The sequence below is a fragment of the Tinamus guttatus genome, unplaced genomic scaffold (genome assembly GCF_059628265.1).
Source record: "Tinamus guttatus ecotype Peru unplaced genomic scaffold, ASM5962826v1 Tinamus_guttatus_pri_ptg000119l, whole genome shotgun sequence".
Taxonomy (NCBI): Eukaryota; Metazoa; Chordata; class Aves; order Tinamiformes; family Tinamidae; genus Tinamus; species Tinamus guttatus.
The window spans coordinates 2,689,941-2,834,119 of NW_028288653.1; the positions used below are offsets into that span (position 1 = coordinate 2,689,941).

A 144,179-nucleotide genomic window follows, 5' to 3' on the forward strand; every position below is an offset into this window, starting at 1 on the left:
TGGTACTATAGGAGAGGACGTTGATGCTTATATATGGCCATACTGCAATTCTGCACGCAATGGAAAGTAAAGCTGCTGAGTGGAATAGCCAGACTGCTGAGCTGTAACGTAGGAAGGGTTCGTAGGTATGTCCAACTCCAGATTTGCTAGCTTTGGGTGCAAGAATTGAATCTGCAAGGCATATGGATGAGCCCACAGTTGCTCAGTCTCCCACTGGAGCCGGTTCTGCTGCTGGAAAGAGCATGTGGACAGTTGTCGTCAGAGTGGTACCAGAGGGGAGCGCAAAGGAACGACTCCAGCTTGCCTTTTTTTTTTATCACTCAGCTGCACTAAAGCCTTATGCCTCTGGTAGCCAGTGCTGGAGCAGTGAGAAGCTGTTTTTGCTGCTGTGCTCTTACAGGAGAAGCTTGGCTGCATTAACTCTTAAAAAAAACAAGCACCTAGACAACTAGAGCAAAATCCAGTGATGGACGTTGCCTTCACAGAAGCCAGCAGCAGCTCCCATGGAGGCACCGACTGGCGGGATTTTACCCTTGTCACCTGCACAGAAACAGTGACTTTCACTGAAGTGGTGGAGGAAGAGGAGTGGGGATCCTTTTATTATTCCTTTAAGGTATGGACAGCATGCATTACTTTGCTCACATGCCTGCAGCTTTGGTGTATTTTCAGCATCCCCTGCAAGGAGGCAGCTCGTATTATAGAACTTTTTCGCCTGAATGTTTGTGTCTTTATATCTCTGTAAAGACAGCTGGCAACATGTGGGAATCATTTACTGGGGAAAAAAAAATCACTGTAGGATTTGGACTTCAAACTCACAGGTCTTGGCCAACTGTATCTACTTCTAATCGGGGATGGTATTGGTATTGTTTTTCTAAAGAGGTATTGTAGCTATGCATTCATCTTACTTTAATCAAAGGCTTTTATTAGCTTAATGCATCATTTATGTAATTTGTAATAGGCATCATCTTGATGTAAGGGATTTATTTTTCAATTTTTCAGCTACAACATACACTATACACAAGTGAGAGTTATTTTTATTTCTTTAAATTAGGGAGGGCAGGTTCTAATTAGTTGGTTTGTTTGCTTTTAACTTCGGGGTGGGGGGGAGTGTCAGTGTCTCATGAAAGCTGCTTTTAAGATGTATCAGATGTATCATGCAGTGGTAAGTGCTGCTGAATGACGCAAGAAGTGTATTCACTCTTCTCCCAAAATAAACTTCCTACTTACAGTATATGGATGTAGGGAGAGGATGGAAGGGATACAGAATTACATTTTGCACAGATTTCTGTGCCTGTTGTTATTGTTTCATTGCAACCTGTGTGCCATGTGTCTCTTCGCTGTTGTGGCACATTGTATAAGTTAAGTTCAAGTTATTAAAATGTCTATCAAGAAGTACCCTGCTATTCTTTCTGGACTTCATGGCTGAACAGATTTGTTTCAGACAGAAAAACACAGACGTTCAGATTATTTGACAATGTTGAATACAAAGGAATATGTTTCAGAGGCAAGGTTTGATTTCGAAGAGATTTTTACTAGTCTGATGTAGTGGAATCAATGGAATTATAACAGGTTTCCACCCTGTTAAGAAAAAAAAAAAAAAGATCTGTAGTGCTACAATTAACTAATGAGGATTTCTCTACATGATGCTGGCATTTTTTTTTTTTTATCTTGACAAGACAGCACTTTTTTATCCGGGATTTTAAGAACGAAAACTGCATCTGTTCATGTGTGTGTTAAACTCCTAAAATGCTCTTGAAAAAGGCAGAAGTGGGCAAAACAATTTTAACAACTTTATCTCCTTTCTTTTCTCCACCACTCAGAGCTGTGAATTTGAACAATGTCATGGGAGCAGTATTTTGCAGTGGCAAAAGTGACAATTACTTCCATGATTAGAAACGACCGCAGGCAGAAAAATGCTCTGCAAAAGGGGAGATATAAAGTAAATTACACTAATTAGGATACCACGGATAGTCACGCATGCTTGTCCGTTGCCAAAGGAAACTCATTCTGTTAGCAGAGAACTTCTTGTGAGACTCCCTGTGTGCTGCCTCCTCCACCGGGGCTGCCCGCGCGGTGGGTTGTGTCCTGGCCGCATCTCCAGCCACACAAACCTGCCTCTTCACAGCAGCGACGCTCTGGTTGAGGAGCTAGAGCAATGGAAGGTCAGTGGATCCAAAAGCAGTCAGAGGTCAGGGTGTAGGTGTAAATGGGGCTTTGGCCAGCTCTCAGGGTTTTCAGTGCAATGGGTCCCCAACACGTTACACTCGCCACATGCTCTTCCAGTATGGAGCTCAGGCATCCATGGATTCCTGTCTGGGAAATGCAGAGGGACTCATGGCAAAGAGCATGGAGGGGAAAGAATGGTTCCTCTTCCTTTAACTTTTTTTTTTCCTTTTCTCTCCTGCTTTAATTGGAAAAAGGAAGGAAAAAAAAAAAGGCACTAGCTTGATCCATTTCATGGCTCTCAGGGATTCCAAACCACCTTTGACTTGCAGATTTTTCTCACCAGCTTTTGGCTATTCTGAGGCTTTGCCTCTGATCTGATAAAGGCATTCAGTTTTGACTAATGTAAGACACTCTGGGCCAGTGAAAGAAAGTATAAAAGAATTGTGACTTTTAATCCCTGCACTGGAGGAGCCGGGTTGGAGTGAGCTTCATGCAGCAAAACCGCCACGGAGGGAAGCGTGACAGCCAAGAGTAAGGCACTAACTCCAGGTCATGGATGGGTTTTCAGTCCTATCCCTCAAAGCATTTCCCTACTGACTACATTAGGTGGGTGCCTTTGGCCATGAGATCTCCCCAGAGACTCATCAACGGGGACAAAGTACCCACTGCCAGGTAGTGTCTGGGTCATGCTTTGGTGATACGTGACTCAGAGCATTTCAGTGGCGAAAAGTCCTGCTTGGGGTTAAATTCTGAATGCCTTCCTGCTCCCCTTTCAGAAGTATTTGAATTTCTGTCCATTCTTCTTCAGAGCTTAACAACTAAGACCTCCTCCACTTGAAATTAAACAGAATTTTGTTGCCAGTTCAGTTAGTTAGACTTTTTCTCCCTCCATTTTGGCTGATAGAATGAGCATTTCTTCCACTTGGAGCAATGTGTGTTTTCTCGCCAGTGTTCATTACTGTATCTGCTTGGCCAGGCACTACTGTTGCTTGTGGAGCTGTGGCCCTTCACTATACCAAGGTAGACCTCGGGTCCAGAGCTCCAAGTCACAGTTTTGGGGCAAGTATGACTGCAACCACATGCCATGCAGTGTGCAAAATCAGCTAGTGCCTCCCAAAGGGGACAAGAGAGTGACTCATCCTGACCTATGTTTAAGTCTTGCTGTTGCGTTGTGGTCAAGTTTTCATGGACAGCTGAGTTGTGTCTTCTCAGGTTCTTTTGTGTAATGTATGCTGTTAGATTTCTTAAACCACAAGCACTAAAAGGGGTGCTGGCTGTGTCCACACCAAATTCATAACACATGTGCAAATTGGTATTAATTACAGCTCCTACATTCCATTCCAGTCTGAAGGAGAGCTCATTACATCTTTTTTCCAAACTCCCCCATATGTATTTAATCTATATAAAAGTGGGTGTTAACTGCCCTCTTCTAAATAGAGAGATCAAAGAGAACTGAGACTATCTAAACATCTGTGTTTACCTCTGACACTAGGTGGAGAGACACTGATATCTCAGGGTAGGTTCACGGTGGGGAGGAAGGCTTCCCTACTCTCTCTCCTCTCGGAAGCCAGCAGGGGCTGGGAGTCCTCATCAAGGCTGCTGGGAGCTGCTTTCCATGTCAGGAGATCCAACAGCCCCGAGCCTTCCCTGAGGACAGATGCATGTGCTCATTTCTTAGACAGAAATGAGTAGGGCTCATCTCTTTTATAAGAGGCCTGTTGGGAAGCAGGATGCCAGGGAAGTTGCCCCGTGTCCCTGGAAGAGAATAAACATTGAAGCACTCCCAGCATTTCTCCATGGATTGGTATTGCCACCAGCATCTCCTGCCTCCCAGGAGACTGTGCTAGCTTTCACAAGCCTGTGGATTTTCTTATTTTGTTTTCTGCTGCCTAGATCTGAATCCTCACCAGTGCAGTGAGACATCATGGCTTTGGTGCTTACACCCAAAGTTGTTTGGGAACTCAGACCCCTGTGGGCCATGTAGGACCTCAGCCAGCAGGCTGAATATTGACATTGCCTAGCCTAGTGAGTCCTCGTTTCTGAGCAGCATTGCCCCAGCAGCAACACTGTATTAGAAATAGTGTGTGTGTTGAACACGCCACAAATTATCTTATATGAATAATCTAAATTCCCTGTTTTTTCAGAAAGGACTACTCTCTCTGCCTGTGCCTGTCCTCCTCCCCATCACAGCATTCCCAATACCAAAGAGATTTGGCCCAAATGGCCGTGATATTAAACAGAACTGCATAGCTCTGAGCTTCTGATCCAAGGGGCTCAATGTTCCTCACAAAGGCCAGGAACTACCACCCACAGCAAGCAGCTGAGGAGACTGAAGTGTAGGCTTATGTTAACTCGTTCTGCAGAGCAATCACCTAACAAGGGTTTGACTGCAGCGACCCAATTTAAGACAAAATCTGCTGGCCCTATCATTTCATCCAACTTTGTTACTGCCTAATGGGGAGAGAGGGAGAGAATTAAGTCTTTGTAAATATAGTACTGAGCACTCCTGAATGCAGGTATTGTAATATGCCATAATGACTCCTGCCATTCCTGAGATGCTGCAACACAATACCTGATCACCTCATAAAACAATCCTGGAGTGCTCTTGGCCAGGCTGGCCTCATCCATTAACTTAAATGCAATGTAGAAGTGACCTAGCTATATGACTGCTTGACTTGGTGTCACTCTGAGCAGCGCTTTTATACCAGCACCCCTCATATGTCTGATTCATTGGTCCACAGAACCCATGGGGTTTGAGTCTGCCTCTCTTATTTACACATGACTATAAAATACAGACTTCTCTAGTCTGTGAGATGTTTTCATTTTGCAGAATTGTCATACCTACAATTATCTTTTTCTTTATGATTGAGAAGGAAGAATATTTCACAGTTCTAATTGGGCTATCAAAATTGTACAATTATGGATGGGCTGCTGAGTGACCTTGTATTGTGTCCTCACATTGTAAATGTGCTAGGAAAAAATAGATATGTAAACCATGAAAACACTCCTGATGACATTAAAATGAGAGAAATCTATTTCTCCTTCTCTCTTAGGGTACAATGGGTAAAAAAAAAAAGTGCAATAGCAGAATAATAGAGTCTTTATTTATTATCTGTCTTGTACCAAAATAGAGCAGAATAGCAATGTGAACTATGTCCTAGGAAAACTGGATTGTTACTCTTTGTTATTGACTGAAAATTTGAAAGGATATCACAGCAATTCACAAGCATTAAATGCTGCACAATTAAATTTCTATCTCATGCCTCATGGTGAAATTAGATGTAAGAAATATATCTGTATATATTTAACTGGGGATCCCCTAAAAATGGTCTGTTTGTTAGATTTCAAAAAGAAATGAGAGTAATATCAGTAATAAAGAGATTTCTTGTGAGAAATGATTTAATGAATATGCCTCCTTGCACTGTTTCCCTAAATCTAAATAGGTGAAAATGTTACAGCTTTTCCTCTAGCACCTTAATAATCACAGATGAAAAGGGCTACACAGCATGGACAAAAAAAATAAAAATAAAAATAAACACTTCCTGTTTGGTGAAACAGAAAACATGAGCACAGGCCCTTTAGAGCAGTGTCCTTCCTTCAGCCCAAGAGACAAATCTGGAGCTGAATCGCTGACCATACACTTTAAATCAGACTCAATTCCAGGTCAAGCCACGGAAAAAAAAACAAAAACAAAAAAACCCCACACTTCTAACCATCCAATTAGCTGCCCACACTGCCCACATACTCTTTTCAAATTCAAGCACAGCAGAAGTATTTCTAAAAAAATGTATGGAACCTAACTTTGAACCTGTACTTCTTTCAGGCTCTGTTATCCAGAGCTTTTTGATGTCAATCAACCTGGCCATGCCAGATACTTTAGGAACACCTCATGTGAGCAGTCTATGCTAATATCTTTTCATTTTTGCCATATTGGGTGGAAAATGTTCTTTCCAACACACTCACACTGTAGGAACAACCAGTGTAGCTGTTGCTAGCTGTGGCAAGTCAGCCTTGAGGTTTCAGTGATCTTCCCATCAGTTCAGCGTGTTTCTTTCGTATTGAAACTGGAGTCATCTGCAAAAGATTCTCAGCCCCTTTTCTGATTTTCTTTCTCCACAAATTTTCCTTACCTTTTTTTTTTATCTCTTGAGCCTTAGGAGGTGGCTTGAATTAGTCATCTGATCTTCCACATTCAGATACTTGTACTGTGCAATGTTTACTTCCAGCCTAAGTGCTCCCAGTATTGTTCCTATTTTGCTTAAATTAATTTGTGGCTCAACTTTGTTCTTTCCTGGCAGTCGGATATGCTATCTGGTACTAAAGAATATGTACCTTTTACTCTCTCACTGTGCACCTTATCTTCAAACAGATTTCTGTTTTTTTTTTTGTTGTTGTTGCTCTGTTTTACTTTTTGTCAGTCTTTCTAATATATATCTATATTAAAGAACCTTTATTGTGGTTTTAGCCTGCCACAATGTAATTGTGATCCTTTCACTGGCATCCCACCCTGCTCCTGACAGCTCAGCCTTTGACCTGGTCACACCCTGGCAGAAACCCCTCATCTCAGAGCACTGCATAAGCATAACACAGATGTCACCTAGTATTTTAAAATTACTTTCCCTAGGCCTGACTATCTGTGTCATTCCCATACCAACAGCTTTTACACATTAACTCTTTTACATACCTTTCCCCACAAACATCTGAGTTTGATAACATGCAACTTTTGCATAGTTTTCACCTGAATACTTGCTTGCATATGTCTTTGTTTTAGCCTAATTCTTATGGAAAATAGGTCTGGTACCACACTTCTGTATGCATGTATGCCCCAATCATACAATAATTTAGGTTGGGAGGGACCTCTGGAGGTCATCTGGGCAAACCACCCTGTTGAAAGCAGGTTTAAACTACACAGGTTTCTCAGGACTATGTCCAGTCAAATTTTGAATAACTCCAGGAATGGAGATCCCACAGCCACTCAGGGCTCCCATTCCACCCTCATGATGAACACTTTTTTACTCCTAATATCTAATCCAGGTTTCCCATGTTCTAAATCTTCCTGTTGCAACGCTTCTCATCTTTTCACTGTGCACTTCTAAGAGCTTGGTTCCATGTTCCCCACACCCGCCGTCCAGGCAGTCATGGTGGCAGCAAGTTGCCTCAAGGCTCCTCGCCTGGCTCATCCCACCTGTGTCTCAGCCTCTCCTCATACATCCCAGCCCCCAGTCATCTTGTGAGCCCTTTCTTGGACTCGTTCAAGCAACTCTATGCCTTTCTTGACACTGGGGAGCCCCAAAGTGTACAACAAAGTACAACAGATGCAGAGGGAAAAAAACACTTCCCTTGGCCTACTCACTGCACTTTTGCTAATATAGCTCACCATTGGTTGGCCTTCTTACACCTGTAACTTAGGGTCAGCTTGCCTCCAGCACTCCCAGTCCTGCTTTGAAAAGCTGCTTTCCAGCTATTTGACCCTTCTCCAACTCTGCTGTATTCCATCCCAGTTGCAGGTCTTTGCGTTTGCTTTTGTTAAACTCTGTGATTTTTCTCATAACTCTTTTCTCTAGTCTGCCAAGATCCCCATGAACATCAACCCTGCCCTCATATTTTTATTTTTAATACAAAATTTATTAAATATGTCAGAGGTTGTATTAATACTTTTAAGACTCTTTAATTAAATTGTGCCAAAGGGTGTCTGTTTTTAATTTCTTTCAATGTCACAATCCAAAGAGCAATGAGAGGTAAACTGACTGAATTCCAACTGAGATCAGGTGAGCTGCATAGAACCAGTTTGCTTCAACAAAAACATTAAAAAAAAAACTTTTGTGACATCCTAAACAGGGGCCACTAAATTTGCAAATCTTTCCTGTATATACTCAGTACTCAGTCACAGTTGAAGACTCCAGATCTCCTTCAACAGGGTCAAAATACTGCAAAATCTAGACCCCTCCTTTAGCTTACATAGGCTTCCATTTGAAGTGATTATTTCAGAGATTAAGGGGGAAAAGATAATTTTCCTCTTAATTTTCCTCTTATCTCTTTTCTTTTCTCTTTTCTTTTCTTTTCTCTTTTCTTTTCTTTTCTTTTCTTTTCTTTTCTTTTCTTTTCTTTTCTTTTCTTTTCTTTTCTTTTCTTTTCTTTTCTTTTCTTTTCTTTTCTTTTCTTTTCTTTTCTTTTCTTTTCTGAATGTGCAATATAATCTACTAGGGTAAACTTGATTATGAACATGCCATGTTCTCCAACCTAACAAGCAGATTTATAAGTTTATTTCATATTATCTGATAAGAATTTGTGAAAATATTTGTGTTTCATTATTATTATGTCTCTATTGCTACAATAAATTACACTAGGAACATTATTCTTAATAGCAACCAAAGGCAAGTGGTCAGACTGCTTGCATAATTTAATCAACCAACAAGAAAAAAATCATTCAGAAAAAATTCGGTGAAAATCATTAGTCAGCTCCAAACTTAGAATTCCCCGTGATATCAAAGAATGGACCCTTTTCTTCACTCTGATGTCCTGATTAGAGACGTGCAGCAATAGGGTGTCCCCTTCTCAAGCATTAAGGTTTACTATAGCCCTCCTCTCTTAAGAGGCTAGCCAGTTACCTAAAGACCTAAAGACCTTCGCACACCTCCCTCTCATTTTTTTGGTTTGTGCCATGGCGGGATGTAAATCCCTGAGAAACAAGTGAGCAACAAGGATGGTTGGGAAGAATGGGAAGCAGGGGCAGCATCACAGTACCAAAATGTCTCCTCGTGGGTCTCAAAGGATTTAGCTACTGACTCAATTGAAGCTACTGCACCAGAACTACTCTTTGCTGCCAGGGCTGGATGAGTATGAGGTACCTGGGCTGGTATCTCTCTTCAGGTCTTGCCTGGGAGGTTTATTCATTCTGTTTTTTACCACTCCCTAAGGCACAGCTCCCCAGTCACTAGGGCGTGCTTTCCTCCTCTGCTATTTACTGATCTTCAGAGAGTGCTTTTTCTTTGAATGCCAGACTTCATACTTTCCCCATCACAATCAGCAAAATGAGAAGTAATCCAGGATAAAAATCAGAAGTTAACTCATGCTCAGGCATTTATTGTGTTAAACATATCCCATGACTGAACTCCCCCCACTGCAACAAGTCAGAGTTACTGTATGAAGAGCCTGCAAGCAGACTTCAGAGGAAAAAAAATCATTGATATTAGATAGGTGCAAGAGACAGTAAAATAAAAGATGCCTACAACCCAGAAGGATCCCTTCTGTCTATGGATGGTTTATGAGCCAAGAGTGAGTGACACACAAGGTTCACAGAAATGATTTTTCAAGTGTTAAGCACAGAACATGTCATGCTAGACTTATTGCAGCCAATGAATTCAGAAATTTTGTCAGAGAGACAAAGTAACAAGCCACTTCTATAAGAGAATAAAAATGCCCACCAATTTCAGAGAGGTTTTTCTGGCTTACATTCCTTCCGTGAAGAGACTTGTTTCATGGGCAAAAGCTGGCTTTAATCTCTAAGCAAATTAGCAGAATATGCATATGTGCTCCTCGTGTCCAGCACTTCCATGCTCTGAACACAGCAGTCTTATGGACTTGCAATGTATACAATAGCTGTAGTCGCACTGGGGCAACTGTGACCTTCAATTAGTCACCAGCATTTTTAGTTTTGCTAATCTAAAAGAACTGGTGTATGAAACTAACCACTATCACAGTGTTCTTGTGTGATTTAATACGTTTACAATTAAATTGCAAAGGCACCCCTTGCCAGCAGCTTCTACATAGAGTTTGGGGAGACAATATTTTTTTTTCTTTTCCAGAACACCTCTGGTGCCCATGTAAGATGTTATTAAACAATGATTTCTGAAAAATCTCTCTGTAAAAAAAAAAATCTATTTAATAAACAATAAGATATGAAATGAAGCACCTCTATGTTTAAGCAATCTGAGTGTGAGAAATGTAACAGAATTACAGAAAATAATCTGAAGTTCAGGGACAGATCAGCTATATCTCTAATCTAATAGTTATTTTTAAGACCTGAAGGGGTGGAGGCTTCACTGCCTCGATCAATTTAGATCACTATATTTTTTAATGGTCCACTTGAATTCCTTGCTGTAATCTTGCTTCACTGATTTTTGACTGATCTGCAGTGAATTTGAAGAAGAGACTATTCCCTTCCTTTTTGGCAGCTGCCTTTTTGCCTGTTCAAGACTGCAATCATATTTTCCTGCAGCCTGCTTTTTGCTAGATTACACAACTTCAGTCAGTCAGTCTTTTCTGCGGCCATCGGTCTGCGTCCTTCTTGAAAGAGACTGCCCAAAAGTGGACACGGTTCAGCAATGGGCTATAGTGCATGGCTTAGGGGGGGCGCTACCCTGGTGTTGAACCCATGGTGGTGCTGGCCATTTCCATGGTAGCACATTATTTATTCAATTAATGTTCCAGTTATGAGACACTTCACCCGCTACACGCCTGGCATAGAGATGATGATGATGAGGTCTTGCCCAACCCGAGCTGGCTACAGCTGCCACAATGTAGACCCCAACACTTGTCCTCTACTGAACTGCATCCTGTTATTTTCCAGCACACCTTTCTACTACATCAATGTCGTTCTGAATTTTGATCCTAGCTGTCGTGACAGTCTTTATCAGTGTGGGCATCCCATTTATGACCACAGAATATTTCTTTTGCACGCTCATGCAGCCTTGGAGAGGCTGCAGTGATTTGACTGTTATCATATCTCCTTAATCCCGAAGAATGAGATCTTTTTTTCTCTCTCTGACTGGAAGCTACCACAAACAGAAGGAATAGAAACCCTGGCTTTATTCCTTTGTTTACATCCTTTCAAAAACATAATTTTTTTATTTAGCTTTTGTACCTTTTAGTTCATTTCTGCAGGGTGGTTGAATATTACATTTCCATAGCGCCTAAAACTACTAAACCGCTAAGCAGTGGTCTTTCTTGTGACAGAATGGGATTTAAACTGATTGTATGTACTGTCCTCAAGGTGTGGAAACATCCTCCAGCACAGCCTCTGCCTCTCCAGAGGTTCTCTTTCTGTAGGAATCATAAGACCTGAATGTCAGAGACTGATTCTGTTTTAACTCTTATCAGGATAATATAGGAATACATTTTTTTCAAGAAAATGCTTTCCTAAGAGCACTTCAGAGCACATCAGAGAAAATCAGAGCTAAACTTCTCCCTACATTTTTTTTTTCATATGCAAAAGATCTTTTTTGAAATGGAAACAAACAAAATCCCAATGAGAGTCCTCCAATTTCAAGGACAAATATGATGTAAAATCTTACATGTTTCTCTATGTTGTCTTCCCAAAGGTGGGAGCTGGGTGGGTAGGTCTGGGTTAGTGGCTGCCCAAAGCAGCGACTGCTGCACGGGTCACACCAAGAGCCCCTTTCCTCCAGCCTTGCTGGTGAAGGTTTCCTCATGAGGGCCAGCAGGCAAGGAGCACAGGTCATACTGCAGCTGCAGCCCTCATCTTGCTCCTCCTGTTTTCCCTCTAGCCCCCTCAGTGTGGGATTGGTGGCAGGAACATGGAGATCCCAAACAAGTGATTTGGCACATCAGGCATCTCAGCCCTGTTGCTGGGATGTGAATGCGGGCGACTCGTGCAGCTGAAGCACAGGAAAGCTGTAAGGAGGCAGAGTGGGAGACTCGTGGTCCTGCCAGACGTAAGTGCTGCAACCTGTCTCCTTGTGCAACGTCATCAAAAGCAGGAGTCTGCCAAAAACAGGGAGCAGGAGCAGGTTTTGGGAGAGGAAATGTATGGAGACCCTTCTGGAAGATGGCTTTACTTTCATAACTAGTAGTTCCACTGAGACACGTTATTTTTTTACTCACGGACTGAACAAGTTAATAGAAGTTAATAGTAACGTACATGTTGTTGCTGTTGGTATGTCAGGACTTCTTTTTCATTCTGAGCTCCTCTCTATTATGCTCTTCGAACAAAACTGCATCAAGCATAATTTCTATGATTTATCTAATTGCTGCAGAAGAGCAGCAAGCTGAATTCCTCTGGGCCATGACATGTAGTTTCACACAGGACAGCTTTTCTAAACAAAAAGTCTGCAGAAATACAGAAATGCCATGGTGACTCCATCTGTACTCACTGCATCTCAGGTTCAGCATCGGAGCTGGTCATCCGGCAAGGAAAAAACAGGGACTTCACAGTCCTACTTGGCCAGGAGAAGCCTACTGAGCAGCCAGTGAAAAAATATCTGTCTTGTGCATAGAGATGAACAAGTGGCTTTTGGCAGGATAAGATAAGATGCATGTGCTCATACCACAGAAGGAAATGCGCATGTGTGCGTCCTTAACTTTGTGTCCAGAGGATCCGGATGCTTTGAAAACATGAGCAACTTTCCTACCTCTTCCCATTGCGCACACTGCCACTAGGGGCCGTTTGGTCATCATGTATTGCTCGCCTCCCAGTTTCGCTTTTCCTTGCAGTCGGTCGTGCTTGCCTTGCAATCTTGGTTACGTCTAGATCATAGAGTTGATGTCAAAATTGCATCCCATACCCACTGTGGCTGGGAAGAAGTGGTTATTTCCCCAAATTTATCTGAAGGAGCCAAGCTGTCAATATTCCTTACAAAATGAGGCAGCTGGTTATTTCACAGTTTGCTGGAGCAACACAAGAAAACTGAAGACTGCCTCTCATTTTAGTGCTAAGTGCTGAACACAGATGCTTCTAGTGATTTTGTGAAAATATAAGTAATATGCAGACATTGCAAATAAAACTGGAATGAATATCAACATCTGTGGTGCATGCTAATGTTTTCTGAAAGGAAATACGTGCAATGAATATCTTTTGGAAGAAATGATTAAAAGCAATTAGCAAAACTCACATTTAACTCTCTTTCTTGTTTTTTTTTTTTTCTTTTTTTTTTCCCTGACACTAACTCACTGGTTTAACCGAAGTTACTATCCACTGACCTACCTATATGCTTTTTTTCTGTTCTCAGACTGAGCAGCTGGTGACCCTTTGGATTCTCTTTATTGTCACAATTGCTGGAAATGCCATCGTGCTGTTCTCCACCTGGAAGAGGAAGCGGAAATCTCGAATGACCTTCTTTGTCACACAGCTGGCAATCACAGGTAATGTGTGGGAGGGAAAGGGGTTTCTGAACTGCACACTGCTCAGTACCAAAATGACAGAAAGTGTTTGCACAAATGAGAAGATTCAAGGTGAACAGTGGAAAATTCGGTCGCCACCTAATGTCTTTATCTTGTCTGCAGTTTGTCAGAAGATAGATCAATGACTGCTTATCTTAGGGCTGTCTGCCTCTGATCTAAAAAGATGTTACTGTATATAATATCTGTGTCAGACAGCAGCTGCAACTCACTAATTTCATTGAATCTTATCTTCCAGCCCCAATTTGCATCCACATTTTCAAGTAGTTATGTCCCCAGCTGTTGCCACAAAACTTCTTAAATTACCTCATAACAGTGTTGCTCCATCGATTTATATACACGCATTGAAAGGAGAAAATAACTTCCTGTCATCTGGTTTGGCCAAGTAATGTAGATATAAAGATACAGATGTTGAGATGAATGCATTTTATTAATTTTTTGAATGAGAAAAGGGAAGTTGATTCAAAAATGTTGTCATTTTATATGTACAGGATATACAGAGTATACTGAAATATACAGAAACATGGTTTGGAAAAGGACGGTCTCAACAAACAGGAATAGAAACAGAAACAGAAATAGCACTTCATTTCTCTCTGGCCTCGAACGGCCTGAATTTGTGCAGTTTTAATAGTTTCCCAGAGGAAAACATCCGCTCTTTTTATAACAATGTCCTGCTACTAATCCCATCTTATGAAAAAGCTGTGCTGTATCGTTAGTGTATGTTTTCTGTTGCTTTTATTTGTAAGATATGGGAGGAATTACAACACAGTTCTGCTAAAGAGAGTGTTTTCTCAGCAGTTTTGAGCCCTCCTTTGATGTCTGCTGTTCATCTGTTTACCCTGAAAAGGCAAAGGACTAGACTCCCCAGTTTTCAACATATATGTATTCTCGGCGAGTGAATGAACTCCTTCTCCTGGTCTCTAGCATATCTGCCCAGAGGTTCATGCTGTTTCAAATACTACCCCTCAGCTGAGAACATATACACCAACATGCACAAACTGATGCAAAGGGCCCGGCCCATAACTACAGATAGCTGATTGAAGAGCCATTGCAAGATGAAGAGGTGAACATTTGATGTGACTCCTCCTCTGAAATGTTGACAGATTTCCCTGTGAGTCATCCTTACCCAAAGTTCTCACTCCTTATCTCTGTAGACTTTCTTGTTATTTCCTCTGTGTGCTATCAGAAAATGCAGTTAAGTGATGTCGATATGGTCTTACGGTTCAGTTTAGAAATGTCTATCAGAGACAAGAATTACTGTACTCACATCAGTTCCACATTACCCAATCCCTGCCCAAAGCATTCCCGCTCTAGGACGTATATGGGAGAAATGGTAAAATTAGGCAAACAAGCAGCAGTATAGGACAAGAGCAAACCCAGGTGGTCACAGTCCATTTATCCTCTACCTCACCATCATCATGCAGCACTGCTATGAGAGGGGCTTTGAAGGAAGAGGGGCAGAAAATGACCATGTGTAGGGCTGCGCTGTGGGCACAAGAGTTGGGTCATTGATAGAAATTGAAAGGCACGGTTGATGTGATAATAGAAGAAGGCTCTCAATACAACGAAAGAAACTAGAGAGCAAAGGGCCATGTCCTGGTAAGAGAAGGATTTACAACAGCAAAGAAAGGGCCAATGAAGAGAAATAAGCACTCAAATTTCCATGTCAGAGGAATAAAGCAAGAAGTGAACAGAAGTGCCTTGACCAGGACAGGTCATGAGAAAGCTGGTCTACGTGAGATGTACTAGGAGGGGGGCTAGTACATCTCTTGCTGCTGTTGATGGGAGTTTTCACATTTTTGACCCATAGGAAAGGCTGACCTTTAGGAGCAAAATGAAGGCAAATAGCTATTCACTAGAGATTGAATATAGCCTACACTAAGGAAGCAGAAGGCCTTAACAGTGCAATTTGGAGGGAGTTGCAATAATCAGTGGCAGAGACAACACAACTATTTGATGTTTTCTTGTCAATAGGCTAATATCCTATTAGATGTGGGCAGCAAATAGTGCTTTGCAGCTAATACTACTGTATTGACTAAGAGCCACGTGCCACACTTGCTGATTTTTTTGACCTCTCCTTTCCAAACCTTGTCCCTGACTTCCAAAATCAGAACTTTTAAGTGCTTGAATTCATCAGTCTCTTCCATTTCAAATTACAGAAACTCACTCAGGAAAAATGTTTGACATTCACATCTGCAATGTTAGAAGAATTAACAGCAAAGCTCTTTTCAAGCAATGTTGACTTTGCTTTTGAGATACAGGAGTCAGACCTCTAATTTATCTTTCCTTCCCAAGAGTTCCTGTCAGCATTCTGGCACAAAGAAATGACTTAATTCCTGAAATGGAGCCATTTCACTTTCTTATCCTCAAAAATATTAACAAGAACAAAGCAAGCTGGCAACAGTCATCCTTTTACAACAAGTTAGGTGTATGCAGAACATTATGAAAACACTGCCTTGTCACATTGCTTTGACATGCCAGACATATTTAAATCCTCCCAACTAAAGCCTAATCTCCTGGCAAACAGTTTCTGCTTAGTCAATATTACTACTCCCATCTATTCCTGAATTCTTAAAATATTTATTATTCCTGCCCCAGTAGCAGAAGAAAGAAGAATGGATATAGCTTTATCAATGCAGGCATTTCAAAGCCATCTTAAAACTTTTTTTCTATTGATTTGTGGCTCGATAGCTGAGTAGAAGCCTCAGTTTTCATATATTTCCTTTACTGTAGTACAAATATAAAATGAAAATATAGCCTTCATGTTAGAATAAACAAGTTATTCAAAACAAATTATGCATAATACATGAATAGGAAATGAGCACCGTTGTTGCTCTTGACTTGCTGCCAAGCCAGATGCAGAAGAGAAGAAACTGATTGAGGTTTCTTTCACCACCGCCGACTTCAATGGTCCAATCCACTTGGCAAATTCACAGATAAGACTCCCTTACTCTACACTAATTCAACATCGTGCAAGAGGCTGCAGTGATCTTTAGGAATGTGAATAATCAATTCAATTCCAATGTATGTCAAGACCTTGCTGAAGCCTGCGTTCAGAAAGTGTTTCATATTAAATCTATGCCTATACAATTCCTATGTCAATACTGCATTCAAGCCTGTGTTTAACTCTCAGCTCATGCATAAATCCCTTTGAAATTAGCTGGGAATTAAGCACTGAGAAATCAGTACAAGTTAACAGCTGAGTTGAACAATAGTACTAATCATTAGCATCAGCTAATTTAGCGAAGAGGAGTGTTGCCATGTTTGTCTTGCGTTCAACTTGCCTTGGGCATACTCTTTTTCTAAGTTTTTTTTTTTCTAGAAACAAATTGTTCTCTTAAGACTGAAGCTAAAGGCAGGTTTCCTACAGATTTCTACATTCAAGCCAATCTAACATCTCAGAAAGTGTCAACACTCTAGATTGCCCTGTTAGGAGAGTTTATAAACCCCTCTCCTAGACAATTTTCTTGGTGCTACTCGTGGTGTGGCTGTCCTTACTGGCTCTCAGGCCTCCCTCTTCTATTCAATACCACTTCACATAACTTGCAGATTTTCGAGTCCTTAAGACTTCTGCCTCTAGCTGTATTTGCCAAGTTGTTCAAAAGTGAAAAGTGGTGTCTGTCAGAGAGACAAATTCACAGACACTGTTTACTTGGGAAATTTTCGAGTGGTTATAATCAGAGAGCATGGTTTGTCCGTGTGGTTATTTCCATTTAGATAATTTTCCCCAGTTCTATGTAATGAAGGTTCTCATGTCCCCACTCCCAAAATGTAGAAGGAGCAGAATTGAACCTATATTTTTTTCTATTTCTAATAGCATTTTTCAAGTACCATTGGGCAAGTAATACCACTTGTTGCTTAAACTATCCTTTCATTTTTTTAAAAAAAAAATTATTTGATCAATTCCGGAACTGATCAAAAAATGTATAAAAATCTGATTAAGAAGCATTTTGTCAGCATTCTTCATCTGATTTCGGCTATTGGTGATGGAAGAAAGTGTTTAAGTTCTATTAGAGACAAAAAGTTTATATGCTTATATACAGTCTTAATTTTTATTCAAAACTAACATTTGGAATATTAGAGCTGGAAATATTATGACCATTATCTCTATGATATTTCCCTTTTTATTCTAATGTTTAGGAGAAATCAATATCTTAAGAATGGTGTTAGGCTTTTGTCTATTATTACAAGTAGAAATACTGATAGGTACTTGACGACATGCCTAATTTTGCACTCTAGGCCTAGAGACTTCATCAGAAATATGTGCTCACTTAAGGAATTACTATGGACATAACAAAAAAAAGGGAAAACAAAGCATGTCAGCTAACTTCTATTGTAGTATAAACAGAAAAACAAAATAAAATCTGCAAAAGTTTTTAGCTACAATCTACACTGTGATAGTTTAAAAAGGAGATCTTCAGGGATAATTTGAGAATACCGTTAGAAAGATAGGGAGATATTTTTGAAAATGTCTCTTCACATCATTTCCATCTTCTTCAGTTACTTGCAAGAAGAATTTGTCCTTTCTTTGTTATTCTTTGTTTTGGGGTTTTTTGCTTGTTTGTTTGTTTTGTTTTTCCTGATTGGTCCCTTGGCCTAATCTCCTCCAAATGTGATCTCTCAAAATGATTTGGAGAATAAAACTATAGTGAAGGAGCTCTGGTATTTCTGCTTTCATGGGCTCCACCTGTCCTTCATTGTTCTTCTTTCTTGTCTATGGGACTTGAAGGAATGGGGATGTTTTACTCCCTGATGTGTACAACGGCCAGCACAATAAGATCATAACTAAAATCAGTATGTAGAACAATATTAACAGATAATTCTCCCTGCTCCAGCTTTTCATCTGGAAAATGGTGTTTATACCCTTTCATCACTTCAGAGGAATCATAAGTACAAATCTGTCAGTGCTGCAAGTACTTTACGCATTGCAGTGATTATGATCATTGAAAGTTAATTGCATTGAGCGATTAGTGGCTAAATTGGCAAGTCACATGCTTGGAGGTGGACTGCTGAGCAGCCAAAAAGCCCACAAATTTCCAGGTTATTCTGGCAAATGTATACCTCCCCAGCTGGGTCTTTGCTGGAGCTTGCCATCAGATTTACATGACTGCCTACCCACAGTGCAGAATGCTGAACTGAAATAGCATTTATTTTACAAATGTCCAGGAACCTGTGGCTTTCTCTTCTTTCTCGTGCCCCTATTTGCTGCTTACTTGTGTGGGGAAAAAAAAAAAAAAGAGGTCAGAGGAAGGGGAAAGGTGTTTGGTTTTCATTTGACTTTATGTTATGGAAATGCTTCGGTATCCAACATGCAGGAAAGAAAGTTGGAGGAAGATATAATTATACAGTACCATTTATCAAAACCACTGAAAGGTACTGCATTTCTTATATTTATTATTTAGTAAGACATGCTGTAAGCTTAATTAACATATGGTAAGAAAACAGTCTCTGATCACAGGTCGTCTGTGCTCTGCATTAAATGTTTCATTGACTATAGGGCAGGGTTGGGAAGAAAGTGACATTTTTGCCCTTACATTCTACCTTGAAATGCACTTGCATATACAGTAGGGGCCAAATTCTCCCATTCAGAAAGAAAACTCCAAAATTTTCATTTGCTATGGCTTGTTTCCTGAATATGTAGGCAGAAATCTAACAACTCTGCAAATGACCGTAGTGTATACACAACCTGAAAAACAAGGAAAAAAAGTAGATTACATTCACCTTTCCCTGCAGGCCAGAGCAGCTACAGGGCTTAGTAAAACTGTCATTTTTCCATTCCCAAAATAAATGAACATCAATTTACCCAGAACAAAAATGGTTTCAGGGAATAAACACAGCAATATTAATGTTACTTTTTCTGTTCATCTCGCAAAACTATGTTCAGTTTTCTAGCCAGGGAATAAGAAAATTCATTGCATGATTTTATTAGATACCTGGAGTATTAACTATCACTCTCCATCCTGATCCTGCCAAAAAGACTAATCCAACAGGACCAGTCTTTCCAGTCACTGGAAAATGAACTGAGACTTACCTTTACATTAGGTACATGCTAGCAATGTCCACAAAATATAATGCAGGTGATAATACAGAAGTGGTGGGGTCAGTACTTACAAAACCCTTCAGCAGTACATGGCAAACCGAATTCAATATCTATTGCCATTAATTTAAATTTCTGGCAATTTAAAGCCACCAAGGAGGAATTTGAATTCTTCTTTGAACTCTTCCTCCAACTCACACTTGAAGATGAGTCATAGTATCCTACATGGTGATAAGTAACTTGGATACTCTGACTTTATACAGTTTCAGTTTGATATAGTGAGTCATATTTTGCTATACTCTCAGACTTCCTATATGAACAGACAGGAAAAAAACTGTATATCTGTATGTAACCAGCTTGTGTCTGCATGTATGATCAGTCATCACAAGGCTCAATCTTTCTTGGGGAAAAAAAAAGGGTATCCAATACACATATCCTCATTAAAACACATTTCCTCCAAACTCAAGCTTGCAGTACATGGGGTAAGAAATGGAATATCTCCAGGAGTTAGGCAAGGAAACCTCGTATAAACATTAGCAACAAAACTGAGAGAGAAAAGGAAGCTTTATGTGACAGAGAGGACATAGTTTCTTGGGGAGAGTTGGTACCTCTATTGCACTGTGTGTGGGTGTACAACTAAAGGAAAACAATTATGCAAAACAAGGTGGATTTAATGTTTTTAGAGGTGAAAACATGATGCTAGGGACCTGCCACTGAGAATCTGGCATCCTAAATATGCATGGCCACTGCCAATCCTGAAATAATCCAGTAGCATAGGAAGAATAATGAAATAGGGAATAGGACACAGGCCCTCAGCTTAAAATAAAAGAAATTGTGCAGAATGTCCATATTGTATCCTTTAACTGTCCTTGAAAGATAAAGTTGTGCTCTGACGTGACTGGCTCAAATCTTAGTGTCAGTGCTCTTGGTGGACTGGCAATAATCCTGGGGTCTAAAGTTGCTGCTCTGCATTTGCTGTCTATGCACATGGGCAGGAGAATCAGTCAAGGACATACGCTGAAAAGGACAAAGAAGCAGTGATGGAGCTGGCCTCGAGTCAGAAAATTTTGGTCTAGAATGAAGTACTCCTAAAAGCAAGATATCAAGCACTCAATAGGGAAGCTTATATAGGAGTAAGACACTTCCTGAGAGCACAGAAATGTGCTGTACACCTGTTGAAAATTACTTCTTCCACTTTAGTCCCAAATTTCAAACTGAATTGAGAGGGTTTTTTATACCTCATTGGATCTAAGCTTGCAGAGCATAAAATCTGTCAAATGCAAAATATTCTAATAGTATTTAATATTAATAGTATAATTTAATAAATGATAGCATATTTAGTAGCTTTCTTAAAGGTTCACTGGAAAACCCAGGACTGGACACATGAAGTATATTTGCTGTTTGCTCCATTGTAGCTCACTGCAGTAGGAAACAATAGTGCTGGCCCACATGAAACATGGGTTAAAAAATAAAAAGCTGAAGTGTAGAAGGTCAGATGAAATGTCCCTCCCATTAGTGGAAGCATAAAGATAATGAGCTCTCCAAATATACTACTGAAAGTAAGCATGGTCATCCCCCTAAAATGCCTGTAATGACTGTTATTTACATAGCCTACTTTAATCTTACGAGTGCAGGAACAAGATGCTCATGATTCCTGGTTTATAATTAATGCATTCACAACCCACTAGGCAGACATGCTTTAAGCAGCATTTTTCAGCTTGCTGTCTCTGCACACTAGTCTTCTGATGCCTTACAGGTATCAAAAACCACACTGCAGCACAGCACCCAGGCATAGCGCTGGGTCCCCACAGGCAAGGATAACTCACGAAAATCCCTCTTCTTTCCTATTTTCTCCAAGTAGAGCATCTAAATCCTAGCCTAAATTGCCACAGAAGGGGCCAAAAGTGTTCAGAGTGGGGTTTTCACAATGCCCAATGATACAATTTTTATATATCCTGCAACTGCAGGATCCTTGAAGCTCCCTCCTAGCTTGCCAATAGCTCCAGGACAAATGGCCAGGTCAGAGATGGCAACGTGTGTTTTTCACATTGCACAAGACCACGCAGGACCCACCCCTGAAAACTGACCAGCTAAGACCAGATGCCTGGCACAGCAGCCACTGTCATACTTCTCAAGGCAGAACAGTAGTTTTCTACTTTTCTGAAGCTGTAACATATTTTCAGGAGAGGTATAGAGTCCTGTACAGAGAATTTAGGTCTTTCCTTGTAAAACCTTTATATACTTAGTAGTCTTAAGGCCACAGATCCCTTCCCATTCTAAAGTACAGGGCCCTTAAACAGCCCCACAACAGAAATAATGCTAATGGAAACTATTGTGACAATCCTGTCCCTTAAAATTCATACATTGATCATACATTTTTAAACCAAGACAGAATCAGTTGCACTGTTTGCTTTTCTTGGATAATAAGTCATTTCTAAAAGGATTAAAAAACGATGAACAAACCTGTGATGTCCTACCTTTATACAAAGGCACCACCATGCACACAGACTATGCTTGATTCCTCTCCCCCACCTACAGATTGCCACACAGGAGCTCCGTATTAACCAGTTCTTTTATTTCAAAAGGAGCTGTCATTATTCAATAATGCTTTTCTTGACTAGACATCTGTGTGACTAAAATGAAAGCATTTCTTTTCAGCCAGACTTTGCTAATAGCTTCTTTTTGTTCCTTTCACACCGATGCAATTTCTCTAACTCTGTGCTGAGACCTGTGCTGGGCAGCTAAATTACAGTGCCATCACAGCTCTGCTGATACTAGCGTAAGTGTGTACAGATTATAAAGGTCTGGCGGGCTGACTACAGCACTTCTGGGGGCTGTGAGACAAAAATGCATTACGGTCTGTGTGCATATGTCAAAATGACCATACAATGTGTCAAAGAAAAAAAAAAATAGACAGAACAACCACCAAATTCTGATCTTAGCAACTTACCTGTTTAGCCTACAGAAATGTGAATTATGCGAGTATCTTCAGACACCTGATTTCTCTCATAGCTGCCATAGGCAGTTGAACATGCTGGAGACAACATACATTTGCACGTCTTTGAGCAACACAGAATTTAATCTGTGATCTTCCTTTCCACCTAGTGCTTTTGTTATTCAGGGCTCTACATCTTCTGGGTTAGATGTCACCATTACTAGAAGGGAGGGACAAGGGAACCTGCTCTATTAGCTTGTCACTATGTTTATAGCAGCGAGAAGAAGAAATCTTACAGCTCAGCTTCTGTTCTGGGAACCAGAGTGAGCCATAGGTGTTGTAGAAGTAATTAGATTAAACACTATTACTGCATCTTCTCACATGGCTTTTCATTTTATGGGCTATTCACACAAACTGTTTTAGGCACATCACTTTAGGTACAAAAGATAGGAAGCTACTTTCCTTATGCTCCATTTGTAGCCCAGAAAGGAAAACTCTCTGAATTGCCATTTAGAGGAGCCTAAGATAAGACTCACTGACTGCACAGGAAGAGTAAATTCCTAATTTAGATCCCTAAAGTTCACCAAATATGTCAAGATGACTACTCCTCTTTGACAACTAAAAATCTAATCATCCAGCATTGGAGTGAAACCTCAGCAGGCTTTGACTCAAAACCCACCAGCAACTAAAGTTTTATAGAGAAGCTGTTCTCAGTACTTATTTATTTATCTAATTATTTATTTTTAGGCACAGCAAGGCATATTGATATGTTACCTGATAGAAAACACGTAATTACTTTTTTACACTCAGCTATGTTTTTAAGCAGCCATCTGGAATTTGATCCAACTTTTCTGGGCTCTGCCCAAAAGACAATTTATTCAAGTGGGGTCCAGAAAAAATGTAGCTTAAACAGTAAATGATTTTCCAAAGCTGTGCAGTATCACCACAGCTGCCTGATTAACCTTAAAATTGAACCCCTGCCCTGCAGCTAACTGCCATGTCCCACTCCATTAGCAGAAAGAAACTCTTGATATTACCGAAGGATATAGTGCAAGTATGGGCATATTTTAGCAACTCATTTTGTTTCCACACATGCTGAAAACACATGCACACACAAATTCTAACAGTATTAGATTTAGGTAGCTAAACTCCACTGCCCAAATTTTGCAATACATATAAAACTTGTAGGTAAATCACATTACTTGTCCACTCCTATTATGCTTATTCAGGATGAGGGAATAAATAGGTAAGCGATAGCTAGAAAGGGAGATGGGTGAAGAACAGAAGTAAAATCTGCTTAACCACAAGGATAGGAATGTTTAAAATAGGATAAAACCTGCATCTGGGCAACCCCCATACACTTAATCTCCTAAACTATTTTTTTATTCCTACTTAAGTTACTGGGCTAATAGTGCTGAAAAAGAGAAGCAGGGGATTCATTTTGGTAATTTCGTAGACCTGGAGGTTGCTGGTAATAATTAGGCATATCTTTTTCTTGCAAGATGTATATACTTTCATTGCAAACTGGCAAAAAAGAGAAGTGCAGATGAAATATTATCCAACATGAAAGAAGCCTGAGAACTAGGGATGTTCTGGGGAAAATTTTTGTTTGCTTTGTAGCTCTAGGAACCCAAAGAAATTTGACAGAAAAAGGAGAAATTTAACTATTTCTCTTTTTAAAGAAAAGTCAATGTTTTATATATGGAATATTTTAATACGTCATTCGGGAACTGAAGGAATAATGTTAATACCAAGGCAGATTTTCTTTTTACCTTTTCTTTAATGTATCCTTAACTAGGAACGTGAGTACCATACCTCTACATTTTGAGACGGCACTGGTCCATGGATAGATGTTTTCTAGTCCTGAGTGCAGGCTCTCGTTTCTATCAGTTTTTGAATATCCAGCCCAAATAGGCAGGGAGAAAAACATGAGTGGGCACCGCATGTGGAATGAATGGAGATATTTCCTAGAAAATAGCTGTCCAAAGCTACAGAGATGCATATCATATAAACACTGATCTTCTAATGTGCTATGATGTTACTGGAGTTACTGTTATGCTACTAGTAGGCAAAGGTCCAGAAAACCATTCCAAGATATATTATATATGGTCATTTCACACTGCTCCCGGTGAAATTTTATCTGGTAAACCTGCTGCCTGATACCCCAAAAGCAGTACAATAAATTTTCATTCATTGCTCTTTCTTCTTTGGTTTATGGAAATATACAAACTATTTAAAAATCAAGGGGATATCTCTCTCACCTGAATATCTTTAATCAGCATTTAAGTAACTGCAAGTCCATGGTCCTTTGCTCATGGAAGCCAGTGGAAGATTCCTGTATCTGTAAAGCTAAAGTGTCTCTTTTTGTTCAGCCCTAGCCTGGAATGCAGCAAATGTAACTCAGCATTAGGCTTCTGAGGCCCGCTGGCTTCCTTCTGGCCAGCAACACCCAGAACAAGTGAGTGTCTGTCAGTGTTTTGGTTTGCCCATTCCTCTGTAAAGAGGACACCCGCTCACCTCTTCCATCTTCTTTTATAGAGTCAGTTTAAACTTGGGTTCCTATAGCTCCCTGTAACTCAGCAAATCTGACACTGACACGTTTTCAATACCAGGCATCTTAGTCTGTGTGGCTCAGCTGGAGCAAGTGTCACCGTACTGGGTGCAGTGGACCTGCAGTGCTGTAGTGCTAGGCCTCTAGTGCGATTCACGTTTTGAATCTCTGCTGATCTTCTGAGGTGAGTTTTTATAGCTCCAAGTTACTAAAATTCCCTATGATATATTAAATCAGGCTTTTGATATCAATGAGTTTTTGGTGGTAAATCTCATTGCTCCAAATCAGAACATATGTAATTTTAATGCACAAAATACAATATAGAAAAAAAATTGATATCTTTGCCTTGTACGGGTAGCTAATCCAATATGAGTAAGTAGCAACAACATGGGATGCACATCAGCCTTTTTTCCTCGAAGGGTCCTCTTATTGTATTGTACCACAAAAACACACCTCTCAAATACTTAGGTCTTTGCAATGAACAAGCTGTGAATCCTTTTGGCAACATGGCTGCAAATGCAGACTGTCCACACAGGTAAACCGGTACTGGTATTTGGTAAGGAATAGCAGCCCCACACAAACCACATACATGTTTTTCTAAAGTCCCTTCCAAATGCCTGGTTGTTTTCTGCACAGTATGTAAACAGCTTGGGTTTGTTCAAAAAAGAACAAGACAGAGACTACTATCCTACAGATTATATACCATTCCTTTTGCACCCCTCAGATGATTCTCAAAAGCACTTTTGTCTCTTCTACAGAAATAACTTTTTGGAATAGATGTCATAATTTGTGTGTGCATGTAACACCTGTGATAACAGGGGTCTCATTCTATACCAGGTGGGACAGATGTTCAAAGTGGCTTTTGAGCAAACAGACTCAAATTGAAATCAGCAAGAAAGTGTTTTACACTATGTCTGTGGGGGCATATTCAAGGAAGCTACCTAAAATGTGAATTTTCCATCAGCAATGACATTAAAAACACATATTGAACTCTCAAGAAGCAAGTGCATGCTATTCCCAAAGGTGATTGCATGGAGTAACTACTGTGCCTTAGTTCAGTTTAGTTCACCACACACTACTTAATTTTAGGCAAAGCTGAGATGGAAAGTTTAAAAAAAAATTGCAGATGATCTTTCTGGGATGTCTGGGATCTAGACAAAAATTATCGAATTATCAAATATCAGCATTTAGAATGGGGAGTGGGATTTGGGGGACAGAGCAACGGAGAGGAGGAAAAGAGATGACAACACAGCTTACTGATTACCAAACTTTTTTTCTGGTCACTTACCAATAGAGAAATTTTTTGGAATAAGAATTTTGTGGCTGCCTGAAAAAACAAATTGCATACCGACAATTTCATATTGGCTATATTGGACCTGCATATTTTATAACGGCAGTCTACAGAAAGACTTCTGGTGCTACAAAACCTGGACCTCATAGACTCCATAAAGTTCATGCTGCTTCATTTCTGCTTATGATAGAAATAGGCAAGACAGACAAATGAAGACAAATTCCCAGTTTATTAAATGATGTTAGTAACTTCACCAATGCAGATCTTGAGCACCTGGACTGCAACTCCTAGACCACAAGATAGTTCTAATTTAATACAATTTCAATTAGGCATTTCCTTGGGGTAAATGCTCAAGTCACGGCTCACTAAAATTTCCAGCATCCTCTCTCTTAATGCCGAGAACCTCCAAGTAGAAAATTGTTTTCTCGGAAAGCTGTATATTTCAAGAATTGAGCTCAGCTCTTCTGCACATGGGAAATCAAGCATTGACATTCGCCCAGTGCAACAAACCAGCCTGAAAAATGATGCAAGTTTCATATTCTGCAGCAGCATCATATGTCGAGCAACCAGTCTTGGTGGTAGCAAACAAGCCTTTTGGACGAGGAGGAGAAGCTCCTTTGGCCATAGGAAGCAGCTGCCCACAAGCACAATGCCTGTGCCTATCTCAGGGGTGCTCAGGGTCATGGTCAAATGCTCGCTTTGACCAAAAAAGGGAACTTTGCAGCAAACAAAAGCTGCATTAAGGAAAAGCATAGAAAGAAGCCGAGACAGATTCAGGGAGCAAAGGGTCCCATTTGGCCTATGAGATTTGACAATACTCTTTCAGCTGCTAAAATCTGTGGCGAACGTCGTTGCTTTCCTCTACCCTGAGAGAGCTGCAGGCTACCTGCATAGGACTTTGAGAGAAATCATGTCCTCAGATGCACTCCCAGTGCTTAGGTAAAGGAGTGAACTCGCACGCCTGAACATAACGAGCAGAGACACAGCCGAGCAGGGGAATGACCTCGGGGAGCAGGGATGAAGGCTGTTTACTGCATCGAGAAATAAAAGCAATATGCCGCTTCCCCAGCAAACAGCAGGGCTGTCTTTGAAATAGCTCTGTTAGTATTTCACCAAGTGAAGGGCTCACAGCACGTCCACAGAAAGCTCACATGCTCTTCCTCTCCACAGCGGAGGGTCTCCACAGCTCTCCAGGGCTACTGGGAACAGACAGACTCATGCCAGCAGCTTGGCTATAGCCAAGGGTATGGCCCGTCTACCTCTCCTTGAGGTTCCTAGCAAGCCCCACTGAGGTGTCTGGCATCTTGATCTGGAAAAAGAACATCAGACCAAACAGGGCAGGGCAGGAGAGCATGAAGCTGTGAGCTAGAAAGCCCTCGTATCGACTCGAACAGAGCACATTTCAATACATTACAAGGTATTAGAAGTATTAAGGCACTTCAGCTTGCACAGTGTAGAAATTATGAACACAAAGGGCATTTGCCTTTTAATAATGTTTTTATGAGTTGCCTGAGTGGTTTGCAAGCAGTTCGATATCCAGTGCTGCATACTATTACTGCTGTATTTTCTAGAAAACCGCTTGGATAACACAAGAAAGAAAATGACTGTGATCAAGGTGAAATTACAATACACAATTGCATTTCTGTGAATAGTCTATACAGCTAATGCAAATAGACCATAGAAAATTGATTCAGCTGGATCTATCTAAAAAACAAAGTAATGCTTTCAAAAACATATTCCTTACAGGTACGCTTTTAATTAACTCTGTGCTTCACTTATGTCCTGTAGAAGGCCAGTGTAAGAACTGAAAAAGGAAATGATTTTGAGTTTTTCTGTTTAGCTCTACTGTGTATAGGTAGATAATGTCACAAACGAAATATTTTGCTCTTGCTAAGGACTAATCTGATTATCCTGAAATGTCACAGATAAATTGACTACCCACTCTTGCTAGATAGCTTTATGCATTTCCAGTCATATTGCCAAATCCTTATGCATCACTCATTAGCATAACAAATATGTTTTTAAATCAGTGCTGTGGCAGGTTAGTGGTTTTAGCAAACAATGCTTCCACAAGTCATCTTTTATACTTTACAGAAACGATTCTCAAAAAGGTCATGACTTTATAAATTAATCAACTTGTTGAAATTATGCAGTTAGTGGCTTACATTGCCTATTTCTCTTAGGAGATTGTAAAAATGCTCATATTCCTTACTGGTTAGCTTTTCATTGCTCCCCAAGTGGAGAAACTCAATTTGCTCTGGATGAAGCTTTTTTCCACAGTTAGTTTTCTCATATGAGTTGTTAATAAATATGAGAATTCATATACATTTACTATTTCAGCAAACATTCAGGCTGAGAGAGGATATAGAAAAGATGCAAGTAAATTGTTGTTAGTTTTTGAATAAGAGCTCTTCGTTTACACTCCAGTCTCATCAGCAAAACGAATTAACTTTGGTGAAACTACAATCTTCTGGGGGTTCTTCTTGAACCTGCCCCGCTCTTTCTGGTCAGGAAGAGAAGACAGATCTTTGGAAAAGACTGATTTCCTTCACATTTTTAGCATGCTGTGGTTTCAGCTTGGGCTGGGATTGCAATAGCAGCATGAGTTGCTCACTGGCTTAGCCCTCAAACTTGCAAAGTTATTAACTTTGTCTAGCAAAATGTTGCTCCTGTTTACGACATCTTTTTGTATAGGTAGTTCTTTATAACAACCCATTTCTTGGCCAAGTCAGCATGCAAGAACAGCTTAGTCACATTCAGTACATTGGGGAATGGTACAAAGGGCAAAAGGTGAAGGACACAGAGGGGATACAGAGCAAACCTGGGCATTGGGATGGCTGATATTTTAGCAACCTTTTCTGTATTCTTATGGGAGCAATACATATGCTTAGTAGAAATATGCAGCAGCCAAGAGAATGAACTGTGTATTTTTCACATTGGCAGCAGTCATCTTTGTGCTCTGTCAGTTTATGGTAGTTTATAGGAAGGCTTAATTCTTGTTTTGACAGCTACACAATTGTTCTGCTGTCCTGAAGGGCTGATTATGGCTTTTCTACCTTCAGCCTATGTCAGATGTTCACATCCAAATGACAGTTTTGTTGCATTTGTTTTTATTCTTAATAAAAAGTGCTCACAACCAAGCTATATAATCCTCTGGGTCCAACTTTTCAGTATAAAGGAGGAAGTGGATTTCTTCCTGAATTGCTTGGAAAACATACTGCCTCCAAATAATAGAGATTCCTGTCTGATTCCCTGCTGAAAGCAGAATTGTCATCTGACAGAGGGGACACTCACACTACAGAGTTATTCTGCACAAGGGTGTCTTCTGCTGATAAAAACAGGCAGTATATGGACTTTTGTGCTAAGCTTCTCTGCACGCTGGTGATAAACATGAGAGGGTGCATGAGCAGGATGTATATCACATGGTGCCAGCCATATGGCCGTAATGACTGTACTTTACTCAGCATCATCATGTAGAATCTCATTACCTCCTGTTAAAAGATGTGACATTAGACATACAAACACACCACTAACACCTTCTACCCCAGCATCTGTACAAAAGCATTTCTAACTGCAGTCTGACAGAAATTATACCGGAAAGAACCTCTGCAGACAGTAAGAAGGATTGAAAACAGTTAGCTACATTTAAAATGCAGGGTTTTTTACTGTTCCCTTCTAGTATATTTAAAGAGTTGCATCTATTTAACACCCAAAGCTAGAACACCTCTGTGTCACCAACAATAAAACCAGCTGTTCTTTTCCCCATCTTTCTAAAGGGCTGTAGGACAAAACACCTAGTAATTTCATGCACTACTTTATAACCTGCTGATTTGTGCAGCTCACATTCACATGTATCAAAGGTTCTCTATGGAGAGTTATTTCTTTTGACTCCGTTGCCTCACTGGATGCCAATTAGCTTACAAAGGTTTAACAGGATTTATGGAATTCACGTCAAAGATATCACATATGACATTACTGAGACTCAGTTGTTCTCAGTTGTCTCAGTTGTTCTGTCAGTCCTTGGTCCAGTCCTGTTCAATTTATTCATCAATGACCTGGATGAAGGCACAGAGTGCTCCCTCAGCAAGTTTGCTGATGACACCAAACTGGGAGGAGTAGCCGATACCCCAGAGGGCTGCGCTGCCATCCAGAGGGACCTGGACAGACTGGACAACTGGGCGGTGAAAAACCTCATGCAATTCAACAAGGCCAAGTGCAAGGTCCTGCACCTGGGGAGGAATAACCCCAGACACCAGGACAGGCTGGGACCGACCTTCTGGAGAGCAGCTCTGTGGAGAAAGACCTGGGTGTCATGGTGGATCATAAGTTGACCATGAGGCAGCAGTGTGCCCTCGGGGCCAAGAAGGCCAATGGAATCCTGGGCTGCATTAAGAAGAGCGTGTCCAGCAGGTCGAGGGAGGTGATCCTGCCCCTCTACTCAGCCCTGGTGAGGCCGCATCTGGGGTATTGTGTCCAGTTCTGGGCTCCACAGTACAAGAGGGATGTGGAGCTTCTGGAGAGAGTCCAGCGCAGGGCCACAAGGATGATCAGGGGCCTGGAACATCTGCCCTATGAGGAGAGGCTGAGGGAGCTGGGCCTGTTCAGCCTGGAGAAGAGAAGGCTGAGAGGGGATCTAATCAGTGTCTATAAGTACCTCAAGGGAGGGAGTGCAGAGGACGGTGATGGTCTCTTTTCAGTGGTGGCCACTGATAGGACTGGAGGAAATGGCCGGAAACTGAAACACCAAAAATTCCATAGGAACTTAAGGAGAAATTTCTTAACAGTGAGGGTGACAGAGCACTGGAACAGGCTGCCCAGAGAGGTTGTGGAGTCTCATTCTCTGGAGATCTTCAAAACCCGCTTGGATGCAGTCCTGTGCCACGTGCTCTAGGTGTCCCTGCGTATGCAGGGGGGTTGGACTAGATGACCTCTAGAGGTCCCTTCCAACCCTAAGCATTCTATGATTCTATGATTCTATGATTCTAACAAGACCAAAAGCTCAGAAGACCAAACTGGCCAGGTTCAGCTCACTTATGTGATTGAGATCCATATGCTGCAAAATTTTCACTGTGCCTTAGTACTGCAGTATCTTTAATGGAAAGCAGCTCAGCAGACATTTGCATATGCTGCCTTTTCTACACATGGCTCTTACAAGGCAAAAACCAGTATGTTTTTGCTCGTGTTATCAGCAAACACCAGAGTAGAGAGAGCAGGTACAAAAATCAGGTTCAAAAATGAATACTGCCCTATTTTGTAATTACAATCCTATGGTTAGATTAAAGCTGAGCTACAGCTTGCAATATCACTGCTTCAGAATCATGGGAATCTGCTTTACCATTTGACATGAGCCAGAAAAGAAGGCTTTATTCTTACCATCCATACTTAGACTAAAGTATATAAATCAACAATATCTGAGCTAAGTAGGACAAGTATTATAGGAAGAGCAGGCATTCAGTGACTATGATGCCTGGTGTGCCTGAATTTCACTAACTGAAATTATTCCCAGTATGGTCAACAGTTTTTATGCAAGCAAAATAATGCAGCCACTGTTGCAACCTAGGTATAGATGTGCAGTCCTTAAAATACTCAAGGTAAAGTGTTGCCCAGCAGGCTCAGAAAGAGCAATGCAGAGAAAGCAGAAAAAAAAGAAACTATGTAAAAGACTTGGGAAAGGACAGAATTAAAATAGAGTTCTTTCCTGACTGGTACCTTAGATAGTATATTTCTTCTTGATAATGCTGGTTGTACTAGTTATTTGAAATAAAGCAACAATGAAGTACAAACCTAATTTATACAAATCTAATTTATATGTTCTTTGAAAAGAATGTGCTTTTTTTCCTGATGTGCAGGGGAGAGGAGATGATCTCTGCATTTATTTATAGTGAGTTAAGTGTCCTGTGTGCAGGATTTTTTCCCCTCTTGCTTCTTTTATTCTTGGTACTGCTCTGCTTGGCCTGAAGGAGGGTTAAATTAATGGATTCAATTTGAATCATACTGCCCCACCAGCGAAATCATTAGGCAAGCAATTGTTCTTGCTTAACTTTCACTTACAAATGCAGGCATGCATAACAAGCCGTGTGTTTATATAGCTAGAGACACTTCATTCTCATTTCTACATCTGCAGCCACTCTGAAAGGAACAAATACAACAGGATCCTTAACAGTGCTAATGCAGTGCTATGGCATTTGCCACTACCTGTCGTGCAGATGGGTTTTGCAAATGTCCACTGCTGAGGCCTCAGTGTGAAACCACATTCGACTGACCCTTTGCATGGTCCAACTAAAAATAATTTTCCCCCTACATAGAACCGAACAGCTGCATGCTGCAAAATGATGTTTGAACAAATAGACAGGCCATGTTCTCATCTTCTTGGGAAAAAAAAAAACAAAAAAAGATACCAGAAGGGAAGCAGAAACTCTGTTCTAACACTCAGAATTACCATTAAATTCATCTTCTCCTGCTCAGCCTCTGTATGGAATTAGAAGAGGTATAGAGAGGAGGGGTGTTTGCATGGAAATCCTTTGCCTTTCCAATTCTGAGAGGCTCATGATACATCCTGATGTTACAGGAAAACAGCTCTCCATTGTGCACCATAATCCTATTTGCCTCCAGTAGGCTGAGGGAAACAGCTCCCTGAAGGACCAAAACTCTTGCTGTCATGGATAACTGAATATCCTAAACTAGAGCATGCTTCTTGCTCACCCGTTACTGCTCTTGGTGTTGGCTGTTGCTGCGCTTCTGGTTGCTTTCCCTAGTTCTCCTGGGACCCTCTGCAACATGCCTGCTTTGCTGCACCCCTCCATGGCCTTCCCGCTCTAGTCCCACAGCGTGGAGAGGGGTGGGAAGGGATGTTAAGAAAAGGCTTATTAACAGATGCAAATTAAACAAAACCTTAACACCCTTGCATTTGAATCTCACTTTGAACTTAAATTCTTATGGACCTGTTCTCCAGTTCCCTCATAAGCACTGTTCATTAAGAGGTTAAAATGCCGTGTTAAAAGCTTTTCTGAGCACTTTGCATTTTAACCTGGCTGAGCTCCGAAAGGAGAGCAGAGAGAACGTCTTCACTTTTGCCTTTACAGCCTCTAGCATAACAGAACCTGTCTAATCCTAGGTGGGACTGAGACCAGAGATGCAATAAATGCAATAAATAAATAAAATGCTCACCCACTCCAGCAAAACTTCTTGTCACTCCCTTTGAGCCAAAAGGAGAAAAAAAACATCAATTCAACCACTGGAAAAATCTGCATGGGTTCAACTGGGGAACTGAACAAGTTCTCTCTTGAAGATTTTCAAGTGGATTTTCTATTAACTATTGCATTTCGTGTTGCACTGCAAGCTCGTGTGCCCAAGGAGAAATACTCATAAAGGCAGCGCAGCGCCTTGCGAGCACTCGTGGCAGAAGTGCTGCTGCGCACGAGCACCTCGGCAGAGCAAAGCCTTGCAGATCCCCCAGGAATGCTGCCAGATGCCCCGGGAAAGCTCCATGCACTGCAAATTTTGGCCGGTGCTTTCGACCCTTGACTTGGGCTCCTTTCAACAACTGTGAGCAAACGTCCCTCTTTAATATAGACTCGTTCTATATATGCTATAAAAAGGGGGCAAAAGGCACATTTCAGTAAGTAAAACACAGGCTATCAGCTCCATCAGAAAACTGGGGATTACCCCCTTCAGCTAATATAACTGTTTTCATTAGAGAAAAAGAACAACTAAATTGCAGCTGAGAGGACAAGTACAGCTTTTGAAATCACAGCAGCTTTACGGCAATCTGCTCTCCGCTTCCTACCAGGAAGATCTTCGGCAACCTTAAGATGAAGTGATTTACAGGAAGACTAGTGTCAGGACTAATAATAAAATCATATGGATATTCCCTACCACTGAATCTTGCCTTAAGTTTCTTCATTCTAACAGAAGAAAGATCCTGAAGCCTGTAGAAGATGTCTCCCTTGGGCCACAGCATCAAGTCAATGAATTTCTATAAAAGGATTAACTGAGACAGTTGTAACATGCCTGTATTCCCAAGCTACATCACTAATTACCTTCATTTGTTCTCCGTAATGGACTTTTATCTGTGTGTGGGGAGGGGTTGCCATGAAAATTTGTCTCACTCACCGTAATAGCAAATCTGCATTAAAATTTGTCCTTCCAAGGGCAGTGTTTTTCTCATTTTTATGCATTTCAGTCACGTGTAGTACCCACCGCACAAGTTTCTGTAGCCACCTCATGAACCAAATGTTTCCTGCACTCCAGTATATAGGCACAAGTTTGGTGCTGAGTTATGCCAATAAAAATCCAAAGTGGCTTTATCGAGCACAGTGAAGTAAGAAGGAGCTTTTAGGGTCCTGGACTGTCACAGTTTGTTTCAGTACCTGTTCTATTTTCCGTTGCAGATGCTGTAGTGCTACATTCAGTGTGTTTCAGTGCCCTCTAGGAACACGTTGTCTCTCCTTCCTAGTGATTTTTACGGTCTTTTTAATAAACACTGTTTTAAAATGCTGCCTTTTGAAACATTAACAAGATCTTGAAGATTGATACAGATTCTGCCATCACGGGCTGGATGTGGTTGCACTGACAAGGGGAAGGTCAGAGCTGAACCTTGCGCAGCTCTGTTCCTCTGAGATGGTTTCATGCATTTCTCTGGCTCATGTCGTCCTGGACAGCCCATTTTCCCCTCTCCCTGCACTCCACTCTCTTTCCTCCCCACTTATTCTACTTTTCCTTGTTATACAAGACTTGTGCGGGTTTTTTAACACACTTTTTAAAACTCTGCATCCTCTTCTCGACAGCAAGATGCTACCTTCACCATCACATCAGTGTCATTTTTATTGTCCCCTTTAATATGTAAACATTTTGTCTGCATGACTTTGTGAATATGCATTGGATCATGTTAAACGTCCCTTGTTGGTATTTTTATTTTTCATCAAAAGATAAGATACGTCATTAACTGATATTTTGTCCTATTTTTTCAGAGAAATTGAGTGAAATTATAATCATACAGTTGCCTAGCAATGCAGGCACAGAACTTACAGTAAACATCCACTTCTTCGAAAAAAAAAAAAAGTATTAAGAAAGAACTGATGATGATAGGATAGCACATAGTTATGAGTGAAGGCTGATTAACATTGCTTTCAACAAAGATGTGGGTTTCATTTGACCTAGGAACATTCATTACTTAAAGAATAATAATATCCAAGTAGACAATTCTGTAAGGAACAATGAGGACATTAGCAGAAACGAGGACATTGAGATTGAGAGAGATGTATTATCTAGATTGGCTTCTGATACGTTTACCACTCAAGATGATAATAATAGCATCACATGCAGAAATACAGGCTTCTCAGCTGTAAATATGTGATCTGCCAAGGTCACATAACTGAAACTTTCTGACTTCTATATGCTGACCTCTATATAAACAATTGAAATAACACGAAGAACAAGAATTTCAAGACATCATGAACTGTAACTGTAACTGTATGCAAGCAGAACTGGAGGTAATGGCTACAAACTGAAACACCAGAAGTTCCACAAGAACTTAAGGAAAAAATTCTTGACAGTGAGGGTGACAGAGCACTGGAACAGGCTGCCCAGAGAGGTTGTGGAGTCTCCTTCTCTGGAGATCTTCAAAACCTGCTTGGATGCAGTCCTGTGCCACGTGCTCTAGGTGACCCTGCATGTGCAGAGGGTTGGACTAGATGATCTCTAGAGGTCCCTTCCAACCTTAACGATTCTATGATAATGTGGTTATCATCTTGGCTTCATCTACCACTGACTAGAGCTCTGCAGGTAATTTGTGATCAGAGTCTCAAATTTATGACACTAGTGTAACTGGTCTTTGGGTGAAAAAGTTCTTGTAGGATGAAGCAATCTTATGAAGGTATGCAAAATATAAAGTCTTAAGTATTGTGGCTATGATTAGCAATTAGGTAATAAAGTAACAAGAAGCACATTTAGTGTCCAAATCACTTACTTAACACAACTCTTGACTAGCTACCTGTGGTACAGAAAGAAGGGGGCTAGAGAAAGCCAGAAACAGACACATGCCACATGCCAGGTAGGGCACGTATAGCATGAAGGGAATGTGGTGCTGCCAACCGATGGAGCTCAGGTATACACTTAATAAAGTGCTAAGTAGCTAGCTGACTAGAGATTGAAAAATAAATGGGTAGAAGAAAATATGCCCAGAAACAGCTGCTGAGAAGTGTGTATAGAAGGAAATAGAAGCACAGATCCTTGGTTTGTCATAACCTCTCAGTTGGGTGTATTTGCTTGCCTGCTGTCAGACCTCGTGTAGAAAGCCTGTTGTTTCCCCAGTAGCCCAGCATAAAGTAACCTGTGTGAGAAAAGCTGTCGAGTTGTGTGTCTGGGGCACACAGAGTGAATCTGGGTCTTTGAAGAGACAGGAGAAGCAGCAGCCTCAGGAGCAGCTAGAAGTGCAGTTGCACCATGTAGTGAGCGGAGATCCCTGAAGTACCCGCAGAGCTGGTAGTAGAAAAGAGAGCAGCCAAGTGGAGTGAGCAGACCCTGGAAGGAGCAACTGCCGAGATCAGTAGGATTTCTGTCTGCCAAGGGGGAAAAAGGAAAGGAAAGGTTCTGTGGTTGGTGGGATCAAAAAAAGACAAGAGAGATTTCTGAAACTAGCAGAGGGCATGAGGACACTGCATAGGAGGGTGCTTTTCTAATTAGAAGGTATTTAGAAATCTGACTGATTTGGCGCATGCACACAGCTGTGTGCATGTGCTGTGGCACACAAAAGCATGCTGTGGTTGGGACATGCACTCTGAGGAATGCACGCTGAGCACTTTGCAGTGATTCAAAAACTCAGCACAAAGAGCTCTTAAAATACACTGCTGGGTAAGAGCAGTCTGGGCTTGCAGCATGAAGAAGCTGTGAGGTTTAAATATTGCCTAAAAGCCTCTGAAAACCTTGCTCAAAGGGGTAAACCCTTTGAATCATCTTCCCCTTTAAAGGGAAAGATAGTTTCTGCTTGTCTTTAAAGCTCCCAAAGTACTTCAGGCTATCAGTATATGAGCAGATTATGCAGTGCAACTGAAACATCTGCAAAATGAAAAAGATGGACATGATATCCACATACTTGTTGCACATACTGTACTTTTGGGGAGGATATTACTTCAGCTATGCTCTAGTGTGTTCCCTCAGCCTGAGCACCAGGTAGCTTCTATGGTGCATGAGGTGAACCCATGGAGAACATCTTCAAGATGAGCCTGATCTGAAGTGAATCCTGTTTTCTCTTGTGACTGCCCTGTACCATGAATGGGGGAAGTGGGGGCCGTGAGGAGTCTGACTGCATTGCACTGCCCCATGCAAACTGAAAAGCTGAGGCAGACGTACATCAGGAGCATGTTACTTTGAACTAGTGCATATTTCATTACTAGAGAGAGAGAATACGAATCAATAATTCAGGAGGTAGGAGAGGGAAAGAGCTGCGTTTCAGCCACAGCTAGAGTATACATTTCACTTTAAAACACTCAAACCCCGTGGTTTCTTCAAAGAACATCTTGGTTATAGGTCCCTACAATCTTTTCTAGAAAGTCTTTAAACCACTATACTCATTAGAGAAACAATGGTTCCCTCACCCCTGTTAGTCTTTTCAATGAGCAACACTTAATATATACTTTCAGGGCATATGATTTTATGCTGCCTTTAGCAGCTGTGGGAGTAGAGAACATAAAAAACCATGTTGCAAGGAATTCCTGGAGCTTCTCTCTAGTCCAGTCTCCCACGAGGCAGAAGAACAGAGAAGGAACAGAAAAAGGTACTGAGAAACACTGGGAGAGGAAAGATGAAGTCATGAATAGGTACAAAAGAAAAATAATCCTAGTTTCCAACACCTCAAAATAGATGTGATTCTCCTAAAGCACTAGACTCACATCTCAGATTCCAGCCAGAAGTATCCGGAACTTCTGCAGCTTTAAATTGGAAAGGATTGTAAGAAATCCAGTTTGTCAAAACAACTTTTTTTTTTTTTTTTTTTTCAGGAAAACATTGGTTCAAATCATCTATTGCTTGAAAAGAATACGTTTTGAAGCTGTTGAAATGTTATGCCTCCGGGAGTATATATTTTCGAATGATAAAGTATTGATTTGAGGATTAGACAACTTTAACATAGTAAACTTTATAGATAGTTTTAAAGTATGTAAAATGTTGGTCCCAAAACAAAACATTATACTTTTTTTTTAAAAATGGGTTGAAGTTATTTCTAATTTAAAAAAATATATATTTACTTTTGTCTTGAGAAATTGCATGAAATTGTGTTTTTGCAACCTACTGTCTTCCATTCTGCTATGCTGTGCAGAGAGAGCAAAGTGCTGTGTTACTTGAAGTGGAGAACACTAGACTGACGCATATTTTCTAATTTTCTGTTTTATAGCACTTAAAAGATCTATCCCATCCTACTGGGAGATAACTTCTTTATTATTTTTGTTTTAAATAAAATAACTTATTATTGCCCATATCCACAATAGCTTTTGCAATTCCAATGTAAAACATGAAAAGCTATAAATGCGCATTTGTTCAGAAGTATATCTCTTCAGATTTCCTCAAAAAAAGAAAAGATGGCCTGAGGTAAGCTCATGTTGGTGCATATAGACTTCAGTATAAATACAGGCACAAGCAGGTTAACTTTAAGTTGAAAGCCTGGGATTGGCTATAAAATAATCATGTTCACGAATAAAATCCAGACAAATTTCCCATCAACTTTGATGTCATTTGTACCTCACACCAGATGTTTTTTGCAGGAGACATGTTTCTTTTTACAGTAAAAAATGATAAGGAAAATCAGCAATTAGACAGCTCAGTATGTGACATAGCTGTGAGGAAGCTGACACATTTAGACCTAACATACAGCTTCTTCAATGTTATATATTATCCATACATCAGGGAAAGTCTGGGGAAGAAATACTTAGTACTCGCAGCTTGTCAACTACGGACAGGCAAGTCCAGGCCCAGACATGTACCAGAAATAAAAGTAGGACTGAACATTGAGATTAGGGCCTTTCTGATGTTTCCTGTTTACCCTAGGATAAGGGTAGGGCATGTCCCGCACGCTGCAGGGTCAGGCCTCAGGGGCCTTCCTGACAAGACTCCCTTGGTGTCTTGTCCTCAAACATCGAGTAAACACTAGAGCAACTCCCATGGGGAGACTGGTATGCAATTTCAATCAAAAAAGAAAAAAAAAAAGTTATTCAAGGTGGAATTGATCTCAGTTTTAGGTATTATTTCTAGGCATCCCAATTTTAGGCAGATGTGAGTATAATCAGGACTTGCAGAGAGTACAGGAGCACCTATATACAGCAGAGTGCTCCTGTAGCCATCTCAACAAAAGGCAATGCAGTGAAGTAGACACACGACCTGTCTGAGGTGCCACAGACCAGAGGGCAGTGACAAGCTCTTCACTGACAACACAGAACACTGAGCTGCAAATACTTACACTTAGCGCAATCCCACAGTTACCATCGGAAGGGATTTGCTTCCAAAAGCCCTAAACTCAAGTGTTTTCTGAGGTTTTTCTCCCTTCTCCTGCACTCTGCGCTGACCCACCACAGAGCGTCTGCCCTCAGGACTGCAGGAGCTGGCTCATCCTAAAGGTACTACCTGCTGTCATAGGTTAAATGCCGCCATACGTTTGCTGCTGTTAACATACCTTCAGTGGCTTTCCTTTGCAGATTCATTCACGGGACTCGTAAACATAATGACAGACATCATTTGGCGCTACACTGGAGATTTCATGGCCCCTGATCTCGTCTGCAGAGTTGTCCGCTACTTACAGGTATAGCAACCACTTGCCCTTCCCTATAGCAAAGCTCAGATGATAGCAATAAACCCACACAAAAATGCTGTATAGAGAGTCTTCAAACAACGGAAGTGCTAAATGCTAAAAACAATCCTTTAAAGTTTAAATGCTTTTAATTAAACCATATGAGATCCTTTACACTTTGCAGACTACAAAAAGAAAAAAGATTTGGGTGAGAATACAAAAGTTTTCTTCTATTTTTCTTTTCATTTTCTTTCAAAAAAAAAAGATTTCAAATATTAACTACAGAGCAGTATTGTAGCTAACCTTATTTTATGCAAATGTGTCTCAATTGCTATAAACTCAACTGCTCAATTCTCTTGCTTGTCTTCTGCCCCAGGTGGTACTTCTCTATGCTTCAACTTATGTCCTCGTATCACTAAGCATAGACCGGTATCATGCCATAGTTTATCCAATGAAGTTCTTGCAAGGAGGTAGGAGAATTTCTGTGCCTTGCTACTGCTATGGATGTTATTGGCTGGTTCCATTTTGCTCAGAAAAGTTTCAAAATCATTAACCTTGTTGGCATGAATTATTGATTCCTGCTGTAGCAATATTTGGACTCCATTAGTTTCCCAAATGGCAATAGAGTTGCGGTTTCAAGATTTATTAAGCTGCACTTAGCCTTCAGCAGTTCTATAAGCATTGTGTTAGCAAGAATGAAATGACATTTAAAGAAGTATAGTGGCTTTCATTATCTTCTAGCTTTTTGAGAAAATTGTTATGGGGAAAAGCTCTCTCTTGTACAGTTGTACTGACTCTTGGAATTATAGCAGGAATTTCTTACCTATGTTATCTATGTACTGACAATAAAAATAATTAGGATAGAGAGTGAAGTACTGAGAATTAATAAGACATTTTGATCAGGGAGCTGCAAAAACTATACAAAGTAAGTTTAGAATATTTACTGTTTCTTATAGTTCTTCTACTACAGGTTGTTATTTTTATAGCACTATTAGTAGCACTAATACCAGCTTGAATACTAAGCAATACATTTAAAGAGCACAATTTCTTTCCTACAGATCTTAGAGTTTAAAGTTTAATATCTTGCCCTGAGTGAAGAAACCGAAAATGCATGTGGGGAAGGAGGGAAGCAGTTACAGGGACCACAGCACTTGGAAGATGCAATTTAAACAGACACAAATATCATTCTTGTTTTGGAGTAATGATGGCATTTGACAGCCCGCTCTATTAAGGACATTGCATTAACAGTCCTTTTTAGCCTTAAAAAACCTATGAATCAATCACAGCCTCAGGGAACGATACAGCTTTGGCAGATGTTAAGCTCTGAAAACTTCAAATAACATGTGCAAGGCTTAGCTGAGTATTTCCCAGCAGGCAGACTGAGTTTGTTCAGGACAGGAAGACTCCAAAACCCTTATAAATGCCTTTTTTTTTTATGTTGCTAGGTAAAATTTGGCGAAGGTGAAAGAAAACACAGCATGTTATTCCTTTCTGCACGCAGGTGTAGTGCTGGCTTTTGTGCCGGCTGAATCAGAACTTGTTTTATAATAAAGCAATAATGAGCCTAGGGCAGACTGGGAACCCAACCTGGTTTTCCTTCCCGCTCACCAAGGCCCCAGTGATCTGGGCAGCTTTACTGCGGAGAGCAGTGACCATCACAGGGCCCTGCTTTCAGCTGCGGCAGCGTGGCCAGCACCCAGAGTGAGCACCAAGTGACCAGGGGAAGGTGAGGAGCCACCATCAGCTCTGTTCCCTTCCCTTTGCATTGAAAATGGCAAGCAATTTGTTCTAAAAACAAAGCTGTGTTTTAATTACTATCCCCCAGCTATGTTAAGAAGCTATTGGGAAGAAGCAGCTGCATTTTGCAAAGCTTTGAAGATTAACTTTGAGTGTTAAATATTTTATACTCAAGTTCCAGAAAGTGCAAGGTGCAGAAGAATTATACATTCTAACTCAGTAACCAAAAGAGCTGTTGAAAAAAAAAAAAGAAAGAAAAAGGTAAAATTAAGATTGGAGAGAGAAAAGAAAATCTTAGAAGTTAGAACTGAAGACATTTTATGAATATTTCATCATGTTTAAAACACACATACAAACCTATACAAACTAAACAACAAGGGCAACAGAGCTGTCTGAACAAAAGACAAAACCCAATTTGGGGTAAACTGTTCCACGAGCATCTCTGAGCTGCTCCCGCCTGCTAGAGCAATGAGGTGCTGCGACGGCTCTGTAGGGGCTAGGGAGCAATAAATCCCACTCTTTTTAGAAAGCCACTTGGCTTATGAAAGTATCGCACAGCGTTGCCCTGACTCTAGCAGGGAAAACGTCTCCGTCCCAGGGGTGACTTGCAACCACACACTCCCAGCAACGGGCAGATGTGCTCAAATGCATCGCAGCAATACACAGACAGAAGAAGAGGTGCAAAGGGGACAAGGGCATGAAAGAGACTGTTAAAAGAGTTTTGGCCAATGCTGGGAGCAGAAGGCATGGCTGATAGTCCTGCTCCAGTCCTGGGCATTGGCACTGGTTAGCACTGCAGTGTATCAAAAGCTTTACAAATGCTCACATATATATATAAATAGGAAATTTTTTTTAAAAAAAAGAAAAATTGTGAGATTGGTTGAGTGGACGTTTGTATGTAGAAATGCATTTATTTGAGTCCACCTATACTTTACTTAGCTCTAGCCATGTGATTTTCTAGCTGCATCATATTTTTATAGCACTTATTAAAAACATAATGAAAAAAATACTTAAGAGACAGCAAATTAACATTAGTCAAATAAAACAAAAATCCTCTTATGTAGATGTTATCAGGTCCCCATAAATTCTTTTCTAACAAAAATTATTATATTTATTATTATTATTTATCTATTCTATTCTATTTTAAAATATTTAAAAAGGAGAATAAGTGAACATGGTAACATTTCAGCTGTTTTATAAAACATAAAATAATCCTCTTGCCAAACCCAAACTGACCAATGGTCTTCAAATTAAGGATGTAGCTAAATCATATAAAAATACAAAGTACATCATTACCCAAATAATGGGTCCCTACCCATTTTCCTTTTCCCCTACATGTGTACCCCATTAAAGTTCCTGTGTGTGTTATTGAAGTCACTAGCTCATAGTCTGAAAGCCCTTTCTGTCAGCAAATATTTTGTAGTACTAGCTCCTAACATTCCTTTTGTCAAGTTTATTCTGTTACAGTTTATGAAACTTCACAGTTTTCCTCTGCCTGTGCAATATTTATAGACTTCATCTAATCCTTGCACTTAGGTAGGTGTCTTCAGAATTCCCTTAAAGCCCTAGATTAGTAAGGCTATGTTTTACTGAACAAGAGTAGCATTTAAAAATGAGTGGGATAAATGAATATTTGCAACTGATGTTTTATAAAGCGTAAAATTACTTTCTGAATGCTTTTCCCATTTACTCTCATATTGCTCTTTGAGCTTCAAGGAGGAAAAATGTTCGTCTTGATAATGCATACTTTAAAGTGATTTTAGTTTTCCATGCACATCTCCAGGCACTTTGCAGGCAGGTAGGACCATAAAATAGTTCAACACCAAAGTTACCTGGCATTAAAACCAGTCCCCATCTGTCCCTGGAGCAGACAAACTGGGCAACTTCTGCTGGCAATCGCAGGTGCTCCACAACCAGCACCCCTCCCTCCTCCCTTCCTTTCTTTTTTTTTTTTTTGGCTAGAGCTACATGGATTTGAGACAGGAGATGCAGAACTGTGGACCATGAGAGCTTTTAGGGCATCTTCCTTTGACTCATTGATTTTTAGAAAATTCCACAGGTGTTATCAGGCATCACCTGGCTTCTATTTTTTCCGGTTTGGCAGCAGAGGGGAGCAAAGCAGAGGGAAAGGAGTATTCCTGGTGTGCAGACTACTTGAGCACCTTGGAGCTCCTGCTCATTGCTGTGAGGTCCAGCAGGATCTCCAGCAGCAGCACCTATAAGACTGAACAAAACAAGGCTGAGATCACAAGCATCAGCCTTGCAGCACGTAAGCCCTATTGGCAAACTCTGGGCACGTGGCCATTGGTAGAAGCTGGATGTGATCCCACCACACTGCACAGTGCCTTGGGACAAACCTCTCCAGCTCTTCGAGGGCTCTGACAGCTCTTCCAGGGCCACGTCTCTGTGGCATCTATAAAAAAATGACCAAGACGAAACTCTCCTGTGCAACCTTTTCAGAATCAACAGGGTGCAAAGCCTTCCTCTTACTTGTTTCCTCCTCCTCCCTGCCTGTGTTTCAGCATTGCTACAATGGCCAGCGGCACCAGCAGCCCATTAACACGGTCTGTTTGAATCTGTTGAACAGAAAGGCAGGCGAAAGTTCTTATTGGAGTGGCGTGGAGCCTCTCCTTCCTGTTTTCGATACCGACTCTGATTATTTTTGGGAAACGGCAGCTCTCCAACGGCGAAGTGCAGTGCTGGGCGCTCTGGCCTGACGACTCCTACTGGATCCCCTACATGACAGTGGTCGCCTTCCTGGTGTACTTCATTCCCCTCATCATTATCAGGTACAGAAAGCCATAATCAGTGAGCGCGCGGTGAAGGCTATGGAGTGTGCTATTGGTTTTAATGCTTTAATTTACCTCAGTCATTCTGTTTTTCATTCCCACACCCGCCCCAAGGCTGCTTTGGTTTGTATCACACAGTGCACGGGTCGCCGTAGATGCCGTGGGTGCTCGTCACACGATGTTAATAGATAGGAATATTTTCTCTGAACAAGAACAGCATCTCCATGTGTGTCCGTTTATCTCCATAGCTTCAGGCTTGAAATGTAGCTTTGTAAATGCGGCACAAAAGCAGTACAACAAAGCACGGTTTTAATAAAAGAACAGAAATAGCACTTATTCTAGTTAAGCTAGAATTAACTTGAAGTGCTCTCAAGCATCATGGTACTGGAAGAGTGCTTATTCATCAGGGTCTGGAAGAAATCCCCAATAACTTGAGGCTGCCAAGCACATTTTAAAAGGTGAACAAATGAAATCCTTCTCATTCCATAAGGGGAAACCTGAGCCACAATTATTTAACACTGATTTGCCCCAAATTACAAAGGCCATCAAGAGCAGCATATGGTTTTAACCTGAGGTCAATCGATATCACAGACCATGCTTGGTGACCTGTGGCTCTCACGGCCTTCCTGTGGGGCCACTACCACTAGCCACTTGGTCATGAGGAGCTACCAATACAAGAGCACAGTCAAAAAGTGCTCTAGACCATCCCTAGGAAGCCTGAAGGGCTGCCAGTGGAGACAGCTTGTCCTGGCCCAGCCCAGATGTTCCCTTTTTATCCCCTCTTTATTCTTTTTGCTTTCAGGAGAAAAGCATTGGAGGAACAAAACCTCGGTGGCTACCTGACTTTTTGACACTGAGCATTGACCAGTGTTGCTGCCTACAGCAGTGAAGGGACAACTTTCCTACTTTATACATAACACATTAATTTGCTAAACCTTCCCTTTTTTTTCTATCAGATTGCAGAGATATAAACAATAAACAAAATTATGAGAAATTCTTAAATAAAGGACATCATAGCAATACAAAGAAAGCTCCTCCCAGATTATCCAATTGCTCTTCTTTCCTTGACAGGATCATTCTTCTCTCTAGGTTTTCCTGTACCTTAAAACTAGCCTAGATTAATAAAAATATGTATATATATATAATAATAAAAAACTCATTCTGGGAACAGATGAATATGGGTAAACCTATAGCCCACTTTTACCAGTAGAAAGAATAAACATATGGAAAAGAGACAAAAATAACTTAAGTGCGTGCAACAAATGACTCTGGAAAAACTTGAGGCCGGCAATTATTTGTGTAGGAGTTTTGTTCAGAATTTGCCTAAAAGGCTACCAATTAGCAAATGCAATCATTATTTTAAAATATTTCAGGGAAAAAGGTCTATAACCTATCAGTTCATTGGTCATTCCACAGATGCATAAAAATCTCTTTCATACCTAAACTTGCAGATTTGCACACTTGTCACTACAGATGAGCCACTTTCTTTTATGTGGCAATGAAAGGCAAGCAACCGATATTTCAGATTTTCAAGCTGACATTACGTTACCCCATCCTCCCTGCCAAAAGAAGATATTCAAACCAGATCAGCACCGTGACTTATTTTACAGTAAGTCCCCAGAAGCGAGAAGGCGATGGTGACACGAGGGGAAGGGAAATTCGGGGAATTGCAAGTTTTCATGAATTTGCCCTGACAGCTGAGACATGAATAAAACGTGCTAAAATTTTTGTGGCTGTAACCTTAAGTGACTCTCACCCAAGAAGTTTATGGCAGGACAGGAGCTTAAAGCTGAGGAGAGAGCACTGCATCTACTTGAACATGTTTCTGAGTTCAGCAAGCTGAAGTCAAACTCTTAGCACGTCCTAAGTGGTGCTGGGCACTGGGAGGAGGGAAAGCAGGGATCATGGAAGGATTATTATGCCCATTTATCTCTAGATGACAGTGATATTGCTTTTTTTTTTTTTTCTTCAGGATAGAGAGCACTAAGACCATTTAAAGGAGAATTACGGTTAGGATAAAATCAGCAGAGACATTGTGAACAACACATGTCACATAGTCTAAAATAATCAGCAATGTTTTAAAGCCATCTTTTCAAGTTCTGAGTTTCCAAGCATGCAAATGAAGTCTGCAACTGCCCAGCTGATGCATCTGTAAAACATTTTTTTCAGTCTAGCCCCAAGGCACATCATCTATTCCTTTAAAAACATTGGAAAATCCTGGAGTTTAAAACTAATCCACAGCATCTGGCTGCAGCATGTAAATGCTCCAGCAGGCAGTTTGCTCTTAAAGGGGGTCTGGAACAGCTGCTGATGTATTTAGGAACTCTATTTCTCCTCAAAACTGTTGCTTGGCTAAATTTTTTCAGATGCTTACTAAATTTGATTACAAATAGGACACTGTTTCTAAAGGGTGAGAGAGCTACCAGCTCCAATCTAGTTATGAGCTACTCTGCTGAAAAGCTAGCTAGAAAAAGGGAATGTGTTATGTGAATGTGTTATTTAGTGAACTAAACAAGATATTTTGTGGTTGCTGAATTTAATGGCCTTTACCTGAAGATTCTATTAAAAAAATGCCCTAACATAGCGATGGGGATGCAGTCAATAAACGTGCAAGTGAAAATCAAGGAACAGTATCTAAGAAGCAGCAAATAAGAGCAAAGTAGTAGTCAGGACAAGCACAGCACTTGCTAACAAAGTGAAGTTTCACAGCAGAGGCAGCATACCAAGAAAGAGTTAGACCTTTTCTGTACTCGTTCGGTTCTGTTTGCACAGCTACTTTCTTTCCTCTTCCCACAGCGTCCTGACTTAACCGTGCTGCCGGTACATGACACAGTTTGGGCCACCATCTGCTGGAATTAATGCTAAATTAGTTCTGCAGGAAGCTTCTTCACTCCAAAGCCAAGTAGTTTACTGATGACAGGACTTTTTCTTCTGGTGACACTCATCCAAAGCACATAAAAGACAGAAAATTTACATTTCAGGTGATAAATTTAATGGCACATTAAATATGCCACTTTGAGCAGTTTTCAATTGCTACAGTCCAGGCACCAGCATCTCATCCAGCTACTCACCCCTAGCAGAGCTGATTCCCTGTACTCCTGACACAGCACTCAGCTAATTCGCAGGAACTTGGGTCATTCATAATATGTAAGCATACGAAATGAATTTCTTAGTTGCTAACCTTCACGCTTATTATAAAAAGTCCTTACACTTAGGAGATAATCCCTCAGGCGCAATGTGAGCAAACCCTCCAGATTTCTCCAAAATGTGAACTGTAAGAAAACCACAATCTGTCTCTTGCTCCTTTTATTCTATTTCATGTTTGTTTTTAACAAAGGGATGTCTAAAAATATATATATTGTTCTGAAAGACTTGTATACTGTAGGAAGATCTGTTCCTACCTACCATGTCTTCACAACGGGGATCTCAGCCATCACTTATCATGGGTTTATGGTTCTGTGGCAAATGTTATGTCTGATTATAATAAAAATGAACACGACCTGAATAATAAAAAGATAATTAAAAGATTTGATTAAATGTTTAACCCGAGTGTGTGGTTAGCTTGGATCACTGAGGAAAGCGGGAGAGAGTATTTGTTCTTTTCATGTAAAAGCTGGCCTCCTTCCTTGGTGTTGTTTAGAGCCAAATAACCTGCATCACTTTTTTTCCCCTTATTGCACTATATTTAAAGTGCACATTTAAAGATTTGGCCTGTTCTTCCCTCTTGATTAGACTGAACTACCACTTACTCTGCAATTCATATTGTCAGCCTACCAAATAGATCAGAAAAATGAACTATACAATCCACAGTAACTTATTGTCTCCTATGTTTGGACATCTGTCATCAGCTATAAGCAAAGCCATTTCTCCTGCACCGAGAAATACCAAGCAAATCTCTGAAAGACATTTGTGGAAGGCTAAATACCTCTGGGGCATTGCTGAACGGAAGTTAAATATGGGCCGAATCAGACTTTATCTCTGAGTTCTACAGACTTCTCTCCTATAAATATTTGCACCTGGCTCTCCCAGGTGGAGACGGGGAGATAGGACAGTTATTGGCTTTCTGTTCTGTGTTACAGCTCTGTGCCAAACTACAATTATATCCTGTCATTAGAGTTTTCAGAAATCCAGAGTCTATATGGGTAAAAGAAAAAATATAGAATTCAGTAAAACACACTTCAGAGTGGATGAAATAAATAGCTGTTGCTTGCATTAAATAAGAATAAAAACATTAATACAAATTTTAAAAAGTATTTTTGAGCTTGATTTAACTAATGCCTGCAAATTTTGCCTGCAGTTTCCACTTAACAATAAAAAAGCCTCAGTCTTGAACATATGTGGCTGTCTAATCTCTCATCTATTATACAGGCCTACAGTCATTTGTCTAGATAAAGTTACATGTGATTTCTGTCTTGGATAAATGATGCTGTAAATTAACTACCATAAAACATAATAGAATTGCATGGCTTTATACAAATAAAATACAAAGAATTGTAATCCATTCTGGATGATAAACAGAGTTAGTAGGGAGTTTAAGTATACTTTGGGGCATTGTAAAGGCTCACTTTACTATTAAATGTTGAGACTGGATGGGATGCTATAATAAGGCATTCAGTTAACGTAAAATGTTTAAAGTTTCTGTGTTTAAAGAGTGGGCAGATCAATATTTTTTTATAATTGTTAACAACAATACTTAGTTTAACCAGCAGGAGCTTTATCTAAAAAAAAAAAAAAAAAAAAAAAAAGAGTGGCAATACTCACAATAGGAGTTATATGGCTAAACAATAGTTAGTTGGTTATTTACAGTGACAAAGACTCTGTAATTACTGATGGAGTCAAATTAAGCAATGCCATTAATTAATAACATGCTACAATGAACAAGCATCTTAGTCCTTCAGAATTTGGATCAAGCTAAATTGCTTTTGGAGAAGCAATGAATTCAATTTGCTGAGTTACATCCACAATCTGAAGCATGTTCTTATATTCGCCTGCCATGCACAGTGTATGCCATCACTTTGCATAATGATCTTCTCAAGGATAGAAAAAAATCCCTGTATTTTGAGATCAACAGCTTGTCCTTTCTACTCTGTCACCCTCGCAGCCTGAGCAGCTCCTGTGCAAAAACGCCTGGATTCTTTTCCACCCAGATTTGATTCGACTATTTCCTCTGAGCTCTTTCCTCCTTCTTTATTTTTTTGTTTTTTATTTTTTAATCTCCTCAGCTACCAATGATGATCCATAACAACACAGATATTATTTTAACATTATGGTGTTAAAATGTATGTATTAAAATCTTTATGACTACAACTCATGTTCATAAAGCCCCTATGAATCCATACTTATGGCTCGAAGATCACTGTGCTAGTCACATACAAAAACAAACCTGATGATAAAATCTGGACATAACCACACATAAATCTCCCATGGCAGCAGGAACCCATCCAACAAATGGTGCACAGTCATAGTATGAAGATCTGCATGTCGGAAAATGAGTTTTATTACAATTATAGGCATGTGGCTATGGCATGCTTTTACCCCTTGACAGTAAATACTACATAACTTGATGCTAAAAGAAAAAAAAAAAGATTATTAAGATATTGAGAGCATAGAAAGGTATATGCAGCTGCTGAACACACTCCCCTCCATCTGAGTACCAACCTCACCTGTCCACCTTTATATTCTTTGTCCACCTGCCATTTCATTTTCCATCAGCAGGAATTTCCCCCCACAAGATGTCAGGAACCACCTCTCACCACTCTATTTAGCTGAAGAAAAGCATCTACAAGTACATTCTGCAAGAAAACTGCTTTAATCCTTGAAAGCAAAATATAGCTTTTCCTCCCTAAATGTTTACTTTCTTATTACGGCTTTGAAATACATAAAGAGATGCCTTCTACGATCTTAAACTTTGACTGATACATTTGTAGGAATTCCATTTCTTTAGCTCCATGCCACAATAGCTGGAGAAAAGATTAGGCACTAGTGGGGTTTGGAGTCCTGGAGAGCATAAGGCATCAGGGCACGGTTCTGGCTGGCAAAGCAGCCCCTGAGCAGCATCCTTAGAGTGACAAGTGACTCCTCTGTTGCCAACACTCAGCCCTCAGCAGTGACTGCTGGAATCCTCCCAACAAGGCCAGCTCCAAGCAGACCCAGCTGCTAAAAGAGAAAAGAAGGGAGAATAGAGGCAAAAAGACCAAAACAAATCTATTATGTCAGCAACACATAATTTTGATTAAGTTGGGGATTAACTTTGCCCTGGACTTCAGAAAATTAAGGCTTCTAATGGAAAAACATGCCATCTTATACATGAAATGGCAAGCGAATTTCCCGCTGTCGGACCTTTCTCCATGTAGATGCTTGCAAAATCCTCCCAGGGCAAGTATGCTGTGGCCTGGCTGCACAGCCCAGATATCACATCAAACTTTCAGCTCTCAACTACTGTGCCTGGAAACCTCCTAAGAGTAATTATGATAATAATAATAATTATTAAAAAAAGCCATATGATAGTAGGACACCTCTTGGTCTCTGCTGGACACCTAAAATTAGTCACCAGAGCTGCACCTTTTTCACAGACTCACCACTAAGGCTGATAAAAATTAATGCTCAGGCTTCCCCAGGACCAGTCAGGACCATGGTGTAGTGCAAAACTGCCCACGACAGCTTCAGCTATGAGCATTTCTTTTTAGACTGGGGATATGTGGCAGCCCAAGTGCATTAGCTGAAATGTTTTAGAATTATTTTTATCTTCCTTACCAAGCTAAAAAAAATCACCATCCAAAAGTACGTTTTGGCTTGGTGATTTTACCTGTATGCTATCCAAAGTTGCAGGAGAAAAGGGACACAGAACATCCAGGATGTAGGATCAAACACTACTTCAGCTGAAAGGAATTAGTTTCACCCATTCTGTAGTAAATATATACAAATCTACAGCTCTTACCACTTCAGGAAAGGCCATCGCTATTCAAGGTTGCTGTGGGCTAGAGCACTTTTCGTCATTAAAAGCATGTCTATATCACCTTCAACTCTCACCTATCATTTAACTCTTCCCACTCACCTGCTACTTCTGACCTCCTCAAATTTGCTCCCAGGATTTTGATCCAAAACGTAAGCACTACAGTAGTGACATCTTCTAATGGATCTTATCTCCTCACCCAGGATAGAAGTTTATTCTCTAGCCTCCTATCGACAAAGTGATCCCACCCACAGCAGGCTTCGCAATGCCAGTGGCTACTCAGTTTGCATCTCCTATTTCAAGAGTAGTTTTTTCCCTTGTTCCTTGAGCACAAGCTTGTAGCTCCGTGCAGAAATTAGGTGCCTAGACTTGTCCACAGCTAGCTAGAAATTGCCAACACACAACACCTGTGGGAGCAGGGCTCACTTGTTCCATTTCTCCTTACCTCAGATTTGACAACCATAAAGCCAGGACAAGGATAACAATCCCCATTGTGAAAACACTTCAGGCTTGCTCGTGCAAAATACTAGAAGGGAGTCACATTTCGTTTGTTATTGTTGTTGTCAACATGAAGTCCTGCCACCTCCATGAACTCCATACAGATAAATACGTACGTTTACAGAGCGTGAATGACTGGGATGTTAGCTGAGTTTTCCTGTGCCTCATAATATCAATGACTCTTTCCCTACTGCAGCGTCATATACTCAATTGTGATTCGAACGATCTGGATGAAGAGCAAAGCTCAGGCTGTCATCATATCCAGCTGCCCTGGTGAGTCTCAGCATGCACGTGGTCACCAGCCATGAATCCAATGGGGACTGTCCCACCAAATCTGGGAACAGCTAAATATATGATGTTGCATTGGCCTCGCTGCAGTGTGAAGAGGTTTTCTATAACTGTTCCTTTATGGTACTTTTCTAACATGTTTATTTTCATCCCTTTGACACTAAATCCCCTTTTGAAAATATTTGCAAGAAAAGAATTGAAAGATAAAAACCGTTACTCTGCTCAAAATATTTGCCCAGTTCTAGAAACAGAAATTTCAGTAGATGTTTAGTAAGCATTTAGATAATTTTGCTTCTTTTACAGGCCCTTGCAATTGTGGATTTTGGTCAAGACAGCAAATTCCTGAATGCTAAACAAACAAACAAACAAACAAATAAATAAAGCAAAATATCCATCCTAAGACCATAAACTTCTTTGAACTTTTATGAACTAAAGGATCTGAACACAGACCACTAACAAGTTCAAGATCCTCATTTGACAGCTGTCTCTCCTATCCTTACTCATGCAAAAAGGTGCTCTGAAATCACAGATTGACATTACAGACAATAGAGTTGTAACAGTTACTCATATGCACCATATTAACTAACCTTGTCCCATGTTCCTGAACATTTGAAGCTGCAAAGAAGAGTATGTTTCTTTATACTAATGCATTTTACTTTAAGAGGACAGTGCACACAACAAAGTACTTTACCTAAGTAAGTGATGAGTGATAACACATCAAACTGTGATGATTCTGTGGCTGGTTAGTGCCTTTAGTAGGATGTGCCTTTAGTAGGATGTATTCTACAGGAGAAAGCAACCTGACATGATGCTGTACTTCCTCAAGTATCCATGCATCATAACCAGATATATAGCTGACATATAATCTGTCAATTATAATCTTGCAAAAATCTACTCCTCCATGCTTGAGCAGGACTAACTTCTAACTATCCTGCCTTTATGACACAAACAGTATCAAGAAGGCTTGAAAAAAATATCAGTCTTCTCACCCAAGTGGTGTATTCTAGTCTGTGAGCCATGAAGTAATTTCCAGGAATATGAAGAATGGACTATTTTCAAGCTTTTAGATGAGGTGTTTCACTCACAAAAGGCTCACCTTAACCTTATTTATATTTTCTTCTCACGTATCACACGGCCTTGATGTGCTGTTTATATAAGAGGTGCAAAAATTACGTACACAGAGTTATTTCTGATGATATTCATCAAAATTCCAGTTTTAATTTAGGATTACAGGAGTTGAGATGTTTTGATAAATATGACCTTCTTGCATATTTACTACGGTGAACCTAATTATTCTAACACAGCAATATGAACAGAATATTGACATTAATCGTGAACTCAAGCATATTATTACAATCACACTAGTACTGTTATTCAAGTACAGAACTTGATTCTCAGAAACATTAATGCGACTTCAAAGGAAATGAGATCAACCATCCTTGGTGTGAGACAGAATAGCATTTTCTTCTCAACTCAATACACACTTCATTTCTGAAAGGCTAGTCCAACAGCATTTCTTATTTCATTACTGAGCCAACATGAAGAGTAAAATGCTCGATCGATTATCTAAAGCATCAAAAAGTGTAAAAGGTTAAAGGAATGGAGCATGAAGCTTTTAAAATCTTTTTAATTGAGATGCATTTAAAGTGAACAGGTAGTCTGTTTGGCCAGGTTATTGCTTACGTTTCCATCACTAGAGTTGTCAGTTCCTTTATCAAAATGTTCTTAGAACCCCCCTGTGGTAACATATTGGTAGCTGTGCTCGTCAGCTCATCATTTTAATAGGTGAACTGATATTGCTGGGCACAGAAGCACTGTTTGTGTTGGCTGTGCACCCAAGTGCCGAGGATCGCAATGCCCCAAGGCTGCAGGAAGACTTGCTTTGCTTCCCTTGCCACTTCTGAGTTTGGATGGCTCAGCTTTGTGAGCATCCAACCTGAGAGGACTCACAGGCATCTGCAATTTGGAAAGCACCGAGCCCCCGACTGCCGTGAGCCACATGCCACTGTCCTCACCATAGCACTGACGGACGTCTGCACCACCCCAACTCCTTCACCAGGTGAACTGTTCTTTCCCCAGGTGGCCAAATCTCTGCCGGCTACACCAACCGTGGCTTCATATCCAAGGCGAAAGTGAAGGCAATCAAGTACAGCATCGTCATCATTCTTGGTGAGTGAAAATCCCCACAGCTGGTGGCCGTGGGGATGCTGGATGCAGGCCACTAGCCTTCCTTCGCTCCCTCCAGCATCGGTGGAGAGGGCAAAGTGCAAGGCATGACTTGGAGGAGACACTTTATTCAGACCTCTGACTTGCCTCCTGTCCCACTCTCCCTGCTGCCTGATAGGCTCCTAATTCAGGCATCTGACACATCGCAGTGGAAGTGATATGCACAGCCCATCGTATGCGTGGAAGAGAATAAAGGAGCAGGCACTCCTAAAAAAGGAACAAAGGAGGGGGCTGTCTCCTTGTAACCCAGTCTGACGAAAGACTTTGCAACTGCAAAGCCTTTTACATCTAGAGAATACATATACAGATATATATGGCGTATTAGCAGCTAGGGCAGCAAAATGGAAAGGAAAGGGAGAAGGGGGATGCAGAGCCGTTGTGTTTGATGCTGCTTGCCTTGGTGAGAAGCAGGAGCTCTCCTTTCCGAACAGGGCAGCAGATGACTCAGTGCAGGTCTCCTGTCTCCCAGGGAGATGACATTATCCTGATGGAATTAGGAGGCTGACATTATGCCTCGATAAATAAAGGCAGCATCATGCAGGGCTCATGATGATCTACCAGAGACACGCAGGAAGGCAACGAAAGTGACTTACTCCCTGGGGCTGCCAGCCGTTGCCTACTATTAAAAAACAGTTTCCCGTTCTGCACAGAACTCAGATTGATTTTGTGATAATAGCTGCTAGTGAGGTGCTTGGGTCCCTGTTTAGCAGCACGAGAGCCACCAGCATAGTTCCTGCTTCTCAGAAGACAGAGCACACATCAGAACTTCCCCATGCAGCAGTCATAGCAAGCTCGTGTCACGAGTGATTACTACCACCATGCCATCAGATGTCAAAAGCTCAGTTGGATACTGAGCACTTGAGAGGTCCTTGAGCGTTATTAGGCACTCCATACCTCCTGGCATGTAAACAGATTATGGTACCTATCATTCTTAGGTAGTTTAGCTCTTCCTTGCACGTTCAGTGAGCATTCAGTTAACTGCCAGCTCAGAATTGTTGTGTAAGGTAACAAGAAACAAAACGTGGGGTCATTCTGCTGTCCCATCTGTATCCCAGAGAGATCGCATGCTTGATTCTAAAGGTGACCTGCAACTCCTGAGCTTACTGGTTAGGTGAGATGGGCTTATAGCTCTCCATCCCAGAGCTTCTATGTAAATAACAGCCTTTGTGAAAGGAAACAACAGAAACACTCATGAGTCATAAATTCATTCCCTGTGCCTACAGACAAAGGTGGCCTCTTCAGTACCTGCCACCTCCAAACAAAAGCAGGGGTTATGAACAGCTCAGTCCTCTTTTCCCATACCCAAATTCATTTCTCAAGCTACAGTACAGCAATTAGAGCACCTTCCTGCATGCTCAGTCTATACACTGCCTGCAACCAGCATGCAAAGTTTCAAAGTCATCTGGCTGCAGTTTGGTGTGAAGGAGTGTGGTTTCTTGCTCTCCGGTGCTTCAGAGCATCTTCTTAATAGGTCGCTGCGATAGGCAGCGCTGCCGCAGAGCAGCACTTTGGTGCTGCGCACATCTAGGTTGGCTCTTCACTCAGGGGACCATTAAAAGAGCTCTTTGCTATAACTGATGATGCTTTAACTGGCTACCTATTTACCCTTTATGAGTTTATGAGTTGTGCAGTGCTCAGAAGTGTCTCGATACGCCTAGAGGGAGCACTTTAAATGCTTAAAGGAGAACACATAATATATTTTATGGGCATTAAAATAAAAATAAAGACAAATAAAAAAACATATTCTAATAACTATTCCCTTAAACAAGACCTTGACTAGGGAGAGATATTTCTTGCGTGAGCAAATATATATGTGTAATGACAGTCGTGCGTGTGTGTGGTGATTACCTCCCTAAATTGCTACAGTAGCTAACATCAAGCTTTTCCCATGGCTCCCTTATTCTCTCTATTGCAGCCTTTGTTCTCTGTTGGAGCCCCTATTTTCTCTTCGATATTCTGGACAACTTCAACATACTTCCCGAGACCAAGGAACGCTTCTATGCCTCTGTGATCATCCAGAACCTGCCGGCCTTAAACAGCGCCATCAATCCCCTCATATACTGCATCTTCAGCAACCGGCTCTGCCCTCCGTTCGAGTACTGCTCCCTTACTCTTGCTGCTATTCTCCTCTAAGAAGGGATAGGAAGGGGGAGGTGGTGAGGAGGCACATAAATACAATTGCTATATAGCTCTTATATCAACTATTTACCCTTTGTTTTTTGGCATGTCTTAATTCGGACTTTTCTTATTTTCCTTAGGGAAAGAAGGACAAGAAGGCTAGAGGGAACTTTCAGAGACAGAAGCGAAGCAGGGCAGGAGATGCAGATCCTATCCAAACCAGAGTACATCTAGCGTGGGTCCCCTCTGCATGCTGTCCCCAAGGTCACGCTGGGACCAGTGACCCAGTGATGAGCAGAGCGGCGCCTCCTCCCAAGCCCGGCATGGGTGAGCACCGTGCGGCACCGATGGGCAAGAGCGGCCTCCTCCTTGCTCTGCAGCACGAGTGCTTTGGTGGCACTGCAGCTTCGGCCATGGCACACCTGCGTAGCTCAGCACCAGGGGTTTGCATGCATTGCTTTTTTGGTAACTCCTTTGGCTCCTGGTTTCAAACAGGCTGTAAAACGCACGTAGGCCAAACACCAGCGTAAACAGAGCCTCGTCAGAATCTGCCCTCTGTTTTAAAGGGGTCTCTCAAAGCCATCTACTACTCTGCAGAGCTCAAGTACCTGGTAAGAAGGATTTAAGAGTCATTATAGAGGGAGAGCCCAAGTTAAAAGGAAAACACTGGCACTTTTCCCAACCCACCACCATGGCTCAATGATCTTCTCTTGTTTTCACACACCACCACCTACACCACTATGCTCAGAGAAAAGGGGAATAAAGGGCTGGATTACCACCTTGCACAGCTCCCACTTGTCCCGCTTTGCAGCCCACGCCAGTTCCTCCTTCCTTGCAGGATGTCCCTCCCACCTCACCTTGGTGCATCTGTAGCACCACATCTTCCCTGCAGCACTTCCCTTTGACACCCCAGGAATTACTTTTCTCTAGGCTACTAGAGCTGTTTGTCAACTCCTACCAAGCCCCGTGGTACACAAACTCCCAGAGCACAAAGATCTCAGCAACCTTTTTGAGGATCCTGCACTCGTGCTGGTCAAGGAGAGCTGCCCATCACCCTGGCCATGCAGGGCAGCATTGCCCGCACCTGGGCCGTTCCTGCCATTCTCCAGCTCCTCCCTGTCATTTGGGGCTCAGGTTTTGACCAGTCAATGCACATGAAAAGCACGTGCGTGCACATGCACACACACACACACACACACACACAGTTTGCATTTGCAAGGTGCTTCGCTCACTTATAGAGAGACTTAATTCCCTGCTTGAGCCTGTGCACCACTAATGCTTTTTCCATAAGTGCTGCTGTCCCCATACTTCCCAAGGGAATTAAAGCTGCTGTTTTGGCCAGAAATCATTATTTTATTTTCTTACATCTCACATAATAAAAAATCCGTGTCACTATAATCATGGTTGCAAATGACAGGTCTTCAGAGAACCTAAAAGGTGGAGAAAGGCTTCTGTGAAATTGCAAAATTTAGATTGTATTTATGAGAATTTTTTTTTTAATGCTCCACTCTTGTATACTCATTCTTAGGGCCCACAGAGCACAGGTCACTGGGCTGAGAGTCTGGTGCCCCAGCCAGCTGGGTGTTCTCTTCACTGTGCTCGTAGGGACTCCTCTTGCCACAGTGAGATGAACTCACGCAGGTTTAGCATGTGGGTAAATTATATTGATTTCAATGTTTACTTGCAAGTTAAATTGTTTGCATGATAATATACTCTAACCAGCTATATTACACTCTGCATTATAATAGATCTTCGGATATTTAATATGTTCTGCTCTATTCTCGTTACAAGCTTTGCATTATTACACAGGCAGAATCTGTTTAAGACGGGTTTTCTATATTATTATCCTTTACAGCGAGTTTGTTCCCTGCAAAACAAAAACTGAATAAAATGTATTTAGTTATCTATATTACAATAATCTTTCTTTCTAAATAAGAGAGAGAGAAGATTATGGGGCTTTATGTTCTCTGGAAAATCAGTAAGCTTTCTCTTCCTATTATTGTTATATATAAATTTTGGTACAAAATTAATTAAAACTATGAATCTACAACACGCTTCACAACTGCCACACTGGATAAACTGCATGTAAGCACTAGAAGACTGTGTTTTTCCTTGCTGGCATCTTATCACTTTCCCAGCAGCAGACTTCTTGGTTTAGGCCTCATACTTTTTCATCTGATACAAATACATTGACTACCCATTTTTAAACAGTTAATGGAGTTCATAGGCTTAATATCTAAAAAAAAAAAAAAATCACATAATACTTTTAAGCAGCACCTTGACTGGCAAACTTAACATGGCCTCAACCTCACTAAAGCTCACACACATCATTCAGCTGGGTCAGCACATATATTAAAATTAAATTGTAAATTAAGCATACACATGATGACTGTAATCTTAAATGAAGCTCTTACCACTTTCAGAGAAACGGTCATTTTGTTTCAATCATTATTTTACTATGTACTATATCATTTTCCTGTTATTTATATTTTTCCTGAGGCCCTGATTGGGATGCTCTTCTTCATAAGGGGAACTTTCACTTTAAATGGTGCCACATCACTTGTGTATTTAACTGCTTGGAAGGGATTTGGGCACATTAGTTTATCATGTTTTCTTCCCCTTCTTACTGTGTGAGAGATGGGACTTGACTAGGTTCTTATGTTCTCCGATATTTTCATTGTATTCTAGAGTGCACTAAGTATAGAAAGGGAGACTAAGCTGCCAAAAACCTCTCCCACGGGAGAGGCAGTAAACATCAATCTCAGGATCTGAATGCCAAGACAGACTATGAACATGATAAACAGGGGGCACCTAAGGGCCTGGCCTGTGTTAGCCCCCAGTAGTAAGCATCACTTCTCATCAGTTATGGCATTCCAAGATGTATCTGTCCTTCTAACATTCCTCCAGCCACCATAACTGCTTGTATGCTGCCTGTTTGGACATAAGGTTCATATGCCTGGTCATACATGAAACATCAAATACTCTGTAGACACCAAATACTCTGTAGAAGAGAGGTGTTATAACTCCCAGTCACATTAAACAGCACAATTTTATGATACTTTTCAAAGTAATACACATTAATTCAAGAGGACAGAAAGTGTGTGCTTTCTGTGACAGGTGCCAATAAAATCTGAATGGAAAAGCTATTTTAACTTGCTCTTGCACATTTTCAGATATAATTAAAAATCCAGTTCTCTTAGTCAGATTTCCATCTGTTACTAAAAGTGCCAGGTTGGTTTTGCCATTGAAACTATATTTCCATTTTTATTTTTTACTTTGAAAATAATGAAGGACAATGAAATTAAGTATTCAAACCCTTGAGTAGGTATACTCTAGTGATTTTGTTATTATATTCAATACTATAACCATGGAAGAAAAACAGACTCGCAGCCTCTTTGGAGGCATTTTGCATCCTCCCGCATGCTGCAGATCAGAGCTTAGAGGTGCAGGTATTATCAGTCAAGAAATATAGCAGCTAGTGCAGCTAACCATGCAATGCACAGCGCACACTTCAGTGTGCCAATGGCCCAGTCTTCTGTAGTCATTTACTGGCTTGATCCTACATGCATCCCACAACCAGGGGTAGCTTCTCATCTCAACATGGCGTTGACTGGCTAGGGGAGGCACCCAGGGTCGTAATCCCTGCATACCTGTGCTTTTAGTGGTGTTTTTGGGGTGACCCCGAAGACCGACTTTTCCCTTTGCTCTGTTGTCATTTAGCAGCAGAGCGTTTCGTTTTAATGAGGCAAGTATTGCAAGTAGCAAACCTGTCCTGTAGCAGGCTCTAAGAAGGCTGCATAAACAGGGAAAGCATAAGAAAATCTAGTACTTAGCTTAACTCCTTGTATTGGAAAAAAAGAGCAATTTAAGATTATTAAGATTTCTTATATTATTTGCTTGCCGTTACAAGACCAAATTGGAAAAAAAAGCAGGATCCTACCGAGAGCATAGGAACAAGTGACTTGAAAAAAAGAACATTTTCAAAGGCACTTTGGCAGAGAATTTCACAATAGAAGAGAGCTTTAGGGTAGTACCAATCTGAAATACCTAAGAAAAGCTTCTTGGAGCTCCTATTTTTGGCAATATGCCCCAAATTATGAGCCCTTTTAGAAAGTACTGCCTGCGCCATTTGTACAGAAGTGTTTTGCACAAGAACTTGAAGAATTCAACTGCCTGCTGCTTGCACATTCCCCATCGTAGCCTGCATGTAATCCTCATGCAATTATCAAGTATTTGATAATCAGTATGATAACTTGATTAATTATCAAGAATCTTGAGGTACTATTTGATGAGAAGAGAAAAATTACCAAAGAATGTTACAGAAAGCACAGCAAAAAATGTACATACACATCACTGGTACAGGAGCCTTTGCTCAAGTGAAGAATCACTCCACTGATAATGAACTACCAAAAAAGTTGCCTCTATCTTCGAAAGAAGAAACTACAGCTTATAGGAGCTGAGAACGTAGTTTATTCATGAACCATTTGAAACATGATTGATTTGGGGAGTAAGTGCAATTTTTAGTGCAAGGTAAAATATGTTTCACTTTCTATAGCAAACTGTAATTTATTTTACACAGCATTCAATTTAGATAAGCATTATAGCTGAATGGTTCATCAGATAATCTTTTGTCATGTTTAGATGGCAGCTCATTCCAAGTACTCATAAAATAAGGGGGTAGAGGGTTACGCACACAAACACAGACATAAATTGACAAATAGACATTGTTGATTGCTTGTACTGAGGTGGGTAGAGTGGTACATAATTAGAAGCTTAACTGTTAATTTAGACTGAAGTGAGGCAAATTAAGATGGGCTAAAATTCAACAAATTTAATCAAGTCAGTAAAAATGAATACAGACTGAGCATCACATAGAAAGAACTGGATAATCTTCAGAATTGAAATAGCAGAAATGTGATGAAAGATACCATACTGTGTGCTAATATTTAATTCCATCAATTACAAAAAATATGTTGTAAACTGAGAGCTCATCAGTTGGAAATGTCTGAGGAGGAGAAAGATTTGAGTGTGTTCACGGATCGGATGATGCCTGGTTATTGACAGTACAGTGAAGCGGGGGGTGATGGGGAGCTAATATGATCCCAATACATGTTTATATGTATCCATCTATATCAGAAGAGCTAAGACCATGTTACTGTCGTTGTGAACCCCTGTAGAGACCACTCTGCACAATGCAAGTGGAAAAGAGAAGGAAAAAAGAAAGAGAAAGACCTGAGAATTTGGTTTGTTGGGATTAGTATAATGAGATGAGGACAGATATTACTGCTGGCTATTACTGCTGCTAGGAAGGAGGGAGGGAAGAAAATTACTTAAAATAAGTGATAGTTTTGCAACACCATCAATCCCCCTCCCACCAAGGAATAAACTTACTGTGATTAAATTTGAATAATAAATTCATGAGATTTAGCCATTTCATTGTATGGGTCAGGAACAAGCTTTTATGGAAACAGAGCCCTTTTAGCTTGGATTACTGCTGTCTATTGAGGTCTAAGCACAAGGCAAGGAAAGACCTTCTGCACCACCTTTACACATGAGGGCAGGGAGAGGAGGGGATTAGTTCCTCTCATTTTGAATCATACTAGTGGCCGTGCTTCTTCTATCACAACAGTTCAGTAAGGAGATCCTTGCTGGGACAGCCTGCAGGTCCTCAAGGAACATCACAATGTCATGTGGATGTCCCACTTCAAGTCTACAAGCCATAACCAAGGGGAAGGACTTGACAATTCAGCAAGAGACAACAAGCAGAGATGCAGAATACAGCAATGTCAGAGCTGCATTTCCCCCAGAGCTGAAGTCACTCCTGCCCAAAGATCACCAGATACCCTAATACCTCACTTAGGTGTGCAAAATGGCTTCTACAAGACACAAAATGACATGGTAGTTACCTTGACTGGTATGGCAACACCTGCACAACTCCATGGCCAATGTGAATAGGGGAACAGTTCTTTGGAGAGGTAATATCTTTTTAGACTAACTCATGTCACTAGGAAAACAAACAAGACTTCAGAGATGCACATGACCTTCCCATTTCCAGCCTATCAACTCACATCACAGGTTTTAGAAAGGTACAAACTAGCAACTGACCTTTTATTCCTTATCTTCAGACTATCAGGCTGGAACCAAAACTGGTAACTACAGAATTACACAAGCATTATTCTTTGAAGTATAATCCCATTTTCTCTCTGCTCAAGATTCCATGACTTGCACTGTTGCGTCTCACATGAAAATAAATGTGTGATAGGGCATCATCTGATGCTCATACTGCTGTCTTTTCACCATGCAGCTTGCTGTTGTATTAAATCATATATGTATGTGGTTTTACAGAAAAGTCATTAAGATCCAGTAATCTGACATTTGTGCATTACCTGGCTGGAAAATGGCACCTCCTGGGCAGAACAGACTATTATCAAAGGGAAAAAAGAACATGTAACCATAAATCAGCAAACTGTCCGTGACTTAAAGGATTGTGGTCCCTTAAGATGAATTATACAGAAAATTAAAGAGAAGTAAGAGTCCCTTGATCATGCTAAAAGCTAAAAGGTACCTTATGAACCTAATGCAGAGAGAAAAGGCTATAAAGTGATCAAATAGGAAAATATCACGAAGTCCCATTCAGAGTCCATGACTTAATCTCCTCATTTCAGAGAGAAGGATTACTTCAAGAGAGAGTTTTTAAAAATATGGAAAGGGGAGTTGCTGATTTATATGGATGTAAGATAGGTGGCAGAACTGTGTTGAATTTTGATATGGCACCAAAATAATAGTTTAAAAGTGAGTCTGCTTAGCAGTACTTACCAAGTGTCATGAATGAAAGATCATTTATGGAGGAAAGCCAAATGCAGTCACTCTTTCAGGAATATTTGGCAATTCCTCTAAATATTAGGCCCAGAGAACACCCTGCTGCTGTGCTAGTACACATGCTACAGAGAGCAAAGTCATTTAGGAATCTGCATTGTCAAGCAGAAATTATTACACAGGAAATTACTTTTGAGAAAAACTTTGATTTAAAGGATTCTCATATGCAAGCAAAATCTTATGGATCAAACAGGAGAGGGAAAAGCTTCAACATAGCCATGGCCTGGTGGTCAAAGAACACATTTAAGCAAAGTTTTGACCTTAATTTCACCAGATCCTACACATCTGGGGATCAGGAGCCAGTTCACTCTCTCACCTCTGCCTGATCCCCTCTTTCTCCATCAGTATTTCCTTCCATGCCAAGACTTTCACATGGGCTGAAACTCCGCAGCAAGGTTGGGAAAAACATCTGAACTCCAAAAAAAGTGAAATTTAGTACAAAAAAGCTTCATCCAAGAGTGAAGAGTAGTGACACAGCTCTGTCTCATCTTTCTACAAGACTGACTACAGTAAATGTTCCTTTCAAATCCTAAAGACCTGGGTGAGATATCTAATTAACAGTGTATGGGGACACACTGCTCATAAGGCTACTACAGGAGCTCAGTGAAATATCACAAACAGTCTTTTGGGAACCCAACATTACACATTTGAACTTGTTTTATATTCTGAGACAAATTCTAGGCTCATGTATCTCAGCACACCTTTATCACCTGCTGTAGAAGGTGTGCACACACATCCTAGCTCTACATCCATCTCTCAAGGAATGTGCACATGAGCTAACCTGAACTACAATCAACCATCAGACAACAGACATAATTATAATTTTTTATTAGAATGATTATAAAAGATTTGTATTCTTCCACTCTGGACAGTTTGTAAAGGCCTTAGAGCAATAAATTTCCTATAATTAAGTCACATATTTTGATAGTATTTGATGATTTCCTCCCCTCTTTTTTTTTTTTTTTTTAAAAAAAAGATCAGGCAGCATGAACTTCAATATGCATTAGCAGAGGAGGCCTTTGTGGTTATGAATAAATATTATTTGACCGGTCCGGGCCTCTCACAAGTCAGAAGGACTCTTCTTACTGGTTTCAATAGCAGCTTTTTGGTCTCCATTCTAGGAGAGTACATGAGGCCTTGTTATTGTGCTTACACTTACTATTTCAGTCAGCATTGAACCGATTTAACTGCCACCTCAAATCAAACTGACATTTAAAACCCAGATTGCAGATTTTTTTTTTCAGGTCAGCCAAGCAAAATGCCAAGAGAAAATAATGCACATTGACACGGAATTACCTAGGAAAACATACTTTAAAAAAAAAAAAAAAAGAAAAGAAAGAAAAGGCTAGGAGGCATTGCATGACAGAAAGATAACAGAAAAAAAAATGCATCTTTTTTATAAGCACGGGTCATTCTTACATCTCGAAAGACTTCCCTGGTAGCCAGTAAAAGTTTAATGGATTTTAATTACACTACAGACAGGAAGAGCATAAAATGGCAACACATGTGACAGATGCAATGCTCTGGAAAAACCGTCTAGTCAGGAACACTGTGGAGGCCCAGATTGCTCCAAGAATGTTACATCGACTTCACATAACATGATACTTTTACGGGCTGAGCACTGTTGTAGTATAATTTCTGGCTCACGAACTGTGCTTAGAGTCATCACCTGTAGGAGTTATAGGCAACGTAAAGGTTGTTGCAGCTTGGAGCGGGTCAGGAATGCCAGACAACAACTTCATAGAAGCTGGAACTGACTTCGTATATTAGCTTACATGCAGTACATTTATATGATTCTAACAGTTAGTGATGTAATTATACAGGATCCTAATTGGTAGACAATGATCTAACTAAGACCCTTACAGCCCCCCTTACTTGTTTAGCTCATCCTTTTAGTTCAACAGCTCTTTTATTCCCTCTGACCTTGGTCTACTTCCTTATCTCCTAGTTAGCAGTCCCTTTGTTCTTTCACTGAAACCTGAAGGCTGGAATTGAGCAGGCCTGCTGGGCAGCCATGTCCGCGGCTCTCTAACCATTCCTCTACAAAAGGTAAGCCTCCTTTCTAAAGAAGAGCTGTACTGGGGTTACCCTGGTTCCAAGGTCCTGATATGCAAAACGTCTGGGGCTATGGTAGGAGGTCTTACTGAATTTCAGACTGTGACCAAAAGCCATGGACTTTCGAAAGCCAGTTTAAAGTCTCACAGTTGCCATAATCTTGTGGAGACTTTGAGCAGTCTCTGCTGAAGCCCCTCTTTGCACTCAGCAAGCGAAGCTGCCAGCCCCTGAGGTGCATCAGGTCTTACAGGGGACCAGGTAACACCATGGGTACCTGCAGTCTAAACTCACAGTCTGAAGAGAAGAAAGCAGGCTGGAAAGAGCCCATCCAACAAGGTACTTGTGATTCAAATCTGCATCCAAATCCTTTATTTGGGAGACCCTCCCTGTGCTTCCTTCATGCCTGTATGGAATTACAGAAAGAGGCAAGAAGTCATGGGCCACACGCTGTACCCGTACACATGAGGAGCTGGTTTGGGTACCTCTGCCAGTGCCAACCTTATGGCTAAGACCACAGTCAGACAGCTCCTGAAATCTCTCTAATAAAGAAAGGCTTTTGGATAAAAGACACAGTGTGCTCAGTTGCTTTGCTTTTTGTCCAAGAGATGCAAGCAAAAGGTGAGTTTCAACATAAAAGCCCTTTCTCCGAAACATATCCTGTAAGATTCATGATATAGCAATAGATGTTGATCTTTATATGGTGCAGAAAGCACAAAAGCCACCCACATCTTCACCCCTCCTTCATAAAGCTAATATAGCTTGGCTAATTAACTCAAGGGCAATTACCAAGTTACAGGACATTTACCAACAGAGCCACTAATCCCTTTAAATATTAACCATGGTTCACATGGCTGGCATCCCTTAGGTGATTAGCCAAGTTCAGTTCATGAGCTTTTCAATCACTTAGCAGCACAAAGTGTACCACAACCACGTCCCAGTCCTCCACTTCTGAACTGCCACATTAGCCTTTTCTGAAGTTTGAATCAGAAGGATTGGTGAAGCTTCTGCTGTTATCTATTAAAGTGATTTATGGTTCATGCTATTTTATGTCACCTACATGCAAGTATAGGCAGAAATGGCATTTCTACCTTAAAGCTCCTTTTAAGCCCCTTAAAGCTCTGTGGGAAAGGGGAGAACAAAAAGAGATATTTCTAATAGAAACAGATTCTCAGGAAATTTTGTTTACTGCAATCTACAGCTACCAACCAGACTGTAGCATGACAATTCAACATATTTACCCCTCTTCCTTTCTTCTTTCTCATAAAACCCCACCAAGACCCTTTCAGCTCCTCAGAAATCCACCAATACTGTGTTGTGGCCCCATGGCTGGAAAACATACTGGAAAGTAATTAATTATTATTCTCTCTAACAAAAAACTTAACACGAGTACCCAGAGTGGTCAGAGGATCACACAAAATTAGTGAAAAGGAACAAGTATTGGTTCAGTAGCTCTCTATACACAATAGGAAAGACAGAGGGGAATATCACATTTTTTTTCCCCAAAACGTTTGAAGAAACTAGAAAGACTGTGAGCAGAGACCTATAAAAATCCCAGAATTGAAGAAAGTCTCTTGTGTTAAGAAACTTAAAGATCATTCTAGTTTGCTTACAGCAAGAACAAGTTTACCGAACACAGTATCTGATAAGAACATAGTGCCAGAAAGTTAAGTGTAGTGAGGCAAGGCATACCCCAATTTCACAAGATAAAGCCAAAGCCTATAACCAAGTCAAACGCTTTCACTATATAAATGTGATTCTAACTACTGGAGAGAATTACCACGAGAAATACTGGATTCTTCACCCCTGAGGCCACCTAATGAAAAGTTGAGGACTTTATGCTTTAGAAACATAATTCAAAGGCCATTCTTCAGTTAAAAATCTTTAAAGAGCAAAGCTGTGTTCTGCATGGCTTCACATTGTCTCTTCTAGAAAGAATGAGCTATGTTAGATAAAGTGAAAAACAAAGGTAAAATGGTTGAAAAATACACGGCAAGATCTTTATATTCCTCCTTTTGGAGAGAAACAGATGCAAAAACATTGATACCTAATCAACAGGAGGGACATGAGTCGGCATAGGAAAAGGAGGAGATGGTACTTTCAGTCTGAGGAAAGTAAATGCCTAACCTCACCTCAGCAGGGCACAGGAAAACCAGAGTATTCCAAGAGATGTGAAGAACAGAACAGCTGAACAGCAGGAAGAAACTTTCAGGACTGTGAAGGAGATCTCCTGGCTCTTCTGCAGTTAATTTGAAGTCTACTTCTGAGTTTAAAAGGAATCAGGAATTCATACAAACGTTACTTTGCACAAAAGAAAGTAAGGATTTGGAAACCACTTCAATAACATTTTTTACTGTGACACTGCCTTTAAAAGATAGTATATAAAATAGAGATGCAGAGCAGAGCAGACACTCCTATTTATTTTGCCCCATAACAAGAGAACAGACAGCATTCAACTCAATTACAAACATAATAACACTAGTAAGCAATAGCTGTAAATGCAATGCTGTAATTAACATATCATTCTGTAAAATACGTTACTCCACACTAACATGAAGAGTTTACAAAGATTTAAACTAATTAAATGCTTAAATGAATCGGAAGAGCACCTAAAAAAAAAAAAAACGCAACAGACAAACAAACAAAAAAATAAAAACAGGCTGGATCAGCAAAAAATTCTATTCTCTTCACCGCATATTAGCTCTCCACAAACATCCAGTCCCATCCTGCTTTTGTGCACAGCTTCCCTCCCTGATGCTGCATGCAGCAAAGATCGTTTTACTGCTAGACCTGGACACGGAGGTGCTGCTCTCCCAGCATTTCTGAGGATGGCTGGTGTCCCATTCTTCTCTTGCAACTGTTGTCTTGATGCAAATCTTTGCTTAGTATTTTGCATACAGCAAACAGGAAAGGAGTCATTTTTCATTTTAACGGAGCAGTACAGTGATATTAGCAATTGTACATTTAATCTGCAATATGCATTGCCTATAGCTCGACAGCTGAGCCACCACTCTACAGCCTGAGTCTGCTTTTGTAATTTTGAGAAGGATTTACAGAGGAAAAAAAAAAAGAAAAAAAGGCCTATGCTACCTTGTTGATGCTTGGCAAGCATTCCTTTTCTCCTGCATGGCAGATTACTGGGTGCTAATCCTTCCCGAAGGCAGCATATTCAGCATATACCCGGGGGTGGGAGCTCTGTGACAACTGAGATGTTCTGCTTCAGAAAACACTTCACCGCTGCATTTGTTTACATGCCAGGATGCCCATGGCCAAGCAGCACCATGTGAGACTGCCCCATGGCAAGAATCCTTGGAGTGGGACCCCAGCACGGGGATCTCCAAGGTGCCAGAACTTTGGTTCTGTACACCCATCGCCAAGACATGGTCTGTCATTGAAAGGGCAACCATTCATTATTAGGCTCTTTGGTGTCTCCTACTTATTGCCTATGGAGCGCAAGGGTCTGCACCCAAACACAGGGCTGCTGAGGGTCTTCACAGCAATTACTTTATACTAATCTCCCCTTCAATTTTTCTTCCTTTCTGAACTTGCCTTCCTTTTTTTGTAAGGCCTGAGCTTGTAGTCACACAAGGCAATAGTAACCTCATACTGCCAACAAAAATACAGGATTAGATCTGTTTTAGTTTATGCTGTTTGGAAAAGGAAAGTAATACTGTGAGAGTTCAAGCTTTTCTAAACTCTCCGCTTACAGTGAAGTCCATGTCTATTTTAAATGTGTTGCTTTCTTTCCACCTCCAAGCTTAGACTACAATGTTTTTTATTTAATAAGTCAGATGTAGAAATTATTCATTAATTGATAAAAGACTGGCAACTGCGGAAATGTATTCATAATCGCTTGAGGGAGTTTGTTTACATGCACACATTCGGTGTTAACCAGATGGGAAATCTTTGACTTTCTGCCTCCTCCTCTGCCCCCAGCAAAACACTTGGGTAGCTTTTGAAAATTAATTTAGCATTTACCAAATGTCACTCAAACTCTGAATTCTAAAGTTTGTCTAATTTCTTTCCCCCTCCCCTTTTCAATCACGGCAGAACATCAACAAAATATGCACTTAACCATTTGGGTGATAACTTCTGTGAACTGAAGGAGCTCAGGCCCAGCTCTTGATCATACTGGAGCAATTTCCAGTTCCTGGAGGTTCTCTAGTTTCTGCAGCTTCATTCTTTTCATGGAAAATAGCTATACTGCAGCTAGCTCCTTCTAAACCTTCATCCATATGCTGGACAAGGATGCTAAGATCATGCTGTGAGCAGAGTTTGGAGGCCAGTAGTTTGTAAGGTCCTTTGGGTAGCAAGTGTTGGTGAAGTTTTCTTTACAGCTGCTATGTTGATGCAAATATGATGTGTCACAGCCACGAGGCTGCTACAAAGCTAATTATTTATTCCCAGGCAGTTAATTTCTGAGAACAACTAGTGTTAGGGCACAGGGAGAGAGGGGGAATGTGCTGTCAGGGACATGGAGAGGGCAAAACTGCAACAGCCTAAAACAATTGAAGCTGCCACAAACTTTGTGCTCACTTTCATGCAGCACTGTGCTGCATCAGTACATCTAACGTAGGATGAGAGCCATTTACTCCTCCTCTCTAACTCAGGAAAACCCCAGGAGCAAACACGCAACACCAATCGGGGCTTACTGACGGGTGTTTGGCACTTTAGCAACAGACAGACCTCGCAATACAGAAGGCGCTATAAAGAAAATGCTGACTTACCCCAATGTGACTATCAAGAGCTGAAGGCAGATAGGGGATTTAACAGGGTCCCCCAGCTGTCTGCAACCCCAGAGGGATCTCCATGATCCCCCACATCAGCATATCACTGCACAGACACACACATCTCCATGCAAAGTTGCCTGCATTCCAACAAGCCCAACAAGACATTCCCAACAAAACTGTAATCAGCAGGACTAAATTCTTTACTCATATTTCTGATTCCCTCATGCACCAGGGGTCCCAGCCAAAATTCCAGCCCTACAGGCATACAGAGCAACCCAAAACTTGGCTGCTTCATCTAAGACCTGTCTGAGCTGCAAAAGACAAACTCAGTCCTTGATGCTACTTCACACTTTGCAAACAAGCCACCAATCTGTACATCTGTTGCTGGGCCAGTGTACAAGGCACCTAGATTAGCTAATCAGTTTACCCATTGACCCAAGCAGATCTGCTAATGTATCCTCAAGACTGAACTCACTGTTGATGAAGCTCCACCACGTTGGACCAAAGATTTGTGAAAGCTCCATACCCTTCAATTCATGTACTTTCGCGCTTGCCACTAGCAAAGCATTTCAGTAGCTGAACAACATGAAGAAGTCATCATTTCAAGAAGAAGAAGGAAGAGAGGAAAAAAAGAAAAAAGTCAGCCTTACTGGATTATGCAGTGACCTCAAATTCACTTCTCTCAGTCAGCACAGGGTGAGAAGAACAGCAAGTGAATTTTAGTCATTCTCCTGACATGTGGTCAGCATTCAAGATGAGTACCAAAGTCAGCTTGCCTGTGTTTGCCTGACACATAAGAAGTTGGTCAAAAAAAAACCCTAAATTTTAGGTACATTCTTGTGCTTTTTTTGTTTTGTTTGTTCCCACCCCTTCTCCCCACATTTGCCAGAAAAATCTTGATTCTGACTTGGTTCTAACTCTTTGCACAACAACTTTCCAAATAATACTTTTGTTGTTGTTGCTGAGACTGTTTTATTTAGAAATACTGGCAAGAATGACCAAGCTCTTCAATACCAGAGTGAAACAATAGCAGAAGGTGAAAAGAAGGGAAGGCATTCAAAAAGTTACAAGGAAAACCTCAATTTTCTAATCAGCTCATGAAAAGGAAGTTCATTGGCACTGTGACAATTGGCATTTCAATCAGGCTACAAAGACTGTTTTGCCTAATTTGCTGATAAGTCTACGCAACGTTTTCCCAGATTGCTGAGTTTCTTGTCACAGCAGCTTCATAGCCTGTCCAGCTACATCTCCCGGAAAATCTCCATCAAGAGACAAACATGCAGACTGGGCCTGCTCAGTTTTCAAGACTGAACACGTTTAGCCAACACACACACACAAAAAGTGTTTTTAGAGTCAGCACTAATCTAAAGACAAGATATCCTATCAAAAAAAAGGTTGGTAATGATGAGACAGCTTTGCCACTGTAATAGCTTTACAGCAACCGAGGCTGATAGCATCTCTGTAATTATAATTATTTAATAGGCATTAAAGCAACAATACGATTTAGTTTTCACTGTAACCATCTCCTAAAATTTCAAGAACATAATAAAAAGATAACACTAAGCAAAGGGCCACTGTAGCTTACGTAGATTCTGCTAGATAGGCAATCATTTACCATGTAAAGAACAAATAAAATGAGCCAGGAAAGGAGGAGAACTGGTGTTGGGAAGCCTGAGTCTCAGGGGAAACAGCTCTCTGCCTGAATAACTCAGTAGCTGGTACAATCTCCTTCCAAGCAGGAAACACTTGCATACTGCTTACAAATTAATGCTCCCATGGTCCTTGTTTAATCCTATACAAGTTATAGCTAAGATTGTTCCCCACTGCCCTGCTCTCCTTGGCAACAAAATGGGAGGGAAGGGAGTGGTGAGCAGCTTTCTGAGAGTGCTGTGTTCCTGTGTTGATTCTTTGTTGTTGTATTCTTCAAAACAAATGTCTAGTGACCCAGCCAGTGGTCAGGTAGATCTCCATTACCAGTAGAGCCCAATTCAAAAGGGTGCTTCAAAATATGGTTTCATCCACTCAAGGCCTTCTGTAAGGTCATGTTCCTGTCTCCCAGGCTTCACCCTCCCGAACTCAATTAACAATTTGCTTCAATGAGCAAGGCTTTAAAGAAGTGGCCTGCAAGGGAGCTAACTTAATGGAGCAGCATACAATTGATCACGTTGTCTATACCACCACAGACACTTTAAATATTTTTAAGTATAGGAATGGAAACAGGCAGAGTATTCGAGATGTAAATTCAATGTGTAAGGAATGCTGAGCCATAGAAAGAAAATGTCTTGGGATCCAAGCCATCCTATTACATCTGCTCCAGGATGGTCTCTGCTTTTCCCCACCCTGTGACAGGCCCACGCAGCTGCAACACATCCTGCATCCCTGGAAAGACACCCATCCATAAAGTGAGAGAAAACCCAAAACAGACACCAGAGACCATGATTTTTCCCTCTTTTCATTCCTTGGAGCAGCAGTGGATTTTTCAAAAGGCTCAGCCAAGCTTGGCTCAACCAACTGGTGATCAGTATTTCACCGAGTCAATTTTGTTAACAAGAAGAACATGGAAAGAGCTCCCCTGCAGCCGGGGCTTGGCCTGCAGTCACAGGCAGACCCTCCTTCCCAGGGCTCAGCTCTGAGCAGGTCCCAGCAAAGCAGTGATTGTTAGAAGCAGATTCCTTTACTCAGCTTTAAATATTAGATACCATTTTAAAGCAATTTCTGACCTTTTAAAAATGTCATTTTATTAATTCAAATAATTTGCAATACTAAACTTTAAATACTATTCAGTAGAATCCTTTGTCCTTTAAAAAATGTCATTCTATTCATCCAGGCGCACGCATTTTTTATTTATAATACTTCTTTTTAATTCTGTTTTATTAGATCACAGAAAGCAAAGTGTGTAACCTTTGACTATGCTTTGAATTGCACCACTTCAAGACTTCCTCCTACCTGCAGTTTGCTGCAGGACAACAAGGGTGTTTTTTTACCTTCTCCAAGACTAAGTTGTTGCCATACAGGAGTTGAGGCTGTGCTTTCCAGACACCTCCCAATTCAGACAAGGGCCCTGCAGTCCTGTGATGCTCCTAGACGTTTTGGAAGCTTGTAGGAATCTAAGCACAGCTTATCCAGGCCTGGATCCACCTGCTGTCCAGCACAAGGGGGTTAGAGACACAAACCTGGTGCACACAAAGCATCTTTTCACTTAACTGGGCTGCCCTAACCCAAGACCTCCACAGCTCAGGGGCACAGGTGCTTTCGGGATACATTCAGGACTAGTGCTGCTGCTTGACTACTGTTATCTGAGTTTTTGAGACTAAAACTAGCTGCTCTGCTTGTATGTCAGCTACAGCCCTTAATTTCCTGACTGTGCGGTCATCACTCTTGGCCCATCCTGACCTGTCTACTGGCAGCGTCGCACCAAGGATCCTCAGAGCATTTTGGGTTTCAAGCTTATCTGTAACACTCCCTTGTCCCTGACTATAACCAGCAATAAAGATTTTTTTTTTTCTTGGTACTATAGGCAAAAACTCTAGTTTCATTTAGAACACTAAAAAAAAAAGAAAGAAAAAAATACTCATTTTCCTAAAGAAAACTCTTGTTTAGTTACCTGCTTATTTATCAGTTTACCTCCAGCTGAGGCTCTGACTCACTGTTAGTATCCAAGTTAAATTATACATGCAAGAGAATGAATATAGCAAGAGAATTGCTTAGTCACAGCTTTAGATAACAAGAGTTCCTGTTAGCTAGTTTACTCTAAGCACTTAAAGTCAGGGAAAGGTTAGATTTAAAATCTGACTAAAACCAAAGAAAAACAAAAAGTGGACTATTTTGAGGAAGGAGAAATTACATTACTTTTATATTTCCATTTAAAGCGAGAATTCATTACTGGGTTGTAGTGCTAGAACACCATTTTGTTGTACAGCATGAAAAGCATGTATATTAACAAAGGATTTTTTACACAGAAACGAGATAAGTTTCTGAAGTAACCTGAGGAAATACTATTCAAAGAGTAAGAAACAGCTAGAAGAGTTGAGGATAATTTTCCAGTGCTATAGCATCTGCATTTGTGTAGATAACAGCATATTGAAAATTAAGCTGAAACCAAAACTAAGACATTTTAAATCATGGTTGACCATCCTTTGATTGAAGCTAAAGATGTGTATTTATTCAATTCAGCCACACACACAGCACAGAGGTATTTTTGAATTCTGCACTGAGCTTTGTTTCTAACTGGTTTACTGACACAGAATTGGTCTGGGTTTCCAACACGCTCCTTCAGATAGACTGCTGTTAGTCAGGAATTCTAAATGCCATGGCCAGGATGCAGAAACTCCAGCTTCTCCTGCAAGCATCTGTGCACACCTCTAACAGCACAGGAAGATACTGCATCTTGCCCTGCCCCACATATTACTGGCTGCTCTAGGATGCTGATCCCCAGTCAATACATCTGTCTTTGCTTTACAGCACTTCGTTGCTTGGCACAACAACTTCTAAAAGCCTAAAGCTCTGGAACTGAGTTAAACCCCTTCTCTCCCAGGACAAACACTGCTGATCAATGTCAGATATAAGTGATAAAGCTGTCAGCTCCAATACCCTTTTGGTGGGCAATACTGCTGGCACCTGCAAAGCCTGCTCACTCTGGCTGTCAAACAGAATCGGATAACTGAGTCTAAAGCACTTTAGGATATACTTATTCTCACCCCTCCTGACTGCTTTATCCTGAATTCTCTTCAAATCTCTGACTGGATAAACCGAAGATGAGTAAGCTGAAGAACAGACATTCGCTTCCCTTTTATTAGGCATGGTTCATTCCCTTCATTTTTCTTCCTGGATTTTCAGAGCAGCGTCAATGTTTGTTAATATTGGCAAGGCACAAGATGCAATACCTTTGTTCTCACTGTTTTTGTGCCTGACATCCATTCTGAGGTTTTCCTTATTATACCTTACAAAAAAGTACAAGATTTCCACGCACCTGTTATATTCCCTTGATATCTATGCAAAAATGCAGGAGAAAGCAGAATAAGACTAACAAAATATTTACAGTGCACATAGTGTCTCAGACATGGACATATCTTCTTCCTATCAAACATACTGATATCGCACATCCCTTCCCATGCACACATACAGAGCTGCTGAATGCTCAGGTGATCATCTATATTCCCTAGGGCCCTTATCTGTCATGCACCTTCCCTTTTCAATCTAAATACAAACTTGAATAAAATTAATAAAAACGAATCAAATGAAACATTGAATTGTTTATATTTCTTAATGTGGGGAAAGATTCTCTCTGAAGCTTAAACATGGAAATTGTCTTTTTGTTGCGTGTCTTCTCAGCTGGCGTGTGTACATGCACGTGCTATTCAGTCCCTATCCAGGATGCGTTCAGAGCCTCCTTCGGAGCCCAGATTCAGAGCTCAGCTTCACAGATGTTCAACTTCACATCAAAACCAGTCCCCATTTTGCACGTTGAAAAAGCCTAAGCCTTCAAGCTTTAGGGCGCATCGTTTTAATGCACAGCAAGTTTATTTTAAGCCTTGTCAGGAGGGTTTAGAGCATACTGGTTTTCCTCAGCTACTGCTGATTTTAGTCCCCAGCTTCACACCTCCCCTCTCCGCTCATGTTTCACAGGCACTTTAAGGCGGTGTAAGCACATGTTGTCACCAAGAAGAGCAGCCCTCTGCTCTCCCACCCTCTGCCTTAACAACTCCTCTGTTTGCCAGCTCAAGCACACAATCGCTTTGATGGATATGGCTGTGTTAGCTTTAGCTGCAGTACTGAGAATAAATATTATCTCAGTCTGTTCCTATATCCTGTTCACCATGTGTCTTGATGGAATTCTGGACTCACAAAAGAGAGCAGTGGGAAAAAAGAGGGAAAGAGCCAGCAGACTGTCTTTTCTGGTAACAACAGCCACTTACAGAGCTGCTTGCAGATGCCTGGCATTGGCTTTGCTTGCAGAAAGAAGGCAGGGCTTCAAACTGTAAAACCTTCTGAAACAATTGTCTTATACGTTATACTCTGAAAACAAAGCATGTTCAAACTCTTCATCCATAGCGCTTTCAACAGAATATCTGGAAGTGACTCATCATTTCAGATAGATAGACACAGTCTTTAATTTGGCAGCATATGAGAGCTGCTGCGTGCATATCCAAGCACAGTCTTTAATTGGGCAGCATATGAGAGCTGCTGCATGCATATCCAGGCACTAGAAAACCCACAAATGTGTCAAAGTTAATAACTCAAAAATTAGCATGAGTCAAAACTAAGGTTGTCTGTGCAACCAGAGTTACCCTTTCTTCCTGTCTGTGGAAACAGCATAATATAGAACAGAATTATTACCACAACATGTATTTTATACACAGAATAAACTACCCAGACTTCTTCATTATTTTAATCTTATCCTAGTTGTTTAGTGTATGACCACAGACTTTATTTTTTCCCATGCTCTTCAAATGTTCTGCATTAGGTTTTTATATAATACCCATCACTGCACTATGCATTCACCCTAGACGCATCCACACCCTCGCACCTTTATGATATGCTCATTATCGTCATCCCACCCTTACAGACACAGAGGAGGAGCTCTGCATTACCTGTTTTAAATTTATATTTTCCATTCAGAAACCCCAATGGCTTCATGGACAGCTTAGTCTGCTTTAAAGCACACTCCCATGGCCTTGGGGAAGGAAGCCAAAAACAGAAGAGCACTTCTGTCCTGATCCCATGAACACAGAGGTTTATGTGATTCACCCAGCACTACATCAGCCTTCCTAGGAAAAAGAGTTAAAAAAAAAAAAAAACCACGTATCTTTAGAATAGCACCCAAGTTGATCCAAATTTGACACACACAAAGCCTCTCTGAGCTCTTAGTCCAATCCACTCGGTTTGGATATCAGTAATTAACAGAAGAGGTTATTAGCTCAACCACTTCTTAGAACAAGAACAGAAAATAACACACTGGGCTGCAGAAACCCACAGCCAAGTGTCCAAGAACCAGGGGACTCTCAGTTTTTAATGGAGACTCACAGGCAGCTGAGCCGTGGGCCCACCAAAATCCTAGGCCTTTGGCATAGGTTTTCTCAGTGCCTTGCCATAATGCAGCCCTTAGTGCAGCTGCCCACAGGGCACACTTGCCCTCACCCTGGTTGGCACCAGGCAGCTGGTGTTGGCAGCTTGACCTCAGCCAGGCCTGGGCACTCTGCAATGCTGGCTGTGCTAAATCCAATACAGATCTAAATCTCAGGTGACCCAGCACCTTCCAAAGTAAGCAAGAAGAAAACAAACAGAAAATAAAAACAGGATAAAGGAAAACGACATTTAAACTTAAAGTTCTGCCTAGACCCCAGGAAGCACAACACATCCCGAAGCTCCATGTCCTCACAACCCACATCCCCTGAACCTTCGCACCACACAAAACCTGCAGAAATCACCCAGCTCCACACCTGCCCTTTCAGCCCTCTATTGAGGCCTAGTGCTTGCCGTGTGGCCACAAGCCCCACCAGCTACTGACCAGCACCCCCTCGCCTAGCATCATGTCCAGCCTCACACTCACCTTCACCCAGCACAGACAGCCACCCGCTGCAGGGGCCAAAAAAGCCCTGGGCCTGAACTCTCCTTAAGCCACCTCCAACTCTCAGCTGCACTCTTGGATGACCTGCAGTCATCCCAGCCAAGGTGAGCTCTGCTCTCCAACTGGTATCCACACTGGGAGCCTTCCTGGAGCAGGATGCAGAGTCCCCACAACACTCAACTCAGCTGTGTTGCCTCAGCAGGGGCTCCACATACCTGCAGCAACCACTGCTAGACCCTCAAGGCACGGTTAAAGCTCTGAGATAGACCAAGAAGAACTTCTGCCCCTCTAGTGCTGCCTGCAAATTTAAGGCAGGAGGAGAAAAAGGGCCCTTTCCGGAGGGAGCAGGTGGCTGAGGGGGTGTAATCTCACCTCAGATTTAGGTTAGGGCGTCATTCCTGTGCTATAGTTACCTCGTAGCCTTCTTGATGCTTTCCCAAGGCAGGTGCATGTCTTCCTCCTCCAAAGTATTTGCATTTACCTAGGATAAAACCAGTAGACCCACAAGCTGTGAAGCCTGCTCTAACCCCTCTCTTTCCCCTTCCTTTCCAGCAATAACCTCAGTTCCCTGTACCCCACTACGTTTTGCACAGGCAAGAGGCAGAAGCACTGCTGTCAGGGCAGAGGCAGCCTCAGCAGATAGCTCTTGACAGCTTTTTCTGAGTGTAGAGTGCTGGTCTCTTGTCGTGTCCCCCCTTCTGCTGCCTATCAGTATCACCTAGACCTATGGAAAATTCACAGAGTGGCTGAGGTTGGAAGGGACTTGTAGAGACCATGTAGTGCAACCATCCTGCTCAAGCAGGGTCACCTAGAGCACACTGACCCTGATTACTGTCTTTGAGAACTCCACTGCCTTGTCAAATTTACTTGGAATTAGGCAGAACTTCAAAAGTTATTTAGTAGGGACTGATAGAGAAAAAATGCTTATAGAGGCACAAATTCACAAACACTTTCAAGCAGTCTAGGATGAAGCAGGGGTCTTCCTCGGTGATGCTTTTTCTCCTGCTCAATTCAGGAGTCTGTACTGAGCACAAGAAAGTTCATGCTACCACAAGGGAAGGTCAGCCAGGGAAGGGAGGCTTCCTCAGCTTCAGCTGAACTTTATGTTGGTCCACAGCATATGTGAAATTACTGCTTTTGCCAGACAAAACCTTTCCAGCATTTTAAAATCACTGAGCTGGAAAAGTCTTTAGAATATTGTACTTCAAATGCTAATATTTGCATTAGCCCATTCTCTCAGGGTTAAAAAGACTTTTTTTTTTTTTCTCCAAATGTTCTCCCTTCATACTATATTTATAATTGCATTCCTCTTTTATAACCCATTGAAAAAAAAAAATCACGGAAATTTTCCTCTAAGTGAATGTGATGGCTGTTTGCCCCAGTCTTTCAAACTTTTTCACGCAGACTATAGTTTGAGGAGGCACAATTACAGATCATTTAAACTACGGGGTGTAAGGGCCTGGTTATGCTCAGAAGATAAAAATATCCTTGCATCAGGGAAGTTTAATTTATGGTCCTCTAAATTTTTCTAGAAGAAACAATGCACTAATAGACTGAGAATGAAGTATCATGTGATGATGAGACAGAATCTTGAAACTGTTCACAAAACAAAACACGAGGAAATGGGACATTGCTTTTTACGAGTGCATAAGTAGATCAAAAACAAGGGCAAATACCCCTCAAAATACATTGGAGTGTCACTTGAACAGTAGCTTTTTCAGCAGTGACACCTGCTATAGGGAAATCTGATTTACTGCACAAGGTCCTCTCTGTGCATATTTAGCCTTTTGCTCATTAGGTGGTCTCTGAATTTCTCTGCATATCTCTCAGACATGTTTTTTTGTTTGTTTTGTTTTTCTGATTCAGCCTTCTTTTTACACAAAAGATGGCAAGGCTGGTGTAGCAGCACGCTCCATGGTGACAGCCTGCAGCATCAGACCTTTGCCAACATCATGCGACCTCCTCAGCTTTGAGGCTCCCTTTAGGATGTGCCTTGCTGGTTGCTCCCTGGCACCCATCTTTTTCTCACAGCTGTGAACCAGTTAATCACACAGGAATCAAGGGAGCTGCTTTTACAGGGCTTATCTCAAAGAATACAAATAACATTCTGAAGGATTTGCTTCAAAGGACATCTTCTGCCACTGACAGTGCAAAGGGAGAGCGAAGAGCAGCTACACAAAATTCAATAAGCATGAGCCAGGAAGGGATTTTGGCTCTTTCACCTTTCACATCTTCGAATGGTCTCACTGCTCCTTTATTCTCTGTTATTAGCTCAGATGGCAACAGCAAAATCTGGCCTGCAGCCTCACTGTGCCATAAGGAAAAAAATCCGAAAGGGTATGGAAAGATCAGGAACTGACGAAGAACCTGGGAGCCCTTCACCCTCACTGGCGAGGGGGCTCTCTCCGCTCTCCGTTGCTGCTCATCCAGGCTGCAGGGCTCCTCTCCGGGGCTCGTGGAGGGTTTCAGCCTGACCGCGTTGGAGCTTTGTCAGAAAGGAACTACAGCCCCGTTCCTGTGCGCCCTTTCTCACTGACTGCAGAGCGAAATCTGAGCCCTCAGAAATAGATCAATTCTATAAAGTTATCAGAAAAGACTTTTTTTAAAGAAAAAAAATCACTCTAACTGCCCTTGTGAAACTCTCAGTAAATTCCGCATGGATCTTTTCTGTACTTGCTCTTTGCAGATTTGCAGAAGCAGCTTCCAAAGGAAAATATGGGCATTTACAGAATGACAGAAACACACAGAACAACATCTTTGGTATTATTTATTTGTTAAATGTAAATGGAGTGGTACAGAGCAGAGAGCTTTCCATCATAGTTGCTCACTTTGCACGTATGGAGCTTAAAATTCCTTTAGTCACAGAGACGGAGGAGCGGATCTATTCCACAAAGGCATTTGAATGCTGCAGTGAGAGATAAAGCACTAGAGTAATAAGGTAACAAAGAAAAGGGTGAAATACCACGTCAGGCATTAGGGAACACTGGGGTCCTATGGCTCACCACAACATAAGAAAGATGGCAGCACCCATGTGCTCCAAATCATAAGACTTACCTACAGGAGTCAAAACAAGTTAGAAAGAACAAGTTAGATTTATGAAGGCTTTGGAAAGAGCACCAGTACAAAAAGGAACTGCACAGCTAAGTTGACAAACAACAATTCTCTGTAATAACATTGCCTACCACAAATAATTCCACTTTTATGATTGCGAAGCACCCCAGGCATCCTTTGCTCCAAAGACTCTTGACATCAGAAGGGGTGATTTCATAGGTTGCAGGTTCATTAAAACAAGCTCTTCAGCAAGGTTTGCCAGCAACAACAACACAACATCATCCTGCTCCTCCTTCAGGGACTTGTCTCAGTTTGCTCTGGCATCAGTCTTAGAAATAGCGGTTTAAAAAAGGACCCTCAGAGCAGAAATGCTGTGTAATTCTCCAAGGGCCAGCAAAACACTACCATCACACTCCAGTCCTACATTCAAAACACCTGTGAGGAAACATCAACTTGAAAAAACACCCACTGAGGACAAACATGTTGATGTTCTGTGATTGGCTTTTTTTAATGATTGAAAATTCTTGTAAACATTCAAGACATGCTGTAAACGCTGTTGTGAAGCTAATGTGCAGCAAGCCAGTAAGTAGGATTTCTCTCTCCTTCTCTCTTCTTCCCCCCACCCTTTATTTCTCTGCCTGACCTCTCTCCCTCTTCCTCTCTCTTTTCTCCTCTCCCCCTCACTCAAGAGTTTGGGGTTAAAGTTTGGCTTTACCTAGTCAATTTTGAGTGACTGCATTGATCGACCCGTCTTTCTAGAAGCCGTGCTGTAGCATACACTAGAGGAGAGGCACACAATCACCCCAATTCTAAAAAGTCTTCTGTAAAATTGGTAATAAGATAAGCTAATTTGAATATTTTGAACGCAGCACCTACGGCAAGATGTTCTGCAATCTCCAGAGCATCTCCTCTGAGCTCCTACACTTGGTTACACACAGCAGACAGACTGGGTCTTCATGAAACAGGATATGACAACTTTGTCTCACTACTTCTTAATATGGTAGGATAACCCTACCCAACAAAACATCCCTGCTGACCTATTCCTAAATTCATTTATCAATTCGACACATTGAAGGTTGTCATAGGCTCCAAATTCCAGTGTGTCTTTACAATCCCTTTTTATTTCAGGTAAAAAACCTAAATTTTCAACAATTCAACCGAATAACCAAGAGCATTTTCATAATCAAAAGCAAGGAAGAAAAGCAATGCAGTAATTCAAGTACAATCATAAAGCTAATTCAGGAAGAAAGTAGGAAGTATCCTATTCGGGGGTATTTTCAGTCTGCTACCTTTCATTAGCTAAAAAAAAACCAAAAAAACAAAAAAAAAAAAACTTTTTTTTTTTAAAGAAATAGGTATATTATAAAAGTCAATACTTCAGAAGAGGTTTTTTAATTTTCTAGAGTTTTGTGGAGGTTCTCTAGTACTCAGAGACACACAAAGAAAAACACTATCCACCGGTTTTATTAAGCTCCCCAAACTTCATCCCGAGATGCTCTAAGGCCCAGTAATCAGAGCTGCTGAACACCCAGTTGCTCAGTAACATGAAGACAATACTGCCCAGGTGTATAAATTTTGGCATCAAAAACAAGTTTGGCCATGTCAACTGAATAAAATTCCTTCCAAATGAACACCAAAAGGTCAGACATTTTCCCTTTTGAAGTATTTCTGTTTCAGGCCAAAAGCTAGATCTCATCCATGCCAAGCAGGGAATACAAGAGCTGCTTGCACAAACAATTTATACATTGTTGTCTTGAATAAGTGGAAGACTGGCCACAGAAATACTCTAATTTTCAGAAATTTTAGAGAATCAACAAGCAGTATTTTCTCACTTCACAGCAAAAGGAGAAAGCTTTTTAATAAATTACCTCCTGTGTATTTCTGACATGACTAGGGAGGCCATTAAGCTGTGCTAGATGTAATACCTGATCCAAAGTCCAATGAAGTCAATATAATATTCTGGAAAAGGCTCAGTTACGGTCTCTTCTGATATCATTCATCAGTGTAGGCTATCCTACTTGAAGCATCAGCCGGACATGAAGTAATTCATTCATCACATTCTGCATATATATGGCATTATGCATTGGCAACAGATGTTCTATGCATGCTCTAACAGGAACTAATAATGTTGTTGAACATCAACAGTGATGAGTCCACTCAAAGCTGACACTTTCATACATTATTTGGACTTCAGTAATGGAGTATTATAGGACAACATCAGAAATAGAAGTCCATCTGCTGAGGAGACGATGGGGATTTTAAAACCAGCAAGTGTATTCTTAAAATCTTTTTAAAAATACACGGTGTTCTTCCATGATTACACTAGCACTGTTTGATTTGATTGCTATGTCACATCACACATGACCAGGGTGGGTCAGTTTTTCAAACAAACATTATAAAAATTTTAATTTTGTTATTTAAATAAGCATCTCATTGTTCCTCATCTGTAACTGTGCCGCGTTTAGTAACTTCTTCAGAAAAAACATACCCAAATAGTTCTGTTCGATTAAAAAAATGGAAAACATCATGCCTTCTTAAGAAGAAAATAGAATGTATATATATGCTATTTTATAGAAATGGTAGAGTTCAATACAGTTAAGTCAACATAAACACAAAATAAACTAAAAAAGATAAACCAATGCTGAACCATCCTATACTCAGACTCAGAAAAAGATGCAGAAGAATCTGAAATTTGGAGAATCTAAAAAGTCAAACCATTCCGTTCTGGAAGCAGAAGAAAAAAAATGCTCAATATTATAGAGTTTAGAGAACACTTTGCAGAAGACTTGGGTTTCTTCCTCTAAGTTAATCATGGAATAGGTGATCTAGCCCTTGGAATTTCATTAACAGCTGCAATTCGACATCTGTCTGATACAGAAGTCGACAACAATATGGCCAACACCCAAGCTCGTGAGCTAACATACCAACTAACACACTTCTATTAGTGTTCATGGGCATACCATGTATTTCCACAATTAACATTATTTCTGGCTAGTTTAGGAAAACTATTCTTGTGTTCCACTGCTCTACATTCACTTATTTCTCCTCAGCCTTCCATTTCCACCTAACAAAACTACATTAGTTCCAGCAAAGGTAGTTAAAAGCCATTCCTTCCAGGCCATTCCAGGCTACAGCCTGGTATTCAACCCAGCAAATCCTTCTTATCTCCTCCAAACAAACAGATCAGCTTAAATCTCTGGTTGAAGGTAGACTGTGATTAACTGTTTGATTTTGTACCCAAATAGTTTGCTTTAAAATGCTTCTTTCAGCTATATTTGAAAAGATGTATAACATATCACTAAGAGGCATATCACCATCCAAGTAATTACTACACACCTGACCACATCTCAGATATACAACTTTCTCCTGCATTTTATGTCCTCAGCCTCAATGTCACTCTAAGAATAATCATTCCTTAACTTTTTTTTTTTTTTAAATATTTATAGATTTGAGCCTGCTTTTTACACCACATCTGTTATCCTACTCTATCTTTATTTGAAAAGCATAAAGCTTACACAAAAGATCGCTAGTATCAGTTAAGAAGATTTCAGGTCTTTTGTCCAGATGCTGAAATGATACAGGAGCACCTTTTTATTTGTCTTAAAAATACACTGTTTTACTGCAGTCCTTCGCATCTCGTAACTGAGATGAAATAACATTTTTTATGGAAACTGTGCAACAGTGCAATTTGAATACACAGGTCCCAAGCCATAATTGGCATTTCCAAATGGCTTTCCACAATGTTGATTTCTAAAAACTCTGAACTCTTCCCTTACGTGTTTGTTTTTGCTGAGGAGCTTTCTTGGCTTATCTTGGACTGAGACCTGTGTGTGGATCTTAACTGAAAATCCAACTGAAACGAACTTAGCTTCACTGCTTTTAGCAGAATTAAAAAAGACAAAAACAAAACCACATTTTAAAATGGTAGAAAAGAATGACAGAGGGCCAGACAGTACTGAATAGGTCTTAGCATCTTTGTCTCACAAAGGTGCCTCCTTTTATCTTCATACTAAATGTATGGCACAAATATCACAAGAGGGATACTGAATTTATAGATTGTGCCCATTGTACTGAAGATTTTTTGCAGTCAAAGCTAGAAGTATTTCCAATTCCAACAGATAAATCTGGTAAATAAGGGCAGAAATGTTAAATCAGAAACATGAAAACATTTTACATCTTTTTTTTTTATTTAACCACATATAAGTACATGTCAACAGTTGGCATAAACCTCATAAAAATACAGTACCTTTTTGTGCTGTAACACTAGTCACAATGTTTATATAAAGATTTTTTTCTGCTTCCTTAAATTCAATTAACATTTTAAAAAGTGACTTCCTGAAAGCCCTTTTTGTGATAGTTTCCTTATAGAAATTTTTCCAAAATCTACTCTGTAAAAGTTAAAAGGCTAAATCATTTTCAGCCATTTCCCCTCACTCTCTCAATAAAACAGATTAAAAAAAAAGTTTTTGAATACTGATCGGCTTTTATAATAGTACTTTATTTTCAGTTCTCATTTAATAGTTACTGTTTTGGGTATGACAGATGCTACTTCTATAGCACCTTACACTGCTGGATGTTATCAGGGCTGAAAAAGACCAGCTGTGTCGACAGACTGGTGTCCAAACAAAAAACAAATGTGAATGATATCCAGAGGATCTCTCAACTACTACAGTCTTAGACTGCAGAATCACAATTGCTGTAATGCTTCCAATGGCTATTTATGCAAAACTTTGTTGAGTTAGTTAAATGACTACAGGGAGTCCTTGCACTGACTTATATTGACAAGTAATTCTCCAGACCCTTTATAATGTTGGTTTGACACCAGGACAACAAAAAAAAATAAACACCTGTAGAATCATTCTAATGTTTGTGGAATGATTACGTCCACACCACCATTTGACTACACTCATAGCACAACTCCAGTAAATTTCAGTTTTCTTTAGAGCTGAAGATCCTTCAAGCTATCTGAGAAATTAGCATTACATTACTAAAAATGAGTGAACGATGTACAATAAAATCCAGGCAGGAGGGATCTAATAGATGGGGAAAGAAAATCGGGCATAAATTTTGAAAGTCATTTCTTATCAAGTTAGGCGCTGAAGGTCTAGTTAAGGCAGTGAAGAGTTTATTTTAATATCTTCCTAAGGCTATGAGATTTTTCCTGAATAAAGCATTTTCCCTAAAAAATTTCACCTACGTTATGCCGGCTTATTCTGAATGTATAAGAATGCCAACATCCTTGAGCACTGAGAAACTGAACTATTGCTCACTGCAAATATCACCCTTGTTAGTCTTTTATTATCAATAAGGTTCAAGAAAGATGTGTCTAAAGGATAAAGTTTCAAGACTGTTTACAAACCTTTCCATTTTAAAAGCAAGCTTAAAGCATATGTTTAAGTGATCCAAAATGATCAATGTTCTTAATCCTCTCAAGGAAGAAATGTATTTCTCTCAGACAAGGCTAATGAAATTACATGACTTAAAAATAATTTCTGGAAGGTATCACATTGTCTAGAGGAGAGATGGGCAATGCTAGTGCCGTGAGAAATGCGATGCCAGATGCTATAGCACCACTCCTTTGCTCTCAGCTGATCTTGCTTTGCTAAAACATCCTGACAGTCCCATTCCACACTGGTATTGGTTTTGAGATGGAGTTTCTTTCCACAGTTACTTTCAGCTTTTTTGGATCAGTGTTAAATAAAATGTGCACACGTATAATCATTTGCATAGCAAATCTCAAGGGACTGACCCTGAAATAGAAATCCAAACTGTTAGGTTTAAGATACTTCTATAATCAGAATTCATTTAAAATGGTAAAAAATAAAATACGCATTTTTCCATTTCAAGTTTAGTAGAAAAGGTATTTCTGATTTAGAATTCTTATAGTTACTAGATTAAAAAAATTGAAAGACTGACGGTTCTTTGCACTGAGACGTTATTCCTTTGAAACCTTCAAGACTTTGTAATTGCTGTTCTCAAACACGGTGGTAAAATACGGTCTGGAATCCTGGATCATAAGGTTACATAGAGGAATTTTGCCAATATTGTCAGGATCTTCTACATCCCAAATTTCAGGCATACTGCAACCAGGCCTAGAAAACAATTGCATAGGCAAACAGAAGTTAAGAAATGCCATCAGAAAACATGCAGCTCTAAACTCAGTTGTATAAACTTTTCTATGAATATTTGGTTATGCCTTCTCTAATGTTAAGCTTGTTTCCATGCTATAAAGTCTTCTCAGATTAGAGAACCGATAATTATATTAGTAAATCCAGAAAAAGTATTTAGAATCTATAAAATTTGTCTGCTTGTAGGGTTACACAATAAAGATTAATTTCAAAGAGGCAGTATATATTAGAAAATGATTCTCAAATTATGCAACATACATTGCCAGAGCCCTTAACCCAAGAAATAAAACACTTTAAAAAAAAGTATCCTCTTGCTTTATTTATTTATTTTTTAAATTAAGGTACATAACCAGCATCAATTTCTTGTGGGTTATATTTCAAAGTTAAAATTACTGAAAATTTCCTCATTTTCTCAAAGACAATATCTAAGAAATAGCATAGATTTATTTAATTTTATTCTAAATACATAGGAAATAATCAAGTTATCTGAATGAATAGCGTTTTAAAGCTTTTAAAGAAAAATCACAGAAAAAAGCATAGCTTTTTCTTAGGTACAGTCTAAATGGGACAAAACATTCAGGGATCTACCACATGAGAATCATGTTATGATTCTCAAATTATGTTTTATTCCGCACCTTTTAATCATATCAGAATCTCATTACACAAACACATCTGTTCTTTCTAACACAGAAAAAGAGAGATCCGAGGGGAGGTCTTATCAATGAAAAAGTATCTGAAGGGAGGGTGTAAGGAGATGGGGCCAGAATCTTCTCAGTGGTGTCCAGTAACAGGATGAGACAAAAGTACAAACAGAAATGCAGGTAGGTCCGTCTGAATGTAAAAAAACACTTCTTCAGTATGAGGGTAACAGAGCACTGGAACAGGTTACCCAGAGAGGTTGTTGAGTCTCCTTGCTTGCAGGTATTCACAAGCCATGTGGAAAGGGGCCCGGGCTGTAGGTGACCCTGTTTGTGCAGGGGGCTTGGACTAGGTCGTCCTCCCCAGGTCCCTTCCACCTCAACCAGTCTGATTCTGTGAATTACAACTGCTTTCATTTGTGAACCCCCTCAACCACTCTGATTCTGTGAATTACAACTGCTTTCATTTGTGAACTCCCTCCATATTCTACGGTGAAGTTTAAAAATAGACAAAACACAACTTTCTAACCACAAATAAAGATTATAGTGTTATTAACATGTTACTAACATGACTTATACATTTTAGTGCCTGGAGATACTGGACTGAAGCATTTTGGACATTTTTAATAAAGCATTTCCAAACTACTGCTTTCTGTGTATGCTAGACTATGTATTTGAGTGACATGCTATTTCTGTGAGAAAACCAGAGATTTTACTCACTTGGTTCTTCTTACACACCACGACTCTTCTAGAATGTAGTAATCCACTCCCAGCTTTTTCAATTCTTTTTTTACTTCTTTTGCAGGTTTTCGACTGTACATGGAATACACTATCTTAGTTCTGGCCCTTTAAAAAAAGAAGTGTTGTAGAAGTTGGCTAACAATACTGCAAAAAAAACGTAAGCTGAAATTTTAGGCTGTGTGAGAAGGTTTATTTCACAAGGTGGCTATTCTAAAAGTTTAAAATAAGAACATCATTTGCTGTGATGCAACAATTTCTTCACAAATAGACTGATTTCAAGAACAATATATACAGTCCTTTCATTTTTCTGTATCAGGAGGCAACTTTTTAACAAGATCACAAAGCGGGAGGATGTCAAACATATTCACAAGGCAGCAAGGCTACGAAGACATCAGCTCAAGCTTGCTGGATCACAAGAAGCTGTTTGCTCTGTCGCCTTTGCCAAAGATAATTCTCATGGCGCTTGTTTAGACAATACTGATATACTTAAAGAGACCAAGACCAAAAATTCATTTTGAAGTCTGTCTATGCTGAACCAAGCAAAACTCGTTTGCATTACCCACTAATATCCTTCTGTCCTGTGCCACGCGTGACCTGGTTAATCCTCGTGCATTTTCCAATATCGTCTCCGGCTTATTTTCCCTAAACATGTTCTGTCCTATATTTTAGGCTTAACACCAGATACAGAACGAAGGGCATAAGGCTTGTAACAAAGTCCTAATCACCTACTCTATTCCTCTGTATCTTGCTTTTACTAAAGAAATGTACCATGATATTAAAATAATAATAATAAAGATCTTTCCAGATAAATCTATTCTGATTAAAAAAAAATCCTGATTTTGAAAATTACAAAGAACACAACTCAGTGCTTCAAGCAGGATGTAGAATGAACTGCTAGAAGTTTTGTTACAAATTTCAATTTCAACTAGTCTTAGTACCTCCATAATTAGATATAGTAAGAAAAATGACATTCAATTGCAGAAAGGTGAAAGGAATAACCTAAGTGGCTCTCTTGAGAGGAAAAAAGAAGAAAAAAAGATCTACCTACCATATCATGGGAAACAGAATGCACAGAGGATATATTAATGCATGTTAATCCCAATTCCAGGATTACATTCGGATGTAAGTAAGTTTTAAGCTGTGCCTATCCTACAGTATATTCTGCCAGATGAACGAAAGCCTTCATATGTTTTCAATCTGACTAAATATCAAGGTTTTACTATATAACATGACGACAGTCCTACTGCACATTGCCAACATCAAGTGAGCTAACGGCTACGAAGGCCACCCCCTCTGCCTGTTGACTCACCTCAGTCCTGCATCTTCGTAATGAGGATGATTTACGATGGGCCGCAGCGCCGACAGTTTAACGCTTGCCATTGTGGGCATTGCTCCTGCAAAGACTGCATCTGCAACACAGCATGGAGAAAATGTTGGAGACGGGCATTAAAAGCAGAGCAGTGATTTTAAAGTACCTAAAATGGTGTTCCCGCAGAACAAAACAACAGAAACGTAAGGAGGGAGAGGGGGAGAAGGGCTGTTTTGAAAAGGTCTTACATGGCAATCACAGGACACACACAAAATTCACACTTAATTTTATTATTATTTTTTTCAATCAACATAAATCATTAGATAACTGAATGTCTATGAAGGGTATTTAATGCATCTTATTTTTCACTTTTGAATGGGTATTACAACATTTATTATGATAACATTTGTTTATTTGTTCCCCCCTATGCCATTGATACATAAATTTAAAAAAGGAGGTACTTCCTGCAAATTCTTACTGAATGGAAAGTATTTTCCTGCTAAAATAGAAATTTTTTTTTCCCCCTAGCTAGTTTTATGACATTTTTATCCACTTTTATTAAAGACAAGTGCAACCACAGCACACATGGTTTGAATTCTTCTCTAGCAAAACAACGAGTTCTCAATACAGAATCAGTGCCATGTAGGTGAAAAAAATGTTTTAATTTGCTTTTGCGCAAACACTTCCGTTGTAAGAATACTACAACACTGGTTAGATCTTCCATATGGGGAGGCTGGAGGATAACAAAACAAGCATTTTGCTACTTTTTCATTTGAGAAAACTTCTCCCTGGGTGAGCACACAACTCAATAGTGATTTTTGAGCAGTCCTAAGGCAAAGCCACAGATAGAAGCAATAACTTTGCAGTCATTCTACCAGGTCTTATCACAAGAACAAGAAACATCAAACATTACTTAATAGTTTACCTTGTTTGGTATTGACCTTTATCCATTCTAAAAGTTCTTCCTGTGGCAGATTGCTGAATTCTCCCATGATGTTCCATTGAGTTTGAAGGTTTGACGACCCTTCTATTGTCATCATTGCTAACATGGCAAAGACCAATACTTTGGGCTGGATTTTACTGAAGAGCCACCCAAACAACTGAAATAGAAGAATAAAACGGAAGAATGATTTTATGTTGTAATATATGTTATATTCCATACAAGGAAATCAAAAAACCAAATGCTTTTCTTATAGTGTTAAAGAACCTTCGTCTAGGAATTAATCAATTCTTCCATTTTCCGATATAGTTTGATAAGACCTCATTAGAAGTACTCATATTTACTGGATGCAGTGCATCATACTTTTTAAACTATAAAAAAAGAAAATTGATGTTAATGCAGCTTCTAAAGTTGTAGTTCAAACATCAAATTCTGCAAATAAAGACCACTCAAATGCTAGCTGCACTTACGCAGTATTTTCTTCTTATATCAAGAGTTTCTGGCTCTGGTATATGGATTAAGTAGATATTATTACACAAATATCTGAAAATATGTTAGAAAAGTAGAATTTTAAAATATAGGCTTAATATTGCTCTATATCCTATACTTCCCTCTTCTAAACTGAAAAATATTGCCCTTGCATTATTTCCTAAAGACTATATGTTGGACACTTAAAGCAAAGAGTAACAAACCTGAAAAAAGTACAAAATTTGCTGTGTTCCTGTTTGGTTTGAGCAAGGATAGTTTAACCCACCCCTATATGAACCAAACCTTAGATCATCTTAAAATATAAAATATATTTAGCTGTCTGTCAATTGGAAAGTTTTACATTTCAAAATATTAAACCTGCATTAAATATGCTTATTTAACTCATAGAGCTTTAATGAAAGCATGAAATAACAAAATTTCCCAGTAAAATCTCCCACTAGTCTGATCACACAAATAAAGTAGCATGTACTGTTTTTGGTAAAAATTAACCCTAACTTATTTAGTTTCCCAAGCCACCTCTGAAATACTGTGCACTGCATTCTTATTCTAAAAGATTTCCTGCTGAATACTCCAGTAAGAGCAGCAGCATTATTCAAGGAAACTTAATATAACAAAAACACATGATCCCTGGCACAGGTCTGGAAGATGAAAGAGAAACAAATTCATTTGTAGGCTGGTCTACACAAGCAACCCCCCTTTTTTAACAGCAGTTGCAATAATCCCAGTTCAATTGAGAATATGGTAGAAGTTCAGAAATCTGTCACAGTTTCATTGCTTTTCAAATCAAATAAAATCACATATCTATAATGCTTTTATAAAAATATCAATAATGTTAAGAAACAGCTCAATTTAACACTATTTTATTTATAAAAATAGCCTACAATGGCTGAAATTACATGCAGTGCAAAATAAGCATTTGTTTTTCCAGGATTTTTTTTTCCTCCTTCACTGATTTAAGTTTTTGGGGGGAGTTTTTTGATCAAATATACAAATACATTTTAAATCTCTCTAGCTGTCCATCAGATGCAATTAACTGCAGCACTGAGATAATGGAAATGGAATGCAGACTCATTAAATGGTCTCAAAGAACGCTACATATAAAATTAAATTCCCTTTGGGCTCAGAATATAGTATGGCAGAAAAAAAATATGAAGAAAACACTTAATATTTTAATATTTTACTCAATTAACAAAAAGGGGAAGTTATCTTAGCCCTTCGTTCCTTAGGTCAGAGCAGCTTTAGAAGTGGTCTGAGTGCCCCATAAGTCAAGAAGTCAGTGTTTCTCTCCTGTGCTCAAATCAGTCATATGTTATCTGGAAAATTACCAGCAGCTCCACATAAAAAAAAAAAAAAAAAAAAGCAAAAAGCGTACATCAGGGTCTATCAGAGGCTGGAGAGAATCTAGCTTGTCTTTTACAGTCTGCCACAACCTAGTGAACACTTTAAAAGGAAAAGAACCTTTGCTGACTGCAACACGAGAATCTTTTTTTCTTTTTTTTTTTTAAATTATTTTTACTTATGTTACAGCTCGTTATTTACTTTCTGTACAGAGCAATTCTCCTAAAGTAGAGCAACCCAGAGCCTAATTTTTCCTAGCACTCAAGTCCTAGTCCTTTCAATCCAACTACTCTCCATGATGCTGCAAAGAAGGGAGAAAAAGCAGCTGGGTCAGAGCCATCTGGTCCAGCAGGAACAGGTGGATCCCATGGATTTGTGCGTTCCTGAGAATCTTGCTCTAATTCCACAGCCAAAGAAATAAGGGCAGGATGACCAAAGGACCAAAAAGCTTTTGGAATAGAGCACAGCTTGCCTTGCCTTTTTTTTTTTTTTTCCCTTCTCATCTCTCTCTCTTTAAATGCCATCAACAGTCTTTCCTACTGATCAGGAAAGGAAAAAAACATTGATAAACTATTCTGAACCTTTCATTCTCACATATATTTACATAAGGTTAACATGGAATCCTCTAAAATCCAAAGGGCACTGATTAACTGAAGTACCATATTTCATTAATGAGCACAACAAACCTAGTTGCAACAGCACAAGACCACTGTTATCAATAACGCATTTTGAATTATATCCAAATTGAATCAACAAATACTGCTGTGGTACTACAGCAAGCACACAAATAAAACTAAAACTTTTGCTAGTTTGCCATGTACTACATGGATTGATATACAGAAAAAAAAAAAGCAAAGAGATAACCAGAAACCTTCCTATCAGCTCCTCTTTCATCATTACCAGTTACAAGGTACTTTTTCTTATCTTTCAGATAATACTTCTCTCCATATAATAGAAAAATAGTAATTCAGATTTTCTTAATTAATACATTTGTCTGTTCTCATAGTTTTGACAGAGAAGCATCAGGCCTTTTCCCGTAGCACCAAATACTGAAGCAGTATAAAATGGAAAGTTCGCGTGCTACAAAATTACACAAGATCTTTAACTCTTACTATATAGTATGGTATACAAAGTGCCTACCAAGGCATAAAAGCCCACCGATTTTCTTTAAGGAACACAAACAGTTAAAACAAGAATTAAGAACAAATTATCTCTGGGAAGAATTCACTTCTGTGATAATTTTGTTACCTACAAACTACAATATTTTAGAAGATGATAAACATTCCTTCTTTTTGCCTTTCTGGTGCCTTAAAAGCAATTTCCTTTCAAAATTCTGTACTCTGACACTGCCAGTGCTAGTATAAGGAAGAGACACCTTGTGAAAGCCCACTTAGAAAGTTCTGACTGCAGCGTAATCCTTTTTAGTTACTCAACAAACACAAGACCTCCTAAGAGAGGGGACACCAAGAGGACACCAAGAAAATAAGTAGCACAACATTAAACCAGGCAGATTACTCTGCAGTCTGTAGAGCATCATGGAAGATCTGTTTCTTCCCCGGATTATCCCACTGATCCTCACGGCAGCCTGAAAGTTCAGTGTTAATCATCAACTTCCATTCTCTTCCTTGGTAACCCCTTCCGCAGGGCGGCCTGCCCGCCCTCCCCTTGCACAGCTGCAAAGCTCCTGAGAGAGCTGCCCACACACAGACGGGTCCAGCTCACTTCTCAAAAAATACAACTGCTCAAACACAGAAAGCCAATTCTAACACAAACTCATACCACATTTTTATGTTATGGATGATTTAAAGTCAGAAAAATTGAATCCGAGTAGGGCATATTTACTAAGTTTGAACTGTTTTCAACATGCAACACTATTTAGAAATATCAGTAAACAAAATCAGTAAACATGAGTAAAATGAGTAAATCAGTAAACAAAAATATGGAAAGCAATCCAAAGAGTCACGCATCACAATGTAAATAAGCTTAAACACCATTTGGATAAAACAAGGAGTTGATACAAAGCTTGCAATGGCACAGGAGTGCTCATTTAAAACAAATCTATGCTAAAGCTCAATTCACAATGTATTTATTTGTGAAATAATGCAATTGGAAAAGTTGCCCAATAAATATTTTTGCTTTATTTTGAGTTGGGGGAATAGAGGAACACATGTAACCTTATTTTTAGATACACTACCTAGTGTATTTTTTAACACAGATTTAGCAATTATAAGCACAGAAATTTGATTTTGATATCTGGATAACACTACAAGCACTGTGACAGTTACAGAATTTAAAAAAAAAAAAAAATCTTACCTGCTTTGAACAGACTAAGGAAGCCATAACACAAAGGTGTGGTGTCAAAAACAGTTTCAGCCTCATGATTAAAATTGCTAAGACACTGTATGCCAACAGCTGCAATGCATGATACACCAGCTGCAAACACAAACATACCACAGAGAAGCATAAGCTAGTATTTGCATATGTTTTATTTTTATCTTAAATATACAAAGTCTTTTTCAGTAGAGCTTAAATAGCAAGCTTATCCAAAAAAAAAAAAAAAAAAAGACTCTGTCAAAATAAATTTCTTCACATTCCAGATAAAAATAATGACTTTGTAATCTCTTTTTCAAAAATATGCATAGTGTGTTAAGTTATGGAACACCACAAAGAAAAACGGTAACAATAAGATTAAAAGCAGCTAGAGAAATGGCAGCTACTCAAAAGATCCTGAAGTATGAGGCAGGCAGTAATAATATATGTACCATTTCTTGCGCAACTTCTTTACCCGAGTGAGTAGATTTTATTCCTTAATATCTAGAACACTTATCAAGCATGAAATGAAAGAAGGAACTAAAATCACCCCCAATAATCACACAGCCACAGGAATGGCGAGAATTCTCCAAAGGAGAAGCTTAGAAAGTTCCACGAGCAGAGTCATCACTCAACACTCCTAACACTGAGTCTGTGCTACTGTGGAAGTGCTGTCATTAAACATTAGGGATTGATTGCAAAGATACCTTATCCAAATGATCGATTAAAAAATTTTGAATTGCATGAGATTTTCCTCATAGCACAATCCACGATAAACCGCTAAGATTCCCAAAAACAAAATAGAAGCTCTTCAGGAATTCCTTGGGTTGCATGGGAAGTGAGAGTTCATTCCTTCACATTTGATTAAATTATTGCAAAGCTGATCCAGTGTTTTTGATATATCACTCTATAGTTATCTTTTTCCTAATTAGAGTAATTCAGTAGTTTCACACTTTAATGAAGTATTTGGCTTTCCAAATGCCACCATGTACATATTTAAAACTGCTCTTCAGTGAGCTGTTTCCTTTTTCTGCTCTAGATTTATAATAGGTTTCCTACTAAAGAATTTGAATAAATGGGTATGAAGGTCAAAAAGGGTTAGAAAGGCTATAAAAAGCTTCTCTTGCAATCTTTGACCACATTAACTGTTAAGAAAATTTTGCACTGTCCATGCTATCTTAACTGCGAATAAAAAAGAAATCATAAAAGAAAGCTACTATTCAAATATACTATTTAGGTAATTTTATTAATTAAAAGAACCATCTGTAGAACTATTTTCCTTGCGACATATTTAAAGGGGAATTTTGAAAAAGATTACTTGTCCAAGATAAGCTTTGTGTCACCACAGACAGAAAACTATACCACGAGACTCCATATAGTAACCATTTACCTTCTCAGTCTGTATGGGGAAGCTGAAAGGCCAAGCTTAAGATCATCGAGCTCTGTGCATCTACAGCAAAAGCCCAGGAGATTTCTCTCCTGCACAATTCCCCTCACCATTAACTAGTACTTTTGTTTTTGTTGTTCAATATTGCACTATTTTGGTGATACACTGCATCCAATATAGAACAAGGAAATATAGGTAGATGTGAATACTTAGCTTCAAATAATCATGTATCGGCCTTAGAACACGGACATATGTGTTTCAATATTGAATATTCACATTATCATAGGAGAATAACTTTACAGAATGAGTCCTACCTCACCGTGGTTAAAACGTTCCTCTCTGAATAAAAAAAGGAAAACAGAAAATGGAATTATTGGTTTATACCATACAGAAGCAGTTATTTCATGTTAGCAGCATCTATGACAGTTCTCAGCAATTGAACTAGCCTGGTAAGCATCACTCAGCACCCGCACAGCTCCTATAATCAGTAACTATCCTCCCCTAAGCCTCTGTCTATTTGCAATTTGAAAACTATTTTTAGCAGTTTTAAATTATTTCCATGGATTATTTCACATACGGAACAGCTTATTTAGAGAATACCTTGCTAGCATAAAAGATGCAGAGCACTGTCACCGAAGAGTCAAGCACTTACTCAGTTACCATAGTTTTGGTCCTTAGGTTCTTAGAAGGAAATACAAATGTGAATATAATCAAAATGATGCGTAACTGCTGTCCTGCTAAAACATGTGAGGACAGGATGGTGAATCCTGCTCACGCCTCTTGAAATTTTTATGAAGACCATTAGACTATGGAAAGCACTGAAATGATTAGAGGTAAATAGAAAGAAAATGCAGCAAAAGATGTTGGGGAAACAAACAACACTCAGCCGGTCAAATTCACCATGCTTGAGCCTAATATCGACAACTGATGCCAAACAGATAATAGAGCAAGCATTACCCATATTTAGTAAATAAAATGAATATGATAGGGATGGCTTTCTAAAGATAAAATTGAAGTATCTTGACAACACCAGAAAAAAAAAGGGGCGGGGGACATTTTTGGATTCGCTTTTTTTTGAGAGAGAGAAAGAAATAGAAGCATAAATAAATATTGGTTTAAGAACATACAGCAGAAGAAAATACTAGGAAAGAAAGGTAGGATGCCTAAACTCTGACTCTAAACTCTTCTAAAACTTAATTTGAGTAGCTAAACCTATTGTACACATCCTATAAAAACATCATAAATAGTGCATTCAGTTAACTAAGACATTCAATTACTGAGCTGCAAATAATCTACACTTCAAAAAGGAGTTACACAATAAAGAATTCAAATTATCTAGCATATATTAAACCAAATAACCTTTCAGCAGTAAATTCTACTTTATATTCAAAAAGACAACAACATTTACCTTTCACATTGACCTTGTTGAGATAAAGTCCACACGAGATATTTAACTGCCTGAAGAAAATGAAAACCACCATAGGGAATGAATAATCTTTCAAAAGGATTCTAAAGCATTTTCAACATTTGCAAAATTAAATTTCAACTGGGCAAATTCATGCTGGTATTATGCTAAGATTAAAACATGCAATATTTTAGCTAAAAATTCTTTGTTAGAATGTTTAATTAGTCAGGCAGTTTTCAGTTATCCCATCTGTTCTTGGGTAAACTGTAAGTTGTTTTTACACAAATTACACATAATGAAATCTACAGAAATAGTTATAAACTATGGTTACAGTTCTCCTCAGCTAAAGGACAGAAATTTGTGTTTGGCACTTCGACCTCAAATCAAGTTTTGCCACTGACTGCAGGACTGCACTTTTGAAAAAAACTACATAAAGAGAATACAACATTTATGCAAATATTTTTATAGAATCATAATTTTAATCTAGTTTTCTCCTACCTCAATATAAATAAAGGTCCCTCCAAAAACCCTAAAAAGTAAAATCAAGGTAAAGGTCACTCACTAAATCAATCACTTACCCTTTTAATGATTACGATCAAAACCACTAGAACAACTGGTAGTAGTAGAGTCTTTGTGTATCTCACTGGAGTCTATAACGGAAATAACTGTATTAATTGCCTTCCATACATCTGTAAGTACTACAATGATCTTTTTAAAGAAAATAATAACAAGGCAGGCAAATGTAAATTTAAACATAAAAGAAAAACAAAACAAACTTAAGAGACAAAAATTTCAACTCCATCTAGAAATGTCAGTGGAAGTTTTATTCTAGGGTCATGAGAAAATGTTTCCTATTTCTTTGGCAAGCTTCCTTCAAGGTAGAAGAAGATTGTACACCACCTGAATTTGAGTACTATGGTTGGAGGAATCTATAAAATTTCTGAATACATATCTAGATACTAATTAATTACCCAAGTTCACTAACAGCAAGTTAAGAAGCATCAGTGCTCCTCTGTAATCTAAATCCACCACATAGGACCTTTACAGCTAATCTATAGCTAATCTAATCACATTTTCCCCCTCTACTCAACAGCAGTTACTGATATTCACATAAAATCTCGAGTTCGCAAAACTGTAAATTTCTACTTGCCCTTGAACCAGCACAAGTTTCATTCAAGCAAGCATATTTTCTAGAACTAAAATCAAAATATTCTTTTCAAAATATTCTTTTATTTTTCATCCATTTAAAAGTAATAAAGTTAGTTAAATTCAGCTTAGGTCTATTTATGCCTTTTAACTTCACTAGTAACCTCTTGAATTACAAACAAAATGCAGGATATGGCTCTCAGATGTTTTAAATTACAAATTGATACCAAAAAAAATTCCAAACCCACAGTGGTCCAATTTGATTAGATTACCTCTTTTTCCATGAAGTCAAATTCTGCAGCACAGGTATACATTAATGTATCAAAATCCTTGTAGCCAGTAAATTTAGCTTTTAATAGATTGCCTATATGAGCCTGGTAGAAAATAAAAGACAAAAGCAGTTGTAAGTAAAAATAGGATGGTGTTCAGCAGTGAAGGAGTTGAAATGTAAAGATTCTTAATTAGAACAGCAGTTTATAGAATTTACAATATTGGGACAAAAGCACCAAAATTTATTCAAGGGGATTAAATGAAGTCTTCACATAAAAGAGTACTTGGACAAAATAAAAAGTGAAAAGTGGCAGAAGGGGGCGGGGGCATTATTACTGGGAGCGGGCCCAGCAAGAGCATGGTTTTGTACACTCATTTTAAGATATAAAAGCTTGCCACTTTTTGCCCCTTGATGTAGCATCTGCACAGACAAGGTCTAAACAGTAGAATCTGATAATAAAAGAACTAAAGTGGAATGAGGAGTTCTAATCACAACAACAATTTCAAAACAGTCTTCCTAAAAGTTACCTTCACAGGAAAGTAAAATAAGAAATGAGAAACTACCGCAAAAGATGAGAAGATAAAAATGATGGGCCCAAAATATCTTATTGGGCATACGTTTTCCTAGGCTAAGGTAAAGTTCCTTTTTAATATGCTAACTTACCTTCTCTCACTATTATACATCACCAGCAAAATAGTGACAGTTTTTAACCTAACTCCCACTTCAGTTTCATTTAATTTAAAAAGGAAAGAAAATAGAATCATGAAGGAGCTATCATATAAAATATTATCATAAGCATCACTGTCACATAAATCTACTAAGAAAATAGTACTTTAAGAAAGTGTTATGCAATAGCAGACAGCTTTCTGAAAAGAAATTAAAACACCAGATGTTAAGCTAGAAAAAAGAACACTTACATCATCCGATATTCCAAATGCTAAAGAAGTCAGATATTTCAAGGTGACTGTCCCAACTATCCAGGCACATCCTTCAATGACCTTAAAAATATATTCAGAATGATATAGACATGTCTCAAAGGAAGTTTAATAAAGCCTAAACTAAACAGTTAAAACTTCTCCAATGTCATCACCAAGAAGTGTAACCATTTCTAGTTGCTTCACCAAGCAGAATGCAATGGGGTGTGTTTTTTTTTTTCTTTTTCCAATTACAACAGAAATCATTTTTGCACAATTATTTCACATTATGGCTGTATTACCACCTACTGCACTGCACTAGAGGAGATACCTAAACTGCCTTTAAACAGGGGCAGCCTAACTTTGAACTCTATTTGTCTTGCATACACTGAGGTGGTAGAATTATTTTCTACCTCCAACGTTGCGAGGTTGTAATGTTCTACTAATCCAACCATTGGAGGAACTAGTATCTGCTCAAGACAAATATCGGTTATAAATTCATGGAAGTATAAATAAAATACAATTTATAAATTGTATATTAGGTTTATCCTACACTAGAATGATGTAAAAAAACTCTAGACAATCTAACTGAAGCTGTCCTCATTTTTTTTTTATAAAATCAACTGAGCTGAATAGGTGAACCTGGCTCAGTATCTTGTATCTGAGATACCAGCAGCAGATGTTTTCAGAGAGAATAAAGCAACAAAATATAAACTGATCTTTCCTTTAACATAATCAGAGGGATAATACAGATGCTGGTTGCATTCAGTCATCATATTTAGCAGCTGCAAACAAACCTAAATTTTTGGAAGGTACTTGCTGCTGGTAACGCAAGGGCATCAGAAACTGTAATAAACCATAAACTAAACATTAACTGCAATCATATCCTGTTTAGTTATAGGCTGCTTATTCTTATTAAGAAAAAAAAAACTAAAAATAATACAGGACACGTTTAAGTGAACCTCTAATGCAGTATCTTAATCTCCCTATCTGCAAGCACTGCTACCCTTTAAACTGATTGTTTAGAAATTCTTTCCTTTATTTTCAAGGTAGTGGTAAATATGTCAAGGTGGGAGTATAAAATCAGAAGTGTTGCCATAGAATTAGTGTTATTTCAATTTCATGAAATAAATGTTTGTCCCATTTTTCCTTTTCCTGAAGTAAAGGATTATTTTAAGGAATACGGACAATTTACCTGGATTCAGCAGTTGAGCTGTATTTCTAATTTTTCAAACACATGGAACTAAACTAGATATAATTTCATTATTTTGCAATAAATAAATAAATAAACACCAAGTAAACTAAATAAAATTAATAGTCCTTCCCTGAGATCTGAAATATATCAAAATCCTTACCCATAACCTGATTGCTCTTCTGCTCATTTTCAAGAATTTTGGACTCAACTCAAGAATTCCCTAATAATAAAAAGAATGTGTATTTTTAGGTCAAGTGTGGTAGCCACAACATTTTACTAAAATAAAATAATAATCTGGAAACTGTAAGAACTTATACCATGCAACTCTTCCCTTTACCAAGGAAAATTATGTATTAGGCAGTTACAAGCTGCTTTAAATCAAAGGCAAAAGAGACACAGGGTTACATCCGTTTCCACAAATGACAGGAGACCTCTGAAGAACTGAATAATTATTAGCAATTTTCAAAAGAAAGCTATTTTCAAAGAAGGAAACAGAATATAGGGGAAAAGAAAAGTAACTTTTTTTCCCCCTCTGTTTCACACACTGTTCCTTGTCTTGGGATAAAAGGAAGACTCACTCTAAGCTAATTTGATGAAAAATGTAAGAGAAACAGAGATTGAACATAGCTTCTAGTAACCTAGCCCTTATGGGACAATAAGAGCGAGTCTATTACAAACACTCCAATTATAGGCAAATTATAAAAATTTCTCCTAAGCAGAAAACAGGCAATAAATTCAATATAGTAGTTACATTTATAAATATACTATAAATACAAGAGTAGTTATATTCATTATCAAAAGTTGATACTTTTACAGGAACTAAATATACCACAGAGGTTTTTTCATAACAACCAAACTATACAGCAACTGCCAGAAGCAAAGGTTGCTTATTCTTAGCATATGTGAGAAATTATCACTCATTTACTGAAAGACAAAATACAGAGAGAAGGAGATTCACTGAGCTCACCATAAGCTCCTAGGAGAGGGAGCTTATATAAACAGGGGAAAAAAACCCCAAAACAACAGACAAACAATAAAAAAAAAAAAAAAAAAAAAAGGAGATGAATGTAGCACACTAAACCAGATCAGTTCAATGAATATTATCTCCCATTTCCCATGTACAAAACTCCTCTAAGAGAAACCATAGGAAACCAAAAGAAATTAGGGATTGTTTTTCCTATTTATGCATAAATGAGGATAGATGATAATGGGATTATGAGTTTTTGACAGATGATTTCACAACTTGGGCTCAGCAGTTTCAAATAGTCCTAAACCATTATTATATGTGTTTTAGTCAGTTACCCTGTATTTGCAGTTTCCCAAGCAATATACACACATCTTAAAAAAAAAAAAAAAAAAATCCTCCGCTCTTATTCTCTTTTTCTAATTGTTTAGGGCTAGCATTTTATGAAGGTGTCTTCTACAATTTAAATTTGATTTATAAAAAGAAGAGGGTCAAGTCCTACTCAGTTTCCTTATGAAGGAGTCGTGATGCAGAGTTAAAAAAAAAAGTAGTATTTAGTCAACCTCCAAGGTCTTAAAAGGTTTAAACCTGTTTACCAAGTGAAAACAATCTTTCTGAACTATTTGGCAATGCAACAATTTTACATCAACGCATTAAATAACAATACAGCATTATATTCTTAGTATCTCTTATGATTTCTTTCTCAAACAACTTACCCAGATAACTACTAAAGATGCAGCATAATAGGATGTCAATAACATTGAATTACCAAACATCAGTATAAAACACACTACAAGTGATACCTGAAATAAGAAAAGCAATTAGATTTAAAATAGGAAAAAAAAAGTCTAAGTATATAAATTGCTTTTTAACAAATGCAAATTTAGAGAAACTTGTTTCACAGAAAATGCAAGCTACATACCCAGCTGTGTGAATTGTACTGAAAACACTAATTATAAGGTTGCACTGGTTACAAGGTAGCCAAATGTAGAATATTATAGTAGCTTACATTAAAATGTAAGCACAATTGGACAAAAAGATTTGACCACAGGACCAATTCTTTTATATGGTATCCCAGTTACATTTTAAAAGTTACTCCCAATATAAACATTCTTGCAAATTATATCATTATAGTGTTTGTTGTCTTTCAGAACACTAGAGAAATCTTGAAGAAATATTTTTGTTTATTTCTTACACACTAAAATATAACCATCACCAAATCCAATAAAGCAAAATTGTAATTTGAATTCTAATCTGACACTTCCATCATATACCCATATGTCAGCTAATAATGTTGAAAGTCCTAGCTTGAAATACAACTTTTATCCAGTGTCTTGATTTTCTGTTGTGCCTGTTCTAATTTTTCAGTGTTCTTCTAAGCGGAAGCAAGATGAATCAAACTTTTGAATTTAGAAAGCTGTATCAATGGTCAACATTTGGGCCTTCTCCTCCTTGCTGGTAAAATAATGTATTTATTTGTAAAATATGCAGCCTTCTGAATTTTTTAAATCATTTTTCATGGTTAGACTTCCTCATATTCCACAGAAAAGTGAAAAAAAAAAGAGACAAACAAAGCCACAGGAGACTGGCAGTTTAGCCAGGCTCACTAAATTTTCTGTAGAACATCACACACTTGCATATTTGAAATTGGACCTTTTATGATACTGACTGCGAAATTATGATGTCTCTTGACAGCAAGTCATAAGTATTTCATCCTGTTTCTGACAAAAAAATTACTAAACCAAGAGGCTTATTTGCAAATTTTTCTGACAAGTCTGTCTAGAAACAACCATTTGGCATCTCTGCTTTATTTCAGAAATGAGTTGTTCAGAGCTTACTACTGTCTTTTATTTATGATCTAGAGTATTTTATCATCGTGAGCACATATGCTGTGGTAGACATTCTCTTTTTGCCCACTGAGTTGCCTTAGAACAATTTAAGCAAAAACCTATTTTTAAAAACAGACATATTTCTTCCATAAAAATTTACTTCTTTCTGTATATTTAAGATAATCAACTCTCTCAAAGAAACTTGTAGCAAATAGTTAGCATTATCTTAACTTGCAAAATGAAAATCTGATATATTATGTTCAACATTAGTGCCTTATGGCACAGCCTTTGTTGACATTCTCATCAGACGAATATTTTTCTTCTTTAATAATTCTTTTATATACATATATATATATGTGTGTGTGTATATATATATATATATATATATAAACACACACACACACTTTCCCCAAATAATTCAACCATAATATCTTCACATACTTAAGATTACTGCAATCTTCACAACTTGATTGTAGTTGTAGTTCTTTTCTTTTAATAAGAGCTTTTTGACTAGCTAATATTTCCATTTGGGTTTCTGCTAACCATGAAAGATGATGAGCTGAATACTGCATTTCCAGGTTATACTGTTCTTACTTTATTACTTTTTATATTTTCTATCTTACTGTTTGAGACATTATCTTCAAATTCATAGAAGAAGCTTGGGGGTGGTGGGAGGAAAGAGAGACAAGTATTCCCACAATTCTTGTAAGCTGTTAGTTTTCTTGAGTTCAAAGATGCTGGTGTGCCAAAAAATTCTAGTTTCTGTCTTTGTGATCTAAGCCTATGTCAGATCAAACGGCTCAAACGCAGGCCCCTCCATCCCTTATTACTGCATTCGTTCAATCATCCTATAACTAAGCAAAACATTTAAGACAGCTAACTTCTTTTGAGGCTCTAAGCTGGCTGACAGCTTAAAAAGAAAAAAAAATTACCATATGAGCAGAGAGTATCTTCTGTAATTTGCAGGAGTCAATATAACCCATAACATACACAGCAAATAAAGAAGCTATCTAGAATCAAAAGCGAAAGATAGTTAAAACAATTTAAAGTGATGCTCTGGACTCTCTCTATATGTATTCCTGCAGAAAAATTAATTGTGAACAATCATACATCAATTTTTACAACTATATATTTGAATATTTTAGAAATAATTTTTCAGCTTTACAAAAAAAAAGACATTTAAAGCAAAGGTAAAATATATTATTCTAGTACGATGTTTTAGAAAGTATTAATTAACATTGCTGAAATATTACAGTTAAGCGAAGCACGGAAACATCCAAAATTCGCTAATGAGGAAAATAAGATTCAGTGATTAAGCAGATTGCTTAAACTAAAACAGGAAATTCATGAATTCATGAATTGAGCCCATAGCTTCAAATTTCAGGCCCAGAATCTTAAACAGGTGTCTACCCACCTTGTTTTACTGTTCCCAAATCAAAACCAAAATAATTACAACTTTATAATGATAGGCTCTCTAAAAATATTTTTATATATCTCTATGGCTTCCTCTTTTTCAGTTAGAAAACACGTATATTGAAGAATGAACTGTTCAAAATTATCAACTCAAACCAAGCAGTATCAACTTTGACTGGGATAAAAAAGCGAAGGGATATTCTTGGATTCTGAACTACAGGCTACAGTTCAATCAAAATAAATACTAAGGAAAAGTGCCGCATGTCAGTACGCTCTTGCTCACATTAGCCAGTGCTGAAATATAGTAAATACTAACCATACCCCAGCCATCTGGCTTCTCTAAGACCGTAAAATCATGCCATTACTCAGAATCATCAAAATCATGCAAAATCATGCTAGATATTTACATGCCATGGAAAAAAAATGCTTTGTTTAAAGACTGCGTTTAATTTTGTATACCCTGAAGTGGCACAAGACCATTTAATTTGTTTGGTAATTCAATTTGCAAAGTTTTCTCTTATTCTGCACTTGCTCTAATGTACCTGTCTTAGGTTGGAGGCTGCTTTTAAGTGAAAGCTAAATTGTTTAGTCCTGGAAACTGAAAATTGAGTGATGTAAATGGTCAACTTTTAAATTTTTAAGACCACTAGCAAAAGTATTGACGTTACAAATGGTATGAATCTATGCTGAGAGTGAGAGTAAAGTCTGGCTAAAAGGAAACCATCAGCACAGTCGTAAATTCAGTGCCTGTCTGTAGAACACAGTCAATCTGCCTAAATAATTCAAAGATGCTATTTGAAGTTGCATACGATCTTACCTGTGTTAGAAGAACAAATTGAGCAAACTGCCAGGGAAGCATGAAAAAGACATTAGAAACACACAGTGCAATCAAGCTTCCTGTATTAATATTCGGAATCCTTGGGAAAAAGGAGACAGAATAGGTATCAGTAAGTTAAACTACACAGACTTACTTATTATCCAAAAGCATATTATCCAAAAGCACAGCAGAGAACAGAATAAAAACAAGGTTACCTTGAACACTAGCTAGCAGTATTGATCCTCTATAGATAACATAGCTGAAGCAAATTTAGTATCAATTTTCCATCAGTTTCCAAAATCTGTAGCTTCAATAGTTTTGAAGAATATCTTACTGAAGAGTGACTATCTACCAGACATATCTTTTCTTGGCAGCATGTAATATACCAGGCTGAACTATGCCTCGTGCAGAGGTTCAGCTCCTTGTAATAACTTAACAATCATGTCACGTCCATCTCTTTCACAAATATTCTCAGAATGGTCTGTATCTGATAGCGACTGCATTCCTCTAACATCCTATTTCACACGTTTCTTTCCATATGAACTTTCTGCAACTTTTTGCCAGTGTCCCTTCTGGGGATGAAGATTTCAGAGCAGGAGAGAAAAACAAATATAAAAGAAGCTCTTGAAATCCTCTTTAACAGTTATCCGTCTCCCAAAATTGAAACATCTTTAACTCAACAAAGAATATTCTCTAAGTGTTGTAAGAGTGCTAATTACTTATTTCTGTGTTAGCTTTGACTTTTTTTCTGAAGCAAATGCCATTGCAAATTTTACTACATGGCCTCCACTGGACGAGATCATAAGTCTGCTGAAAACAAAAGCAAACAAACAAAATCCCACAAACACAACAGATTATGTCATTCTTGATAAACTCTAATATTATTCATCAGTTCTCTTAGAAAGCCTCAACATTAACCTATACTGGAAGCCAAACTAAGCATGAGACTACTATTTTACTCAAAAGCAGTGTTTTACTTAAAAGTAGTATTTAAGTTTTAGCCTGTGTTCCAAAGAGGGTTCCTGTATTACAGTAACAGATTGCTATACCTAAAGCAAACCTGCTCCTGAAGTGGCAACCATAACTGAGAACCAGAAAGTGTTCAAAATCTTAAAATATTTTAACATCTTTTCAGGACCAGGTGCTGAAATGGTTATCTTAAATATCCACTTCTCAAAGGCAAGTAAGCTTTAGCACTATTTTATATATAGCAAAATTTGAAGAACAGGAGAATCAAGGAGCATCATAATTATAGGTGCAGAATGCATACACTCTGATTGCCCTAACTTGAAAGGGCAGGGTTTTTTTTATCTTTTTGTTTGATCTTACACTTTAGAAATAAGCATTACATGAATAGGTGCCATTCTAATACAGAATCCATTTAGAAGCAGTTTATAAACTGCTGCTCAAAATATTTTTCTAGACAGTATGTATCTTTAGCGCCACCTAAAAATAAGAGGTTAGTAAAATATAGGTTTGTTTTAATCATCAATGACCACAAATCAGCATGATCTGAAAAAAGAAAATCTAAGGTGCAAATACAAAGTTGAGTGAAATCACAAGCACACCGAGAATCTAAAAGCAAGGAGCTGGGCAAAAAAACCCTCAAGTATCATGCTTATTTTTCAAATTAGAGGCAAAATAGTCACCTAAGCAAGTTGCAAGCTAAAAGCAACCACTGTGAAGCAAGGCATATGACCTCAAGAGCATCCTTGCATTAATGTAATGAGACTGCTCTAAAAGCTGGAGCTCAAACTCAGAGAGAGCTGCCTGAGCATACGTATAGGTACCTATAGCATCTTCTATTGCATAACATAGTCATATTCTAAGTGCAACCAAACCAACACTCTTTAAGAGGAACAAAACTAAGGCAATGGAATATCAGTGGACAGCTTCCCATTAGGGAGCAGTCCACTGACAATTCGGATTTGTAGTTCACATATGCATTTGCCAGCAAATCTTGAAACTGTATTGCTCTGCCTCTTAACAAATGAGTAATATGACTGCAGTTCTGGTGCACTGTCTGCTCTATATACAGTCACAAGAAAGTTTCTGTGCTAACGATACCACTGTTGCAGCATACAAGGGCACTGGAACTAGTAATAACTGATAATGCACAACGAAGACTCAATTTGCAAAATATAGTATTCAAATAATGCCCTGTGACATTCATTTTTAAAATAATTGTAAATAGCTAAGTATAAACTGAAAGGTACCTGAGAATATAGGTCAAAAGCAACATCTGAAGAACAAGGAATGGGTATGAGAAACTTTCACGAAGAGGTGGAGTCCACATGACACGAGTACACTAAAAATAAGAAGTGGGTTAGCTGATGCTTGCTGCTATATTTCCAGAAAGCAATGCATTTGTTTTTCAAAGTGAAGGACTACTGACACTTCAATAGAGCAAAACCAAACAAGATGAGCTTTTAACTCGTAAGCTAAAAAAGCAACATACTAGGAAGCAGGAAAGGGAAGGACAAAGGAAGCAGCTTTCAGATTTGAAGTCTACGATGTACTGTTTTTTCAGACTGTTACTGTAGGCTCATTCTCCTGAAATATGAAAATTTAAAGAGATTATTGCTTTTCCAAAATTATATGTTACAGCTAGGTAGCATCACAGAAGAAAGGTCATGAAAGTGGCTGCTTGTTGACGTTTCTGCTGAAATTCAGGTAACCAAAGTCATTCAGGTAACCAAAACCATTCTGAAATTCAGGCAGTAACTTGCCACAGACAGAGCGTGTGGCAAGAGGATGTGAAGGATAAATCAACACGCTCCTCATTACTCTTCATTATGCTAGAGTTCTCTAGGCTATAAGCATTTTATATTTCCAGCAGCAACAACATAGAAAGCACAAAATTTGTAGCTGTCCTGTCAGCCAGTTAAATTCAGCAATGAGTCTAAGCTCTTCCAGAGCTATACTGGCTTATACCCTTTACTCTTTAACCCTAATGATGCAAAGAAAAATGAAACAAGATCCATTGAATAGCTTTTTCATTAATTTTGGGGGGTCCATGGCAAACAGCTTGGATACTTAATTGTCATCTTCACTCTTCATATTCAATTTTTCCTGAAAGATTTGGAGATGGTGCTTACCATCAAAAACTACTAAACTTTAAGTTTTAGCACATTGCACTCCATTTCCATTTTCAATTAATATATCTACACAAATAATGGTTCGTATTTTTTTCAATTTTACATAGAATGTTCATTCAGATGCATAAACAGTTGATCCAAAGAATATTATATTTCATATAGAAACTGTTGTAAAAAATCACAAGTCTGGATGAAGGAAATACAATCATCTAAAATCCATGACAAAGCTGGAGAAAAGCTTGGATTCCCACTATGTAGCTATCACATATGGGGTTTTCTGCTAATATTTAGGGAAAAAAAAAGAAACACTTTGAAAAATCATCTTTGTATTTACCTCATTTATTTACCATCATCTGGTTTGTATTTATGTACCTTTGCAACAGAGAGAATCATGCTTACAGTTTTGCACTCAACATTTCTTGCAAGATTGCTCAGTATGCTTTGAAGGACTAACTACACATTCCTGCAGCTTTTCTTACATAAAGCTGTTCTACGCAACAGTATTGCCCATTCTCCTTATTCATTATTAAGTGATTTGTCTCTGCAGGATCAGTGTCACTGAGGCTGCAGCCAGGAAACACGTAAGCACTGCCAGCAGGAGCCTAAAATTACTCTCCTTCATAATCTGAAATGCTATTCATGCCTGTGTCATATCTGTGATCAGTTAGTACAATATATTCCAGAACAAATAAAACAATTCAAATGGTAAAAACAAAAACAAAACAAAAAAACCATAAATCCCTGCACATCATTTTTTTACATTCAATTCAAGACTGACAGTGGAAAAAATAAATGAACTAATAAGTAAATAAAACCAATTAAGCATAGGCGTAATCATTAAAAAAAACCCCACACTTCAGCTGAAAGGAAAATGCCTAGATGGATGGTAATATAAGCCCTGGAGAAGACTGCTGAAAAGACAACTGTTCACGAACTGCAGGGAAGATCAACTAGAAGAGGTGGAACAGAACTGGTACCAGAACTGTGATCCTGGAGATCCTATCTGAAGAGCAGAAACATCGAAGGGTTTTGCTTACTCCAAAAAACTTACGTGGAGCCTGACAGGGGATAACATTGTGTCTGTAAATATTTTATGATATAAGCATTGTAGGAAAAAATGTTTCTAGTAGAGGTCAACATACAAACAAATGGGTTTAGAATGATCATCAAGAGATTCAGGCTAAAAGTCACAAGAAAGTTCTTCGCTACTACAGCATAAAAACTTACTCATTCTAACATGGATCATGATATATTTATGAGAGCTGACAGCATGCAATGTTCAGATAGCAGGGATTGAGCTCAATAAGTAGATAACCCTTCCAATTCCCATAACATTAGAAACATTTTTAGTGTTGCTTCACCAAAGAAGTTCATGAGAAGCAGTATTGCAACATTCACTGTTTACTGTTTGCTATTTTATAAATCTTAAACTAAAAGTGTAAAATAAATGGAAAGAAGACAGTCACACTTATCAAACGTAAACCTTAGAGTCTAACAGGCTTCTCTCTAACATGTGCATCCTGAGGGCTATTAAAACATGCTTTTCATCAATATAAAGGTGACATGCTCTCTTCAGCTGATTGAAAGACATGGTTACTTAAAAAAAGTTATTGACAAAAAGACTACACTGTCTTAGAACTATCAGGATTATATTTTTCATTTTTCAAGAGTATAGCAACATTTGATTAATAAATCAAATATTTGATAATAGGAAAAAAGAAAAGTTGGGGGGAGGGAAATGGTGAGGATTTACAACCATAAAAATGAATCTTTACCTTACCAGCATATAGACTAGTGCGACCAGTGTTATTTATCTATATTTGGAAAGTAACACTAAATCATGGGTGGATAGGTTACCAAGTATGTAAACTAGCTTTCTTGCAAGTATAAGCACATCAGGTTTCCCTGGGTTTGCCATCGTTAAAACATATTAAACACAAGCACACAAATCAAAACATACTGCAGCTAAACTCCAGGTTAGCCTCTTTCACAGGGCATGAAGTCTGAGCTAACAAGACTCTCCAGCCAAGCAGAGTCTTGCAGCTCAGCCCTCTACTTTGAGTTACAGGAAGCAGTCTTGCAGGAAACAGTCTCACTCCACATGCAAAATCATTCCCACAGACCAAACAGCATACCAAATTCCCAGAGTTACCTGACGAGGTGCTGTAAAGCCCTCCTTCCTTCCCAGAAATCTCAGCCCACAGGTGAGACTCAATCAGTTGCCATCCTGAGGCCCCGCGTAAGCCCCAGGACAGCTGTCCTTATCGGCATGGTGCGATGCCCGTGTCCCAAATACCCGCAGGATCTGGGTCTTCTCCCCAAGTCCAGCCACCCATGTCAGAGAACTGACTGCACCACAGTGAAGCAAATGCTTCAATATTGCTACCACTATCTTGGACGCTTCCAGCCTGCTCCTTTGCAAAGCTACAGTTTATCACCTTCACATGTTCAGCAAAACAGCATATGCTCTAGCAGTATCTTCTGGCAAATGATAAAAATATTGAATTCACTTCCAGAAGGGTATTAGTAAGAACGGAAACCCATGCAAAAATCTGCAAGCACTTACAGCATAAAAAAAGTTTAGAAACACTAACATTTATCTGACTTCTTCCAGACAGTTAATATCCATAGTCAAAAACTCTGCACAAAGGATTAGAGAAAAACATTTCAAATTAAACTTTAAATTAGCTATTTCACCAAGAAAATTTTTGTTTTGGAACAAAAGCTTATCTTAAGTAAAGGAATTTTTCATTCTATAACGTACAGATATATTCTGTTACTACTCAGAGATCTCTATAAAGTTCATCTCAGTAAACTAAGAAAACAAAATGAAGATTTAACTCTTAACAAAATCATAACATATTTCATTTCCATCTAGACAACAAATTTCACAGTTCTGCTATATTTTAAATAAAATAGATTGCATATTTCAAAAAAAAGAGACAGAAAAATACTGCCCAAGGGCACACAAGCACATTGACAAGAACAACACTGGCTGGGAGCAGAAGACGACATACTAGGTGGAAAGCTTTCTTTTCTTTTCCTGATTCAAACGACTTTCTAAATATGTTTAGCATTAGACTACTGTATATATGTATTTTGTTTATAAATCTTACATATTATATCAAGATATAGCAGTAGATCATTTGAAAGTAGTACTACAGTCCTTTTTAATATTTATGAATTTCTGATAAAACATATGGTAATATACAGAAAAATCCCCATTTTCATACAGTTCATATAGTACATTTAGTCCAGTTACACTTGCAATGAGGACAGAAATAAAAACTTCTGACATTTTGAAACTTAAAGTCACTGTGCTACTAAGATGTCAGTTGCACAAATGTATTGGTATAAAATTTTCTTCCCTCACAGTTTCTTCTCTTTAAAACACAGGTTTCAAGGAATTTCACATACATTCTATAAAAGCATACTTAATTTGACTTACTGAAGGGTTTCAATAAATTTGATAGTATTCTGATGGTATAATAATAAGAACACTATCAGTCAAGGTTTAGCAGAAGATCATTAATTAATCAAGTTAGGCGAGATAACACTATTTTTTTCTTAGTTTCAGTGTTTCTTATCTCTCATTAAAGAATTAGTCCAGAGAAATTATATCAGAGCTCAAGTATGGTATTTACTCCGGTTAGATGTCCCAAACAGACAAACAGAATACAAATGTTTTCCTTCTAAATCTCATTTTTGTATCTAAGAGGACACATTAGACAGTACTATAAATTATCAACCCCAGAATAGACAAGCAATATCACTATATCTAATGAAGTGACACCTAGCTTAATCAAAGAAAAAAAAATAGAGAGACCTACCTCTCCATGGTTGAAAAAGTAACATATCACAGTAACGAGGCCTCCAAGGCGGCTCCCACTGTGAAAAGAACATGAAAAATAAATACAGCAAAATCTTGTAATAACCAATGTTACTTCAGAAATGCGGCTACACACAGTGAAGTTAGAATCCGTGGCCACATTCTCAAGTGTATTCAAAGTTTATAGGGGGAAAAATATTATTTCATGCATCCAGGGGAAGCAATCTAGGATGCAACACAAATATGAACTAGCTGGTCAACTAGTGCTTATTTCAGAACGGACTATTCCTCACGGATCAGCTCCTTTCTGCAGAATATTTCAGAATTCCAAGAGAAACAACTAGCAGAATGGTTACCACTGTCACACACTTCAGTTTTGATCACTGCATCAGAAATAGCAGTGAGCCCTACTCTCTATGGCCTTCATTTTGACATACTTATAGCTTGGATTTGGGAAGTGCTGAGCATTTTCCTGAATGCCACGCAATAGAAATGGGATATTTCTTCCCAAAGCTGTTGAGAAGGGGACCTTAAAAGATGCATGCCTCATCATCCAAAGTTCGAGCATCTTTGCAATTTTTGGTCTGAACCAAAGTCTATGATAGGGTATTCAAATCAGGCAAATTCAAAAACATACTTAAACATGAGCCCATGTACCATAGCCAGTGTAACATACAATTTAATTCTTATATGAAATACTGTAACATTGGCATAAGGTTTTTTTTAGCCTTTGACCTAAGGATTTTTATAGGTTTCTGAACAAATCAAGTTTACTTGTCAACTAATTAGCACATTGGAGTCAATGCTAAGAAGAAAAATAGCACTTACATTCTTCCCACCTCAAAACAGCACTAGATAAGGTTCCCGTTTTGACTAGATTTGTAGTTATCCATATTCCGAGGCATAAGGCAAAGAAATTTCTCTGCAAGCAAGGGCACTACTGCTAAGCGACTGCATTACCAAATCATTACTGGGCATTAGGAGCCAGCACTCTAATAGCAGCTGTTCTCTCTTAAAAGCTGCCCTTGAGCACTGGATCGGCACTTGCGCTGCGTATCCTACCCCTGCCTCTTGCCACAAGGCTGGAACAGACACTGCTCCTCTTCTCTATCCCGTCCATACAAGTGAACCAGGATTTCTTCCCCAGACTCACTGCACAAGCAAGTAAAATACCAGCTGCTCACAGTGCTCTGTCCTAACTGCGTGCGCCCATATTTCCTCACTAGTCCATCCTCACTAGCCCACGTCGCAGGGTGCTCTCATTTCCACTCGCTACGGAAAGAAGCGGAAGGGAGCTCTTGTACCTCACCTTTGCTTCGGAGCCTACCAACTGGTGACATTGCTCTCCCTAAGCTTCCCCACGTGCACCTTTCCAGACTAGCACTAGGAGAATGGAGATGGCCTGGAGGGAGCTACAGGCTCCTAACCCACATGGATAAAGCCTGTAAAGCCATAATCACATCCAGTAGCAGGGCTAAGCCACCACATTCCTCCTGTGCTGCTCGCTCCCATGCACACCTGCAGACTGCCGAGTGTGGCCTAGCGTTCTGTTTCCTATGCTGCTCACTTACCTCTGGAAAAAAAAAAAATGCATCCTTCATCTCTCTCTGCTACCTCCGGCACTGCATTCTTCTCGCTACCTTTCCACACACACCTACTTTTTCCTCAACTCTGCTTCCTCTCCCTGCTGCTTTTGATAGGTCTCTGTTTCACAGCTAGCTCTAAGCTCTGTCTAAGCTCTTAAGACAGATGCTGTCACTTTCTCTGTAGGCTTTGAATAGCAACGGCCAGGAAAACTGGAGGGGGAAGTGGGAAAGAGCAGCCTTTCCTCAGGTCGCTCTCTCCCTTACAGAACATTGCCTTCACGCAAGCAATATTCTTCTACCTTAGCTTTTCCAAAAGCTTTACAGTGATTAACAAGAATGTGCCTTTACTCCTCTACACTGATATTCCAGCTTTATTTCTACACTTGATATATTGTAGATTTTTTTTAAATGCTACATACTCTGAAAACAAAGCACCAATTCTCAGAGATGGTAAACTCACACATTTCAACCAACAAATTCAGCAACAATAAGATAAATGTATGGTTTATTCTAGCCATCGGTCTAGTATTCATCTCATTGATTTTTGCTGCCAACAAAGAACATAAAATTCAAAATTGTAAATAAATTACTTACATGGAAACTGCTTCATATTTACAATACAGGCTTGCAATGAACATTGCATTTTAAAAACAAAGTCACAAAAAAACCCAAACCTGCCGATAACACCTATTGCCAGATTTGCATGTTAGTGACCATTTTGCAATATGCACATTTTACTTGAACAAGCTCTTGCTGATTTTAAATTTGCCTAATAGAAGAACAGAAGAGTAATCCAGTGTTTTCCAGCTCTATGCCAAAATAACACCATGGAAATAAAATTCAGTCAGAACCACAGTACAGTACAGTTGGGGTATAATAGTGAATTTCATGCTGCATCCCATAGGATGAGACCTAAAGAGAGTATTACTATATAATATTCGAAAGAAAAACTATGGTATGCTTAATGCTAATATTTGAAAGCAGGAAAGGAAGAAATGAAAAATATATATGCATTAAGAAAGAATTAAGTTTAAAACAGCATCAGTGTTCCTCCCGTGTACTAAAGCAAATTTCTGATACTGAAGTGCCAGCACTCAGTCTAAAATAATACAGGAAGAGTGTGCATGACACATAATATGTAAGATTTAATTTGTGCAGGAGGATGACAACACAGACATATAACAGCATGGCCCTTTCACATCACACCATAGCATTAGGATACCTGTGACTTAGTAGAAAAACTTTTTTTTTTCCCCAAAAAAGGTGATTAAAAGAAACAACATCCTTTAGCTATGATATTCATTTAAATGCAAACACTCTTCTAAAGTTAGGAAAGCGAAAGCCAGTACGGTTATTATAAGTACTCATCTTGCATAGCTTAAGTGATTTGATTTAAAGAGAGAGAAAGAGCAAGTGCAATAGCACTACTAACTCTAACTGCTGAAGTACTCCATAATATATTTTTCAGTTACTACATTGCTACTGCATTTATGTATTCAAGAATTGTATTTGCCTTAGGGCTTTACTGGTGTGCATCTTGCTTTTGTTTCAAAGATTCTAGTTTAACTTGACAGAAAAGTAAACAGAATGGCCATATAAATAAAAGTGATGAAGACTCTACAATTAAAAGTTTATTTAAAAAAAAAAAAAAAAAAACCCTGAGCCCTTTAAGAGTCTGATGATAAAAGAATCTACAGGCAACTAAGCACACTTTCATAAATCTTAAGAATTGGAAAAAAAAAATCCCCAAACCTGCATCTGAAAAGAAACTATTCCTACCTTTCTTGCTCTCTTGTCCAGGCATTCAGTGTCAGATCACTGAAAAGGTGCTGTTTATTAGCAGTGCATGACTTCATCTATTAGAATTACTTTCTTAAATCTGTCTCGGCTGAGACATCTCATTCTGACTAGTTAATTGTAAGTAAACTTAACCTTCCAGAGTGTTTCAATGCACAGTTAGTCAGAAAACACAAAAAGGAAAGTAAATAGCTCGTTAGTTTCAAAGTTCTTATCGTTGATCTGTGTAATTGTTTGCTCCATAGCAATATGCAAGAAAGGTTAAATTGCAAATAAAAAGATAAATCTGAGATCAACTACCACTTCTGCTACTAAACAAAAGTGTCAGCCAGCTGTTATATTTTAAAATATGCTCACATTCCCTCAGATCCTTCGCCCATCACTAATACACAGGTCAAAGAGTATCAGTGATTTCTGGGGACAATATCTGAGAATTAAAGATATCAGCCATGTGCTAGAACAATCTCTAGGAAACGTGCATTCTTGCACATGGCACAAAACCTTTAGTTCCACAAATACTGAAAGCATCAACCCAGAAAAACAGAATGATTAAAGCAATGTTCTTTAATCTTAAGTCTTAGAGCAAGCTAAAAATTTATGGATGTACGCATGCATGCTCACAAAATACTCAAGGATTATGCTAACGGTTAACTTTCCGACAAAACCTTCAAGCCTGGCATGCTAGATCTTAATTGTACTGCGAGTGCCTTAAAGTCATTGGCCTCTGCAAGGGATCAGAATTTTACTACATGAGAAAAGATGAGAAAATGTGTAAGCAAAAATAGTGATGCTTGTCAGCACCGTTTCCCAGAAGAGGAAAATACACTGCATATTTCAGGGAGGGGCATAGGCAAGATTGAACTAGAAACATTATTTGCTAACAGTAAAAGACCCTTAGATTTCATACCATATTTATCATCCAAATGCAAGTCCTTTGTCCAGAAAGGAGCATGAGTTCTCAGCATACTGCTTCAATTACCTATGTTGTTTGTTAATTATCAGACCTTTCCAGAGCTCGACGCTAATTTGCATCACACTAGAAAATTCCCAAGCGCCTTCCATAAACAACAGTTACAGTTTCATGTTGCCGCTAAGCCAACTCAGCATCAGCTGCTGGTGAAAAGGATGGTTCTGCCCCTTTTCATAGTTGGCCACACACTTCCATGTCTGGTAATCTTCTAATCTGGTGGAGAACTAAACAAGGAAGCTAAATAGGCAGAAAAAAAAAATCTACCAAAACAACTAGTTTTCTGCTATTTTCTAGTTAACTCCTTGATCAGGCTCACTATAGAGAACAGGGAGCACATGCTAATTTGGAAAACTAAGGCAACAACATGGTCTTCCACAATCCTTTCACCTCCCATCCCTCATCAAGGTTGTGAGGACATTAATAGTAAGCAAAGGCTGAAATGAAAATAAAGTACATGCTCCATGAACACATACGGTGAGAAAAAGTAGAGGAAGAACAATTACACACAACAATACCAGAGATATTGCTGAGAACCAATTCAGGGATGAAATGTTAGAATATTATATTCTCCCATGATCAAATAATTCATGCAACAAAAAAGCCCTTCAAAAGCCATAGCAGAAACAAAACAGTTTTAGGAAGGAGACTTGCCACTTGCCAGCACGTATGTTACCTACTTCAGTGTATTAAAATTAGATGGCTCTGCAATGGTGTGTTGGTTTTTTTCACACCTTATGGAAATATCTAATTATCTATGGAAATATCTAATTATCCTGGGGTTCCTTAACTAAGAGGAACTTTTAAACTGCCATAAGGACTAAGCAGTTATCTAAATCAGGTATCCAATTATGACTTCAGAATAAATACATAACACCATAAAACTATAGGCAGGAAACTGTCTAGTCAGCTAGTGCCTTATACCTTGGAAGAATTGTATTTATATTCTAATCACCTTAACTACCTACACTGCAAATCATTTGTATTTAAAATTAAATTGCTTTCAACACTTTATATATTTTTACAAGAGGAATATTTATATAAAACACATCCTAACGTACAGTACTCTGAATTTAAGAGAAAATGGCTTTTCACTTTTCAATGACATTACTATGAAATGTTGATTTCTAAACATCTTCCTTAAAACAAGGTTGACAATAATGATACTAATATTCAAAGTTTATTTACTTCCCTGAAGCATGAGGTGTTCATACCCTGCATTAAGAAACACAAACAGACAAACTATGCCCCTAAATGCCCTCCATTGGCACCTTCCTCTTTTCACTGCCACCTTGGGTTCCTGCCCTGCACTATTCCTTGTGCGAACTTTCAGCTCTCTTCAGAATCAGCACATGCTTCAGAGAGAGCAAGAACAGAACACAGCAGAGTGAAGCCAGGCAAGGAAGGGAAATAAAGTTCACATTTCTTAGAGAAAAATATAGCACACTTTTTCATTTTTGCACCACTGGCATATGAAAATAGAATTGTAAAAGTGTTTTTTTTTCCGTTTTTTCTGTGACTGTAAAACCTATTTTCATATGACAGTGTATTATGGTTCCTGAAAATTAAAGACAGAAACTGAAACAAGGAATTCACAGAAAAGGAGAAGTGTATACAAATGCCTGCAAAAAAAAAAAAAAAATACATTCACTTAGAATATTTTCCCTTCTCAGTTAAGTTAAAAATGAATCAAATGCAATATGACTTCAGGCAAAGAACCATCATTAGTTTTAATCAACCAGCCTCTCTGTCTCAAGTAAAGCTTCAAGACAATGTATACTGTAATAAAATACACTATTATTAACACAAACAAATAACAACATGCCATCAAAACATTTTATTTTTCACTTTTAAAGATTTTATTACAAAACCCGACAACCAGTGTTAAATAATTTAGTCACAGCAGCCTTACCTTAGGTATGTGCCATATATGAAGAACAGCGACATCATTAATCCATTCAAAAGAAAAATCACAGCAACATAAAAGGAAGCCGGGTCCCCCAGCCCTAACAAACAAACAGTTAGCACACACTGCCAAGATATATGAAAGCTTATACTGTTTGAAAACCATAACCAAGTCAGCATAATATGGCACATAGCAGACTACTATATCTACAAAAACTGAAAAGCAAAAAAGATTTTGCTGAAAAGCAAAAAAGCAAAAAAGATGCAAAAAAGCATCACCAAGATTATTAGGGTGACTAAATCAGAGGATTACACTCCTAAAAAAGGGGATAGAGACACCGCTTTTGAGCAGTCAGCATAAACAAAGAAATGAGCATTAAAAATAAATGTATTGGAGATAAGCATGAGTACTCGCTGCACCACAAATGCTCTTCACTTAGTTTCATCAGGAATGAAGAGTTCCTCCAAAAACGCAAAGCTTTCCACTTATGTATTTACAAACATTTTGTGTTCCCATGCCTATTACTCTTCTCTTTTCCGTTATTTTTTAACCCTCCTGGCTCTAATCACTGCAACTGTACAGCATAAAACCCCATATTCACTACAGAGGCTCTAACAAGACCCCACAGCTCAAACTGCAGAAATGATTATTCAGTTTTGCTAAAAAACACAGGAAGACAGTTCTTTAAGATGACAATGTGTCCACCAAACATGGAAGTCTTAAAAAAGTTCTTCCTTCTCACTTCTTCCAAAAAAGAGAAGATAAGTTATAATTTTTTCACTATTACTGCTTCTGACAAAATAAGAGAAGATGAAGGGTTCGGGGCTTATAGCCTTTGTGCAATGGAAAAATATTAAAATGTCTTTAAGCAGTGACATGTTAAGTGATAAAATGAAATAGCTTCACAAACTACCTTTTATCATTTAGCTATAACTGACTATAAAACAACACAACGGTGTTTCTGGGCAAGGTACTTTTATCACATAAAACTTGACAAGCCAGTATCAGCACTCTTTTTACTATGGGGGAAAAAAAAGAGAAAACAAACAAGTGGCAGCATCCAAGCTTTGACATCAGAACCATAATTCTGTGACTAAATATTAGGAAGATTCTCCCAGCAGAATCACTACAGAAGGTATGCATCAAAAGGCAGCCTCGTGTTTTCCCTTTCTTTTCTCCTCTTCCCTCAAGTTCTGGCTTGGGAAAGAAATACAGAGGGGAAGAATCCAAAATGTTAAGATTCCAAACTGCAGATTCTTCAGAATCTACAAAAAAAAAGTTACTATATCTCCAGTGACCTTTGACTACATTTAGTGACACTTTGTTCTTTATAGCAACCCAAGACTATGAAGGCTCAGACTTCATCTGTGAAATACAGTATAGGAGTTCTACCTGGATTGAAGCTGCTATCTAATAGGCAAAGGCCACATTTTCACCCCTGATATTTTTTATAAGTACCCTCTTTTGTGCTCATCTCATATGTTGTTAAACTGCCTGAAACAAAGGCTCAGCAAAATTAAAGCAGATAGTGATAAATACCTATCAAAGGAATATCCTTCCAAATATCCAAATATTATTTGGAATAATCCTTCCAAAATGTGCAAAGTCACGACTACATTTTTCCAGGAAGCAACCAGACCAAAGCACAGCTCACCCTCACAGCTTTCCACAGGGCTAAGCCCTGTGCCTCTGTTCACCGTCCAGCACATCTTTGTGGGAACGCTCAGGTAATCCATAACTGTAGTGTACACGCGGTACCAGCTCGCGAGGACCACCTATGAGCAAAACAGGATATAAAGTTTCTAAAAAGGAACTTTGAGACTAGGTAACATTTCATGACAACTGGACCTCATGCACAATATTTTTTCAAGCTTAAAATTTACCCAAAAAACTAAGCATTGTGGAGCACAATTCACTAAAAGCACCCAACACAGACCAAATACTAAGAGACTTAAATTTTGCCTGTGCTAGAATAGTAATTATTTCAGCCATCAAACTGAAGTATTTGGAAAAACTGGTATATTTCAATATTCTATAGAAGATTTACTTTTGAACCATTTTGGTATATTAGAGGTTAAAATTCTAAGTTCTGTTGACAGAGGACAGATAGCCTAATTGAATTAAAGCCAAGTAAAAAGTTCTTGACCTAGCAAGAATATTAATGGTTTAGATATTTAGGATTTCAACTCATATAAACTTTGATAGGTTAAATTTAAGTGCATGTTAGAGAGGCTTTATATGTAGTATAAGATAGCACTTCCATTTTCGGTGCAAAGGTATTATTGTTATTATAATAATAAGCAATACAAATCTCAACACTTGACAAAGATGACATCACTGTTTTATATATAGAAAGACTAAGATTCACTTCATGACAAAGACACTAGTAATATTATCAAGTTATTCCATCAGGACATTAAAGACTTTATAGACCTCATAAATAAGTAAGGTGACCATCCTAATTAGACAGTTTGGAAAGTTTTATCACTGGGGTTATCAGTCAGATAATGTTGAGTTCATCATCCAGTTTACTAAGACATCTTTAATTCTGCTACTGATAATTCAGTTAGAGGAAAATCATTTTATCAGATACCTTTGTTTTTTATGTCAGTTTGTAGCCGAAGCCAATACATTTTTTAACAAAGAAAAAAAAATATATCATTCAAATAAGGCAGTTGTTCCTAAGATTACATTTTTAAAGTTGAGTTAAAACCTCTTTTGCATTAAAAAGCAGTGATACTGAAGCAGTAGTCAGCAACATTTAGCTGTTCCAGAGGAACGCAACAAAACAAATGAAACTACTGTATACAAGTAGTGTAAATTCCTGGAAGAAGCTCTGTTTCAGAGCAGGGGAATAAGTATAAAAGCTAATACCTAGCAATTACAGCAATTGCATTATTATTTCATGGCTCCTTAAAAACTAAGTTATTATTGACATACATAGTTACACTAAAGTAAATTAATCAAAGGAAGTTTTCCTTTTCAAAATGCCTGAGACACACAGGCAAAAGTGTGTGCATCACCACATTTCATAACAGTAAGAGGGAGAAAAACAAATATTTTGGTACTAGGACACAAGCCCTTGGGTGTTAAAATAAGAACAAGAACTTCACTTTCCCTAAAAGAATAAAAAAGAAACACAAACGCACAAAATTTGACTGCAACTTTAGGGATGAATAATTACTACATAGCGAGCATTCATATATTATCGGGCATAAATGAACTCTTAGAATTGTAACTATCCATAACAGCTTGTAAGGTTTCTTACAAACTTATAAAAAATTTAAAGAAACCAAAGACTTCTCAGAAGGCACACTTTTCAAAACATGGCTTACCTCTGGATAAAGATTGAACCTCTGTAGAGTGTTAATCACTAAAGGATATTCAGTTAGTTTGTCATTCATAATTGCCCATACTCCATTCAAAAATGAAGGTGCCTCAACAATAGTCTTGAAGTATGAATAGTAAAGACCCTACAAAAATAAAGAATTATTATTTAGAATTAAAGAGGTCATTTCTACTTCATGAACTGTCATGTAGATGGGCTTCATTTTTAAACGCAATTTTTCATTATAGGACAAAATCATTCAAGATTTCCAAATGTCTTCTACTATTGATAAGAGCAAGGTGGGCTTCCTTCCACCTCGGCTCATCTGAAAATCTCTCTTTTTGGCAGCAATGTACACTAGCACAGTATTGCACAATTCCCAAAATAAAAAAGCTGCAAAAAAGATGCATACATATGAAAAATTTATTAATGAATAAAGCAATTTTTTAAAAAATTGCTAAATAACAGTTGTAATTGAAAGTATGTTCTGGGATACTCATAGTTTTGTATTTTACGTCCTTTAGAATCGTATTTTTAAATTGTACTTTAAGCAAATTATTTGAAGAGATACATTCACATTATAACACATACAATTACTCTAAGGATAAAAGTGCAATCACAGAGAAAGGATTACGAAATTTTGGAAGGTCCATGATCACAAGATTATGGACAGAAGTTTGCCGATCACTGAATTTTTGTTAAAAAGGTAATCTAACCATTTCGGTGCGAAAAGCCATTTCTCTTTCCAGCGTTGACAGGTGAGAAAAGTGACGGTCATTTTCAAAAAGAGTTGTTATATGACACCTGTTAAAGAAGCAAAAAGCCTAATAATTAAAAAGGAATAAAACATTTAAGAACCTGTAGTATGTGACCCATATCAGGAAATATCGTGCAAACAACTGCCTACCTAAATACACTTATAAACTGGTGTTTTACTCAGATACTGCAAGAACTCTGTTCTGAGTATTTTAAAAGAAAAAACAAACCAACAAAGCAAAACAGGCAAAAAACCCATGAAACTATAGGCCATTTATTAAGTCCTATCATATAATTAGCTATAAAATATTGCAAAGCATTTTCACTTAAGTGCAATGAGCTAATCAAACTTTCAATGCCTCCAAAACTCAGAAGTCTATACTGTAAGAAAGAAAATACAAATGAAAACAAGGACAATGAAAAGGACAGATTAACAACTAGTGGAGATACTACATGCACATACTGCGTGCTTTCTCCATAAAACTGTTTCCTGACTTGTTTTATAATGCAATTCCCTGCCACTATAAAGATACGTGCTAATTTAAATTTAAATAAAGAGGCAGCTATGAAAAAATTTAAAAAAAATCAGAAAAAATGCAAGTTTTGCTTCCATAATTATTTGCAAATTCTAAGTTTTATCTCTAAAAAGCATGGGGAAAAAAAAAGGCAAATGCTTCTACTTTTGGGCAGGAATTTGCAAGAAACAGACTACAACAATGGTTAGTTCTTCTTCAGACAGAAAGCAAAAACAGAGTAGCAGCATCTGTTACTTTTTATCTCTGCAAGCACAGCTCAGGGAAAAATCACTGTAGAAGCCATTCTACGCCAGGTCTCTACTACAAAAACAGAGGGTAAGGATTGGAATTGAACCTGAAACACAAGGATTATGCTGACAAAAAGCAGTTGAAAGGACACTCTTCTGCACAAAAAAGGTATTTGCCAGACCTCTCTTATGAGAGAGTAGGAAACATGATGCTAAGCTAAGAATGAAAGCAAAATGTAAAAACGTAAATAAACAGAATGTAGGATAAAAGCTGAAAGGATTTAACCTGGACCCTCAAAATCAGCTCAAGGTCTACTAGTAGAAATGCACCTGAACTTGGATAGCCATGCAACACTTTCCACTGGGAAAGGAAGTTTCACTCTTGGCTGAACAGCCTTAAGAAACCTTTTAAGTCAACTACAAAAGAACAGAATTAATGATCTCAGAGATTACAATTTGGTGTAGAGATGAAAGACAAATAATCTCCATAGTTAATCTGGGTAAAAGTCAAAATGACATTTTTATTTTAAAATATCATATTACTCTCAGTCAATAAATATAAGCTTACCAATGTACAACTCCAGCAAAAGCAGCTGTAAAGAAAACAAAAAGTGTCAAGTTACTTAAATGTTAAAATCACAGAACATAAAAACATGTTTTTAGAAGCAATTACACTACTAGTTCAGAGCCTGAGCTAAGTACATAAAACGTACTCAGTCTCCAAAGGAGCAAAGATATAGGAGCATCTGAATTAACATTTTTGGCTAACTCGGAAGATCTAAAGTTATGCTGATGGCATTAAGCAAGGGTTGATGGTGTCACCTGTACCCTGAAACACTCAAACAGATTGTTTAGATTGTAATAGATCTGTTTCACCTATCAAGAAATAAGGCTGAGTATAAGCAATTACAAGTTATAGGCAGCATATTTTTAGGATATCAACGTAAATCTATTTGAGGCTATTATCTAATTCCTAAAGATGGTGGAACCACTACCTAATAACACACCATTTGTCTATTCTGAAACAGTTTGCACTGTCACTGATTTGTCACTGATTACTGTGGCAGAGAATAAGTGCGGCAAGTTGAAGGAGGAACAGAAATAATAGACGCTGATGAAGCTGTGGGTAAACAGTCCAGGTCTCTAACTTCTTGAGCATGACAAGATCCACAGAGAGCAGGAATGGGCAGCATTCACAAGGTATCCAGAGCTCACCCTCCTAGTAAGAGGGATGTATCAAAGTTAGGCATTAAAGACAGAGTGAATCATGGTGCTCCCCCTAGACCCAAGGGGTCTGGGTTGCTCTCTAAGCACCCAGTGGTTCTCTGCCAAGGGCAAGTCAGGTAGACTGGTTGCCTTCAACCCAAGAAAGTATATGTGCTTCTGAAGGGCCATCTTAGCCAGAGGGGCTACTAGGAGTGAGGAGAAAGACATGAGGGCACCAACCTTCCTGCTCCTGGCCCACTGGAGGCACAAAGGTGCTGAGCACCAAGCCCCTCTCCATGGTGCTGACAGGCACTGCCCTTCAGCAGCCCTCACACCCGAGAGCACAGCCGCGCGTGCGTACGCCGTGCAAGGGGAAAAGCTGTGGGCACATCCATTTAGCAGAAGTAAAGCACTTGCACAGCGATGCAAGAGAGAGAGGGTTCGTGAACACACCTGAGTTCATAAGGTGCCTGTGTTACAGGTGCAAGGTGGTCTGCTTATGGCAAGCAGCAGGAACAAAAGGAAGAGAACAGCTTTGCAAGAAGACTAAAATTATGTTAAAGAAGGGTGGACAATGTATTCTTACTTCCCAGCTATATACTGCCCAAAAGAAAATGTGTCAGGAACTGTTGCTGCCTCCATCACAGGTAGCACCTCTTATCATCGTCGTCAGTGCAGTTGACAATGTAACCAGCCACCTTTGCAAATCTCAATTTTTAATATTAACTGAGCAATCATGGGCGATAAACAAGAAAAGCACTGCACGAGAGGAATGAGTCTAGACTACGTCCCTTTACAACTAACAGGAGAACATTTACTTAAAGTTACATATTTCATAGAGTAGCTAAGCTAACACAACACAGCTTGGAAAACTCCCTTTTCAGCTCACTGAAGCAATTTTATCAAATAGAGGCCCAAATTTCAGTTACAGAATGAATTCAACAGCCTTATATTGAAAAGTTTACATTTTTACACATAGTTTATAGAAAAAAAAAATCACTGAGCTCACAATTAAATTTTCAGTGAGCTGCAGTTGTTTTATATTAAGGACAATTACATCAGTTCTCATGGAGAAGCTGAAAATACATTTTTCAGTACAGTAGATAAGATATGTGGAATTCCAAGTAAGCAAGTTAGCTTTATCAACAATGTAATAATCTGTATTAAGTACACAAACTTGTTTCAGAATAACTGTGTGGACAGAAATGGAACAGTTCATTCCTTTTCTTAACTATTACTTACTGAATGTGACATCCAGACAAAAGCAAATAATGCATTACTTTATTTCCAGAAATATTTTAAGGTTATCTTTCCCATAAGATTAGATGCAGAAATATATATATATATATATATATATATTTCTCATGCACATATACACATACATCTCAAATACAGTAAAATAAAATTCAAGACAGATTACATGTTAGGAAAGTCTATACAGTAAGGACAGGATGTACACTCACAACTAGCACTATTCATTATCTCGATTTCAAGAGATATCAAATGAACCAAAATACAAAGTGTATTTATGTTAGAGTTAAATTATATATTTATCCTGAAATTACAATTCAGATCCAAAGGTGTCACTTATTTCATAAAGAAAATAAATATGTTTAAATTTGATTTTTCCCTTCTGTAAATGTTTTGTTTAAAGTCAGTGAAATAACTGTAAATACCTTCAATCAATTACTCAGAAGAACTTCATATACATTTTATTCAGCTTCACAATATCACTCTTTGTTGCATATATATAAAGAAAACCCTTTGTAATCACAAAGCAATTGATGTCATTATTTACATTTCAAGAGACAATGTGCACCTTTCATAGACTCAAACCACAAGTACAGATCTACAATCTACTTTAGAAGTCTGCATCCAAGCTCACAGCGAGCAAGTTTCTGCAGAGAAACATGTGAGCAGCTCTCTTACATTACCATCCTCTAACCTCCCTGATGTCCTTACCGGGAGAAGGACGGAAGAAGTGGGAAGAAGAGAAACTCTAGAGAGTCCTGGTGCTAGAACTGCTTTGTACTTTATTTTGCTAATGATATTTTCTCATCCAACAGAATCGTGAGACCAATTTTTTTGCAAACTGTTAAAGCTGTTGAGTAAAATCTGATCCTTGACTCTCTTGATTTTCCGTTTTCGCTTATGTCCTGTTCTAAGACAGGCAATATGAATGACAGGCAATATAAATGGCACATAGTAATTCGGAAATTGAAAACCAAAAAGAGAAATGCTTCTTAAAAGAAGATGTAACATATCGAACTCACTCATAAAGAGGGCTATCGCTGAGACACTGTAGCACAACACATGCTAAAAACTGCTTAATACCTAGCAAGCCTCAAAAGTGGCTATACAGGAATACAGTAGAACTGGTAAAAAGGAAGAAAGTATAAGGAGGACTGACTGCTTTTGCACCTTATTCAAAGTATTTCATTGCGAGGTTCTGGAAAGGATGTCTCTGAGAACTAGGCCTCAATTCAATGGACATAAGAAAAGATTAACATTGGTCAAATTTCTGTACAAGAAAAAATAACTGGAAAATCCAGCAAAGTTATTGTAGTGCCCAATACTAACACTAAACACTACAACAAAAAATTATTCGAACATGTGAGTCTCTGTATTTTAAAAGTCTTTGTTTAAGCTTTCAGAACAAACAACAAAACCGAAATCCAGCTATCACTAAAAGCTGCCAAAAATACTATTTAATATTTAGCGTATTTACATAGTTTACTATTTGCAAAAGCTTTGCTCCTAAAAATTGTAAATAGCTTCATGAAGCATTCAATTAGTTATTGGGCTTTCATAGCCACATGTAAACTCCAAAAATTATAAGGCTGTCTGCCTAATCTGTTCTCACATATCAATCACAGGAAAGTTTGAATTTTTGACCATTTGGTCTTTTCGACTACATTTTCATGTCATTTAAATAACCACTAGTCTAAGAGATGCAGCATAAACGGGGAAAACAATTCATGAACAACTTATCAATTAGTTTGTAAACTATGAATTATTTCTCTGCTACAACTTTGCAATGTAATTCATCAAATTGAAAGAGACTCCTCCGGCAAAAAGAACTCCTGGCAGTGTCATTAAGACCACTAGCATACTTGGAATACTCTGACAGTGTTTTCATATAACAATTTTAAGAGTACATCTAATTATGAATCTACTAAACATGGCATTATTTAACATTTGTTAACTTTAGGAGCACACTGTGCATTTACTTTGGCAAAAATTACAGATGCTTCTTTCCGATAGTGTGGCCATTAGCAATTTTGTTGTTTACTCCCAAATATTTCCAGTTATGATGACCTTCAAATTTACACTCCCTCCCCATCGTTATATCTTCTTCCAACAATAATCCTCACACACACACACAAAAAAAAAGCTCTTGTGATTACACTAGTGAATAACAGTCAGTGTTCAATGTCTTGTCTAGAAGTTAATGACTGACTAGAAGAGATCCATAGACCTCATTTAGATATTCACTTTCCTACCAATGTCCTGGCACATCAACTCCCGTAATAGCAGCTTAAAAAAAATAACAAGTAGGAAGTAATTTCCTCTCTCTTTACAATAGGAGCTATGCTCTTTTTTAAACTAAATTTCTAAGTATATTTCGATTCAGACCAAAAGAAGTGAAGAGTTTTTCACCCCAGGGCATCCCTCCTACTTGCCTGAAACAAGCGTGAGCCATATCTTGCCATCAGCTTTTAATATGAAGGCCTTCTTGTGCTCGATAAACACTGCCGAGAGAAAACAAACTTGTAGCATCCGCTTAGAGCGGCCTCCGCGAGGGGAAACCTGCTCGGACTCCGCAGCACCAGGCGTTCCGCCGAGCACCTTCACGGCGCTTTCAAACCCGCGGCAAGAAACTTCCCGCGGGCCGGGGACGGCGACCGAGCGGGTCAGCGCCACGAGACGCCGCGGGGCAACTGTTGGCAGCGCTCCCGTTGCTCGCCCGGGGGACGCGGCGGTGGCCAAAAGCGCTTGGGGCGCGGGGGTCCCCTCGCGATGCCGGGCAGGGGGCAGCAGGGAGACCCTCCGGCGCGGAAGGGGCTGTCGAGGGGGGGACCCTCCCACCCACGCCCGCCCCGGGGCTGCCGCCTCCACGAGGGAGCGGCGGGAAGGGGCAGGGGGGCGAATGGCAGCCGCGTCCCGCCCGCCGCCGCGCTCACCTCGCAGCCGCTCGGCGCAGAGGCGCCCGAGCCCGCGGGGCCCGCGGCGCAGCAGCCCCTCGGCCGCCTCCTTGGCGCCTCGCGGCGGGTCCCCGCGCGCCCCGCGCCGCCCGCCGCCCTTCCGCATGGCGCCCTGCCGGCCGGGCGAGAGCGCCCGCTGCCCGCGGCCGCCCCGCGGGCTGCCGCTCGGCGACTGCTGCTGGTGGCCGGGCTTGAGCGGCGGCGACTCTTTGTTCCTGCCTCGGGTCTGCACGGCCATCTCCGCATAGTCCCCGCCGCCGCCGCCGGGCCTGGAGGGGCGGGAGCGGCGCGGGAGGGAGGGGAGGAAGGGGGCGGCCGGCCGCCGCTCCTGCCGCCACCGCCCGCTCCGCCCGCGGGGCCACGTGGGGAGGGGGCGGCGCGCGGCGGGCGCGGCCCCGCCCCCGTCCCGTCCCGCCCCGCCCCGCCGGGGCGGCCAACGGCTCCCGCCCCTTCCCGCCGCGCGCCCGCGCACGCGCCGCGTAACGGCCGCGGGCAGCCGTTACCCGCCCGGCGCCCGCCCTCGCCGCCTCCCGCAGCGAAGCGGTGCCTCCCTCCTCCCGCTCGCCCCGCGCTTCGCCCGCAGGACTCCCGGTTTGCGGGGCTCACCTGTGGTTGCGCCTTGTCGTTTGTGAAAGATGCCGGAGCGAGACCTGGCTCTGGCCCCCTTCGGCCCCACGGCTCGCCCGGGGCTGAACGAGCAGTGGCGACCAGCAAAGCAAGGCCACGGAAAAAAAAAATGTTGCTAGTTAAAAATCTTCCGCGCTCAGAAGTTTTTTCTAAAAATCTTGGAAAACACAAATCTAGAATAACAGGGTGATGCTTTGCCTCTGACATTTAATTTAAAATGGGTAATCTCATGTTTACAGGAAATAAAACCCCTGTGAAGTCTGTGAGGCTGTGCTTGATTCGTAGCAACTGAGGGTTAGCCGAAAGAGCTTCGGGTCTCTCATAACAGAAGGTCCACGCTTCTCTTGGATGGGTTTCACTCGGAGGTTTTAAGATTTCACTTATTTAACGTGCAGCCCTTCGCCACTGGAGGAGGGCTCTGAGTGCAAGCCGCGGGTGGCAGAGCACATCTCCCTCCCAGCCCTGCTTGTCCAGCAAGCAGATCCCATCGTTTTCCAGGCAATGCCGGCGGAGTTACAGTGCTCCTCAGCACACTGCATAATTGGCCATAATGGCCTGAAAACATTTATACTTCCTCTCGGTCCCCATTTAGATTCTGCGTGGACCTCTGAAACCTGAAATGTTCTTGCACGACTTTCTGAAGAGGTTGTCCTCAACAAATCATGGTAGCTATTACTGCAGCTCCCGCACTAACAAATAGAATTACTGTTTCACTGATGAAGCAAACACTACATAACTGGCGAACAAGACTGAGCTACAGAGGAACGATCTTTCTCCCTCCTACCTGGGTTTTTCTGATCAGCACAACCGTGGTCAGGCAGCAGCAAGCTGACAGTGACACATCAGTTTAATCACCATTTTTGGATAATGGTGGTTAAATGCAAAAGAGTATAACCTTTCCATTTAGCATAATCTCTACAAACTCTCCCCTTCCCTGTTCTCTGTCTGTCCCCTTTTTATTTTTTCTCCTAAATTTCTTTCTCAACCTTACATTTCCTTGCTTCCCAGATGTCCATTATTTCTTTCTTAAGTGTTTCCTCTGACCCTGTTCCCTTTTCATTTCTCTGTAATCACATTTCAGCTCCTGAGTTTTCTACGTGCTTGAGTTTTCTTGGCATCATCTTTCCATTCAGCTCTTTGCTTATGTTTTCCTGGCATTGCCACTCTTTTCCACTCTGAAATAAAAACCACGTAGCTGTTTCTAAAATATTTTACATCTTCACTTTTCCTTTTTTTCTCTCCTTTTTCTATTTTTTTTCAGTGAATCCTACCCTGCCTAAAATAACATTTCAGCATAATGCAGCAAATATTATGCATTATATCGTTTCAAAGAGCTGTTTAATATAATTGAATTGTTAGGAAAGGAGGATAACTTAGGCCCAGGTTCAGCTGCCAAGGTTATGAATGTATGAGTAAAGAAAGGCCTTTGTATCTTTGCGGTAGTTGGAATGTTGTTAGCACAATAACAGTATAAGTATTTATTACCACAATAATAGGCATTAGCTGATACCGCCCAATAAGATAGACAAGTCTAGGGAACTGACAGGGCCTGTGTATCCACAGATACTCATAGCACTACATTCCTTGGCTTGTTGAGGGAAAAACTTTGCTTTACCCTACCCGCCTTTAAAAAAAAAAAAAAAAAAAATCAGATGGCATATGTCCTCTGCTACATTTATCTCAAAAATGCGCAGGGCAGACCTTTGGGGAAGGAATAATACCTCTCATTTGCCCAGTTCATGTAACTGAGTAAGGCAGCCAGCCTCCTGGGCTCACAAGTCCTTCTTCAGACGTGAATCACTTGCAACACATTAACATTACAAGAAACATTTATCTGTTCTTATTATATACTACGTATATCTAAGAGTATAAAAGGAACACTACTTTAATATTTGAAGACTATTCTTTTTCTCTCAGCTTTTCACTGGCTTCACAATCTACTTGTTTTTTTCTTACTTTTTTCATGATCTACTGCCTTTCATACCTGATGCTTTCCATGGAGCCTTGTCACAAATTTAGTAACTAACCAAGTCTGCTGTTGCTGGCTGTGATTTTGAAATGTGCTGTCTCCAGATATTTAAAGCATTCTGCATTTAACTGGCATAGAAAAAAAAAAAAAAGTGATATGATATGTTCTGCTGACCTTCAACTCCTGAAACCTACTTTTGAATTTTATCTGAGTCAATATATAAATTTTATCTGAGTTATAGGAATGAGAAGGGTTGGCATTATCAAGGTTCACATCATTGCCGTGGGATGGCTAGACTGTTAGGATTGACTGGGCCTAGGCAAGCCGGTGGCAAATTGATTGCCTTCAGACTCATTTCTTCAGTGTAGCTCTTCAGATAATTTATTTCAAAAGATACCGCCCACAGTGCATAATAACAAAGTCACTTACTGCTTAACTAATTGACTCAAAAGATTTACAGAGCTGTAAGTTTTGCGATAAGAACACAGAGAACATCAAATCCTTAAATGTAAAGTTATACAACTATGAATTGTGATAGAAGACCATTAAGACTACCTTGAAAGCACTGCAGTAGAGCAGTACACCTCTAAAAATAAAAAGTGACTTTCTTCAGCCTAAAAGAGATCTAGGCAGAGAACAACATTTCATACAGAAGAGATCATTACTAAACCTTTGGGTAAGCCAACACATACATTGTTCTATTAAGAAAAATAAGAGGAAAAAAAGAAGAAATTCGATAACTCTGAAAGTAAATTTAATTTCTCTCAGCTCTTGATGGTGCTGAAGGACATGGTAGGCCCCAAGGGAGACAACACCTTAATCAGCTTCTGCCAACTTCTTCTGCCAAGTGCATAATATATCACTCCCAGGACAAAGCACATCTTGGACCACAACATCTGTTTTTCTGCTAAGTTTTCCTTACTTCTCTGAGCACAGATTTTCCGTCAATGACCATTTGACTATCTGTTCTTGTTTCAAACTCTCTTCCAGCTTTCAACAGCCTGAGGATACTGAGTTGGGTGGTGTTTTTGCCATGCTTTCAGGGGAGATAATTCATAGTCCTTATGCATCAGGCCCTGCCAGTAAAGCACATTGCCCTGGCAGTTCCTATCCTTTCTCTGGCGCTATTCCCGCGGACCCTGGGCATGCGTTCCTCATCACCAAGCAGTCCTGAGTCTACTCTCTTTTCCTCCACTCACTCTCATCTTCATTCTCTTTCTTGCAATCAGTCATCTCACTTTGTTTTACAGTTTATTACCCTTCATTTTCCCCAAGTGGTATGAATGAGACTCTCTGTGGAGAGTCTTTTTTGAGTTTTTTATATATATATATATCCCTCCCTTTTTTGTATATACCTAGAATGTTTCTTCTGCTCTGCTTTGTCCCAGCTGTGTCGCCTCTGAGTTTATGCTGCAGATTTTGTAACTAGGGAACAGTTAATCTCCTACTGGCATCTGCCACATCGCTCTGCCTCTTTGAAGTGCCTATTGATTGGCTACCCATCCCCATATTCTTCAGCAGGCTGTTAGTAACAGCAGGATTGCATTGCAGCAATAGCTAGGGAACAACCTTGCCTTTCCCTTGTTTAACCCAAGTTTAGCATGAAATAAAGTCATAATCTGGAAGGCAAGTCAGGTCCGTAGACAACTGCATGGCTGCTGCTTGGTTAGCTGTGCTCAAGCTGGCATTGAACTAGCTATTTTGAGTACTGACAGCAACACAGCCACAGCAATATGGAGCACAGAGCCTCAGGTAAATTAGAGCTTTTTGAATTCCATACCATATGGCCATGTCTGACAACTAATTCCTGCTTGAGCTTCAGTCACAGGGTAGACAAATTCTTGCTTAGGGAAAGCCCTTTGTGCAGACACAAGTAGTCAGGACTTCTTCTTGTGAGTATAGGCTGAATAGAAATGCAGAAGTCTAAGCAGTCTCTAAAGGTAGATGTGAAGAAGTAAAATTGTCATAGGACTTGCCAAGTGATGTTACCATCCAGGAGAAACAGCAAATGTAATGGTAATTAATCAATAATGTGCATTTTGTACTACTTAGCAACTCAGAGGGGCCAATTCTCTTTTTGTAGGATATGAATGTTTCCCTGTGAGTTATCTCTCTTAAATACATGTTACCTGTCTCCCGAAGAGAGAAAAATGGACTCTTGGTGAGTTAGTAATACAGCAGTCTGAATGCTCCTGGCACATCCCTGTTCACATGCAACTGCTCTCACTTCTAAAATTGCAATTTCTTTTTTAGCTGTATAACTGCAGCATCTAATATATATAGGTAATATATATATATTGCTGTGTGTATATATATATATATATACACAGAGAAAACTCATACAAGTGAAAGCTTGTTTCTGCAAGAAACAAATGGGAAGAACCTTCCTGTTTTGCCAACAAAAATCACTTTTTCAGCATGGAAGGTCCTGAAGACCCTTTTTTTCTTTGACACAGAAATTACCTCCTTCCTTTCCAGAAAGATGATTGTGACTCTCAAACTGGCTGGCTGCTAGAATAGCACTGAAGAGCATTAGTGACTCAGGAACAAACAAAAACAATTATCCTCCACAGACTTATGATTTCTTGGCTTTTAGGTTCCGGTCCTAACATTTTCATACTACTTTAAATACTTACTTGCAGTTCTTAAAAATCATTTAAAGACCATGAATTATTATGATATCAAGAAAAAAAAATACAAGCTGCATTGTGAACGTCTTCAAGCTAAGATATCTCCAGTTACCCTTCCTTCCTCACTGCAGGCAGAACGATCACAGCAGCACAGCCTTCCACTTGCCCTGTTCAGTAGCCAGCTTGGGAGATTTGCCAGCGCCCCCTTTTATAACTCTCCTCCCATGTGGAGCCTGAAACATTTCTGTAATTCATCACCATGCTGAGGACTTTTATCTCCTCTGCACGACATAATCTCCTTACGGATTTCAAAACGAAGCCCTCTTGCTGTGTGCTGCACATTCTCACTGCGCACATTTGGCCGCAGCAAGCGGTGGTGCCGGCTCGGCATGGATGCCGGGATTCACAGCCGCAGCAACCGCATCCCATTAGGCTTGCCTTTGCAGGAGGAAGTTGCACAGCAAGTTATCTCAGGACACCAAACCTCGCTGTTACAGAAAGAAGGGGTGGACCCAGCTCATCCTAACCTGATTTACCAACCACCAGGGCTTTGCTTTATGGGATCAGTGTTTATTTGGCAGCTCTTTAAGCATCTGCTGCCAGAAGATGTATCAGAGAGAGGAAGAAGCCTGCAGGGATGAGCAGGAGCTAAGGGACTGTAGCAGAACAGGATGCACCGTACGTAAGAATGAGAACATTGGCACCATTTCTGGTGGAAACACAGAAGGGCAGCAGTAGACTTAGGATAGTAACATGAGAAAAGCAATGGTCTGCAGGTGTGCACAAAACAGCTTTTCAAGTTAACAACGGGCAGAGCAGTCAGGTGTGAGAAACAGTATCACTCTTGAAATACATTGCTATTGCCACACTGAAGTCTGTAAACTTACGCTGCTGGAGACCAACTGGCAAATCTGCTGTGGCTACAGGGAGAAAAGCTTGTGAACCCCTGTGAAATAATTGGGGACAGCTGTATCTGGTGGTGTGTAAGCTCACCAACTGAGATGTTAGCAAGATAATTTATCGTTTGGCTTTTGATCACCCAGATATTCATGTCAGTGGGGATTTCAGTGTATCCTTTACTGCCTCAGTTAGTGAAAGCAGAGAAGAGGCAGACACGGTACCTGCAGGTAGTGACAGAAAATGCCTTTGACAAACAAAGTAAGATGGCAAACCAGGTTGAGGACAAGATGATCTTGCACATCTCCTATGTATGCCTGAGCAAAGGCGAATTCTGTCTCAGGAACCGAATCACTGACATGATCATTCTGAGGTCTGCATGACCATCTCATTTCTTAGTAAATCTGGTCTTGTTGCCGGAGTCCTTGTCTAGAGAAAAAAAAGTGTTGCTGAGGCTACAACCCTTTAATTTTACACACAGACACACACATCAACATGTGAAACATGGTTTCATTCCATATTCTGAGACCCTGCAGATAGCAGGACCCAGGATCAGGATTTAAGGACTATTTGCCAGTGTATTTGCTTCACCATGCTATTAAACAACTCGACAGAACTCTCTCCATTTTCCAGGGTCATCCAGAGACATCATGGCATTACACCGCCTATCAGTCTGTCCCTCTTCACCACAGCACCTCTGTGTGGCTCTTGAACTACCATGGGGTGGGTGGTCCTTCCTTCCCACTGGAATGATGTTCCTGGCCCTGCCCGAACAGCTTTGCGATGACAAATGTGCATAGGTGGAAGTAGTTCCCCGTTTGGAAGCGTATTTTTGAGGTCGCAGTGCCCTCTACTGTCAAAGGTATCCTGTTTACCTCCGCATCACCTCGGTAGAAAACAAAACGCAGCCAACATTTAATATGTACTCACTGAAAAGACACACGCATATATATATATATATATATGTGTGTGTATGTATATATTCCCCCAGAATTAACGCAGTCTTTTTTGTTTCAGCGTACACTTTCATCTGGCCCAGTGAACTAACTGTTGGCTGTTTGACTGTATAAAAAATAAGTTGACTGGGAAATATGCATTTGCTGTTGACGATAAGGTTATTTTGTCTGAGTTACTATTAATTTAAAGTAAAGTAAGAAGATCCATGTCATGTGAGTGAAGTATTAATTTTAAGTACACCTGCCATAAATCTGTATTGCTCCTGGTGATCATTCGATCTGTGTAAATATGAACAACCTGTTACATATTGACATTTTATGTTACAAACTCCTTCCCTGCCTATGTAAGTCTTCACCCTTTTGCTGATGGAAGATGGGATATTCTGGATGGTTGCGCTCCTTCTTTGAGCGTCCCCTGGAGCCTGGCACATCTTTCTGCAAGGGAGCCTGGAGTCATCCCTGCCTTCCTGTCAACACAGCTCCACAAACAGCCAGAGAGCCCTTGTAGCATTCCCTGCCTCACCCCTAAGCAAATCCCCCCTTTTTCCCTTCACACAAGACATGAACTGCTCAGATGATCCTGCTTGCTAATGGTTTTAGTAAATAGAATTTAACTAGAAGAAAAGTAGAACTTAAGTAGAAAGTTCTGGCTTGGCTCACTTCTGAAGAAACCTGCATGCAGATAGCAGCACTGAAGCAGCAGGGAGTTAAAAAAAAAAAAAAAAGTTACTGCTTGTTTTGTAGTGTGAGAACCTCTTAGCTTTAAAGAACATGTCAGAGTGCCTAGGGCAGCAGCTGGCTTGTTATTTCACTAGAGGCAAAAGCATCTGCTCAGGCTCCTCAAGGTGCTATGATTTGTTTCCTAGTAGGGAATATTGTGGCACGATTACATGTCTAGTGACAGGTAGGAGCTCGGAGGATTTTGTCTGATGAGAGGTCTCATTGTATACTGACCATGAGCTAACGCTTGAATATCTGTACTTCATGTTGATACAAGGATGAGGTGAGGTTACTGAACAATTCACTTTTGAGTGTGCACATATATTCAAATATATATGTGTGTGTGTGCATGTATTTGTAAGAAATACCAATTAAAAACTAAAAATCATACAGTACAGCTGGGAACAAAGCCAAATTTCAAATGTAGCAGGCAAAGTTGTTTTTATTTAGCCATTTTGCCATGGAGCTGCTAAAGTCATAGGTAATTCCAATGATTCTGAGTAAGGTCGAGGACAAATCCAGAACAGAACTGAGGCTGCACTGAAAGAAGGCGACTGCGGCCCAGCCTGTAATCTTGAGTTTCTCTAAAAGAATTCCTCAGGAAAGCTGCTCTCAAAATTGTCCTTTAATGGAGGGAGAAAAGGAAAAAGAGCTGAGCGTGCTGGATGGAGTGATGCTCAGTGCTACTTACTGGTACAAGAACATGTTGTTGGGGCTATGAAGATAGTCTATGAACAAAGCTGAGGGAAATGCAAAATGACCGCTAGCAGTAGGTGCTGAAATCATAACAAATCTTTTGTCTTTAGAGAAGTTTCCCTTTTTTGTGCATGCTGAGGCAATACTTGGAAAAGTTCTATCTACTTTTCAAAATGGAAGAGCTTCACTGCCCACGGACAGCTCACAAATAGCAGTCAAGAGCAGATTTAAAGTAACTTCATGTTCACATATACATATGCAGAAGTGCTTTTGGGGGAACCCAACTCATCCTAGAGACCATCTCTAGACATGTCAAGGAAAAGAAGGTGATCAGGAGTAGTCAGCATAGATTCACCAAAGGGAAGTTGTGTTTGACAGACCTGACAGCCTTCTACAATGGGATGACTGGCTGGCTGGATGATCAGAGAGGTGTGGATGTGGTCTACCTGGACTTCAACAAGGCTTTTGACACAGTCTCCCATAACATCCTCATAGGAAAGCTTAGGAAGTGTGGACTGGATGAATGGACAGTGAAGTGGATTGAGAACTGGCTGGATGGCAGAGCCCAGAGGATTGTGGTAAATGAGGCCAAGTCTAGTTGGTCACCTGAGGCCAGTGGTGTCACCCAGGGATCAGTACTGGGCCCAGGGCTGTTCAACTTGTTCATCAATGACTTGGACGAGGGCACAGAGTGCACCCTCAGCAAGTTCACAGATGACAGCAAACTGGGAGGAGTGGCTGACACTTCCAAGAGCTGTGGTGCCATTAAGAGGGACCTACATGGGATGGAGAGTTGGGCAGAAAGGAGCCTCATGAGGTTCAACAAGGACAAGTGCAGGGTCCTGCACCTGGGGAGGAATAACCCCAGGCAACAGTACAGATTAGGGGTTGACCTGCTGGAAAGCAGCTCTGAGGGGAGGGATTTGGGAGTCCTAGTTGACAACAGGTTACCCATGAGGCAGCAATGTGCCCTCATGGCCAAGAAGGCCAATGGGATCCTGGCTGCATCAGGAGGAGCGTTGCCAGCAGGTCAGGGGAGGGGATCCTGCCCCTCTGCTCAGCTCTGGTGAGGCTGCACCTGGACAGTTCTGGGCTTCCCAGTACAAGAGGAACGTGGAGCTTCTAGAGAGGGTCCAGTGTAGGAAGAGACAAGGAAGAGACAGAAGCTACAAGATAAGGAATGAAGAACTAACATTGCACAGAGAGACGTGCTAGATGTTAGGGCAGATTTCTCATGTAAAGGTAGTTAAGCACTGGACTCTGAAGAACTTTGAAAACCTCCACTGTCAGAGCTCTTAGGAGAAAATAGGACAAACATCTTTAAAAGATGTTTGAGCCAAGGGATTGATCTCTGAAGAAGCCTTCCTGTCTTATTCTTCATTATGATACAGAACCACAGAAGGGTTGAGGTTGGAAGGGACCTCTAGAGATGATCTAGTCCAACCCCCCTGCTCAAGCAGAGCCTAATGCCCCATGAGTTTTATGAAAAAATAAATCTTACCCTAAGTATTACCTGGCTCAGTTGTGGGTTAGAGATCATGCAGTGGTCCCATTCTCTAAGGACTCTTTTTTTCCCCTCCAACTTTGAGCTGCCATTCTGTGGTTGTTCAATATGAAGGCTTTCTATAGCTCAGGGAAGACTAATCTCGTGCAGTGAAATACATAACAACCACTTCTAACTATGTTAGTGTCTGGGGGAGAAAAGAGGAGAAAAAAGAAATGGAAAAGAAAATGAACTCCAGAAGCAGGGGAACAGGAGCATTTGCTTGGGCTTTTGTTTTAGGATGAGAAAGAAGACAAAGACAAAACAACGAGCTTATGGTGGAAAAACAAAAAAAAAAACAAAAAAAAAAAAAGAAAAATTGAGTCTGAGACCTGAGTTTCTCTAATGGATCTGCCAGGGACCTTCTCCTGCTTTGCAAATACAGTGGATGGTCTAGTATGACAGTGATAACAGAGAAGAAAGGGTGTTGTGACAGCGAGTGATTAGTAGCTTGATTAGTCAAGAGATTGAGAATGCGTTTTCTACCCTGGGTTACAACAAATGTTGCCTTTTTTTTTTTTTTTTTTTTTTGTAGAATGACACCCGGTCTACCTTCCACACTCAGAAAAATGGGTCTGTGTCATGCTTTCCTCTCTTAAACATTAAAAGTCTCTTCCTTTTCAAGGTACCAGATATTCCAAAGGTCCCTGGTAGGGTCTGTACTTCCTCATCATCTGTCACTATTATCATTTGAAAAAAGAGAAAATTTGCTCCCCCTCATACTTGAAAGAAAGGAATCTGAAAGAAGCTAAAGGAATTCACAACAATAAATTCTTGTTAATACAGAAGGAAACTTCAACTGCACCTTCAAGCTTTTCTTGCATTCATCCTGTTGTTAGCTTTATCTCAATAAGTACTGTCAGATTTCTGTTCTGTCTACTCTTCAGAGATGCTTTATCCTTCTCTTACAGCCCCTATATTTCTGAGAAACATAGAAAGAAACCCCTCCTTCTGCAAAGTCCTCCAAAGATGGCTTGGAAAGACCTGTCAAGCATATGTCTCCACTCCTCAGAGATGGCAAGGCTATGTCTAGTGTTAGACACATATTCTCTACTAAAGCTCCTTTTAATGGAAATATTTAATTCTCCTTTAGCTAGAGAGTCCAGCTGAGAAACTCTCATCCTCCAGTGGAGACCGTTCTGCACCTTTCAAGGCATGATTTTTTTCCTCTTATTGTATCCACTTGAACATAGAACAAAAAAAAAAAAAAAAACACAGAAGCTGAAAATGTCTAAGCTCTTGATTTTTACTCCATTACCTACAGAAATAAGATTTAAGACTCTGTATATGCTTACATGAGTTTGTCAAGTCATATCTGACTCTACTATTTAGCAAATTTCAGGTGAATTTTACCATCATGCTTCACAGTAGTAGCAAGGTATTTTATTACTCAGATGGCTTGTGAATTAACAGTTTAGATCTGTGCAAATAGTAGAATGAAGAGAAGATAAAACTTTAAGACCACTGCAAAAGACTAAAATCACAGTGTTTTTATATAGTTCATTTTCATCCTGCTCAAAGTGAAGACCTGAAAATGTAGGTAAATTATTTCTCCCAAAGGAAATCCTTTCATCTTAATGCAAATATTGCACCTGCATAGCTTGTCCCTGGACGAGGTGTTAGGGGTACTGCACTACCCAGATCAGCAGCAGCGAGTCCTGGAAGACTCTCCAGTTACACATGTATAAAGAGAACTGTAAGTGCACACATCTGCTTTAAGCTTTGTAATGCTTCCTGAGCATTATAAATGGGCTTTTGTGTAAATGAAAATAAAGCTCTATATTTTCTGACTGGTACAGTGTGGGGTGCGTGCTCCAAAAGTATTAAAAAAAAAAAAAACACCCTCCTCTTAAGATATGGACTAGTACATTTGCTTTATCTACTGGGAAGAAATTGGAAGTAATACATGTGGATATGAGCTAATGTTTTTCTCTTTTCTCAAATAGCATTTGTTATAGACAACACTAGTACTTTTTGAAAATATGTAAGAATAAAAAATGATCTTACATCCGTAATCCAAAAAGACATTACAGTTTAATAGCTGGCAAGAATCCAGCTGTATTAGAAATAAATTAATTAATAAAAGAGAAAGAGAAAATCCCACTAACTTCGGAAACAGAAAGAGTCATAAAGGGCTAGCAGACACAAGTCAGCATCCTTTCACTCATTCTTTGGATTTTGCACCTGAGAATCTGGTAGAAAATCTGTGAGGATATACTATGGAGTGAATACAGGTTTTATATTGCATAGAAAAAAAAATGGTGCCTGAAAAATGCTTGAAGCCCCCAAACGAATTTTTGCATCAGCGACAGAGTAGGTTCGTGGGGGCTAGAACTGTAACGATCACTACTGAAGGCAGAGGCTGAGAGCTAGGAGAAGAGCAAGTGAGTTTGGGGAATCCCAGTAACAGGAGCACAGGGAAAAGTTTGGAGAGACCTTTCTTTCTTTTTCTCCTTCCCCTTTCCCTTCTTCCCGTTTCCCTGCACCCCACATTGCCACTCTGTGCTTGCACCTTCCTGCATTCCCCCTAACCCGCAGCAGGAGCCGTCGGGACACGGATACCGAGTACAGCAGGACAGGAGCACCGGGCGCCTCTGCTGCCGGCGGCCCTGGGACCGCCACCGCCAGCCAGCAGAGGGCACAGGAAGGCCAGGAAACACACGGGTGTGATACGGCACCTGGAAACACGTATTTTCGCCTTCAAGTCTCTATTTTCTTCTAGCTTTAAGTGTAGGAGGGGAACAATCAGATGAGTTAAAAACCTTAGTTTTCATTAGAAGCCAAGATGGATGCAAATCATTCCCGTGCCTTTGTACCTCAGGGCTACTTCTGCATTTCCACCTGAGGCAGGAATCTAACCGCAGGTCCGACCAACTGCTGGGGCAAGAAGGGGCAGTACCGAGACCCACCGGTGCCCCTGAACAGCGGTGAAAACGGGCTGGGACGGGCAGCCAGCAGAGAGCTGCTCTGCTCCCGGGAGGCAGCTTGGGGAAGGCCTTCCCTAAGGCTCCCGCGGGAGGCAGCTCGGGGAAGGCCTTCCCTAAGGCTCCCGTGAGGTCCGGGGGCCGTGGCGAGGCCGGGCTGCACGGGGACACCTGTGCCAGGGATCACACGCATGGATATCGGCACGGGAGCAAGGCCAGGCCCTGCCTCTGCATGGAAACAGGCACAAAGGGGCAAGACTGCAGCCCCCAGCAGCCTTCACTACAGCCAGCACCGCGGTTCCTTGTCTATTTGTTTTTCCATCTAATGATAAAAGAGTTTTAGAGCGACCACATCCAAGAGCGCAGAGCAGCGACTAGGTATCCAAATGAGGGACCAGACATGGCCAAAAAGTTCAGTGATGCCTGAACTTGTCAAATGAAAATCCTGCCTTCTTGGAACCAAAGCGAGTTTCCAAGTGAAAGTGAATTTTGTCAGCTAGAAAGAAAGCAAGAAAAAAAAAGCTACACATAAAAACAGTTATTTTGATAGGTGATGAAGTGTTCTAATATTTTATTTCAAATGAGTGCAAATAAATTACTTAAGGAACAATAGCAAATACCCTGAGGGCGCAATCAAATATTTTCAGGGAATGCAACATTTCAGACTTGCCTGCAATGTGTTTCTTGTTGCTCTCCTTTCAAACCAGCCACTTCTGCCCCTCCAAATTCTACTTTTCCATTTTCAATTCAATCCGAATCAAGTTTACACTAATTTTGCAGTTCAGCATCCAACCAAAAAGCACCCCCAAGCCCATTATTTCAGATTCTTAAATACAGCTGCATAAAGAGCAACACAGAAAAGTCTCTTTGGCATTAAAGCTTATTTTAGTTACACAATTGGAGTGATTATTTTAGCAATAAGTGTATTTGCTGGCATAGCAACATCAACAAAAATTATTTTGCTATTACCAGTACCAATATTAAAAAGCTAAACAAAACCCACCATGAGTCATGATCTAATTAGAATCATGCCTGTTTTAGATGGTATCAAAATGATTTGAGACTATATTTTTAATCTTACTATCATCCGGGTGCTGAGTTTTGAAGCAGATTTAACTCACCTCTAACTATTTGGAAATTTCAAGGGCCTCTCTTCTTAAAGGAAGTTGGAGTTTTTATGAAATTCTGGTTTTTGAGGGTATATTTTCAAGGAGAAAGGGAAAAAAGGTGATACACCATAAAACACAATAAAAACACAATAGAAAAAAAGAAAAAAAAAACACACAGGAGCTTTTGCAGGAGAGGGAAGCCCTAATGCTGAAATGAAATATTCCCATTTTAAAATTAGATTACGGGGATTGCAGCCATCCTGTATTCAAATTTAAAATGAGTTCTGTACCTTACAGCTCTCCATCCATATATTCACTTCATGTGATGTCGGGTGGAGCATCCTAAAGCATCCAGTTTATAACCTCTTTCAGCTATAAATAAGGAAATCCAATTAAAATTGCTGAAACCACATTTAGATTTCATGAACCATCTCCCCGCTATAAACTTCCTTTAAGAACTCATTTTTTTAAAAAAACAAAAACCCTAACAGGAGCGTACCCTCTTATGTAACATTTCTATAAAGGCTCACTTTTCATTTTAAGCCTGTGATTTCCCCATTATCTTAAGATATCTCTTTTAAGTGCTACTTCTCAAAGCAACTTCACATGAAATCTATTTTAAGGCATTCATTAATTCACCATTGGTGAAGCGCAGAGCG

General features: G+C 39.5%; 2 protein-coding genes across 2 annotated transcripts; one reads left to right on the forward strand and one right to left on the reverse strand.

Moving 5' to 3' along the window:
* Window positions 1-311: 311 nt before the first annotated feature.
* On the forward strand, window positions 312-56,736 carry NPSR1 (neuropeptide S receptor 1). Its single transcript, XM_088521349.1, is given in 10 exon segments — window positions 312-426; window positions 428-613; window positions 13,134-13,266; window positions 39,799-39,902; window positions 40,267-40,360; window positions 44,215-44,416; window positions 52,063-52,139; window positions 54,234-54,323; window positions 56,296-56,476; window positions 56,639-56,736. Coding segments are annotated over 10 exon segments (1,248 nt in total). The 5' UTR covers window positions 312-339; the 3' UTR covers window positions 56,733-56,736.
* Window positions 56,737-85,407: 28,671 nt separating this feature from the next.
* On the reverse strand, window positions 85,408-129,731 carry DPY19L1 (dpy-19 like C-mannosyltransferase 1). The gene is made up of 23 exons (XM_088521366.1): window positions 129,429-129,731; window positions 128,928-128,996; window positions 124,607-124,631; window positions 123,236-123,323; window positions 122,527-122,664; window positions 120,846-120,966; window positions 119,198-119,291; window positions 112,937-112,994; window positions 108,225-108,316; window positions 106,009-106,108; window positions 104,711-104,788; window positions 102,666-102,752; window positions 101,146-101,205; window positions 99,794-99,874; window positions 98,878-98,979; window positions 98,034-98,109; window positions 97,463-97,508; window positions 96,369-96,393; window positions 94,671-94,790; window positions 90,516-90,690; window positions 89,591-89,690; window positions 88,261-88,386; window positions 85,408-86,866 (listed from the first exon to the last, which is right to left on the reverse strand). The coding sequence occupies exons 1-23, from the start codon at window positions 129,685-129,687 to the stop codon at window positions 86,710-86,712; spliced, it is 2,277 nt and encodes a 758-aa protein (XP_088377492.1). The 5' UTR covers window positions 129,688-129,731; the 3' UTR covers window positions 85,408-86,709.
* Between the last annotated feature and the right edge of the window lie 14,448 nt (window positions 129,732-144,179).

What these genes read in the sequence shown, in the direction of transcription:
- DPY19L1 (XM_088521366.1), bottom strand. Translation starts at nt 129,687, where the DNA reads ATGGCCGTGCAGACCCGAGGCAGGAACAAAGAGTCGCCGCCGCTCAAG. An exon ending in CCCTGTGGAAAGCTGTGAGG is followed by an intron (nt 119,292 to 120,845) that starts GTGAGCTGTGCT and finishes TTTGTTTGTTAG; the next exon opens with GGCTGGGGGACCCGGCTTCC. An exon ending in AACGTTTTAACCACGGTGAG is followed by an intron (nt 94,791 to 96,368) that starts GTAGGACTCATT and finishes TTGTGTTTGCAG; the next exon opens with CTGGTGTATCATGCATTGCA.